At 51.7% G+C, this 128,265-nt stretch overlaps 6 protein-coding genes and 1 long non-coding RNA gene across 24 annotated transcripts in view; 3 read left to right on the forward strand and 4 right to left on the reverse strand.

Annotated features, from left to right (window-relative positions):
• The window catches only part of LOC117091529, a 3,551-nt gene extending 3,260 nt beyond the window's left edge, over window positions 1-291 (forward strand). The window contains exon 3 of the long non-coding RNA XR_004440444.1: window positions 207-291. This is a non-coding gene — a long non-coding RNA (uncharacterized LOC117091529). The remainder of the gene's footprint in view (window positions 1-206) is intronic.
• Window positions 1-1,070, reverse strand: part of BCAT2 (branched chain amino acid transaminase 2) — a 16,884-nt gene extending 15,814 nt beyond the window's left edge. Inside the window, exon 1 of one of the 7 annotated variants that reach the window (XM_033223934.1) lies at window positions 835-1,070. In XM_033223934.1, coding sequence (XP_033079825.1) covers window positions 835-858 — 24 coding nt within the window. In that variant the 5' untranslated portion in view covers window positions 859-1,070. Of the gene's footprint in view, window positions 1-674; window positions 800-834 lie in introns of those variants that run through there. The other 6 variants (XM_033223931.1, XM_033223930.1, XM_033223929.1 and 3 more) reach the window with 6 other exon arrangements.
• Window positions 1,071-3,769: 2,699 nt separating this feature from the next.
• HSD17B14 (hydroxysteroid 17-beta dehydrogenase 14) lies at window positions 3,770-27,202 on the reverse strand. Its single transcript, XM_033223936.1, has 9 exons — window positions 26,847-27,202; window positions 26,325-26,363; window positions 25,480-25,562; window positions 23,549-23,615; window positions 22,435-22,526; window positions 6,740-6,844; window positions 4,416-4,483; window positions 4,209-4,305; window positions 3,770-4,101 (listed from the first exon to the last, which is right to left on the reverse strand). The coding sequence occupies exons 1-9, from the start codon at window positions 27,016-27,018 to the stop codon at window positions 3,928-3,930; spliced, it is 897 nt and encodes a 298-aa protein (XP_033079827.1). The 5' UTR covers window positions 27,019-27,202; the 3' UTR covers window positions 3,770-3,927.
• Window positions 27,203-27,475: 273 nt separating this feature from the next.
• PLEKHA4 (pleckstrin homology domain containing A4) lies at window positions 27,476-60,812 on the reverse strand. Its single transcript, XM_033223937.1, is given in 21 exon segments — window positions 27,476-27,933; window positions 28,328-28,440; window positions 29,526-29,584; window positions 31,719-31,880; window positions 35,975-36,051; window positions 36,122-36,221; window positions 37,812-37,952; window positions 43,657-43,755; window positions 45,457-45,606; window positions 45,782-45,862; window positions 45,991-46,025; window positions 46,028-46,037; window positions 50,359-50,433; window positions 51,370-51,649; window positions 51,978-52,193; window positions 52,860-52,969; window positions 54,210-54,310; window positions 54,424-54,496; window positions 57,385-57,492; window positions 59,724-59,813; window positions 60,268-60,812. Coding segments are annotated over 20 exon segments (2,337 nt in total). The 5' UTR covers window positions 59,808-59,813; window positions 60,268-60,812; the 3' UTR covers window positions 27,476-27,670.
• Window positions 60,813-64,777: 3,965 nt separating this feature from the next.
• On the forward strand, window positions 64,778-68,721 carry PPP1R15A (protein phosphatase 1 regulatory subunit 15A). The gene is made up of 3 exons (XM_033223938.1): window positions 64,778-65,027; window positions 65,606-67,270; window positions 68,274-68,721. The coding sequence occupies exons 2-3, from the start codon at window positions 65,615-65,617 to the stop codon at window positions 68,634-68,636; spliced, it is 2,019 nt and encodes a 672-aa protein (XP_033079829.1). The 5' UTR covers window positions 64,778-65,027; window positions 65,606-65,614; the 3' UTR covers window positions 68,637-68,721.
• Window positions 68,722-72,523: 3,802 nt separating this feature from the next.
• On the reverse strand, window positions 72,524-90,608 carry TULP2 (TUB like protein 2). 10 transcript variants are annotated; one of them, XM_033223940.1, is made up of 13 exons: window positions 90,415-90,602; window positions 89,705-89,737; window positions 89,215-89,266; window positions 88,323-88,449; window positions 86,924-87,061; window positions 86,556-86,720; window positions 81,747-81,868; window positions 79,870-80,211; window positions 77,106-77,215; window positions 75,289-75,406; window positions 75,111-75,209; window positions 73,429-73,600; window positions 72,524-72,680 (listed from the first exon to the last, which is right to left on the reverse strand). In XM_033223940.1, exons 2-13 carry the CDS (start codon window positions 89,734-89,736, stop codon window positions 72,547-72,549), a joined length of 1,611 nt encoding a protein of 536 aa, XP_033079831.1. In that variant the 5' UTR covers window position 89,737; window positions 90,415-90,602; the 3' UTR covers window positions 72,524-72,546. The 10 variants fall into 10 exon arrangements, with proteins under 10 accessions (XP_033079831.1, XP_033079833.1, XP_033079830.1 ...); XM_033223942.1 differs by having other exon boundaries at window positions 86,556-86,672; window positions 90,342-90,602; XM_033223939.1 differs by having other exon boundaries at window positions 90,342-90,602.
• Window positions 90,609-91,638: 1,030 nt separating this feature from the next.
• On the forward strand, window positions 91,639-118,435 carry NUCB1 (nucleobindin 1). Of its 3 annotated transcripts, XM_033223951.1 has the most exons (13): window positions 91,644-91,888; window positions 92,296-92,441; window positions 97,317-97,424; window positions 98,739-98,871; window positions 104,587-104,690; window positions 106,565-106,750; window positions 107,021-107,111; window positions 112,906-112,964; window positions 113,254-113,346; window positions 113,425-113,517; window positions 115,561-115,731; window positions 116,233-116,365; window positions 117,486-118,435. In XM_033223951.1, exons 2-13 carry the CDS (start codon window positions 92,307-92,309, stop codon window positions 117,590-117,592), a joined length of 1,413 nt encoding a protein of 470 aa, XP_033079842.1. In that variant the 5' UTR covers window positions 91,644-91,888; window positions 92,296-92,306; the 3' UTR covers window positions 117,593-118,435. The 3 variants fall into 3 exon arrangements, with proteins under 3 accessions (XP_033079841.1, XP_033079842.1, XP_033079840.1); XM_033223950.1 differs by having other exon boundaries at window positions 91,639-91,745; window positions 113,254-113,517; XM_033223949.1 differs by having other exon boundaries at window positions 113,254-113,517.
• The last annotated feature ends 9,830 nt before the right edge of the window (window positions 118,436-128,265 follow it).

The following is a 128,265-nucleotide window of genomic DNA, read 5'->3' on the forward strand; positions in this document are numbered from 1 at the left end:
CTATCCCTATCAGTCACTAAGAGCCAAAGACAGTAAAATTCTGCCCTGACATTCATCAGCTAGGATAAGAGACTCAAATCAAGTCAGGTGTAAAGTTAACAGAGACAGTTCTCCCAAGGTTACACCACAGCTGTGAAGGCTTGTAACAACCCAGTTCTTTGGCTGTTTCCTTCCTCACTGAGAAAACTTGTTTTCTGAAATCATAGACTCTGGGAAACGCTGCTGCTATTTGACATCGCACAGTCAGAAGGGATGGTCTCAGCTAGCCTGCAGCATCTATATCACTTTCACCATGAGACGCTGCCTCGATTTCCAATCCAGGTGCAGAACTTCAGACAGGAGTTAGGATAACAACAATCCCCATCTCCATTTTTTTCAACTTTCATTCCAAGAAAATAGGACCTTAGGTCCAATTCCCACAGCTGGAATTTGAGGTTCAACTCTGCGCTCACCTGCCCCCGGCCCTCGAGGTCTGGGCCCCTTTATTCCAGCGCCCCCACAAGCTGATGCCCCACCGCACCCCAGGGCTCCACTCCCCAAATCACAACCTCCCCACCCCCACGCCTCCCTCATTACAGGGTGCCCCTCCATGTTTCCCATTTTTTTTAACCTCCCCACCAATTACTTGCCCCACTTCATCCGCGTCTACCCGCTCCCCCTCGCCCCATTAAAACCTGGTGCTCCTTTCCAAGGGGCGCCATCCTCTTCCCCTACAGCGGAACCCCAGGGCGGGAGGAGCGGCGCCGAGCCGGACCGGCCGCAGGCCAGTGATCCTCCCGGAAGTGCGCCTCTCCCGGGGGTTCCCCAGACTCCGGCGCGGGGCTGCGAACCCACCTGCCCCAGAGCGGCTGCGGCCATGATCCGTGCGGCGCGTAACTGTGCCCGCCCAGGGCGCGGCCCCGAGGAGAGACGTTCCGGCCACGCCCCGCTCACGCCTCCTCCTGGGGGAAGGCGTCCGCCCAGCGCCCCAAGCCTCCCCAGCTCCAGGGCGCCGGAAGGGAGCCGAACCCTGCTGCGGGGCCCAGGCGCTGGTGTGGGGGCAGGTCTTGAAATACGGTCCCGGCCAGGCGAGGTGGCCCAGGTCTGTAATCTCAGCACCTTGGGAGGCCGAGCGGGCGGATCACCTGAAGTCAGGAGTTAGAGACCAGCCTGGTCCAACATGGTCAAACCCCGTCTCTACTAAAAATACAAAAAATTGGCCCCATCCCTACCAAAAATACAAAAAATTAGCCGGGCGTGGTGGCGCACGCCTGTAATCTCAGGTACTTGGGAAGCTGAGGCAGGAATCCAGGAGGTAGAGGTTGCAGTGAGCCGAGATGGCGCCACTGCACTCCAGCCTGGGCGACAGTGAGACTCCGTCTCACAAGAAAAAAAAAAAAAAAGTCAGGCGCGGTGGCTCACGCCTATAATCCCAGCATTTTGGGAGGCCGAGGCGGGCGGATCGCCTGAGGTCAAGAGTTCGAGACCAGCCTGCCAACATGGTGAAACCCCGTCCCTACTAAAAATAAAAATTTAGCAGGGCATGGTGGTAGACACCTGTAATCCCAGCTACTTGGGAGGCTGAGGTAGGAGAATTGCTTGAACCCGGGAGACCGAGGTTGCGGTGAGCCGAGATCGCGCCATTGCACTCCAGCCTGGGCAACAAGAGCGAAACTCCGTCTCAAAAAAAAAAAAAAAAGAAAAATACGGTCCCCACCCAGGCTGTGTTCCAGCCACACTCAAGCCAGGTACTAATGTGCATGCAACGGTTTTCAAAAAAGCATTTCCTTGGGAACAAAAATGCATTTTCTTGTCGCGTAGCACTGGCAAGCATAAGCAGCCCGAGGTAAAGGAAGGGAAAGGCAAGGAGCAGGACGTTCCGTGTATCACGATCCCTTTGCGAAAGGGAAAAGCACATGGTAAATAGCAGCGTGGACACCACGTAAATGCACAGGAACAGGAACGGTGCTTCAGAAAAGGGCTTCTGAAGAGGGCCGCAGGTATGGATAAAGGGCAGCCTCCCTTTGCGCCTGGATACTGCTCTATTCCAATATTTTTTCCTGTCAACGAAAAAGATGTATGTGTAGGCCAGGCTGCGATGCAGTGGCGCCATCTCCGCTCACTGCAACCTCCGCGTCCCGGGTTCAAGCAGTTCTGCCTCAGCCTCCTGAGTAGCTGGGATTACAGGCGCCTGCCACCATGCCCGGCTAATTTTTATACTTTTAGTAGAGACGGGGGTTTCACCATGTTGGTTATGGCTGGTCTCGAACTCCTGACCTCGTGAGCCACCACGCCTGGCTTGACTCTTTAAAAGGTAAAAACACACACAGTTCACCAGGGCTCCTTCCAGTCCCTTATCATCTGAGAAGCCTGAAAATTGTCAATCCTGCACTCAAAGGTGAGCCTCAAAGAACAGTCCCCAGCGCAGGGCTTCCTGATTATCCCTCCACGAGTGTCTCCACAGCATCAGGACCCCAGAGGCAGAGTTCGCCAATCACTACCCTTCAGGATGCCTCTGACCTCTAGCAATTCAAACCTGCCGCACCGCCCCCTAAATTGTGCTCCTCTGTCACTGTGCCCCCAAAACCTATGGGTTACTGTGGCACCAAAATCAGGTCCCCGGCCGGGCGCGCTGGCTCACGCCTGTAATCCCAGCACTTTGGGGGCCAAGGCGGGTGGATCACCTGAGGTCAGGAGTTCGAGACCAGCCTGGCCAACATGGTGAAACCCCGTCTCTACTAAAAATACAAAAATTAGCCAGGCGTGGTACCGGGCGCCTGTAATCCCAGCTACTCGGGAGGCTGAGGCAGGAGAATCGCTTGAACCCGGGAGGCGGAGGTTGTAGAGAGCCGACATTGCACCATAGCACTCCAGCCTGGGCGACACAGTGAGACTCCGCCTCAAATTAAAAAACAACAACAAAAATCGGATCCCTTGGCCATTGTGTCTCAGCAATCCTACCCTGTGACACTCTGTGTCCAAATTCTACCCCCACAGTGCCCCCAAGTCCTGTCCCCGGGTCACTGTCCTGCCACCCCAACAGCCACAGGCCCGAACAGCCAAACCGCGGGACCCTTCCCCCGCAGGGCCTGGCCCTGTTTTTCTGCACTCCACCCCGGTCCTCCTGCCCAACCGCCAGCCCCGAGCTGTAGGGGCGGCGCCCACGGACAGCTCCCGCCCCCGCCGCGGCCAATCAGCGGTTGGCGCACACGCCCCCCCGCCACAGCCAATCCGCAGCAGCCCTGCAGCTCCACCCCTCACCTGCTGGACGCCAGCGCTCCCGGGCCCTGCGCCCCTCCTGGGTCCAGCTGGGGAGTCTGCATACCCCAGTGCCCTGCGGACCCAAAACCCAGGAGTTTCAGGCCCTTCTCCCTCTGATCCAGATGTCTCAACCCCCCACTTTCTCTTCCCTCTGGACTTTTCTTGCCAGCTACCTTCCTATTCCACAGGCACTGAGAGGAAGACTCCTTTTCCCTGAGGGCCAAGAATAAGGAGGAGGGCCTTTTGTGCCTCCCCCTCCATTACCTCCTAATTGCGCTTAATTTACTCTCCCCTGCGAGCCTTTAGCGCGCTGGTGAAGCCAAACCGCTCTACCTTTCCCAGGAGCCCCTGGCGACAGCGACAGGGCTAGCAACATCAGGCACCTGCTTGCTGCAAGGCCTGGCGTTGGGGGGCGGGGGGAGCTGCAGTCCTTCAGTGTAGAGGCAACTTGTGGGTCTGGGGTGCAGGGGCTAAGTGGGCAGAAGGACTCGTCTAAAGGGGGGGAAATAAATATAACGATGTCTTCCTCCTTCTGGCTGCAAATTGCTTTTATGGGAACTTGCAGGGTGACCTGGTACCTTCCTAAGTGGGCTTAGAGTCTAAGGGCTTGGGGGCTGCATCTGATACAGGTTGGAGTTTGGGGTGGGAGAGTCCTAGGAAGGGGGCCCCAAGTAGAAATGAGAGAAATCAGAAGGGAATATCAGGGGCGTCCACGGGGGTGCTCCGACTGGCCTTGCGCCCATACCCCAGCTCTGCACCCCCTGTCACGAGCAGTTCGATGCCCGTGCAGAAGTTGGCTTCGGAGGCCAGGAACACTGCCGCAGCCCCGACCTCAGCGGGCTGGCCCATGCGGCCCAGTGGCTGGGGAGAAAAGAGGGGGGAAGGAGGTCAAGAGAAGCCCCACTTGATCGCCATGTGCCCCACCCCCAAGCTACCTTCTACCACCTGGATCCGAACCCCACTCCTACCTGGGCCAGCATGCCCTCTAGGACTGTGGCCCTAGGGTCTGGTGTGAAGGCTGCCAGCTCTTCCCACAGTGGGGTCCAGATGTTTCCTGGGGAGATACTGGGGGAAGGGAGAGAGGGGATCAAAGAAATCTGTCTCGAATCACTTGGGATCACTCCCAGTCACCCCAGTTCCCCCAGAAGGCTCTCGGCCTGCTCAGAGCAGCTCACCAGTTGACTCGGACACCATATGGACTTTCATCCAGGGCCAAGGCTTTGGTCATGGCCGTTACTGCCCCCTGCAGAAAACGGAGCGGGGAAGAAAGTTCAGTCCTCGGGACATGGGGTCCCTGCCATCCATTGTCTCCTGCCTGCCGGGGGAGCATCAGAATGGGGAAGTCATGCCCTCCTTGAAGGCTGTTTCAGAGGCACCAGCCTTGGTTTCTTGGGAGAAACTTGGCATAGAAATCTGTCACAGGAAGGCCAGGTGCGGTGGCTCACACCTGTAATTCCAGTACTTTGGGAGGCCGGGATGGGTGGATCACTTGAGGCCAGGAGTTCCAGACCAGCCTGGCCAACATGGCGAAACCCCATCTCTACTAAAAATACAAAAATTAACCGGACATGGTGGTGCGCGCCTGTAATCCCAGCTACTGGGGAGGCCGAGGCGTGAGAATCCCTTGAACCTGTGAGGCAGAGGTTGCAGTGAGCTGAGATTGTGCCACCGCACTACAACCTGGATGACAGAGTAAGGCTCTATCTCAAAACAAAACAAAACAAAACAAAATGTAAAAGAAAAAAAAGAAGGGCCAGGTGCAGTGGCTCACACCTATAATCCCAGCACTTTGGGAGGCTGGGATGGGTGGATCACTTGAGGTCAGGAGTTCGAGACCAGCCTGGCCAACATGGTGAAAGCCCATCTCTACTAAAAATACAAAAATTAACCAGACATGGTGGTGCACGCCTGTAATCCCAGCTACTGGGGAGGCTGAGGCATAAGAATCTCTTGAACTTGTGAGGCAGAGGTTGCAGTGAGCTGAGATCATGCCACCGTACTACAACCTGGGCGACAGAGTGAGACCCTATCTCAAAAAAAGAAGAAGAAGAAGAAGGAGAGGGAGAGGGAGAGGGAGAAGGAGAAGGGCGCAGTGGCTCACACCTGTAATCCCAACACTTTCTGAGGCTGAGGCGGGTGTTCGAGTCCAGAGTTCAAGACCAGCCTCACCAACATGGTGAGACTTCGTCTCTACTAAAAATACAAAAAACTAGCTGGGCATGGTGGCAGCCACCTGTAATGTCAGCTACTTGGGAGGCTGAGGCAGGAGAATTGCTTGAACCTGGGAGGCGGATGTGCAGTGAGCCGAGATCTTGCCATTCCACTCCAACCTGGGCAACAAGAGCAAAACTCCATCTCAAAACAAACAAACAAACAAACAAAAAAACAGAAATCTGCTGGGTGCAGTGGCTCACACCTGTAATCCCAGCACTTTGGGAGGCCAAGGCAGGCAGACCGTGAGGTCAGAAAATTCGAGACCATCCTGGCTACCATGGTGAAACCCTGTCTCTACTAAAAATACAAAAAAAAAAAAAAAAAAAAAAAAAAATTAGCTGGGCGTAGTGGCCTGCTCCTGTAGTCCCAGCTACTCAGGAGGCTGAGTCAGGAGAATCCCTTGAACCCAGGAGGCGGAGGTTGCAGTGAGCCGAGATCACGCCACTGCACTCCTGCATGGTGACAAAGCGAGACTCCGTCTCAAAAAAAAAAAAGGCCAGGTGCAGTGGCTCAGCTTGTAATTCTAGCACTTTGGGAGGCAGATGCGGGTGGACCACAAGGTCAGGAGTTTGAGACCATTCTGCCTAACACGGTGAAACCCCATCGGTACTAAAAATACAAAAAAATTAGCCAGGCATGGTGGCGGGCGCCTGTAGTCCCAGTTATTCGGGAGGCTTAGGCAGGAGCATAGCGTGAACCTGGGAGGCGGAGCTTGCAGTGAGCTGAGATCGTGCCACTGCACTCCAGCCTGGGAGACAGAGCGAGACTCTGTTTCAAAAATAAATAAGTAGGCCTGGCACGGTGGCTCACACCTGTAATCCCAGCACTTTGGGAGGCCGAGGCGGGTGGATCATGAGGCCAGGAGATCGAGACCATCCTGGCTAACACGGTGAAACCCCGTCTCTACTAAAAATACAAAAAATTGGCCGGGCGAGGTGGCGGGCGCCTGTAGTCCCAGCTACTCGGGAGGCTGAGGCAGGAGAATGGCGTGAACCCAAGAGGCGGAGCTTGCAGTGAGCCGAGATTAAGCCACAGCACTCCAGCCTGGGTGACAGAGCAAGACTTCGTCTCAAAAAAATAAAAATACAAAAATTAAATAAATAAATAAAAGAAAAAAACAGAAATCTATCACAGGCAGTTATGCCTGGGTGCTGAATCTGGCAGTTGGGTGTGAGACTCTCTAGGGACAAGATCTTGCTAGGTTTGGCTCCTAAGGTGTCTGGACTCCAAGCCAAGGCCCAGGGGAAGGAGTAGGGAGGGAAGGAAGGGGTAGGGGCTGCTGTACCTTGGTGGCCACATAGGGAACTGCCTGGGCCTGGCCAATTGCCCCCACTAGGCTGGAGATGTTGATGACATTCCCTTGGCTCTTCCGCAGGTGAGGGAGGGCAAGCTAGGGAGACAAGAGGCCAAGTAAGCCACACAAGCCCTGCATCTCCCAGACCACTGCAACACAGCCACAGCCATCCTGGCGTCTGGGATGACAGCCATCTCCCTGGCATGTTTTGGTTGATCTCAGTGACCGCTAGAGACAGCATCTAACGTAACACCTTCTCTGGTTTGCCCTGGGTTTGCTGGATCTCAGCACTCAAGGAGTCTGTCCTTGGTGGAAAGAGATTTCTCTCTCTTCTCCCGGGTTTTGTCTGTCTTTGTCTCTATCTCTGTTCCCCTCTCCCTTGGTCTTTGTATGTTACTCAAATTCCTGTCCATATCAAGACAGGAAAATGGATGAGAGATCCAGAAGGCTGCCTATTTTTCAAAAATGGGATGAAGTTCTTTTCCGATGAAGTCTCTGTGGCCCAGGCTGGAATGCAGTGGCATGATCATAGCTCACTGCAGCTCCAAACTCCTGGGCTCAAGCAATCCTCCCTGCTCAGCCTCCCAAAATGTTGGGATTACAGGCGTGAGCCATCACACCCAGCCAGGAAGTTCTTTTATGCATGGAGGGGAAGATGGTTTCTATGAGGCCTTCATGAAAGGCACTCTAGACCCGGCACAGTGTCTCATGCCTGTAATCCCAGCACTTTGGGAGGCTGAGGTGGGTAGATCATCTGAGGTCAGGAGTTTGAGAACAGTCTGGCCAACATGATGAAGCCCCATCTCTACTAAAAATACAAAATTAGCCAGGCATAGTGGCATATGCCTGTAATCTCAGCTACTTGGGAGCTGAGGCAGGACAACTGCTTGAACCTGGGAGGTGGAGGTTGCAGGTGGCCAAGATCGCGCTACTGCACTCCAGCCTGGGTAACAGAGCAAGACTCTGTCTCAAAAAAAAAAAAGAAAAGAAATGCACTGTTTCCTGCCACCTTCTCTCCTGCAATTCAACTCCCTGGCCACCTGGGAAGTCCCTAAATATACACTCTCTCTCTCTCTCTCTGTGTGTGTGTGTGTGTGTGTGTGTGTGTGTGTGTGTGTGTGTTCATTGACTACACATGACCTTGGATAAACTCAAATTCTGTCTTTGATCTCACTTGCCTTGGGCAGCTGAGCTGGCCAGGCAAGGCCTGTTTTTGCCACTTAAGACGAATTGGTACAAGGCGGCACCCCTAGCAGGCTCTCCGAGTGGGAATCTAAATGAGTCAGTCCCCTCCAAAACGGCCTCCCCCTTTTCTGTGCTGTATCTTCAGACACACCTTGCCTGTTCCAGCCTCAGGGCCTTTGAACTTGCTGCTCCCTCTGCCTGGAGTGCCTTTTCCTAAGAGAGCCACAAGACCCACTCCTAGGGTGGCGAGCCATCCCCGTTTGCCCAGGACTGAAGGGTTTCCGGGGACATGGTATTTTCAGGCCACAGTGTCAATGATAAACAGGGACTATCCTGGGTAAACACTCTCCCTCAGCTCCCTCAAACCCTGATCCGAGGTCACCTCTTCAGTGAGGCCTTCCCTGGCTATACTATTTAAAACTGCAGGGCTCAGTGGTTCACGCCTGTAATCCTTGCACTTTGGGAGGCTGAGGAGGGAGGATTGCTTGAACCCAGATGTTTGAGACCAGCCTAGGCAACTTAGCAAGACCGTGTCTTTCTTTTTCTTTCTTTTTTTTTTTTTGAGATGGAGTATCGCTCTGTTGTCTAGACTGGAGTGCAGTGGTGTGATCTCAGCTCACTGCAACCTCTGCTTCCCAGGTTCAAGTGATTCTCCTGCCTCGGCCTCCCGAGTAGCTGGGACTATAGGCATGTGCCCCCACACCAGGATAATTTTCTTTTTTTTTTTAGTGGAGACAGGGTTTCACTATGCTGGCCAAGCTGGTCTTGAACTTCTGATCTCATGTGATCTGCCTGCCTCGGTCTCCCAAAGTGCTGGGATTCCAGGCATAAGCCACGGTGCCCGGCCTGTCTTCATTTTTTTAACAAAAAAAAAAATTTCTTTTTGTTTTGTTTTGTTTTGTGAAACAGAGTCTCACTCTGTCGCCCAGGCTGGAATGTAGTGATGTCATCTTGGCTCACTGCAACCTCCACCTCCCAGGTTCAAGCAATTCTCTTGCCTCAGTCTCCCAAGTAGCTGGGACTACAGGCATGTGTCAGCACGCCCGCCCGGCTAATTTTTGTATTTTTTAGTAGAGACGGGGTTTCACCATGTTGGCCAGGCTGGTCTTGAACTCCTAAGCTCAAGTAATCTGCCTACCTCGCCCTCCCAAAGTGCTGGGATTACAGGCATGAGCCACCACGCCTGGCCCCAAAAAATAAAATTATAAAATAAAACTGCAGTTCCCATACCACTGAGTCCCCTTCCCTCTTCCGGATGTCTTTTCTCTGTGTCACACACTCCCTTCTGACAGGCCATATATATTTTACTTGTTTGTTCATGTTCTGTCTCTCCCACTAGCGTGCAGAAACCTATGAGAGACGGTCAAGAGTTCTGATTTTGTTTCTTTCCCAGCACTAAGGTGCCTGGCACATAGTACATGCTTCATAAATATCCTCTGAACGAATGAATGAGTGAATTAATGAATGAATGGAGGACCTGGTATGTGTCCAGCCCTGTCCTCAGCAATTTACACGAATTAGCTCATTTCATCCCTCTAACATTCTCCTGTACCTACAAAGAGGAGGTACAGCTGAGAGTCCCATTTCACAAGTGAGAAGACTGAGGAATGGAGGGATGATTCACACCCACAGGGCATCACATGACACCCGAGAGAGCCAGTGCTTGCTACTGGACAGGCTGAGGCCCAAATCCATAAACAAACAACAATTTCTCACAATTCTAAGTGTTAAGAACTTTAGGCCAGGTGCAGTGGCTCACACCTGTAATCCTAGAACTTTGGGAGGCTGATGCAGACAATCACCTGAGGTCAAGAGTTCGAGAACAGACTGGTCAACATGGTGAAACCCCATCTCTACTAAATACACAAAAATCAGCCGGGTGTGGTGGTGCGTGCCTGTAATCCCAGCTACTCGGGAGGCTGAGGCAGGAGAATCTCTTGAACCTGGGAGGCAGAGGTTACAGTAAGCCACGTTCACACTACTGCACTTCAGCCTGTGCAACAGATAAAGACTGTCTCAAAAAAAACAAAACAAAACAAAACAAAACAAAAAACCAGAAAGAAAGAAAGAAAAAGAAAAAGAGAAACCATGCTGTAATATGAGCATGAATGATGTGGGCATTGACCAGCCTCTGGCTTTCTCCTCAGGGAACCCCCCTCACCCTCGCCTCCTCTTATTTCCACCAGCTTTGACGCCCTCCCTCCCAGTACCCACTCCGCCTGCCTTGCTCCATTTCTCCCTCAGTCTGTGCACCTGCCGTGCCATTTAATCTCCTCCCCAACCTGACCCTGCAAACGTAAGTCTCACCAGGGCTGAGACACGGTTCTTGCCACCCTCACCCCAGCACAAGGCACATAGCTGGAGTTCATTAAATATTTGTCCCACACATCCTGAGTGTCCTTCCCCCCACAACCCTCAAGGTCACTAAGCACCTGCTCTACATCAAGGACCTGCTGGGGGCCGGGTGTGGTGGCAGATACCTGTAATGTCAGTGCTTTGGGAGACCGAGGTTGGAGGATCACTTCAGCCCAAAAGTTCAAGGCCAGCCTGTGCAACATACTGAGACCCCAGCTCTTAAGTACCAAAGTTCTGAGACAGGAGCAGGCCTGCTGTGTTTGGGAGCAATAAGACCAGTGTGGCTGGAGGTGAGGTCAGAGAAGAACAGGGGCCAGATCACGAGGACTTGAAAGCCCCCACTTCTCCCTTGGACAAATGCTATCAACTCCTTTTTTTGTTTGTTTGTTTTTTTTAGAGACGGAGTATTGCTCTGTCACCCAGGCTTGAGTGCAGTGGCACGATCTTGGCTCACTGCAACCTCCGCCTCCCAGGTTCAAGCAATTCTCCTGCCTCAGCCTCCCAAGTAGCTGGGATTACATGCGTCTGCCACCACGCCCGGCTAATTTTTGTATTTTTAGTAGCAACGGGGTTTCTCCATGTTGGCCAGGCTGGTCTCAAATTCCTGACCTCAGGCGATCTGCCCGCCTCAGCCTCCCAAAGTGCTGGGATTACAGGCGTGAACCACCGTGCCTGGCTCAAATGCAATCAACTCCTAATACTGGTTCTCCCACTCTCATGCTTGGCCCTCAGATTCTTCCCTCATACCTACAGGAGCCAGAGCCTATGACCTGTTAATAATATTAACAAGATCACATCACTCCCTTGCTCAGATACCTTCCATAGCTCCCTATTGCTCTTGAGATAAAGACCAGATGCTTCAGCACGGCCTTCGAGGCCCTGCCTGATCTGGTCCCTGCCCCAGTCTCTTCTTGCAACATCCCCTTCTCTCACTGGGCCCAGCTGGCAGCAGCGGCAAACCCTGTCTTACTGCCAGGCCCTCGCCTTGCCATCTCTTTCTCCACTCCCTCCACTGGTCAGTGCTGCTCAGATTTCATTACTTCCAGGAAGTTTGGCTACATTCCCTGAACGGGCCAGTCTCCAGGTCACATTCTCCCAGAACCCTACCCATCCCCCTCCTAAAGCAAAACACTCTTCTGAATTCATGACTCTGTCTGTTTAGTAACACCTGGCTGCCCAGGAGTGTAAACGCCCCAAGGACAGAGCCCACATGGACCTGGCTCCCTGCTGTATCTCCAGCACCTATAACACTGCCTGGGCCAGGTGCAGTAGCTCACGCCTGTAATCCCAGCATCTGGGGAGGCTGAAGTGGGAGGATCACTTGAGCCCAAGGAGTTTGAGACTAGTCTGGACAACATGGTGAGACCCCCCACATCTCAACAAAAATACAAAAATTAGCCAGGCATAGTGGTGTGTGTTTGTGGTCCCAGGTTTTCGGGAGGCTGCGGTGGGAGGATTACTTGAGTCTGGGAGGTCAGGGCTTCAGTGAACTATGATCACACCATGGCACTCCAGCGTGGGCTACAGAGCAAGACCCGATCTCTAAAAAAAACAAAACAAAACAAAAAAGAACATTGCCTGAGGCTGGGTACAGTGGCTCCCGCCTGTAATCTCAGCATTTTGGGAGGCCAAGGCAGATGGATCACCTAAGGTCAGGAGACCGCCCTGACCAGTACGGTGAAACCCCGTCTCTGCTAAAAATAGATTAGCCAGGCTAATCCCTCTCCAAAAAAAAAAAGAACATTGTCTGGTTTGGTCAGTACTTGACTAAATAGATTACTGAATGGAGAGACGGATAGATCTTTTTTTTTTTTTGAGATGGAGTCTTGCCCTGTCTCACCCAGGCTGGAGTGCAGTGGTGCAATCTCGTCTCACTGCTACCTCCACCTCCCGGGTTCAAGCAATTCTCCTGCCTCAGCCTCCCAAGTAGCTGGGACTACCAGGCACCCACCACTACGCCTGGCTAATTTTTGTATTTTTTTAGTAGAGACAGGGTTTCACCATATTGGCCAGGCTGGTCTCAAACCCCTGACCTTGTGTTTTTTCTTTATTTCTTTTTTTTTTTTTTTGAGACGGAGTCTCGCTCTGTCGCCCAGGCTGGAGTGCAGTGGCCGGATCTCAGCTCACTGCAAGCTCCGCCTCCCGGTTTACGTCATTTTCCTGCCTCAGCCTCCCGAGTAACTGGGACTACAGGTGCCCGCCACCTCGTCCGGCTAATTTTTTTTATTTTTTAGTAGAGACGGGGTTTCACTGTGTTAGCCAGGATGGTCTCGATCTCCTGACCTCGTGATCCGCCCGTCTCGGCCTCCCAAAGTGCTGGGATTACAGGCTTGAGCCACTGCGCCCGGCCAGTTTTTTTTTATTTTTTAGTAGAGACGGGGTTTCACTGTGTTAGCCAGGATGGTCTCGATCTCCTGACCTCGTGATCCACCCGTCTCGGCCTCCCAAGTGCTGGGATTACAGGCTTGAGCCACCGTGCCCGGCCTAAACCCCTGACCTTGTGTTTTTTCTTTATTTCTTTTTTTTTTTTTGAGACGGAGTCTCGCTCTGTCGCCCAGGCTGGAGTGCAGTGGCCGGATCTCAGCTCACTGCAAGCTCCGCCTCCCGGGTTTACGTCATTTTCCTGCCTCAGCCTCCCGAGTAACTGGGACTACAGGTGCCCGCCACCTCGTCCGGCTAATTTTTTTTTATTTTTTAGTAGAGACGGGGTTTCACTGTGTTAGCCAGGATGGTCTCGATCTCCTGACCTCGTGATCCGCCCGTCTCGGCCTCCCAAAGTGCTGGGATTACAGGCTTGAGCCACTGCGCCCGGCCAGTTTTTTTTATTTTTTAGTAGAGACGGGGTTTCACTGTGTTAGCCAGGATGGTCTCGATCTCCTGACCTCGTGATCCACCCGTCTCGGCCTCCCAAAGTGCTGGGATTACAGGCTTGAGCCACCGTGCCCGGCCTAAACCCCTGACCTTGTGATCCACCCGCCTGAGCCTCCCAAAATGCTGGGATTACAGGCGTGAGCTATCGCACCTGGCCAGAATGGATAGATCTTTAAGAAACAATCCAGCTCTGAGAGACTACAACCGAAACCCCCGTGCTCCAACACCTTCTGTGGATCCCTCCTTTCCATAAGGTATCATTTCCTTGACTATCTAAATATCCTTAATCCTGCCCTGGTTCTCCCTTGCCTAGGGAGTCACAAACTTTGGCTTGTATCAGAATCCACCAGGAAGGCCAAAGACCTAGAGATTCTAATTCAAGGGATCTGGGCAGGGGTCCCAGAATCAACATTTAAAGAGCTTCCAAAGTCACATGGCTGAGAGAGAAGAGAAAAAAGAGAGCTTCTAAGGGATTTTGATGGTGATGGTAATGATGGTGATGATAGTGATAATGGTGGTGATGGTGATGATGATGGTGGTCATGATGGTGATGGTGAGTATGATGGTGATAATGGTGGTAATGAAGATGGTGATGGTGAGGATAGTGAGAAGGATGATGATGAGGATGAGGATGATGGTGAGGATGATGATGGTGATGATGGTGATGGTGATTGTGGTAATAATAACGGTGATGATGATGGTGATGATAATGGTGGTGATGGTGAGGATGTTAGTAGGATGGTGATGATGGTGATGATTGTGCTAATGATGGTAATGACAATTATGTTGGTGAGGATGGTGATGGTAGTAATGGTGATGATTGTGGTAACGGTGGTGATGGTGATGGTAATTGTAGTAATGATAGTGGTGATGATGATGAGGATGGTGATGGTGATGATGGTGGTAATGGTGATTGCGGTAATGACGATGGTGATGGTGATTGTGGTAATGATGGTGGTGATGATGGTGATGGTAAATTGTAGCAATGATGGTGGTGATGGTGATGGTAATTGTAGTAATGACAGTGGTGATGATGATGACGATGCTGATGGTGATGATTGTGGTAATGATGATGATTGTGGTAATGATGGTGATGGTGATGATGGTGGTGATGGTGGCAATGATGGCGATGATAATGTTGCTGATGCTGATGGTGATGATTGTGGTAATGACAGTGATGATGATGGTGATGATGGTGATGATGGTGATGGTGGTGATGGTGGTGGTGATGGTGATGATGGTGTTGGTGATGGTGGTGATGGTAAAAATGGTGATGTGAGGATGATGGTGAGAATGATGATGAGGGTGGTAACAATGGTAATGATGATGGAAATAGTGATGGTGATAATGGCAGCGACACAAGTGTTCACAAGATTTCTTTGCAACAAGTGCATGAACAAGCAGACAAAAGCCTTTGTCCTCAGGGAAACCAAATGCAATACACAGATGTTGTCAGGATCCTGGTGTGAACAAATCAGCTATAATAAAACATTTGGGAACTTCTGGGTCTGTTTATATAGAGTTAACTATGACATGGTGTTAAGACATTTCTGTTAATTGTATTAGGTGATACAATGGTATTTTTCTTATGTAAAAAAGGCCTGAGCCTGGACAAAATGGTGAGAGTCTGTCTCTGCAAAAAAATAAAAGATTGGTTGGGTGTAGTGGTGCATGCCTGTTGTCCCAGCAACCTAGAGGCTGAGGTAGGAGGATCACTTGAGCCTAGGAAGTTGGGGCTGCAGTGAGCCATGATCATTTCACTGCACTCCAGCCTCGGAGACAGAGCAAGACACTATCTCAAAATAATAATAATTATAAGGCTTTATTTTTAGGAGATGCTTACTAACGTGTTTGGAAATGAACTGTCATGGTGTCGTAACAGACTTATAATACTTTGACAAAAAGAAATACATATATTTATGTATATACACACATATATATGATATACAAAATGTGAATAAATGCTAATACAAATGATGGGCATAAAGTATGTATTATACTACTCTATTTTTCTTTCCTTTTCTTTTCTTTTTTTTTTTTTTTTTTTTGAGACCAAGTCTTGCTCTGTCGCCCAGGCTGGAGTGCAGTGGCGCGATCTCAGCCCACTGCAACCTCGGCCTCACCGGGTCCAAGTGATTCTCCTGCCTCAACCTCCCGAGTAGCTGGGACTACAGGTATGTGCCACCATGCCCAGCTAATTTTTTTTGCATTTTTAGTAGAAACGCATTTTCACCATGTTAGCCAGGCTGGTCTTGAACTCCTGATCTCAGGCAATCCACCAGCCTTGGCCTCCCAAAGTGCTGGGATGACAGGTATGAGCCACCGCACCCAGCCTATTTTTATTTTTTATTTATTTATTTATTTATTTTTTTTTGAGACGGAGTCTCGCTCTGTCGCCCAGTCTGGAGTGCAGTGGCCAGACCTCAGCTCACTGCAAGCTCCGCCTCCTGGGTTTACACCATTCTCCTGCCTCAGCCTCCCGAGTGGCTGGGACTACAGGCGCCCGCCACCTCGCCCGGCTAGTTTTTTTGTATTTTTTTTAGTAGAGACGGGGTTTCACCATGTTAGCCAGGATGGTCTCGATCTCCTGACCTCGTGATCCGCCCGTCTCGGCCTCCCAAAGTGCTGGGATTACAGGCTTGAGCCACCGCGCCCGGCCTTTATTTTTTAAAAATGTTAAACATTGAGGTAAGGCATGATGGGTCACGCCTGTAATCCCAGCGCTTTGGGAGGCCGAGGCGGGCAGATCACTTGAGGTCAAGAGTTCAAGACCAGCCTGGCCAACATGGTGAAACCCTGTCTCTACTAAAAACACAAAAATTAGCCGGGTGTGGTGGTGCATGTCTGTAGTCCCAGCTACTTGGTAGGCTGAGGCAGGAGAATGGCTTGAACCCAGGAGGCAGAGGTTGCAGTGAGCCGATATCATGCCATTGCACTCCAGCCTGGGCAACAGAGAGAGAGTCCATCAAATAAATAAATAAATAAATGTTAAACATTGAACCACAAGTAAAAGTCAAGAAAAAAAGAAAGAAAGAAGGCCAGGTGTGGTGGCTCACGCCTGTAATCCTAACACTTTAGGAGGCCAAGGCAGGAAGATAGTTTGAACTCAGGAGTTCAAGACTAGCCTGGGCAACATAGCAAGACCTTCTCTCTACTGAAACTAAAATAAAATTAGTCAGGTGCTGTGGCACGTACCTGTAGCCCCAGCTACTCGGAAGGCTGAGAGGTTGAGGCGGGAAGATCCCTCGAGCCCAAGAGTTCAAGGCTGCAGTGAGCTGTGATGGCACCACTGCTCACCAGCCTGAGAAGAAAAGGAAAGGACGAGGCCGGGTGCGGTGGCTCAAGCCTGTAATCCCAGCACTTTGGGAGGCCGAGACGGGCGGATCACGAGGTCAGGAGATCGAGACCATTCTGGCTAACACGGTGAAACCCCGTCTCTACTAAAAATACAAAAACTAGCCGGGCGAGGTGGCGGGCGCCTGTAGTCCCAGCTACTCGGGAGGCTGAGGCAGGAGAATGGCGTAAACCTGAGAGACGGAGCTTGCAGTGAGCTGAGATCCGGCCACTGCACTCCAGTCCGGGCGACAGAGCGAGACTCCGCCTCAAAAAAAAAAAAAAAAGAAAAAGAAAAGGAAAGGACGAAAGAAGGAAAGAAAAAAGGAAGGAGGGAGGGAGGGAGGGAGGAAGGAAAGAAGAAAGGAAGGAGGAAGCAAGGAAGGAAGGAAGGAAGGCAGGCAGGCAGGCAAGAAGGAAGGAAGGGAAAAGAAAGAGAGAGAGAAAGAGAGAGAGAAAGAAAGAAAGGGCCGGACACAGTGGCTCACACCTGTAATCCCAGAACTTTGGGAGGCTGAGGCAGGTGGATCACGAGGTCAGGATATTGAGATCATCCTTGCCAACATGGTGAAACCCTGTCTCTACTAAAAAAAAAATTAGAGGGTGTGGTGGTACATGCCTGTAATCCCAGCAGCTACTTGGGAGGCTGAGGTAAGAGAGTAGCTTGAACCCAGGAGGCAGAGGTTGCAGTGAGCCGAGATCGTGTCACTGCATGCCAGCCTGGCAACAAAGCAAGACTCTGTCTCAAAAAAAAAAAAAAAAGAAAAAAAAAGAAAAGAACAATGGGGAGTTTCATTATACAGGAATTCTCTGTACTATTCTAGGAACATTTTGCAAGTCTTAAGTTATGTCAAAATAAAAGTAAAAAGGATTCTAATACACTGGTGGTATGGTACATATGAAGTTCCTCCTGATAAAATTGTATGATCTGGGCTCTGGGCTGGGTGTGGTAGCTCACGCCTCCCAGCACTTTGGGAGGCTGAGGCGGGCGGATCACCTGAGGTCAGGAGTTCCAGACCAGCCTGGCCAACATGATGAAACCTCATCTCTACTAAAAATACAAAAACTAGCCAGGTGTGGTGGCGGGTGCCTGTAGTCCCAGCTACTTGGGAGGGTGAGGCAGGAGAATTGGCTTGAACCCAGTGGGTGGAGGCTGCAGTGAGCTGAGATGGCACCACTGCACTCCAGCCTGGGCAACAGAGCGAGACTCCATCTCAAAAAAAAAAAAAAATTGTATGATCTGGGTGGTGGGGATGGCAGGAGGCAATGGGCAATGGATAGAGCAAGTTGTTTTTGCTTTGTTTTGTTTGAGACAAGGTCTTACTCTGTTGCCCAGGCTGGAGTGCAGTGGCACAAACAAAGTTCACTACAGCCTCAACCTCCTAGGCTCAAGTGATCCTCCGCAGCCTCTAGAGTAGCTGAGACTACAGATGTGTGCCACCATGTCTGGCTAATTTTGTTTGGTTTTGGTTGAGATGGGGTCTGGGGCTATGTTGCCCAGGCTGGTCTCGAGCTCCTGAGCTCAAGCGATTTTCCCACCTCAGCCTCCCAAAGTGCTGAGATTGCAGCATGATAAATATTGATAAGGGTTTCACGGGTATTTAATCTCATTAAATCCTCAGAACAACTCTGTCATGATTGGCCCCATTTTACAGGTGAGAAAACAGAGGAGCAGAAATGCTGAGTAACTTGCACGACATTGCACGTAAGAAGTGGCAGAGAATTGAGGCAAACAAGCCACCTGTTACTTCTGCCTCCCTGCCCCACAGGTCCTGTTGACCAACTTGACCAACTCTCTAAGAGAAACAAGAAATTTGGTGGTTTATGTGAAATCCGTCTTGTAAAATGTTGGCAGTGAATGAAAAAAAAAACATAGGCCGGACACAGTGGCTCATGCCTGTAATCCTAGCGCTTTGGGTGGCCGAGGCAGGCAGACCGCTATAGCTTAGGAGTTTGAGACCTGCCTGAACAACATAGTGAGACCCCCAACTCTACAAAAAATACAAAAATCAGCTGGGCGTGGTGGTGGGCACCTGTAGTCTCAGCTCCTCGGGAGGCTGAGGCAGGAGAATTGCTTGAGCCCAGGTAGTCGAGGTTGCAGTGAGCAGAGATTGTGCCATTGCACTCCAGCCTGGGTGATGGAACAAGATTCTATCTCGAAAAAAAAAAAAGAAAAGAAAAAGAGAAAAAGAAAAAGAACAAGAAAGAAAAAATGTATACATATATTAACTCTTCATGGGCTGAGGTGTAGGTGTGTTTTATGTGTGGAGGTATTTTTAGTGTTGGGTTAATCCTAGAAAGTGAACAAAAGTTTGGAACAGGAGCCAGGGTTCACCAGTTGAGCAGGGCATTGCCCAACCTCCCGGGAGCATTTCACCTGGATCTCAGATGCGACCTCAGAGTCAGCACCTGAAGCTTCCTGGATGCTGGGCCCGCTCCTCAGGCCTCTCCCCTCTTTGCCTACTCTTGCTCCCCTGAGTTCCTCCAGCCTCAAACTGGTCAGCTCCAACCTGCTATCTCCAGAGCCCCACCTCCACGATCTCATGCCCAATGCCCATTCCCACCAGGACGTCCACCGGGCAGTTCATACTCAACAGCGCCCTCCCCAGGCTTTCCTGCCACAGTGAATGGCAGCTCTGGTGAGTTGCTCAGTTGCTGGAGGTGGGGAGAACAAATAATCCAAATACCTCACTTTTTTTTTTTTTTTTTGAGATGGAGTCTCACTCTGTCACCCAGACTGGAATGCAGTAGTGCGATCTCGGCTCACTACAACCTCCATCTCCCAGGTTCCAGCAATTTTCCTGCCTCAGCCTCCCGAGTAGTTCAGATTGCAGGCACACACCACCATGCCCAGCTAATTTTTTGTGTATTTTTAGTAGAGACGGGGTCTCACCATGTTGGCCAGGCTGGTCTTGAACTCCTGACCTCGGGTGATCCACCCTCCTCGGCCTCCCAAAGTGCTGGGATTACAGGTGTGAGCCACCATGAACAACCCTTCTCCTTCCTTTTTAATATAGGAGATTATTAATAGAGGAGATTATTAATATAGAAGTGTATCCCAGGCTGCAGGTTCAGGACCTTCTTCCTTTTTAATATAGGACTGAGTTTATTTATTTATTTATTTTTATTTTTTGAGACCGAGTCTTGTTCTGTCACTCAGGCTGGAGCGCAGTGGCACCATGTCAGCTCGTTGCAACCTCTACCTCCCAGGTTTAAGTGATCCTCCTGCCACAGCCTCCTGAGTGCTGGAATTACAAGTGCATGCGCCACAACGTCTGGCTAATTTTTGTATTTTTAGTGGAGATGGGGTTTCACCATGTTGGCCAAGCTGGTCTCAAACTCCTGACCTCAAGTGATCTGCCTGCCTTGGCCTCCCACAGCGCTGGGATTATAGGTGTGAGTCACCGCGCCCAACGAAGAATTTATTTAATACAGTAGTGTGTCCCAGGCAGCAGGCTGAGAACCTTCTTCCTTTTTAATACAGGATATGATTAACATAGGAGATTATTAATCTAGGAGTGTGTCCTGGGCGGCAGGTTGACACACTCAACCTGCTGCCCTGGATACACTTCCAGGTTGTATTGGGGAGTGCTCCAGAGAGCAAAAGAAAAAAAAATAGGCCGGGCGTGGTGGTTCAAGCCTGAAATCCCAGCACTTTGGGAGGCCAAGACGGGCAGATCCTGAGGTCAGGAGATCGAGACCATCCTGGCTAACACGGTGAAACCCCGTCTCTACTAAAAAAATACAAAAAAACTAGCCGGGCGATGTGGCGGGCGCCTGTAGTCCCAGTTACTCGGGAGGCTGAGGCAGGAGAATGGCGTAAACCCGGGAGGCAGAGCTTGCAGTGAGCGGAGATCGCGCCACTGTACTCCAGCCTGGGCGACAGAGCGAGACTCCATCTCAAAAAAAAGAAAAGAAAAGAAAAAAAATGGCTCAGGCCAGGCACAGTGGCTCATGCCTGTAATCCCAGCACTTTGGGAGGCCGAGGTAGAAGGATGGCTTGAGGCCAGGAGTTCCAGACCAGCCTGGGCAATAGAGCAAGACCCCAACTCTATAATAATAATAATAATAAAGGCTCAACTTTTTAAAGAAAAAAGGATGAATCAGGAGAGGCGGTGATTACAGAAGTTGTTCATCAGGAATTGTCATTGGTTTACAGACATCACATTGATTAGTGATTGGCTATACATGGTTGAACTATAGAGTATGTGGCACTTTAGAGCTTCTTGGTATCAGGTAGTCTAGAGCCCGGAAAGCAAGTGGCCTCAAAAGGTAATTATTGGACAGGTGCAGTAGTTCATGCCTATAATCCTAGCTTGAGGCAAGGAGTTCGAGGTCAGCCTGGGCAACATAGCAAGACTCTGTCTCTACAAAAAAGTTAAAAATTAGTCAGTCCTAGTGGTGCACCCCATGGTCCCAACTACTCAGGAGGCTGATACAAGAGGATCACTTGAGCCCAGGGGTTGGAGGCTGCTGTGAGCTATGATGGTACCCCAGCCTGGGTAACAGGGAGAGTGAGTCCCTGTCTCTAAAAAGTAATTAAAATAAATTTTTATAAAGTCCCTCCAAGCCAGGTGCAGTGGCTCACACCTGTAATCCCAGGAGTTTGGGAGGCTGAGGCGGGAGGATCACTTGAACCCAAGAGTTTGAGACCAGCCTGAACAACATAGTGAAACCCCACCTCTATTAAAAAATAAAAAGGCCAAGCACAGTGGCTCATGCCTGTAATCCCAGCACTTTGGGAGGCTGAGGTAGGTGGATCACAAGGTCAGGAGTTCAAGACCAGCCTGGCCAACATGGTGAAACCCTGTCTCTACTAAAAATAGAAAAAAATTAGCTGGGCGTGGTGGTGGGTACCTGTAATCCCAGCCACTTGGGAGGCTGAGGCAGAGAACTGCTTAAACCTGGGAGGCAGAGGTTGCAGTGCCGAGACTGCACCACTGCACTCCAGCCTGGGTGACAGAGTGAGACTCTATCTCAAAAAATTAATTATTTTTTTAAAAAGTTGTTAAAAAGCCCCACTGGGCCTGATCCTGATCATCTAAAGGGGCTCTCCTTTCTCAGATCAAAAGGTTTACTTTCTTTCTCATTCCCTGCCCAGCTCTCCCCCACTTTTTGTTTAAGGTCTTGCTCTGTTGCCCAGGCTGGAGGGCAGTGGTGTGAACATAGTTCACAGAAGCCTTGACTTCTTGGGCTCAAACGGTCCTCCCACCTCAGCCACCTCAGCAGCTGGGACTACAAGGGCACCACCAAGCCCGGCTAATTTTCTAAACTTGTTGTAGAGAGGGGGTTTTGCTGTATTGCCCCAGCTGTCTTGAACTCCTGACCTCAAGTGAACCTCCCACAACGACCTCCCAAAGCACTGGGATTGTAGGTGTGAGCCAGTATGTCTGGCCCTGATATGTTCTTAACATCCCCTCCCACCACCACCACCACACCAGTTTGGAAGGTTCTAGAAGGTTCCTAGGACTGGGCTTTGTAGCTACAAAAGTAGCTTTTGCTGGATGTAAAGATTTGCAGTTATTTATCTTCCTTTCGGAATAAGGAGATTAAACTAAAGAACAGAAAATAGATGGCTAGGCATGGTGGCTCAAGTCTGTAATCCCAGCACTTCGGAAGGCCAAGGCAGGCAGATCACTTGTGGTCAGGAGCATCGCTATCAAAAATTACAAAATTCAGCTGAGTTTTGTGACCTGCACCTGTAATCCCAGTTACTCAGGAGGTTGAGGCATGAGAATTGCTTGAACCAGGGAGGTGGAGGTTACAGTGAGCCAAGATCGCACCACTGTACTCTGCCTGGGCGACAGAGAGAGACCCTGTCTCCAACAAACAAATAAACAAAAAGAACAGAAAACATTGTGCTCTTAGACAAAATGTACCACACAATCCACCTATCAGGAAGGAGGCTGCTCGGGCCTGGCAGCAGGGTCGCCAGCCCTCACCTTGGTCAAGGTGTATGTCCCCAGCAGGTTCAGCTCCAGCAGCTGGCGGAATCCCTGGGCAGAGGTCTCCTCAGGCCTCTGTGGGGGTGGGTCTAAAGTGGGGGGTGAGAGAGAGAGGAAAAGTGAGGGGGGCCAGACGCCGTGGCTCACGCCTGTAATCCCAGCACTTTGGGAGGCCAAGGTGGGCGGATCATGAGGTCAGGAGTTGGAGAACAGCCTGGCCAACATGGTGAAACCCCTTCTCTACTAAAAATACAAAAATTAGCCAGGTGTGGTGGTGGGTGCCTGTAATCCCAGCTACTCAGGAGGCTGAGGCAGGAGAATTGCTTGAACCTGGGAGGTGGAGGTTGCAGTGAGCCTAGATCAAGCCACTGCACTCCAGCCTGAGTGACAGACTGAGACCCCGTCTCAGAGAAAAAAAAGGCCAGGTGCGGTGGCTCATGCCTGTAACCCCAGCACTTGGGGAGGCCAAGGTGGGCAGATCATCTGAGGTCAGGAGTTCAAGACCAGCCTGGCTAACATGAAGAACCCCATCTCTACTAAAAATATAAAAATTAGCCTGGCGTGCTGGCGGGGGCACCTGTAATCCCAGCTACTTGGGAGGCTGAGGCAGGAGAATCGCTTGAACTCGAGAGGCGGAGGTTGCAGTGAGCTGAGATGGTGCCACTGCACTCCAGCCTGGACAACAGAGCATGACTCCATCTCAAAGAGAGAGAAAGAGAGAGGGAGAGAGGGAGAGAGAGAGAGAGAGAGAGAGAGAGAAGAAGAAGGAGGAGGAGGAGGAGGAGGAGGAGGAGGAGGAGGAGGAGGAGGAGGAGGAAAGGAAGGAAGGAAGGAAGGAAGGAAGGAAGGAAGGAAGGAAGGAAGGAAGGAAGGAAGGACAGACATGGCCAGGTGAGGGCACAACTCTGGGGACACACAGGAGGGACGGAACAGGGCCAGTTTCAGCCCAGGCCTAGGGGTCTTCCATTGGTTTACTCTCCTGTCTAAGTGACTAGAAAGAGGTATGAGGCAGGATGAGGGAATCAGGGGAAGGGAATGGGGAAACTGAAGTGCAGGAAACAGAGTTGGGGGGGCAGGAGGTGGGGTATGGCCCTGGGATCTCACAACTCACGATGGCCAGCGTTGTTGACAACACAATCCAGGCGGCCAAATCGGCGGATGGTCTCAGAAACCAGGGTCTGAGGAGGAAGGAAATGTCCTTTGTTGTTGTTGTTGTTGTTGTTTTTTGGAGACGGTGTCTCCCTCTTGTCACTCAGGTTGGAGTGCATTGGCACGATCTCGGCTTACTGCAACTTCCGCCTTCTGGGTTCAAGCGACTCTCCTACCTCCACCTCCCAAGTAGCTGGGATTATAGGCACCTGCCACCACGCCCAGCTAATTTTTGTATTTTTTAGTAGAGACGGGGATTCACTATGTTGTCCAAGCTGGTCTCAAACTCCTGAGCTCAAGTGATCCGTCCGCCTCAGCCTCCCAAAGTGCTGGGATTACAGGCACCACGCCCAGCCCAGGAAATGTCCTTTCAATGAGCAGTAGATGGGGTGTCCAGCCATATAGAAGACAGGGCTCCCAAATGCAAGGCAGGAGGGGGAAGCTGGACTCCCAGGTATGGGGACAAGAACTAGAGGAAGAGGGGATGTGGAGATCAGCAGACACAGCAGGCAAGCAGGAGACAGGAAGGAGACAGGGGGCTGGCCAGAGCCACACTGCACCCAGGGTTGGGGGTGGGGCATGGGGGTGACAAGGATTCAGAGAGAGTGTAGGGGACAGTTACTAAAGGGGGGCAGATAACAGAGAGATACCGATTAAAAGGAAGAAACAGGAACCCAGAAATAATGGAGAAAAAAATCAGTCACAGGCCATGTGCAGTGACTCACACCTGTAATCCCAACACTTTGGAGGCTGAGGTGGGTGGATCACGTGAGGTCAGGAGTTCGAGACCAGCCTGGCCAACATAGTGAAACCCCATTTCTTTTTTTTTTTTTTTTTTTTTTGAGACGGAGTCTCGCTCTGTCGCCCAGGCTGGAGTGCAGTGGCTGGATCTCAGCTCACTGCAAGCTCCGCCTCCCGGGTTTACGCCATTCTCCTGCCTCAGCCTCCCCAGTAGCTGGGACTACAGGCGCCCACCACCTCGCCCGGCTAGTTTTTTTTTTTTGTATTTTTTTTAGTAGAGACGGGGTTTCACCATGTTAGCCAGGATGGTCTCGATCTCCTGACCTCGTGATCCGCCCGTCTCGGCCTCCCAAAGTGCTGGGATTACAGGCTTGAGCCACCGTGCCCGGCCGTGAAACCCCATTTCTATTAAAAATACAAAAATTAGCCGGGCGCAGTGGCTCATGCTTGTAATCCCAGCACTTTGGGAGGCCAAGGCAGGCGGATCACCTGAGGTCGGGAGTTCAACACCACCCTGACCAACATAGAAAAACACCATCTCTACTAAAAATACAAAATTAGCCAGGTGTGGTGGCACATGCCTGTAATCCCAGCTACTCAGAAGGTGAGAAAGGAGAAACACTTGAATCCGGGAGGCGGAGTTTGTGGTGAGCCGAGATTGCATCATTGCACTCCAGCCTGGGCAACAAGAGCAAAACTCCGTCTCAAAAAAAAAAAAAATTAGCCGGACATGGTGGCGCATGCTCGTAATCCCAGTTACTCAGCAGGCTGAGGTAGGAGAGTGGCTTGAACCTGGGAGGCAGAGGTTGCAGTGAACCAAGATCATGCCACTGCACTCCAGCCTCAGTGACACCTCCAAAAAAGAGACAGAAAAATCAATTACAGTTGACCCACTTTGAGGGACTTATTCATTGCCATCCACGTGTCAGATGTGCTAAGAGCCTTGGAGAGGTGGGAGAGAAGGAACACGTGACCTGCTCATAAGTCACAGAAGACCTTGTGTGTGTAGTGACACTGGTTGGAAACCTTTGACGGGTCCAGTGGAGCCAGGAGAGGAAGGAAAAGTAGAGGGAAAGGCACATGCAAATGGCTGGAGGAGAACAAAGAACTGGTCATTAGCGGAGATGGGGGTAGGAATGGGAACTCGCTCACCTTCACATCATCTTCCTGAGTCACATCACAGAGGATAAAGACAGCTCCAGGGAGCTCCTGCTCCAGGGCCCGGCCCCCAGACTCTGTAGGCAGAGAAGAGCTGGGAGCCTGGACCCCTGGGCCTCAGGGAGGAGGGGCTGGGAGTCTGGACCCCTGGGTCTGAGGGAGGAAGGGCTGGGGGTCTGGACTCCTGAGTCTGAGGAAGGAGGGGCTGGGGGTCTGCAGATTCCTGGATCTGAGGGAGGAGGGGCTGGGGGCCTGGACTCCTGGGTCTGAGAGAGGAGGGGCTGGGGGCCTGGACTCCTGGGTCTGAGAGAGGAGGGGCTGGGGGTCTGGACTCCTGGGTCCAAGGGAGGAGGGGCTGGGGCCCTGGATTCGTAGGTCCAAGGGAGGAGGTGCTGGGGCCTGGACTCCTGGGTCTGAGGGAGGAGTGGCTGGGGCTCCTGCACTACTGGTCTGAGGAAGGAGGGACTGGGACTCCTGGACTTCTGGGTCTGAGGGAGGAGGTGCTGGGGGCCTGGACTCCTGGATCTGAGGGAGGAGGGGCTGGGGGCCTGGACTCCTGGATCTGAGGGAGGAGGGGCTGGGGGTCTGGACTCCTGGGTCTGAGGGAGGAGGGGCTGGGGGTCTGGACTCCTGGGTCTGAGGGAGGAGGGGCTGGGGGCCTGGACTCCTGGGTCTGAGGAGGAGGGGCTGGGACTCCTGGACTCCTGGGTCTGAGGGAGGAGGGGCTGGGACTCCTGGACTCCTGGGTCTGAGGGAAGAGGGGCTGGGGTTCCTGGATCCCTGGGACTGAGGGAGGAAGGACCAAGGTGAGGGCTGAGGGCTGAGGGACCCTCACTCACCATCCTTGTCGCAGATAACCACTTGGGCCCCGCTGTCCACTGAGAATAGGAAGGGAACACGTTACCCTCCGAGTCTTGGTTAAAGCCTCTGCCGCCCTCTTGTGGCCACCTAGATTGGGGCCGATCTCCGTCTCCCCTCGTGACCCCAGTCTCATGATCACCCACAGGACAGAGGGCAGAGGCCTTGACACATACTCTCCTTGCCTGCCCAGGTTTCTGCTGAGGCTCCTGATCCCCCGTTCGTGGGTTCCAGAGCAAACTCCACGACTGACAGGGCCATTCCCCAAACCACTGGTTTTGCAGCTACACCAACAGACCCAGAGAAAGAGGCCACTGCCTTCGAAGACCCTGCCAGACAGCCCTAGCCTACCGCGCCACACGCTTACTTTAGCCTGCAAATTGGCTTTTATAAGATCAGAATCCTGGCTGCAATGTTGGAGACCCTATTTTCCGCCCCCATCGCCCCGCCCCCATCCTTCCTCTCTCACACTCCACAGCTCCCAGCAGTCAGACCCGGCTCACCGAAGGCGCGCACGATCCCAGCTCCGATGCCGCGCCCGCCCCCGGTCACAACCACTACCTTCCCGGCATAGCGCGTTCCCGTAGCCATCCCGTGTCCGCCGGTCTCTCTCTCTCTCTCTCTGTCTCTACTCTGGGCCTTTTTCACCTCCAAAGCGCCGTGAGGCCGTCGCATCAAATCCTCAATAGAAGCTGGATCGTGAAGTCCAGCCTCGGGGGGCGTTGCCAGGAAGGCTGGGGACCTGGAAGTTTGTCCCCAGCCCCTCCTCCCTCAGACACTCCTCTCCTCCCACAGACACAGGAATCCAGGAGCCCCAGTCCCTCCTCCCTCAGACCCGGAGTCCAGCCTCCCAGCCCCTCCTCCCTCAGACCCAGGAGTCCAGCCTCCCAGCCCCTCCTCCCTCAGACCCAGGAGTCAGGGTCCCAGCCCCTCCTCCCTCAGACCCGGGAATCCGGGCCCAGGCCCCTCCACTCTCAGAGTGAGGGATCAGGTTCTCCATTCCCTCCTCCCAGAAACCTGTAAGTCCAAACCCCCATCCCTTCCTCTCTCAGGACCCAGGAGTGCACGACTCCGGCTCTGCCCCTCAGAGACCCCAGTGCCACAATCCCAAACAGACAGAAACAAAGCTATTGACTAAAAGTTCAAAGTTTTAATCCAAATTTAGACAGTGTTGAGAAAATCAAACTTTGGCCATAGAAACCATTCCCCTCCCGGGCGGGCGATGGGGACCAGACCACGCCCCCTGATGCCCTGAGTGGTCCCAGATCTCCGGCGGTACCTCCAGACCACGTGCTCATGCTCCGATTGGCTGCCGCGTTTGGGCGGGTTAGAAGCTGGACTGTAGCAGAGTGACTCGCAGAGGCCACACCCCCTCGTCTTGGGGCAGGACCGGAGGGGCGATCCCGGCATCCCACGTGGGCCCCCAGGGGGCGGGACCTCCTCCACGCCCACTCCCTCGGCGAGAGAACCCTGTGGAACCCGAATTAGCCACCGGGGGAGATCTAGGGGGAGGGGTCTCCTGGCGCGTGGGGTCCGAAGGAGGCAGCTGCACACGGGGAAGAGGGTCTCCCTGGGAGTCCAAATTTCCCCCTAGAGAGGATGAGTGGGAGACATAAGAATGGCAAACTTCAGCACCAGGACTCCGGGTTCCCAGGCCCCTCCTCCCTCAGACCCAAGAGTCCAGGCCCCTAGCCCCTCCTCCCTCAGACCCAGGAGTCTGGACACCCCAGTCCAGACCTCTTTCAGATTCCGATGTCGGTCCTCTCCCCGCCCCCTGACCTCTTCCTCCCCTCCTCCCAAGTGTCCCGGGACCCAGTCCCCTCTTGCCTGAGACCTAAAACTCCCAAACCTTGCCCAACTCTTTCCTCGCCAACATAAAAAATTCCCACCGGCCCCCAGACCCCTTCTCTCCAGGACCTCGGATTCCAGGTCTCCAGCTCTCTCCTCCCTAAAACCCAGAAGTTCAACATCCGCAGCCAGTCACCTGTCATCATTCTGTGCCACTGCGACGCCTCAGTAGCTAGGGCTTGGGAGAGGCTGAGAACCCGCTCCCGGTGACCTTCGGAAGTCGGCAAGTAAGGGGTGGTGTTCCTTGGACTAGAAAAAAAAAGAAGATTGGGGTGGGGTGTGTACATGGGGGAGAGGTGGGGATGGTTAATTGGTACAAAAAGAAAAGGATGAATAAGACCTACTATTAGATAGCACAACAGAGTGACTATAGTCAATAATTTAATTGTACATTTTTAAATAAAATGTGTAATTGGATTGTTTATACATCAAAGGGTAAATCCTTGAAAGGGGATGGATACTCTATTCCCCATGATGTGCTTATTTCACATTGCCTGCCTGTATCAAAACATCTCATTTATCCCGTAAATATATGTACACCTACTATATACCAACAAAAATTAAAAATAAAAAAAAAAAAACAGTCCAGGTGCGACGGCTCATCCCTGTAATCCCAGCACCTGGGGAGGCCGAGATGGCTGGATCACTTGAGGTCGGGAGTTCGAGACCACTCTGGCCAACATGGGGAAACCCAGTCTCTACCAAAAAATACAAAAAAGTTAGCCAAACATGGTGATGGGCGCCTGTAATCCCAGCTATTAGGGAGGCTGAGGAAGGAGAATGACTTGAACCCAGAAGGAGGAAGTTGCAGTGAACTGAGATCGCGCCATTGCACTCCAGCCTGGGAGACAGAGCAAGACTCCGTCTCAAAAAAAAAAAAAACACACACACACACACAAAAGAAAAACAAAGTAAAAATAAAAATAAAAATAAAAACTAAACAGCTCCCACAGTGGGGACCCGGGTACCGTGCGTGCCCTTCTGGGAGTTGTAGTTCCTAGCACGTGTCTCTAACAGATGTTAAACATGGCACCGCCCTCATACCACCCACATGCATTATGGGATTTGTAGTCCATTCACTAATCACTACCACCCAATTTCCTTGATGCAGAAGCAGGATATGCTATTGACCAAGGGAATTTGGGGAACTAAAGATATTACTACAGATCTAGGGCTTTCCGGTTTTGTTTCAGATGCCCCGGGAACGTAAGCATATCTAGAAGGGTTGCGATTTGTAGTTCCATATTCAGGAGACTTCAATAATAATGCTACTCCCCTTTGCTTTTGCAAATTTTTTTTTTCCTGCTCCCTTGATACGCCCTCCAGTTCCTTACCTACTCCAAGACCCAGAGCTTCTGAGCCATTTCTGGGCTCCCGAGTGTCCTACGACAGGCTGGAAAGGAATTGGGGCATTAGAACTCCTCACCTGGAAGCCCCACATTCTCATTTTGAGGGTGAAGTGAAGGGGCTCCAAAAGAGAATGAAATTGCCCAAAAACACTGGCAATGTTCTGTTTTGTTTTTCCTATGCTTCCGTAGGCACTGAATTTTTTTTTTTTTTTTAGATGCAGTCTCGCTCTGTCACCCAGGCTGGAGTGCAGTGGCGCGATCTTGGCTCACTGCAAGCTCCGCCTCCCAGGTTCACGCCATTCTCCTGCCTCAGCCTCCTGAGTCGCTGGGACCACAGGTGCCCGCCTTGTCGCCCGGCTAGTTTTTTGTATTTTTAGTAGAGAGGGGGTTTCACCGTGTTAGCCAGGATGGTCTCGATCTCCTGACCTCGTGATCTGCCCGCCTCGGCCTCCCAAAGTGCTGGGATTACAGGCGTGAGCCACCGCACCCGGCCGGCACTGAATTTTTAAAAATTAATTTATTTTATTTATTCATTTTTTAGAACGGATGGAGTACAGCAGCGTGATCATAGCTCACTGCAGTCTCAACCACCCTCAAACTAATCCTGCTTCAGCCTCCTGAGTAAATAGAACTTCAGGCTCACACCACCATGCCTGGCTAATTATTTTTATTTTTATTTTTAGTAGAGACAAGGTCTTGCTATGTTGCCCAGGCTGGTCTCTTACTCCTGCCTCGGCCTCCCAAAGTACTGGGATTGCAGGGGTGAGCCATAGCACCCAGCGACTGACAATGTTTAACTTTACCTGTGTTCCTATAAAGCAGCACATGAGTTCAGAAATCCAACCTCCACCACCACCCCCTGTGACTGTCTAAATCCTTTCTATAAAAGTCTAAGGGGCCAGGTGCAGTGGCTCACACCTGTAATCCCAGCACTTTGAGAGGCCAAGGTGAGTAGATCACTTGAGGTCAGGAGTTCAAGAACAGCCTGGTCAATATGGTGAAACCCCATCTCTACTAAAAATACACAAAAAAATTTAGCAGGGTATGGTGGTGTGGGCCTATAATCCCAGCTACTTGGGAGGCTGAGGCAGGAGAATCGTTTGAACCCGGGAGACAGGGGTTGCAGTGAGCCGAGATTCTGCCGCTACACTCCAGAACGGGCAACAAAGGGAGACTCCATCTCAAAAAAAGAAAAAAAAATCTAAGGGGAGGTCAGATGCAGTAGCTCACACCTGTATTCCTAGCACCTCCTTCCAAGGCAGGAGGATCACTTGAGCTCAGGAGCTCAACACCAGCCTGGCCAATGTGGTGAAAATCTGTCTCTACTAAAAATATAAACATTGGCTGGATGTGGTGGCGCATCCCTGTAGTCCCAGCTACTCGGGAGGCTGAGGCATGAGAATCACTTGAACCCAGGAGGTGGAGGTTGCAGTGAGTGGAGATCGCACCACTGCACTCCAGCCTGAGCGACAGAGCAAGACCTCGTCCCCGAAAAAAGAAAACATCTTTTTTTTTTTTTGAGACGGAGTTTCACTCTTGTTGCCCAAGTTGGAGTGCAATGGCACAATCTTAGCTATAATCTTAGCTGGGATTATAGGCGTACGCCACCACGCCCAGCTGATTTTGTATTTTTAGTAGAGACGGGTTTCTCCATGTTGGTCAGGCTGGGTCTCAAACTCCCGACCTCAGGTGATCCACCCGTCTTGGCCTCCCAGAGTGCTGGGATTACAGGCGTGAACCACCACACCCGGCCAAAAAAAGAAAATGTCTAAGGGGAAACCATCCTGAGATATCTGAGACACTCTGATGCTCAGATCTGGGATGTTCTCCCTACTGAAAGGGCATGAATAAAATCAATTTTCTTGCTGTCTTACTTTTTTTTTTTTTGCTTTCTTGCTGTTGACAACACACAGCAACTGAGAAGAAAAACTAGGCTTCCAATCCAGATCTGCGACCCCCGCCCCCACCCACTGTCCTCCCCTCACTGCCACTCCTGTCCACCCACCACTAACCAGGCCAGGAAGCTGACTTTAGCACAAGTACAAACTGAGGTAAATCTGGAAATCCAGCTTGGAGTAAGGAGGTAGGCATTATCTCCATTTTACAGAAAGGGACTCAAAGTAGGCGAAGAGGACCTACTACCACCCCACCGCCCAGCCCCAGTCCTCCTCCCCTCACCCTTTGCTCCACATCAGGCTGGCGTCTGGCTGGCGACAGTGTCCTTCCCAGGGTGAGGAGCCGCGGGGAGGTCGGGCGAGGGAGGGGCCGTCCACATTCCTGGTTTCTACGCATCCGCTCCAGCTGCTCCTGGGCACTCATCCGGGGCCGGGCCACCGGGGCCTAGGGAGGTGAGAAACATCCCAAGACCCAACCCTTAGGCCAGGCACAGTGGCTCGTGTAATCCCAGCTCTTTGGGAGGCTGAGGCGAGAGGATCACTTGAGGTCAGGAGTTCAAGACCAGCTTGGCGAAATACCATCTCTACTAAAAATACAAAAATTAGCTGGCCATGGTGACAGGCACCTGTAATCCTAGTTACTCGGGAGGCTGAGGCAGAAGAATTGCTTGAACCCTGGAGGTGGAGGTTGCAGTGAGCCGAGATCACGCCATTGCACTCCAGCCTGGATGACAGAGCGAGACTCTGTCTCAAAAAATATATATAATATATGTTGCTTAAACAAGGAGAGAGGGAAAAGACCAGGTGCAGTGGTGGGTGACTGTAATCCCAGAGCTTTGGGAGGCTGAGGTGGGAGGATAACTTGTGAAAGAGTTTGAGACCAGCCTGGGCAACATAGCAAGACCCCATCTCTACAAAACATAAACTTGTTAGATGTGGTGGTGGACGCCTGTTGGTTACTCAAGAGGCTGAGGCAGGGGGATCACTTAAGCCCAGGAGTTCAAGGCTTCAGGGAGCTATGATCGTGCCACTGCACTCCATTCTGGGTGACAGAGCAAGACCCGATATCTAAAAGTAGAAAGAAGAGAGAGAGAGAGCTCTCATTGCTGGAGCTTCCAGTTAAACATCCCAGCGAGATAGCGTGGATCTGTGTTTATTGTAGAACCAGCTCCTGCAGTTTCCTCTGCTTTGAGCAATCCTGAGTCCTGTTTATATAAATCATGGCCACTGGCCACTGTATATTACCACTGTATATTACACTGTATATGTTGTTAATTTCTTTTTGTTTTTTTTGAGACAGAGTCTCACTTTGTCACCTAGGCTGGAGTGCAGTGGCGCAATCTCTGCTCACTGCAACCTCTGCCTCCTGGGTTCAAGCAATTCTCTGCCTTAGTCTCTCAAGTAGCTGGGATTACAGGCGTAAGCCACCGTGCCCGGCCACTGTTAATTTCTTCACAGCAGGCCAGACCACTGGCCTAAAAGCTTGGTAGCAGCAAACTCAGATTTCTACACATCCAATTGTTTTAAACACAGTCTTAATAAGCAGATATTTTTAGCCATGCAGTCTGCCTGCTTTGTATACCCTGAGACTGTGCCCAACATCTGCTACCCATAGATAAGATGAGCCCCAAGACCCTTTGGTCTTGGGTTATTTGGAGCTCTCTTTGGAGCTCTACATACTGCCGGCTGGCACCACCCAGATGTAAGCCCCTTCTCCAGTCCCTCTCTCGGGAGCTCCCTTGCCTTCCTCCCCTCCTGTGCAGTGGTCCTCACCCTCACACAGTAGCCTCTGGAGTGTCTCACACTGGGTGTGACTTCCCCCGTAGACAAATCTGTCAGTGTGCGCCAAATAAAGCTCCTGTGTGCTACTGCCATCTGGTGGTCATAGCTTTTACTTTGCTAAGCCCTGAAATCCCTGGAACTCACTAGTCCACCCCTGTGCTCTGGACCTTGGCAGCCCCTGAAACCACGGGGTTGGGGTGAGGGAGGAGTATGTTCCAAGAAAAGTGATGTTCCCAGGAGGTTCCAATCACCCATGCCGTGACAAACCACTGAGAATCAAAAACCGCCTCTCCTGTCTTCCTAGGAAAGGCTTGATTGATTGCCTTTGTATCCATGATAACAAGTAAGCACAAGAAATGCAATTTTTTTTTTTTTTTTTTGAGACGGAATCTCACTCTGTCGCCCAGGCTGGAGTACAGTGTCCGGATCTCAGCTCACTGCAAGCTCTGCCTGCCGGGTTTATGCCATTCTCCTGCCTCAGCCTCATGGGTAGCTAGGACTACAGGCGCCCGCCGCCTCGCCCGGCTAATTTTTTGTATTTTTTAGTAGAGACGGGGTTTCACCGGGTTAGTCAGGATGGTCTCGATCTCTTGACCTCGTGATCCGCCCGTCTCGGCCTCCCAAAGTGCTGGGATTACAGGCTTGAGCCACTGCACCCGGCCTTTTTTTTTTTTTTTTTTTTAGACATGGTTTCCCTCTGTTGCCCAGGCTGGAGTGCAGTGGTGCAATTATGGCTCACTGCAGCCTTGACCTCCTGGATTCAAGCAATCCTCACGTCTCAAACTCCCAAGTAGCTGGGACCACAGGTGGACACCACCACGCACAACTTTTTATTTTTTTAGTTTTGGAAATGGAGTCTTGCTCTGTCACTCAGGCTGAAGGGCAGTGGCGCGATCTTGGCTCACTGCAACCTTCGCCACCCAGGTTCAAGCGATTTTCCCGTCTCAGCCTCCCAAGTAACTTGGATTACAGGTGCGCACTGCCACACCTGGCTAATTTTTGTATTTTTTTTTTTTTTTTTTTGAGACAGAGTCTTGCTCTATCGCCCAGGCTGGAGTACAGTGGCCGGATCTCAGCTCACTGCAAGCTCTGCCTCCCGGGTTTACGCCATTCTCCTGCCTCAGCCTCCCGAGTAGCTGGGACTACAGGCGCCCACCACCACGCCCGGCTAGTTTTTTGTATTTTTTAGTAGAGACGGGGTTTCACGGTGTTAGCCAGGATGGTCTCGATCTCCTGACCTCGTGATCCACCCGTCTCGGCCTCCCAAAGTGCTGGGATTACAGGCTTGAGCCACCGCGCCCGGCATTTTTGTATTTTTAATAGAGATGGGGTTTTGCTATGTTGGCCAGTGTGCTCTTGAACTCCTGACCTCAGGTGATCCACCTGCCTCGGCCTCCCAAAGTGCTGGGATTACAGGCATGAGTCACTGCACCCGGCCACAGCTAACTTTTTATTATTTTTTTGTAGAGATGGCTATATTAGCCAGGCTGCTCTTGAAGGCCTGGGCTCAAATGATCCACCTACCTTGGCCTCCCAAAGTGTTGGGATTACAGGCATGAGCCAACACCACCGGCCAAGAAATGCTTTTATTTATTTATTATTATTATTATTGTTACTTTGAGATAGAGTCTTGCTCTGTTGCCCGGGCTGGAGTGCAGTGGTGCAATCTCGGGTCTCTGTGTTCAAGCGATTCTCCTGCCTCAGCCTCCCAAGTAGCTGGGATTATAGGCACCTGCCATCACACTCAGCTAATTTTTGTATTTTTGTAGAGACAGGGTTTTCACCATGTTGGCCAGGCTGGTCTCGAACTCCTGACCTCAGATGACCTGCCTGCCTTGGCCTCCCAAAGTGCTGGGATTACACATACAAGCCACCGTTCCCTACCGCAAGAAGTGCTTTTAAATCTATTTGATCAAATAATCCCAACAGGTACCCCAAAGTCTTCTGAAAGCCAGCTAATCAGTGACGTTCACATGCTTCTGCGGGCTGGCCAATCAGTGATGGATCCGTACTTCTGAAAATCAGCCAATCAGTGATAGCTCCATGCTTCTGAAAACCAGCCAATCAGCAACAGACACAGAGCACAGCGCTTCCACAGCTTAATGTCAACCAATTCATAAACATTCCTGGCACTGGAAGTCCACCAATTTCTGAACACCAGGGCCACATGAGATCAGCATTCTCTTCCACTCAGGGAGTTTTTTTTTTTTTTTTTTTGAGATGGAGTTTTTGCTCTTGCCACACAGGCTGGAGTGCGATGGAGTGCAATCTCAGCTCACTGCAACCTCTGCCTCCTGAGTTCAAGCGATTCTCCTGCCTCAGCCTCCCAAGTGGCTAGGATTACAGGTGCCCACCATCATGCCTGGTTAATTTTTGTACTTTTAGTAGAGATGGGGTTTCACCACCTTAGCCAGGCTGGTCTCGAACTCCTGACAAAGTGCTGGGATTACAGGTGTGAGCCACCACGCCTGGCCTCATTCATCTAGTTTTCATCTTCATATCAGCCCTAGGTGGTAGGTTCTGCTATTAGCTCCATTTTAGAGATGAAAAAGTGGAGGCACAGAGAGGTTTAATAACTGACCCAAAGTCACATGGCTTAGAAGCAACAGAGACAAAAATCAATCTCAATGCTCTTAACAAGCAGTGCTCTCTCTGTCTGAATGTGGCCTTAGAAGGCTCTGCTACTAGCTGTTTCCCAGAAGTGTGAGGGTCCCTGATGGTCAGATGCAAGGATTACAAGATGGACCTACAGCCTACCTTGGTTCCCAGCTGTGGGGAAGGGAGGTGGCGACCCTCAGGGCTGGAAGCCTGGGAGACCCTCGGAGACCCAAGACCTGGAAAGACAGAATGGGACTTGGTGAGGACGGGAATTTCTGTAAAGTCCCACCCGACCAGGATGCTCACCTAAGCGAGGGCTGGCCAGGTCTTTGTCGCCTGCAGGAGGCCGTCCCCAGTCAGTCTCGGGGGACCTAGGGGAGCTCAGTTCCAAGGACTCCGGCAGGCTCTGCGGGGATTAGAAAAGGGGGATAATGACGATCATGATCATCATTATTATTATTAACATGTTGCAAGCATTTAGGAATTGGAATACAATCTGAATAGGATTAAGCCTGTAATCCCAGCACTTTGGGAGGCCGAGACGGGCGGATCACGAGGTCAGGAGATCGAGACCATCCTGGCTAACACTGTGAAACCCCGTCTCTACTAAAAATACAAAAAAAAAAACTTAGCCGGGCGTGGTGGTGGGCGCCTGTATCCCAGCTACTTCAGGGGCTGAGGCAGGAGAATGGCGTGAACCCGGGAGGCGGAGCTTGCAGTGAGCTGAGATCCGGCCACTGCACTCCAGCCCCGGCGACAGAGCAAGACTCCGTCTCAAAAAAAATAAAAATAAAAATAAAGACTATAAACCAGGCCAGACACAGTGGCTCATGCCTGTAATCCCAGCACTTTGGGAGGCCGAGGCGGGCAGATCACCTGAGGAGTTCAAGACCAGCTTAGTCCAACATGGCGAAACCCTGTCTCTACTAAAAATACAAAAATTAGCCAGGCGTGGTGGCAGGTGCCTGTAATCCCAGCTACTCAGGAGGATGAGGCAGGAGAATCGCTTGAACCTGGGGAGTTGTGCAGTGAGCCGAGATTGCACAATTGCACTCCAGCCTGGTTGACAGAGCAAGACTCCGTCTCAAAAAAAAAAAAAAAAGAGTATAAACCAGATCTGAGCACAGAGACTTGTGCTTGTAATCTCAGCCCTTTGAGAGGCCAAGGTGGGAGGATCACTTGAGGCCAGGAGCTAGAGACCAGCTGGGCAACAAACAAGACCCCTTTCCTACAAAAACTTTTTAAGACCGGATGCAGTGGCTCACGCCTGTAATCCTCCAGCACTTTGGGAGGCCGGGGCAGGCGGATCACGAGGTCAGGAGATGGAGACCATCCTGGCTAACACCGTGAAACCCTGTCTCTACTAAAAATACAAAAAAAAAAACTTAGCCGGGCGTGGTGGTGGGCGCCTGTAGTCCCAGCTACTCGGGAGGCTGAGGCAGGAGAATGGCGTGAACCCGGGAGGTGGAGCTTGCAGTGAGCCGAGATCGAGCCACTGCACTCCAGCCTGGGCAACAGGCTTTTAAAAAAATCCTGGTTGGGTGAGGTGGCTCAAGCCTGTAATCCCAACACTTTGGGAGGCCGAGGCAGTCGGATTACTTGAGGCCAGGAGTACGTGACCAGCCTGGCCAACATGGTGAAACTCCATTTCTACTAAAAATACAAAACTTAGCCAGGCTTGGTTGCGGGCACCTGTAATCCCAGCTACTTCAGGGGCTGAGGCAGGAGAATCACTTGAACCCAGGAGGCGGAGGTTGCAGTGAGCCAAGATCGCACCACTGCACTCCAGCCTGCGTGACAGAGTAAGACTCTGTCTCAAAAAAAAAAAAAAAAAAACCGAAAAACAAAGAAAAACAAATGCTTCCAGAAGTTAGGACACTTGTGTGAGATGGTTAGCTGATCAAGGAAGAATTAAAGAGGTGGGTGGGGAATAGACTGAGCCAAGGACAGGTGGGACAGAAAGCTAGGGGTGGGGACAGAGTTGTGTGCATCTTACCTCCCTCTCTGAGGACTCCTCGCCCTGGAGCACAGGAGACGGGGAGTCAGGCTCAGTGTGTGGGGGTGGTTTCTGGGGGCCACCCAGACCTGCCAGTGTGTCTTCCACCATCCACAGCTGCTGCTGAGCAGACACTCTGTCCTGCAGGGAGGAAAGGAATTTGTTACTTAAAGGTGGGAAAACACAGGAGGGGTTTCAGCTAATAGGCCCCTGCAAAGGTCTGAAATCAGCTGGGCTATATTTATGGAGTTGGTATTTTTTTTTTTTTTCCATGTGGTTATCCAGATGAATTGAAAAAGCTGTCTTAAAAAAAAAAAAAAAAGAAAAAGCTGTCTTTTGGCCAGGCATGGTGGCTCACGCCTGTAATCCCAGCATTTTGGGAGGCCAAGGCGGGTAGATCACCTGAGATCAGGAGTTCAAGACCAACCTGGCCAACATGGTGAAACCCCCTGTCTATTAAAAGTACAAAAAAAGGCTGGGCGCGGTGGCTCAAGCCTGTAATCCCAGCACTTTGGGAGGCCGAGACGGGCGGATCACGAGGTCAGGAGATGGAGACCATCCTGGCTAACACGGTGAAACCCCGTCTCTACTAAAAATACAAAAAACTAGCCGGGCGAGATGGCAGGTGCCTGTAGTCCCAGCTACTCGGGAGGCTGAGGCAGGAGAATGGCATGAACCCGGGAGGCGGAGCTTGCAGTGAGCTGAGATCTGGCCACTGCACTCCAGCCTGGGCGACAGAGCAAGACTCCGTCTCAAAAAAATAAAAAATACAAATAAAAAAAATAAAAGTACAAAAAAAATTAGCCAGGGGTGGTGGTGGGTGTCTGTGATCCCAGCTACTCGGGAGGCTGAGGCAGGAGAATCGCTTTCAGGAGGTGGAGGTTGCAGTGAACTGAGATCGCACCACTGCACTCCAGCCTGGGCGACAGAGCAAGCCACTGTCTCGAAAAAGAAAAAAGAAAAAGAAAAAACTTTTCTTTATATGTTGTTTTACTGTGTTACATCCGTTATAAATAGGTGACCATACAGATATATGAGAGTCTGTTCTTTTTGTTTATTTGTTTTTGGACAGGGCCTCTCCCTCTGTCCCCCAGGCTGGCGTGCAATGGTTTGATCATAGCTCACTGCATCCTCGAACTCTTGGGCTCAAGCGATCCTTCCATCTCAGCCTCCTCACTAACTGGGACCACAGGCTTGCATCACCAGGCCCAGCTAATTTTTTCATTTTTATTTTTAGTACAGACGGAATTTCACCATGTTGCCCGGGCTAGCCTCAAACTCCTGGGCTCAGGTGATCCACCTGCCTCATCCTCCCAAAGTGCTCGGATTACAGGCGTGAGCCGCTGCACCTGGCATGGGTCTGTTTTTGCCAAGTCTGCGTTTTAGGATCAAGTGGGAGAAGCTTAGAGTGAGAAGATGCATCTGGCATCAATGCTTTTTTTTTTTTTTTGGAAGATGGAGTCTCTCCCTGTCACCCAGGCTGGAGTGCAGTGGCGCAATCTCGGCTCACTGCAACCTCCGCCTCCCAGGTTCAAGCGATTCTCCTGCCTCAGCCTCCTGAGTAGCTGGGATTACGGGTGCATGCCACCACGCCCGGCTAATTTTTTTGTATTTTTAGTAGACACAGGGTTTCACCATGTTGGTCAGGCTGATCTCGAACTCCTGACCTCATGATCCACCCACCTTGGCCTCCCAAAGTGCTGGGATTGGGATTACAGGCATGAGCCACTGCACCTGGCCTGTTTTGGGATCTTTTTTGAGACAGGGCCTTTTAGCCGGGCACGGTGGCTCAAGCCTGTAATCCCAGCACTTTGGGAGGCCAAGGCAGGTGGATCACGAGGTCAGGAGATCGAGATCATCCTGGCTAACATGGTGAAACCCCGTCTCTACTAAAAATACAAGAAAATTAGCTGGGCGTGGTGGCGGGCGCCTGTGGTCCCAGCTACTCAGGAGGCTGAGGCAGGAGAATGGTGTCACCCGGGGGACGCAGCTTGCAGTGAGCCGAGATCGAGCCACTGCACTCCAGCCTGGGGCAGAGAGCAAGACTCCGTCTCAAAAAAAAAAAAAAAGAGACAGGGCCTTTTTCTGTAACCCAGGCTGGAGTGCAGTGGTGCAATCATAGCTCATTGTACACTCAAACTCCTGGGTTCAAACAATCCTTCCACCTCAGCCTCCCGAGGAGCTGGGACCACAGGCCCACGCCACCATGCCCTGCTTAGGTGTTGATTCTGTTTTTGTTTTTTTGTTATTGTTTCTTTGTTTTTTGTTTTGAGACAGAGTCTCACTCCGTCACCCAGGCTGGAGTGTAATGGTGCGATCTTGGCTCACTGAAACCTCCACCTCCCAAGTTCAAGCAATTCTCCTGCCTCAGTCTCCCAAGGAGCTGGGACTACAGATGCACGCCACCACGCCCAGCTAATTTTTTGTATTTTAGTAGAGACGGGGTTTCACTGTGTTGCTCAGGTTGGTCTCAAACTCCTGAATTCAGGCAATCCGCCCACCTCTAGCCTCCCAAAGTGTTAGGATTACAGGCGTGAGCCAACGCGCCCGACCTTTTTTTTTTTTTTTTTTTTTTTTGAGACCAAGTCTCCCTCTGTCACCCAGGCTGGAGTGCAGTGGTGCAGTGGCATGCGATCTAGGCTTACTGCAACCTCTCCCTCCCAGGTTCAAGCGATTCTCTCATGCCTCAGCCTCCTGAATAGCTGGGACGACAGGCGTGCACCAGCACACACAGCAAATTTTTGTATTTTTAGTAGAGACAGGGTTTCACCATGTTCGTCAGGTTGGTCTCGAACTCCTGACCTCAAGTGATCCATCTGCCTTGGCCTCTCAAAGTGCTGGGACTACAGACGTGAGCCAACATGCCCGGCCATGTCAATTTTTTTAAATTTTTTTTGAGACGGAGTCTCACTTTGTCGCCCAGGCTGGAGTGCAGTGGCTGGATCTCCTGCCTCAGCCTCCTGAGTAGCTGGGACTACAGGCGCCCGCCACCTCGCCTGGCTAGTTTTTTTGTATTTTTTAGTAGAGATGGGGTTTCACCATGTTAGCCAGGATGGTCTCGATCTCCTGACCTCGTGATCCGCCCGCCTCGGCCTCCCAAAGTGCTGGGATTACAGGCTTGAGCCACCGTGCCCGGCCTGTGTCAGTGTTTTTAAAGATACATGATTTATAACTTGATGGCTAGACTTAGAGTGAAGAAGCACGTCTGAGGCTAAGCAATGAGGTTTATATTTTAGGAGCAGAGCTTGCACTAAGGGAAAGGGTTTAGAACTGTAACTCCAGAGGATAAATTTAACAGCAAAAGTCAGGATGCAAAAAATGAACTTATAAGATGGAAGAAAGGCTGAGGGTTGGATCTTTGCTGGTGAGAGAATGACTTCAACAAAAGGAGAGACTGAGAACCAGGGGAGAGAGCAGCTCTGGATCGGAAAGTAGGTATTAAAACGAAAGGCATTGGCCAGGCGCGGTGGCTCACGCCTGTAATCCCAGCACTTTGGGAGGCCGAGGCGGACACATCAGAAGGTCAGGAGTTCAAGACCAGCCTAACCAACATAGTGAAACCCCCATCTCTACTAAAAATACAAAAATTAGCCAGGCGTGGTGGCGGGCACCTGTAGTCCCAGCTACTCAGGAAGTTGAGGCAGGAGAATTGTTTGAACCCAGGAAGAGGAGGTTGCAGTGAGCCGAGATTGCACCACTGCACTCCAGCCTGGGCAACACAGCGAGACTCCGTCTCATAAATAAATAAATAAAATAAATAAATAAAATAAATAAATAAAATAAATAGAGGGTGGCCAAAAGTAGGTATTAAAACGAAAGGCATTGGCAAGGCGCAGTGGCTCACGCCTATAATCCCAGCACTTTGGGAGGCTGAGGCGGGCAGATCATAAAGTCAAGAGATCTAGACCATCCTGCCCAACATGGTGAAACCCCGTCTCTGCTAAAAATACAAAAATTAGCTGAGCATGGTGGCGCACACCTGCAGTCTCAGCTACTTGGGAGGCTAAGGCAGGAGAATTGCTTGAATCTGGGAGGCGGAGGTTGCAGTGAGTTGAGATTGTGTCACTGCACTCCAGCCTGGCGACAGAGCAAGACTCCATCTCAAAATAAATAAGTAAATAAAATAAAAAATAAAAGAAGGGCTGGGTGTGGTGGCTCATGCCTATAATCTCAGCACTTTGGGAGGCCAAGGCCGGTGTATCACCTGAGGTTGTGAGTTCGAGACCAGCTGGACCAACATGGAGAAACCTCGTCTCTACTAAAACTACAAAATTAGCCAGGCATGATGGCGCATGCCTGTAATCCCAGCTACTCAGGAGGCTGAGGCAGGAGAATTGCTTAAACCTGGGAGGTGGAGGTTGCGGTGCGCTGAGATTGCGCTGTTGCACTCCAGCTTGCGTAACAGAGCAAGACTCCATCTCAGAAACTATAATAAAATAAATAAAATAAAAATAAAATAGTAGGGCAGGCACAGTGGCTCACGCAGGTAATTCCCGCACTTTGGGAGACCGAGGCGGGCGGATCACCTGAGGTCAGGAGTTCAAGACCAGCCTGACCAACATGGTGAAACCCCATCTCTACCAAAAATAGAAAAATTAGCCGGGCGTAGTGGCGGGTGTCTGTAATCCCAGCTACTTGGGAGGCTGTGGAAGGAGAATCGCTTGAACCTGGGAGGTGGAGGTTGTCGTGAGCTGAGATTGTGCCATTGCACTCCAGCCTGGGCAACAGAGCAAGATTCTGTCTCAAAAAAATAAAAATAAAAATAAAAATAAAAAAAGAGTATAATGGATTGTTTGTAACACAAAAGATAAATGCTTGAAGGGATGGACATCCCATTTTCCATGATGGGGTTATTATACATTGCATGCCTGTACCAAAATACCTTATGTACTCCATAAATACATTCATCTGCTATGTACTCACAATACATTTTTTAAAAAGAATGTTGTAGGCTGGGCATGGTGGCTCACGCCTGTAATCCCAGCACTTTGGGAGGCCGAGGCGGTGGATCACCTGAGGTCAGGAGTTCAAGATCAGCCTGACCAACATGGAGAAACTCTGTCTCTACTAAAAGTACAAAATTAGCCAGGTGTAGTGACAGGCGCCTGTAATCCCAATTACTGGGGAGGCTGAGGTGGGTGAATCACTTAAGCCCGGAAGGCGGAGGCTGCGGTGAGCTGAGATTATGCCGTTGCACTCCAGCCCAGGCAACAAGAGTTAAACTCCGTCTCAAAGAAAAAAAAAAAAAAGGAATGTTGTAAAATTATAGCCAACTTTGCAGCAGAAACTAGGCGTGGCGCAGTGGCTCATGCTTGTAATCCCAGCACTTTGGGAGGCCGAGGCAGGTAGATCACTTGAGGTCAGGAGTTCAAGATCAGCCTGACCAACATGTCTCTACTAAAAATATAAAAAGTAGCCGGATGGTTAGCATGTTCCTGTAGTCCCAGCTACTTGGGCAGCTGAGGTGGGAGAATAACTTGAACCTGGGAGGCGGAGGTTGCAGTGCACCAAGATTGTGCTACTGCACTCCTGCCTGGGTGACAGAGTGAGACTCTGAGTCAAAAACAAACAAACAAACAACTTTACAGCAGAAATTAAATAACAGCTCGAGAAAACAGCAATCAAAATTGAAGGTTAATTAAAATTCAAATAAGAGAATAAAAAAACAAACGCTAAAAGGCATGGTCCTAACTAAAATAAGGGGTTTAGATTGAAAGGACAGAAAGCATGGTAAGGGTGAACTGAGGGGGGCCTCGATTCTGTGGGCGGAGATTAAATGCTGAAAGGATTTCCAGGCAGAATTTGGAGTTGGGGTGGGTCTTGGGGTCTCCAAGCAGGGATTTACCTGGGGAGAACCGAGGTGCAGCAGGTACTCCAACGTCTCTCTTAAGGTGCCCAGCTCCTGCTCCAGGCCACTGTATATGTCCCAAACCCTCTCTCGCTCCTCAGGTTCCATAAAGGGGGAGACACAGGTTAGCTCCCTCTCCCACCAGGTCCTTCCCTACCCCATCATTTGTCAGCTAAGGAGGAGGTAAGGGAGCTTGGTCCCTGGAGCCCTGCAGTCATATGGACTACAATTCCCATGGGCCTCTTTGCTTGGACTACTGGGAACCCCAAAGTCTCTATGGAACCTGCAATTCCAGTGCACTGTTAGTATAGACAAATAACAGCATTCCCTGAATCCCCAGGATTACTTCTGCACTCTCCTAGGTAGCAGAGTCTACAGATCTAATGAATTCATTAGACAGTCAAAAGACTGCACAGCACCAGATCAGGAGCCGTGGCTCACTTCTGTAATCCCAGCACTTTGGGAGGCCAAGGCGGGCAGATCACTTGAGGTCAGGAGTTCGAGACCAGCCTGGCCAACATGGCGAAACCCCGTCTCTACTAAAAATACAAAAATTAGCCGGGAGTGAGGGCCTGTAGTCCCAGGTACTCGGGAGGCTGAGGCAGGAGAATCACTTGGACCAGGAGACAGAGGTTGCAGTGAGCCTGGATCCGGGCGCTGTACTCCAGCCTGAGTAACAGAGCAAGAATCCGTCTCAAAAAGAAAATAATAACCACAGCACCACTCACCTTGTTGTGGCAGCAGGGATTTCCTTGCCAATACCAACAATAACAATGATAGTATTAGCTAACACTTATTGGGCATTGACCATGGGCTAGGCACAGTTCTCAGCTCTCATTTAATTCCTATGAGGTAGTTACTATTATTGTCTCCGTTTTGCAGATAATAGTTATAACTGACACTTAAGTATTGCTTACTATGTGCCAAGTACCTGAAGTGTTAAATATTCATTCATTCATTCATTTACGCATATCACATATCATAATTCTCAGAGTTACTTAAGGCCGGGCACAGTGTGGCTCATGCCTATAATCCCAGCACTTTGGGAGGCTGAGGTAGGCTGATCACCTGAGGTTAGCAGTTCGAGAACAGCCTGACCAACATGGCCAAACCCCATCTCTACTAAAAATACAAAAATTAGCCGGGTGTGGTGGCACGTGCCTGTAATCCCAGTTACTCGGGAGGCTGAGGTGGAAGAATTGCTCGAACCCGGGAGGCGGAGGTTGCAGTGAGCTGAAATGGCACCACTGCACTCCAGTCTGGACGACACAGCAAGACTCCATCTCAAAAAAAAATTTTTTTTTTTTTTTTTTTTTTTTTTGAGACGGAGTCTCACTCTGTCGCCCAAGCTGGAGTGCAGTGGCCGGATCTCAGCTCACTGCAAGCTCCGCCTCCCAGGTTCACGCCATTCTCCTGCCTCAGCCTCCCGAGTAGCTGGGACTACAGGCGCCCGCCACCTCGCCTGGCTAGTTTTTTGTACTTTTTAGTAGAGACAGGGTTTCACCGTGTTAGCCAGGATGGTCTCGATCTCCTGACCTTGTGATCCGCCCGTCTCGGCCTCCCAAAGTGCTGGGATTACAGGCTTGAGCCACCGCGCCCGACCTCAAAAAAAAAAAAAAAAAAAATTAAAAAATAGAGGGGTTACAAGACAATGAGGAGAGAGAAAAATAATAAAATTTGGAGTGTAGACTTCTGAAGAACGATCTTCCTATGAGCCCTCTGCGGCAGGTCCCCTTCATAACCACTTGCATACTCCTGGGGCCTCCTAGGAGGGCCGGCCCCTTCCCAGGTGCTCACCTGAGTCAAGTGACAGAGGGTCGCCCTCACACTGACCAGCCGGTCCTGCAGGAGGCGCTGGCGACCCCAGGCCCTCCCGGGAGCCCCAGCCTCCCTGGTGGCTTGGCCCAGCTGCTGCCGAGTCAACTCCAGAGCTGCTTCTAGTTGCTCCTGCACCAAGAGAGAGGGTGGTTAGACTTTGGAAGCCATGCCTAGTCCCAAGAAAAAAGAAAAGGTGTCCTCTCACGTCCCGGACATCCAGTCAGCATCCTGAATTCCACAGTCAGGAAGGGCTCAGGGCAGGCAGAGAGGCCAGGCACCCCATCCTCCGTTCAGGGCCTCGCACCTTCTCCTCCTGCCTCTGGTCTATCTCCTCCTGCAGCCTCCTCAGGAGCCGGTCCTGCCCACACAACTTGGTCAGCAGTGTCTGGAGAAAGGAGAGCAGGAGCTACTGATGGTCCAGATCTGGCTCTTCCCCTGCCGCTCCTCCCACCATCTAGAACATTCTCTCCCCACTCTGGGAACTCAGGAAGGATTGGATCAGTGAGAACTTACATCTGTCTCCAAGCTTTGGTGGAAAGTTGACTCAGGGGAGGACCCGGCTGAAGACAGGGAGAAAAGTCAGGGGTCAGAGGGCACAGGCTGGTCATTATTGTAACTCAGTGCTGAGCCACGCCCTGTTTCTACTGATAGGTACCTCACTATTTATTTAATTATTAAGAGATAAGGTCTTGCTCTGTCACCCAGGCTGGAGTGCGGTCATGCGATCATGGTTTGCTGCAGCCTCAACCTCCTGGGCTCAAGCAATCCTCCCACTTCAGTCTCCTGAGTAGCTGGGACCACAGGCACACACACCATACCCAGCTTATTTTTGTAGTTTTAAAAATTTTGTTGGCCGGGCGCGGTGGCTCAAGCCTGTAATCCCAGCACTTTGGGAGGCCGAGACGGGCGGATCACGAGGTCAGGAGATCGAGACCATCCTGGCTAACACGGTGAAACCCGTCTCTACTAAAAAAATACAAAAAACTAGCTGGGCGAGGTGGCGGGCGCCTGTAGTCCCAGCTGCTCGGGAGGCTGAGGCAGGAGAATGGCGTGAACCCGGGAGGGGAGCTTGCAGTGAGCCGAAACCCGGCCACTGCACTCCAGTCCGGGCGACAGAGCGAGACACCGCCTCAAAAAAAAAAAAAAAAAAAATTTTGTTGTTGTTGTTGTTGTTGTTGTTGGTGGCGATGGGGTTTTGCCATGTTGCCCAGGCTGATCTCAAACTCCTAGGCTCAAGCAATCCTCCTGCCTCAGCCTCCCAAAGTGCTGGGATTATAGGCATGCACCATCATGCCTGGCTTTTTTTTTTTTTTTTTTTTTTTTTTTTTTGAGACGGAGTCTCGCTCTGTCGCCCGGGCTGGAGTGCAGTGGCCGGATCTCAGCTCACTGCAAGCTCCGCCTCCCGGGTTTACGCCATTCTCCTGCCTCAGCCTCCCGAGTAGCTGGGACTACAGGCGCCCGCCACCTCGCCCGGCTAGTTTTTTGTATTTTTTAGTAAAGACGGGGTTTCACCGTGTTAGCCAGGATGGTCTCGATCTCCTGACCTCGTGATCCGCCCGTCTCGGCCTCCCAAAGTGCTGGGATTACAGGCTTGAGCCACCGCGCCTGGCCTTTTTTTTTTTTTTGAGCCAAGGTCTGTCACCCAGGCTAGGGTGCAGTGGCATGATCATGACTCACTGCAGCCTTGAACTCTTAGGCTCAAAGGATCCTCCCACCTCAGCCTCCCGAGTAGCTGTGACAACAGGTGCCAGCCACCAGTGCCGGCTAAGGTTTTTTGTTTGCTTGTTTGTTTGTTTGTAGGGCTGGGGTCTCACTATGTCACCTAAACCAGTCTTGAACTCCTGATCTCAACCATCGTCCTGCCTTGGCCTCTCGATGTCCTGGGATTACAGGCATAAGCCACCAAGCCTAGCGACCCCTCTCCTTATCAGCTTCCTTCTAAGCATTAGCAGACTTCAGTAGACCAACTTCCAGATTCTTGGCTTCAGAAAGATCAATAATGGGCTCTTGATCAAATAGCCACGGCAAATATTATAATTAATGGAGAAGTTTAGACATTTTATTTATGATTAAGAATAAAACAAAGGGCCGGGCGTGGTGGCTCACGTCTGTAATCCCAACACTTTGGGAGGCCAAGGCAGGTGGATCACAAGGTCAGGAGATCGAGATCATCCTGGCTAATGTGGGGAAAAGAGAGATCAGACTTTCTATGTGTCTACATAGAAAGAAGTAGATATAAGAGACTCCATTTTGTTCTATATTTGAGATGCTGTCACCCTACTCCCAACCTTGTCCTTACAAGAGACATGTGCTGTGGTGACTCAAGGTTTAATGGATTTTGGGCTGTGCAGGGTGTGCATTGTTAAACAAGTGCCTGAAGGCAGTATGCTTGTGAAAAGTCATCACCATTCTCTTAATCTCAAGTACCCAACGTTGCTCTTTATGCACTAAAAAGGTTTATGGAGGCCGGGCGCGGTGGCTCAAGCCTGTAATCCCAGCACTTTGGGAGGCCGAGACGGGTGGATCACGAGGTCAGGAGATTGAGACCATCCTGGCTAACACGGTGAAACCCCATCTCTACTAAAAATACAAAAAAAAAAAAAAAAAAATCTAGCCGGACGAGGTGGCGGGCGCCTGTAGTCCCAGCTACTCGGGAGGCTGAGGCAGGAGAATGGCGTAAACCCAGGAGGCGGAGCTTGCAGTGAGCTGAGATCCGGCCACTGCACTCCAGCCTGGGCGACAGAGCGAGACTCCGTCTCAAAAAAAAAAAATAAAAAATAAAAAATAAAAAAAAGGTTTATGGAGATGTTTACATATGCATATCAAGGCATAGCACTTTTCCTTAAACTTATGTCACAGAGATCTTAATTCATATGTCTTACTGCTGACTTTCTCCCTATGATGATCCTATTATCCTGCCACTTCCCTTTTTCTAAGATGGTAAAGATAATGATCAATAAATACTGAGGGAAATCAGAGACCCGTGCCAGCGTGGGTCCTCTGTAAGCTGAGCGCCGGTCCCCTGGGCCAACTGTTTCTTTCTCTATACTTCGTCTCTGTGTCTCATTTCTTTTCTCAAGTCTCTCATTCCACCTAACGAGAAACACCCACAGGTGTGGAGGGGCAGGCCACCCCTTCAGCTAACACGGTGAAACCCTGTCTCTACCGAAAAATACAAAAAATTAGCCGGGTGTGGTGGTGGGCACCTGTAGTCCCAGCTACTCAGGAGGCTGAGGCAGGAGAATGGCATGAACCCGGGAGGCGGAGCTTGCAGTGAGCTGAGATCCGGCCACTGCACTCCAGCCTGGGCGACAGAGCAAGACTCCGTCTCAAAAAACAAACAAACAAACAAACAGCCTGGGTAACATGGCGAAACCCTGTCTCTACAAAAAGTAGAAAAAGGGCCGGGCGCATTGGCTCACGCCTGTAATCCCAGCACTTTGGGAGGCCTAGGCGGGCGGATCACGAGGTCAGGAGATCGAGACCATCCTGGCTAACACGGTGAAACCCTGTCTCTACTAAAAATACAAAAAAATTAGCCAGGTGCGGTGGCGGGCACCTGTAGTCCCAGCTACTCTGGAAACTGAGGTAGGAGAATGGTGTGAACCCGGAAGGCAGAGCTTGCAGTGAGCAGTGATTATGCCACTGCACTCCAGCCTGGGCGACAGTGTGAGACTCCATCTCAAAAAAAAAAGAAAAAGAAAGAAAGAAAGGAAGAAAGAAAGAAAGAAAGAAAGAGAGGGAGAGAGAGTCTGGGCACGGTGACTCACACCTGTAATCCCAGCACTTGCCGAGGAGGGTGGATCACGAGGTCAGGAGATTGAGACCATCCTGGCCAACAAGGTGAAACCCTGTCTCTACTAAAAATACAAAAATTAGCTGTGTGTGGTGGCGCCTGCCTGTAATCCCAGCTACTCAGGAGGCTGAGGCAGGAGAATCACTTGAACCCGGGAGGCAGAGGTTGCAGTGAGCCGAGATTGCGACTCTGCACTTCAGCCTCGCGACAGAGCGAGACTCCGTCTCAAAAAATAAATAAATAAATAAATAAATAAAGAGAGAAAGATGGAGGGAGGGAGGAAGGAAGGAAAACAGAGAGAGAAAGAAAGAAGGGAAAGAAAGGAAGAAGGAAGGAACGGAGGAAGGAAGGAAGGAAAGAAAGATGGAGGGAGGAAGGAAGGAAAAGAAAGACAGAAAAAGAAAGAGAGAAAGAAGGGAAATAAAGGAAGAAAGAAGGAAGGAAGGAAAAGAGAAAGAAAGATGGAGGGTGGGAGGAAGGAAAGAAAAGAAAGAGTGAAAGAAAGGAAAGAAAGAGAGAGAAAGAAAGAAAGAAAGAAAGAAAGAAAGAAGAAAAAGAAAGAAAGAAGGGAGGGAGGAGGGAGGGAGGGAGGGAAGGAAGAAAGGAAGGGAGAGAAAGAGAGAATGAAAGAAGTTTTTGTGGATGTAAGTTAAGTTACAATGATGTCATAGGGGTGTCCTAATAGGAGGAGATGGACAGCAACAAAAACACAAAGGAAGATCGCCATGGGATGATTGAGGCAAAGATGTAGCCGCAGAAAAAGTCACAGAACCCCAGGAATTGCTGGCAACCACCTAAAGCTAAGAGAGAGTCAATAAAAGCTGCTCCCTAGAGCCATCAATGGGAGTAAAGCCCTGCTGATCCCTTGACTCCAGGCCTCTGGCCTCCAGAACCACAAGAGAATCCATTTCTGTTGTTTTCAGCCATGCACTTTGTTACAGCAACCACAGGAATCTCATACCTACTCAGGGGCTTTGAAATATCTACAGTTCTCTAGGCACCCTAGGCCAGGAGATGACATTCCTCATAGAGAAGAAAGGAAAGGAGGGGGCTCCGGTAGATTTGGGGTACTCCAGGATACCTACCAATAAAACCATGGAGGCCCGGGTCCCAGGGGGCCGCGGGGGGAGCTGGAGATAAGTGGAGGAGCCAGAGGATGCCTGGGAGGAATGTTGAAATGGAGATGTTTAGTTTAGAAATCGGCATGTCTTAGTGACGAATAGTAGAGTGGGCGTGTCCATAATTGAAGTGCTTTAGGAGATATTTTGAGGTTCAGAACTGGGCCCTCTCAACTTCCTCAACTACCTGCTCTCCAGCTGTGTGCCACTGTGGGGACACAGAGGGTGATAATAAATGCACCAGCCTGGCAAAACAGCCCCACGGGATGACAGAATTTGCTGCTCTCACTCTCAGACTTGCAGTCAGCTATGGATATTCTGAGCTACAGTCCCATTATGCTCAGACAAAACAGCAGGAAACCAACTTGCCAGGTGAACCGGGGACACAAGGGAGATGCAAACCTCTCACTGCACTGTCTTGGCACGAAGTATCCAGAACTACAATCCCCATGATGCTCAAAGAGCAATGGCTGGGCCAGGCGCGGTGGCTCACACCTGTAATCCCAGTACTTTGGGAGGCTGAGGTTGGCGGATCACCCGAAGTCAGGAGTTCGAGACCAGCTTGGTCAACATGAGGAAATCTCGTCTCTACTAAAAATACAAAAATCAGCCGGACGTGGTGGCGGGTGCCTGTAATCCCAGCTACTTGGGAGGCTGAGGCAGGAGAATCACTTGAACCCGGGAGACGGAGGTTGTAGTGAATTGAGATCGTGCCACAGACCTCTAATCTTGGCGACAGAGCAAGACTACATCTCAAAGAAAAAAAAAAAAAAAGCAATGGCCGCAGACCAGCCTAGAAAGACAGCCCGGGTGCCTGATAGGAAACATGTTCAAGCTCTCTCTCACCTGAGCCCAGCTGAGATCATTACGGACTACAATACCCATGACACCCAGGGAGCAATGGCCTTGAGAATACGGAAAGACAGCCCTGAGGCCTTATGGGAGATGTAGTCCCCTCCTTCTCACCTCTCTGCTCACCTGTGTTCTGGGCTCCTGACTCCAGTGCTGGGGACTCCTGGGGGGCTTTCCTCCCCCAGCCTCAGAGGGAGGTCCCCGGCGGGGAGTGGGGGGTCGGGAGAAGGTCTGGCGTTGGGGGCACCAATCCAGAGGAGGTCGGACATCAATGCGACTCAGCGGGGTGTGAGGTCGGGCAGGGGGTGCTGTGTCTCCTGAAGGGGCAGGGGGTCGCCGCGCAGGAGCTGAACGGGGACGGGGGAGGCTCAGAGGCGAGGGAGGGCGAGAGAGGGGAGTGAACAGGCTGTGGGAAGGAGAGAATCGGGGAAATGAGTCAACTAGAGCCCTCTCCATCCACCTCCTTACCCATTAAAGTCAGCCTCAAGGACATGTCTCACTTCACTGTGTCTTACTGTCCTTCTGGGTTAGAATCCTCCTCTACTGTCCAAATTTTCAGTAATGTACGCTTTGTGGCATCTTCCCCTCCAGTCCTCCCCGACAGATTGTGACCCCCGCTCAGGAGCCCCAGCAAGTCACACAGTCAGGCAGAAAGCGCTAAGGCCCGCCCCCAAGCAGTTTCCGGCCCCGCCCTTCACTTAGGCCACGCCCCCACCTGTGTCCTCCCTACTCACTCGGGGCTCCTCGCCCTCCGGATCTGGAGTCCAGACTGGAGCTCAATTGTGGGGCTGGGCGTGAGCAGCCTGGGTCTACCACGACCTCTGAAGAGTCGAGTCACTTCCGGTGATTCCGAGGTGCGCCCCTCTTCCCCGCTGCTCACCTCCGGGGGACCACCGGGGCCGCCAGGGCCCTCCCCGGGCTGGGGTCGTGCGGGTGACCTGGTTTGCCCACTAGCGAGTGGACACAGATAAGATATCACTCCTTCGAACTTCATAACAGCCCTATTCTCTTGTCACAGGTAAGAACACAAGGATGCACCCAAAAAAGGAAAGCTGTGCACTATAAATCATCGTCCCCTTCTTCAGACGGGGAAACTGAGGCCTCCAATGTGGAACTGACCTGTGCGCCAGGCCACAACGTCTATGCAGGTTGCTGGTACCAATGCCCCAGAATATGGGATAGACTCAGCCAGGTAGTCCAGTTTCCAGCCTGATAATTGGCGCAAGCCATGTCAGAGCTTAAGAGATAGTCCGACATTTTTTTTAAAAACCTGACACTATCTTTTACCTGCCATTGTTTAGGTGGCAGCTCAGGGGACTTCAGAAGGAGCCAATCCGAGAGTGTGGAACATTGATCATTCCTGGGGCAGAGCTGAGGGCGTGATTGAAGGGTCAGCTGGGGTGGGCGGGGACGGACAAGGTGGTGGGCGGAGCTTAAGGGAGAAAGACTTTTGCTGATTGGAAAAGTTCCCTGGAGGTGGGGCCTAGAAGACGAGGCGCCTAACTAGAAGACTAGTGATTGGACACTCAAGGGGGCAGGGCCCCAAAGGGGAGAAGTTGGGGTGATTAGACTGACTCAGGCTGGAGGGTCGGAGCATGGCTTGGACCTCTACTCACCAGTCGTCCCCCTCCGCACGGGAGGCCCGGCCCAGCGCTCGTAGCCAGCCCCGCAGGTCTTCTAACGTGTCAGCGGCCAAAACGTAGGTCCTCATGCCCGGGTGCTCTGCCTGCGGGAAGAGAAGGCTTGGAATCCAGACTCCCCGGCCTTGTAAAAAGGAGGACAGGCCGGGCCGGTGGCTCACTCCCGTAAACCCAGTGCTTTGGGAGGCCGATGCGGGAGGATCGTTTGAGACCAGCCTGGGCAACATAATGAGACCCCCCCCCACACCCGCCACCTCCTTTCGACCCCGTTTCTACAAAAAAATCAAAAAATTAGCCGGACGTTGTGGAGCGCACCCGTAGTCCCAGCTACCCGGGAGACTGAGGCGGGAAGACTGCACTTTGCGTCACTGCACGCCAGCCTGGGTGACAGAGCAAGACCGTCAAGAAAGAAAGTAAAGAGGAAAAGAGGGAAGGGAAGGGAAGGGAGAGAAAGAGAGAAAGAGAAAGAGAGAGAGAAAGAAAGAGAGAGAGAGAGAAAAGAAAAGAAAAAAGAAAAGAAAAGAAAAGAGAGAAAAGAACTGGCCAGGCGTGGTGGCTCACACCTGTAATCCCTGCATTTTGGGAGGCTGAGGTGGGCGGATCAACTGAGGTCAGGAGTTTGAGACCAGCCTGGCCAGTATGGCGAAACCCCATCTCTACTAATAATACAAAAAAATTGGCCGGGCGCGGTGGCTCAAGCCTGTAATCCCAGCACTTTGGGAGGCCGAGACGGGCGGATCACGAGGTCAGGAGATCGAGACCATCCTGGCTAACACGGTGAAACCCCATCTCTACTAAAAATACAAAAACTAGCCGGGTGAAGTGGCGGGCGCCTGTAGTCCCAGCTACTCTGGAGGCTGAGGCAGGAGAATGGCGTAAACCCGGGAGGCGGAGCTTGCAGTGAGCTGAGATCCGGCCACTGCACTCCAGTCCGGGCGACAGAGCGAGACTCCGCCTCAAAAAAAAAAAAAAAAAAAAAAAAAATTAGCCGGGCATGGTGGCGTGCACCTGTAATCCCAGCTACTCCAGAGGCTGAGACAGGAGAATCCCCTGAACCCAGGAGGCGGAGGTTGCAGTGAGCCGAGATCGCACCACTGCACTCCAGCCTGGGTGACAGAGTGAGACTGTCTCAAAAAACAACAAAACAAAAAAAAACAAACCAAAACAAAATCAAAGGAGGATGCAATTGACGCTTGTCAAGACCTTTTATCTCCAGTAATGGATACTCCAGTGCTTGTTAGGACTTGGAGTTTCCTCAGCAGATATCTACCCGCCCTCATCTCCAGTTCCCATTGCCTGGTGCACAACACGGATGGACGGACTCACGGTGAAGGTGAAGCGCCGCCCTCGGGGGGCTCCCGGCCCATCTGGCCTAATATTGTAGCTGGGGAGCAGGACACTGCCCAGGACACTCTCCTCGCGGCTGTCTGCAAAGAGGGGCTGGGGTCAAGGATCACACAGGGATCAGGAGGCCAAGACGCTAGAGAGAAGGGTAGGTGGGGGGGCCCTCCCACCCCAAGCCAGCCAGCCAGCCACTGACCCTTGTAATAAAAGAGACAATGGCCAGAGAGGACGAACCAGCGGCGTTTCCAGAGACGGAGCCCCGAGCTGTCCTGGGGAGAGAGATGGGAGGAGGGGCTTGAGTAAAGGGAAACAGAAAAAAGAGATGAAGGCAGTGACGATGGGGACAGAGAGCCATAGAGAGAAAGAAATTTGGAGAGAGAACAGAGACATAGAGCAGGGATCAAGGGAGTGGGGTGAGGCTGGGCACAATGGCTCATGCCTGTAATCCCAGCACTTTGAGAGGCCAAGGCGGGCGGATCACTTGATTCCAGGAGTTTAAGACCAGCTTGGGTAACATGGCGAAACCCCGTCTCTACTAAAAAAACAAAAATTAGCCGGATGTTGTGGCACATGCCTGTAGTCCCAGCTACTCGGGAGGCTGAGGAGGGAGGATCACTTGAGCCTGGGAGTGGGGTGGAGGCACAGAAGAAAGACCCAGAGAGAGAGAAGAGACAGAGACACAGAGACACATGTTTAGGGCGATGGAGTGGATAAGAAAGAGAGCTGGAAACCCTCTGAACATAATAGAATAGAATAGAAGCCCTACTTCTATTACAAGTGTGGTGGTTGTGCTGACATAGATTCCGGACTCCCTTGCTTTCTTTTCTTTTCTCTCTCTCTTTCTTTTTCTTTTATTATTTTTTTTAAGACAGAGTCTTGCTCTGTAGCTCAAGCTGGAGTGCAGTGGCGTGATCTCGGCTCATGGCAACCTCCGCCTCCCAGGTTCAAATGATTCTCCTGCCTCAGCCTCCCGAGTAGCTGAGATTACAGGCACACACCACCACACCCAGCTAATTTTTGTATTTTTAGTAGAGACAAGATTTCACTATGTTGACCAGGCTGGTGTTGGACTCCTGACCTCAAATGATCCACCCACCTCGGCCTCCCAAAGTGCCGGGATTACAGGCATGAGCCACTGCGTCTGGCCTCCCCCACTTTCAAACTATGCTCTGGAACAAGTCACTTCCCCCTAGAATCCACCCTCATGTTTTCTCGTCTATCCGTTGGAGATTGAGAAGTTTTAGGGAGGTTTGGATGAGACATGGATCACATATAGGCAGAGACTTTAGCTACAGAGACTTAGTCCAATTATTCTGGAGCCTGAGATACAGAGAGGCCAGGAAGGTGGCACTGAGCCATGACCCAAATTCAGCATCTCCACATTGCCTCTGCTTGAACCACTCTACTATCTCCGACCTCGTGTGCCTCTTCTCCTCAACCCATTCCCATAGAAGCCCGCATGATCTTTTAAAATTATACGTCAGATCACGTTAGTCCCGTTTTCAAAACAGAGAATTAAGAACACTTAGAATTGGCCGGGCGCGGTGGCTCAAGCCTGAAATCCCAGCACTTTGGGAGGCCGAGACGGGCGGATCACAAGGTCAGGAGATCGAGACCATCCTGGCTAACAGTGAAACCCCGTGTCTACTAAAAAATACAAAAAAAAAAACCTAGCAGGGCGAGGTGGCGGGCGCCTGTAGTCCCAGCTACTCAGGAGGCTGAGACAGGAGAATGGTGTAAACCCGGGAGGCGGAGCTTGCAGTGAGCTGAGATCCGGCCACTGCACTCCAGCCCGGGCAACAGAGCGAGACTCCGTCTCAAAAAAATAAAAAAATAAAAAATAAAATAAAATAAAAAATAAAAAGAACACTTAGAATTAAGTTTCAAATTCCTTTCCATCACTTACTGTTTGTTTGTTTGTTTGTTTGTTTGTTTGTTTTTGAGATGGAGTCTCGCTCTGTCACCCAGGCTGGGGTGCAATGGCACAATCTCGGCTGACTGCAATCTCTGCCTCCCGAGTTCAAGCGATTCTCCCGGCTCAGCCTCCTGAGTAGCTAGGACTACAGGTGCCCGCCATGATGCTGGATAATTTAGGTTTTTTTTTTGTTTTTTGTTTTGAGACGGAGTGTTCGCTTTGTTGCCCAGGCTGGAGTGGAGTGGCACGATCTCGGCTAACTGCAAGCTCCGCCTCCCAGGTTCACGCCATTCTCCTGCCTCAGCCTCCTGAGTAGACGGGACTAGTTGCCCAGGCTGGCATGCAGTGACATGAACACAGTTCACTGCAGCCTCAGCTTCCTGGGCTTCAGCAATCTTACTGCCTTAGCCTCCCCAGTAGCTGGGACTATAGGCGCACACCACCACACTCAGCTAGGTTTTTTTTGTTTGTTTTGTGTGTGTGTGTGTGTGTGTGTGTGTGTGTTTTGTAGAGATGAGATTTCTTCATGTTGCCCAGGCTGGTCTAGAACTCCTAAGCTCACACAATCTTCCCGCCTTGGCCTCCCAAAATGCTGGGATTACACCACTGAACCTGGCCTCTATGTTACTTCTTCATAGCCCTTCCTGCAATCTGAAATGATCAAGTTCATTTATTTATTTACTAATTTATTATCCACCAATGTTCCACCTGATCTGGAATGTACTATAAATACTTGTTTGTGTTATTTGCATGGTGTGTGCTCTGGGATTGAGAACACTGTAAGTGTTCAAGAAGTAGTCAAGAAAGAATGAATGAATGGGCCAGGCGTGGTGGCTCACGCCTCTAATCCCAGCATTTTAGGGAGCTGAGGCGGGCGGATCACTTGAGGTCAGGAGTTTGAGACCACCCTGGCCAACATGGTAAAACCCCATCTCTACCGAAAATACAAATATTAGCTAGGCATGGTGGTGCATGCCTGTAAGCCCAGCTACTCAGGAGGCTGAGGCATGAGAATCACTTGAACTGGAGGCCAGAGGTTGCGTTAAGCCGAGATCACACCATTGCCCTCCAGCCTGGGTGACAGAAAGAGACTGTTAAAACAAACAAACAAACAATGACAGAGTAAGGAGAGGGGCAGTGACAGTAGGAAAAAGAAAGCCTATTTGGGGACTTGGAAGGTGAGAGACAGGACAGCCAGGGGCACAGACTCCAGTGTCCTTTTCCTTCTCCTACTGACCCCACCTGCTTATGAAGCCAGCCTCGGATGTGCACGGGAAGGTTGGGATCCCTCCTGAGCGCATTGCCTCTCTTCCCAAAGGCATGGACCTTGTTTACTGCCCGGGTGGGCTTCTGAGGAAAGAAGGGGACAGAAGTGAACACGGAGAGCCTATGATGGTCCCGGGAGGGGATGAGGGTGGACACAGGCAACTGCAGACTCTCGCTTCGCTGCCCTGAGAAATGGGTCAAGGACCAGCCGGGCGCAGTGACTCACGCCTGTAATCCCAGCACTTTGAGGGGCTGAGGTGGGAGGATCACATGAGGCCAGGAGTTCGAGACCAGCCTGGCCAACATGGTGAAACCCCGTTTCTACTAAAAATATGAAAATTAGCCACGCACGGTGGCATGTGCTCGTAGTCCCAGCTACTCAGGAGGCCGAGGCACAAGAATCTCTTGAACACAGGAAGCAGAGGTTGCAGTGAGCTGAGATTGTTCCACTGTACTCCAGCCTTGGTGACAGAGCAAGACTCTGTCTTAAAAAAAAAAAAAAGTAAGTCTGGGCACAGTGGCTCACGCCTGTAATCCCAACACTTTGGGAGGCCGAGACAGGCAGATCACGAGGTCAGGAGATCGAGACCATCCTGGCTAACATGGTGAAACCCCGTCTCTACTAAAAATACAAAAAAGTTAGCCAGGCGTGGTGGCAGGCGCCTGTAGCCCCAGCTACTCAGGAGGCTGAGACAGGAGAATGGCGTGAACCCGGGAGGCGGAGCTTGCAGTGAGCGGAGATCGTGCCACTGCACTCCAGCCTGGGAGACAGAGTGAGACTCCGTCTCAAAAAAAAAAGAAAGAAAGAAAGAAAGAGAAGGGTCAAGGTGGGGGCTGAGGTTGGAGATCAGAATTGGGAGGTGTTCTTATTGCAGAGTTAAGAGACTCTTTTTTTTTTCCTTTTTTTTGAGATAGCGTCTTTGGAGTGCAGTGGCCTAAACACTGCAACCTTTACCTCCTGGACTCAGGTGATCCTCCAGCCTCAGCCTCCCATATAGCTGGGACCACAGGCACATACCACCACGCCCAGCTAATTTTTTGACTTTTTGTAGAGGAGGGGGTCTCACTTTGTTGCCCAGACTGGGAGAAACTCTTTTTTTTTTTTTTCTTTTGAGGCAGAGTCTCGCTCTGTCACCAGGCTGGAGTGCAATGGTGCAATCTTGGCTCACTGCAACCTCCACCTCTCAGGTTCAAGTGATTCTCCTGCCTCAGCCTCCCAAGTAGCTGAGATTACAGGCACGTGCCACCACGCCTGGCTAATTTTTGTATTTTTACTAGAGACAGGGTTTCCCCATATTGGTCAGGCTGGTCTCGAACTCCTGATCTCAGGTGATCCACCCGCCTCAGACTCTTAAAGTGCTGGGATTACAGGCATGAGCCACTGCATTGGGCCGAGACTCTCTTTTTGATGGGCGGAGGGAGGTGTTCAGAGGCAAGGAAGAGGCTGTAGGGAAGCAATTTCTTGATCCAGGGTCCACTGCCAAGAAGCAGATGCCCTTGGCTAGAGCTGTAGTAGGGGCTTTTGGGATCTGAACTGGGACTATGGGCTGGGAGGTCCCCATAATCAGGGGGAACGCTCACGCTGAGTCCTCGGTGAATCAAAGGATGCCCTGGTGCCCTGCGGTCACACCCCTTAGCAACCAAGTCCAAGGAGAGGACGCCTCAAATCCCTCCATCCTGCCCGGATGGAGCCTCGTCTCCCGATGCCCACAGATATCTCAGGCATCCTTAGCCAGGTCCCCACAATATGCCCTTCCTGGGAAGCGGTGGTACTGACCCAGGCTGAGTCAGATCTCTGGGCTCCAAACACAAGAAAGGACATGTGTGGAATGGCAGGAGGAAAAAGAAATGAATGTCTCCCTAAGCTTTTGGCCGGGATGCCGATTTGGGATGCAAGTATCTGGGGGCCCCTTGGGTCTTACTGTCAGAGAAGGGTCTTTCCTTATAGGATTTCATTAGTGGATAGACTGGATGGCAAGAGATAGCACAGCAAGTTCTAGCACTAATCAAGAGCAGCCCACTACTTCTGAGAACTCGAGGGGCCTCATGGCTGGGGAGCGGCTTTATCTTAGCAACCAGGGTCAAGGGAGGTTGTTACTCTGGTTTAGAATTAGGGAAAAACAAAGGGTGGGGACAGAGCTGGGAGTGCCTCTGAATTCCTAGCTGCGGCTGGTAGGCAATTTGGGACCTTACTATGTCTGGCAGACCCCGTTGCTAAGGATCCTTGTCCTTAACAACCAGAGTCCTTGGGGAAACAGAGGGATGGGCGGCCCAGAGCCCCACCTTCCTCCCCATCCCCGCCAGGAAGCTCAAACCTTGGGGCTCAGGCTGCTGAGTGAGGAGATGGTGGAGGCGCTGCTGGCCAGGCTCAGGCTGCTGCGAGGTCGGCTCCCCTCCATTAAGGGCTGGGGAGAGAAAGAAAGGGGCTGTGTCTCCGCAGTGACGGGTGCGGGACAGAGATGGGGTCAGGGGCTTGGAGGTCTGAGGAGGCTGCAGAGAAAGAGCCTGTTGTTTTGGGACTGAGGGGCTGGGGGAGGCCATGGCCCGTGACCACATACCAAGAGTGGTGCCAAGAGAGGTAGGCGGCCCTGGCAGCTGCGGGAGGGGGCAGCTGTCTGTAGCCCAGGCCAGAGAATAGGGAATCCTTTATTCCTCCCCACTGCACTCAGGCCAGGAATTTGACCCTCTCTGAGCTTAAGGACCCCCCATTCCCTGCCTCCTTCCTGCTGCCCCAGGCTACCTGTCTCCCGCCCTCCCACACGCACCCCCAAAGCATCCCTGCCAACTCCCCAAGCCAAGCCCTGCAGCAGCAGGAATGTGCACCCAGAGAGCCCCTCCCAGCCCAGCCAGGGAACTTACCCAGCTCTAGGGTCCCACTGACAGGGGGCAAGAGGATGGTGTGGGTGCTGCAGCACCCAGGCAGTCTCCCGCCTCCTTTGTCTCTTAGCTGCTGTCTCTCATAGTTCTCAATCTCTCTCCTCACCTGCTCACTTTTTGTCTCTGTCTCCCGTCTCTTATGCGCTCTCTCTCTCTCTCTCTCCTCTTATGTGCTCTCTCTCTCTCTCTCTCTCGCTCTCTCCGTTTTACACTCTCTTTCTCCCCAGTCTCACTTTCTGTGTCTCTCCTCTCTCTGATCTCTGTCTCTTCCAGTCTCTCTCTCACTCATTCTCACCCTCTATCTCTCTCTCCAATCTTTCTGTTTCTGTCCCAATCTTTTATTGACAGACTCCCAGGGTCTCTTCTTTAAGTCTCTATCTCATTCGCTCTCTCTCTCTCTCTCTGTGTCATCCTGCGTCCTCTCTCGTTCACACTCAGTCTCTTCCTCCTTCTGTCTCTCTCTCTGACTCTCCACGTCTGCCGTTTCCTCCCCTTTCTCTTTCCGATTTCCCTTCTCACTTTCTCCCTTCCTCCCTCTCCCAGTTTCTCTTTCCTCTCTGCTGGTCTTTCCCTGCCTCTGCCAGCCGCCCACGCTGCTGTCCTCCCCTCCCAATCCCGGCTGTCCCCGCCCCTTCTGGCCTCCCCACTACAGCCTGACCCCTGGCTCAGCTGCCCCCACAGCTGAGGGGAGGGGCTTGGGTCCCCCAATTCCTAGGTCCCCTAAGGACCAAGGTTGGGGCTTCTCAGTGTTTGGAGAGTTGGACCTGAGGCCTGCACTCCAGAGCCCCCGTGGGTTTGCTGCTGTGGTTGGGGACCTGGGCCACTGGTGTCCTACACGGAGGAGGTTTGTGTCTTGCAAGGGGTGGGGACTCAGACTTCCAAAGCCCTGGAGGGAACGGGTTAGGGATCCAGACTCCTGGGTGCCCCAGAAGGTCTGAGCTAGGAGTCAGGACTCCTGAGTCGTGAATGAGCTGGGGGTCTGGAAACATGGCTGTGATTGGAAGGGGCCAGGGATGGCCTGTCCAGGTCCCCTAGGGAGAAAAGCCCATGGTCCCACTAGGGCAAGGTGAAATGGAGAGTTCCAAACCTCCACCTCAAATCCAGGTGGGAATTCTCTTCTAGACTTGAGGACAACTTCCTCAGGAGACAGACATGGTTCCTTGGTGTATTTTGAGGAAGAAGATTATGCATCCGTAGGTAGGGGAGGAGAGTTGGGGGCTGGAACTGTCACCCCAGGCCTGGAACCTGTAGCAGAAGCGCCCCCACTCGCATGAAGAGTGCCACCCAGGCAGACTTGCGATTTGTGGAGGCAGAGCTATTGGCTAAGTCTGAAGCAGATGAAACCCAGGAGTGGAGCCTTGTGCCTGGACCGGGAAGGAATCCAAGCTTTTGGTTTAACCACCATTCACCATGCATCTGTTGAGCACCTACTGTGTGCAGGCACTGTCTGTTGCAGTCACTGAGAAGAAAGCAGTGAGCCCTGGCTGGGCGCAATGGCTCACGCCTGTAATCCCAGCACTTTGGGAGACCAAGGCAGGAGGATCGCTTGAGACCAGGAGCTCAAGACCAGCCTGGCCTTCATAGCGAGACCCTGTCTCTATTTAGAAAATGAATTTTTTTTTTTTTTTTTTTGAGACAGAGTCTCGCTCTGTTGCCAGGCTGGAGTGCAGTGGTGCAATCTCGGCTCACTACAACCTCTGCCACATGGGTTCAAGTGATTCTCCTGCTTCAGCCTCCTGAGTAGCTGGGACTACAGGCACATGTCACCACGCCCAACTCATTTTTTTTTTTTTCTTTTGAGACTGAGTCTTGCTCTGTTGCCCAGGCTGGAGTGCAGTGGAAAGATGTCGGCTCACTGCAAGCTCCAACTCCTGGGTTCACACCATTCTCCTGCCTCAGCCTCCCAAGTAGCTGGGACTACAGGCACCCGCCACCACGCCCGGCTAATTTTTTTTTTTGCATTTTTAGTGGAGATAGAGTTTCACCGGGTTAGCCAAGATGGTCTCCATCTCCTGACCCTGTGATCCGCCTGCCTCAGCCTCCCAAAGTGCTGGGATTACAGGCATGAACCACTGCACCCGGCCTAATTTTTCTATTTTTAGTAGAGACAAGGTTTCACCATGTTGGCCAGGATGGTCTCAATCTCGACCTCGTGATCTGCCCGCCTCAGCTTCCCAAAGTGCTGGGTTTACAGGCGTGAGCCACCGCACCTGGCCTAAATTAATTATTTTTTTAAAAGCACTGAGCCCAGCAAAGTGCCTGATCTCATAGTGCTTACATCTTCATTCTCATAAGCAAGGAAACTGGACCCTGCTGTGACTATCTTAGTCAAGTGGTTTCATTTTCAAGCCTGTTTCCCCATTTGTGAAATGGGAACAATGACACCCTCGCACTCGGGAAGGAAACCAATTGCATGTGAAAACAGGAGACTCTAGCTGTGTGTGGTGGCGAGCTCCTGTACTCCCAACTACTCAGGAGGCTGAGGCAGGAGGATTGCTTGAACCCGGGAGGTGGAGGTTGCAATGAGCCGAGATCACACCATTGCACTCCAGCCTGGGTGACAGAGCGAGACACTCATCTCGAAAAAAGAAAGAGAGAGACAGAGAGACAGAGAAAGAGAGACAGAGAGAGAAAAGAAAGAGAGAGGCAGAGAGAGAGAAAAGAAAGGGAGGGAAGGGAAGGAAGGAAGGAAGGAAGGAAGGAAGGAAGGAGGAAGGAAAGGACGGAAGGAAGGAAGAAAGAAAAGAAAAGAAAAGAAAAGAAAAGAAAAGAAAAGAAAAGAAAAGAAAAGGAAAGGAAAGGAAAGGAAAGGAAAAGAAAAGAGAAAATGGGAGACTGTAGGCTGGGCCTTTGGGCTAAATTGGGGTAGGAGACTGGGTACAGTGGATCATGCTTGTAATTCCAGCACTTTGGGGAAGCCAAGGCGGGCAGATCACCTGAGGTCAGGAGTTCAAGACCAGCCTGGTCAATGTGGCAAAACACTGTCTCTACTAAAAATACAAAAATTACCTGGGCATTGCGGCACACTCCTGTAATCCCAGCTATTCCAGAGGCTGAGGCAGGAGAATCACTGGAACCCGGGAGGTGGAGGTTGCAGTGAGCTGAGATGGCGCCACTGAACTCCAGCCTGGGCAACAGAGTGAGACTCTGTCTCAAAAAATAAATAAATAGGTCGGGTGTGGTGGCTCACACCTATAATCCTAACACTTTGCGAGGCCAAAGTAGGCAGATTGCCTGAGCTCAGGAGTTCAAGACCAGCCTGGGCAACATGGCGAAATCCTGTCTGTATACAAAAAATTAGCCAGGTGTGGTAGTGCATCCCTGTAATATCAGCTACTTAGAGGCTGAGGTGGGAGAATTGCTTGAACCCGGGAGATGGAGGTTGCAGTGAACCGATTGCGCCATTGCATCAGTGATAGAGCGAGACTCAGTCTCAAAAACAAAAAAAAATAACAGGCTGGGCGAGGTGGCTCACGCGTGTAATCCCAGCACTTTGGGAGGCCGAGGCGGGTGGATCAAAAGGTCAGGAGATCGAGACCATCCTGGCTAACACGGTGAAACCCCGCTCCTACTAAAAATACAAAAGGCCGGGCATGGTAGCAGGGGGCCTATAGTCCCAGCTACTCGGGAGGCTGAGGCAGGAGAATGGCGTGAACCCGGGAGGCAGAGCTTGTAGTGAGCCAAGATCGGACCACTGCACTCCAGCCTGGGCGACAGAGCGAGACTCCATCTCAAAATAATAATAAAAATAAAATAAATAAATAAATAGGCCTGGAGTAGTGGCTCACGCCTGTAATCCCAGCATTTTGGGAGGCCGAGGCAGGCAGAACACCTGAGGTCAGGAGTTCGAGACCAGCCTGGCAAATATGGTGAAATCCCATCTCAGAAAAATACATAAATAAATTATAAATAAATAAATAAATAGTCTGGACGCGGTGACTCACGCCTGTAATCCCAGCACTTTGGGAGGCCAAGGCGGGCGGATCCCCTGAGGTCAGGAGTTCCAGACCAGCCTGACCAACATGGAAAAACTACGTCTCTGCTCAAAAAATACAAAATTAGCCGTGCGTGGTGGCACATGCCTGTAATCCCAGCTACTCGGGATGCTGAGGCAGGAGATTGAACTCCAGAGGTGGAGGTTGCGGTGAGCCGAGATCGCGTCATTGCATTCCAGCCTGAGCAACAAGAGCAAAACTCGCCTCAAAATAACTAACATAAATAAATAAATAAATAAATAAATAAATTGGGTGGGAAGGCATTGGCCCTCAGCTAAGAGAGAACTGGCTTGCTGCTGAAGCGGGACCACGCATTTGATTGACAATTCGCTTGTTGGTGGGGCGTGGTCACGCTCGGAAACTCCGCCGTGACGTTACAAAGGCTGGAATCTCCGCGAGAAGTCCGGTCTTTCACTTCCCACCCTTCGGGTTGTGGTCTCGAAACCCCGCCTCTCCCCGTGACGTCAGCACGCCGGGCGCTGTAGAACATAAAAGCCCCGCGGCCTACGCTTGGCTCATCGTGTTGGTTCCCGTCTCAGTTGTTGATCGTATGCAAGACGCTGCAGGACCCCGCGCCCGCTTGTCGCCACTGCGCTTGAGGCAGCCGGAGATACTCTGAGTCCCCTGGAGCCCGACGTCTAAGGGTGAGATGAACGCGCTGGCCTTCCTAACCGTCAGGACCTGTGATCGCTTCTGGCAGACCGAGCCGGCGCTCCTGCCCCCGGGGTGACGCGCAGCCCCCCACCGGTGAGTAAGGGGTCGGAACGCCTGGGTCCCCACGGGGCTGGGGGCCTGGATTTAGGAAGGAGAAGGGGTTGGGAGCCTGGAGTCCTGAGCCTGAGGGAGGAGGGATCTGGAAGCCAGATTCTTGGGTCCGGGTGAAGGAATCATCTAGCAAGTGGGGGGTCGGGTCAGAATGTTTGAGTCTGCAGGGGAGGAGGGTGTGAGGGTTTGATCTGCCGATCTTCAGCAGGATGAGAGAGCTAGGGAGGGACTATGACTTTGTCGCCAAGGGAAGCAAGCAAAAGACTTTTGTTCTTGGCTCTTGGGACTGGGACTTCTGCGTCTGAAGAAAGAGGGGACTGGGGGCTTGGACCCTTGGATCTAAGGAAGAACTAGGGGCTCAGACTCCTGGCTATTGAGAGATGAGAGAGAACAGAGCCAAGGGACAGAGATGGGCGTGACTGAGATCAGAAAGGAATTTGGGACTCTTGCGTTGCTATTGACAATGGTCGTGTTACTATTTCTATTGCTATGACTCATAGTCATGCCCGGATGCCATCCCCTAAATGGCCCCTAAACTTTTTTTCCTCCCCCTTTTCCAGCCCAGACACATGGCCCCAGGCCAAGCACCCCATCAGGCTACCCCATGGAGGGATGCCCACCCTTTCTTCCTCCTGTCTCCAGTGATGGGCCTCCTCAGCCGGGCCTGGAGCCGCCTGAGGGGCCTGGGACCTCCAGAGCCCTGGCTGGTGGAGGCAGTAAAAGGAGCAGCTCTGGTAGAAGCTGGCCTGGAGGGAGAAGCTAGGACTCCTCTAGCAACCCCCCATACCCCTTGGGGCAGACACCCTGATGAGGAGGCTGAAGAAGGTGGAGGCCCTGGAGAGAACAGAGAGACACTGGGCCTGAAAACCAGCAGTTCCCTTCCTGAAGCCTGGGGACTTTTGGATGATGGTGATGACATGTATAGTGAGCGAGAAGCAGCCAGTGTCCCTAGAGGGCAGGGAAGTCAATTTGCAGATGGCCAACCTGCTCCCCTGCCTCCCAGCCTTCTGATAAGGAGGCTGCAAGGTTCTGATAAGAACCCAGGGGAGGAGAAAGCTGAGGAAGAGGGAGTTGCTGAAGAGGAGGGAGTTAACAAGTTCTCTTATCCTCTATCACACCGGGAGTGTTGTCCAGCAGTGGAGGAAGAGGACGATGAAGAAGCTGTAAAGAAAGAAACTGGCAGAACCTCTACTTCTGCCTTGTCTCCAGGATCCAAGCCCAGCACTTGGGCGTCTTGCCCAGGGGAGGAAGAGAATCAAGCCACGGAGGACAAAAGAAGAATAGAAAAAAGTAAAGGAGCCAGGAAGAACTCCGTGTGTCCCCCATCTTCAGGCTCCAACCCCAGGGCCTGGGAGTATCGTTCAGGAGAGGCGTCCGAGGAGAAGGAGGAAAAGGCACACGAAGAAGCTGGGAAAGGAGAAGCTGCCCCAGGGCCACACTCCTCACCCCCAGCTCAGAGGCCCCAGCTCAAGTCCTGGTGGTGCCAACCCAGTGATGAAGAGGAGGGTGAGGTCAAGATTTTGGGGGCAGCTGAGAAGGATGGAGAAGCTGAGTGTCCTCCCTGCATCCCCCCCTCAAGTGCCTTCCTGAAGGCCTGGGTGTATTGGCCTGGAGAGGACACAGAGGAAGAGGAAGATGAGGACAGTGACTCTGGATCAGATGAGGAAGAGGGAGAAGCTGAGGCTTCCTGTTCCACTCCTGCTACAGGTATCTTCTTGAAGTCCTGGGTGTATCGACCAGGAGAGGACACAGAGGAGGAGGAAGATGAGGACAGTGATACAGGATCAGCTGAGGATGAAAGAGAAGCTGAGATTTCCACTTCCACACCCCCTGCAAGTGCTTTCTTGAAGGCCTGGGTGTATCGGCCAGGAGAGGACCCGGAGGAGGAGGAAGATGAGGATGTGGGTAGTGAGGATAAGGAAGATGATTCAGAAGCAGCTGTGGGAGAAGCTGAGTCAGACCCACATCCCTCCCACCCGGCCCAGAGTGCCCACTTCAGGGGCTGGGTATACCGACCTGGAAAGGAGACAGAGGAAGAGGAAGCTGCTGAGGACTGGGGAGAAGCTGAGCCCTGCCCCTTCCGAGTGGCCATCTATGTACCTGGAGAGAAGCCACCACCTCCCTGGGCTCCTCCTAGACTGCCCCTCCGACTACAAAGGCGGCTCAAGCGCCCAGAAACCTCTACCCGTGATCTGGACCCCGAGACTCCCCTAAAGGCCAGAAAGGTGGGTGCTGAGAGCCCAGATTCTTTTTTTTTTTTTTTGAGACGGAGTCTCGCTCTGTTGCCCAGGCTGGAGTGCAGTGGCGTGATCTCGACTCACTGCGAGCTCCACCTCCCAGGTTTACACCAGGTTTACATTCTCCTGCCTCAGCCTCTCGAGTAGCTGGGACTACAGGCGCCTGCCACCATGCCCGGATACTTTTTTGTATTTTTAGTAGAGAAGGGGTTTCACCGTGTTAGCCAAAATGGTCTCCATCTCCTGACCTCGTGATCCGCCCACCTCAGCCTCCCAAAATGCTGGGATTACAGGCATGAGTCGCTGCGCCTGACCTTTTTTTTTTTTTTTTAATTGAGTCAGAGTCTTGCACTGTCACCCAGGCTGGAGTGCAGTGGCGCGATCTTGGCTCACTGCCAACCTTTGCAGCCCAAGTTCAAGCAATTCTCATCCCTCAGCCTCCAGAGTATCTGGGATAACAGGCACACGACACCACAGCCAGCTAATTTTTTTTGTATTTTTAGTAGACATGGGGGTTTCACCATGTTGGCCAGGCTGGTCTTGAACTCCTGACCTCACGTGATCTGCCCATCTCAGCCTCCCCAAGTGCTGGGATTACAGGCATGAGCTACCACGTCTGGCTGAGAGCCCAGATTCTTGAGTCTTGGAGAGGAAGGGGCTGGAGGCTGAGACTCCTGGGTCCCTGTATGTTGCAGAGGATTGCGTGTCATTTCTATGGGGAGGGCTGTGTACACTGTCACGCAATCTCTTGTAAGAGGCCAGGCCCCTGGGGGAGGAGGGAGCAGCTGTGGCTCACAGCAACCCCAGGAAACCATCTTTACCTTCAGTGAGTCAGATGGAGAATCCCATGACAGTGACAGGCAAGTGACTAGCCAGATAGAAAGCATTTTTGTGTAATAACTAATTTTTGTTTGCTTCTCTCTCTCTCTTCCCCATCCGGATTCCGGTGGCTGTGTCCCTCTCCTGCCTGTGTCCCTGTGTCTGCCCCCAGGTGCACTTCTCCGAGAAGGTCACTGTCCATTTTCTGGCTGTCTGGGCAGGGCCGGCCCAGGCCGCCCGCCAGGGCCCCTGGGAGCAGCTTGCTCGGGATCGGAGCCGCTTCGCACGCCGTATTGCCCAGGCCCAGGAGGAGCTGAGCCCCTGCCTCACCCCTGCTGCCCGGGCCAGAGCCTGGGCACGCCTCAGGAACCCACCTTTAGCCCCCATCCCTGCCCTCACCCAGACCTTGCCTTCCTCCTCTGTCCCTTTGTCTCCAGTCCAGGCCACGCCCTTGAGCCAAGCTGTTGCCACACCCTCCCCCTCCTCTCCTGGTGCAGCAGCGGCTCCCCTGGACCTCATTGGGAGGCGTGGCTAAGACCAACGGGTTTGCCTATAATTTATTAACTATTTTTTCTAAGTGTGGGTTTATATAAGGAATAAAGCCTTTTGATTTGTAGCAAGCAGGGTCTGTGTGTGTGTGTGTCAGAAACGGACAGCATTCTGTTTTCACAGGTCCCCGAGGTAGCTGGGAAGAGAATAGCATAAAACAAAGCACTTCACTGGGGCATAAACTACTTCTCCTCAAATTCGCTTCCACTCATCCCGAGGCTTCTTTTGAACCTAACAGCTGGTGGGTTTTATAGTTTTTTTTTTTTTTTTTTTTTGAGACTGAGTCTCGCTCTGTTGCCCAGGCCGAAGTACAATGGCACGATCTCAGCTCACCACAACCTCTGCCTCCCGGGTTCAAGCGATTCTCCTGCCACAGCCTCCCGAGTAGCTGGGACTACAGGTGCCTGCCACCACGTCTGGCTAATTTTTGTACTTTTAGTAGAGACGGAGTTTCACTATGTTGGCCAGGCTGATCTCAAACTCCTGACCTCATGATCCACCTGCCTTGGCCTCCCAAAATGCTGAGATGACAGGCATGAGCCACCACACCTGGCCTATAGTTTTGTTTTTTTGTTTTTTGTTTTTTGTTTTGAGATGGAGTCTTGCTCTGTCGCCCAGCCTTGAGTGCAGTGGTGCGATCTTGGCTCACTGCAATCTCTGCCTCCTGGGTTCAAGCGATTCTCCTGTCTTAGTTTCTTTTCTTGAGTAGCTGGGATTACAGGCATGCGCCACCACGCCTGCTAATTTTTTTTTTTTTTTTTTTGAGGCGGAGTCTCACTCTGTCGCCCGGACTGGAGTGCAGTGGCCAGATCTCGGCTCACTGCAAGCTCCACCTCCCGGGTTTACGCCATTCTCCTGCCTCAGCCTCCCAAGTAGCTGGGACTACAGGCGCCCGCCACCTCACCCGGCTAGTTTTTGTATTTTTAGTAGAGACGGGGTTTCACCGTGTTAGCCAGGATGGTCTCGATCTCCTGACCTTGTGATCTGCCCGTCTCGGCCTCCCAAAGTGCTGGGATTACAGGCTTGAGCCACGGCGCCCGGCCAATTTTTGTATTTTTAGTAGAGACGGGGGTTTCACTATGTTGATCAGGCTGGTCTCGAACTCCTGACCTCATGATCCACCCACCTTGGCCTCCCAAAGTGCTGGGATTACAGGCGTGAGCCACTGCACCTGGCCCCGGCCTGTAGTTTTTCTTTGACATCTGCCTAACTTGGGAAAATTATCACCGCCCCCAAGGGAGCTGGAGCCTTGAGTCACAGATCCCTAAAAGGAGGCACAGTTGTCTGTGCCTTGCTGGACCATTAAGACTCAATCTCTACAGGCCTTTATATTCTCTGTTGCTTTGATACCAGTGGGTATCGAGGTCCCCACACCTGGGTGGGACCTCCCCCTCAGCCAGTGTCCAGGCTTTTGACACTGTCATGAGAATGAATTCAAGGATGAGTTGGAAAAGAATGAAAATACAGGCCGGGTGCAGTGGCTCAAGCCTGTAATCCCAGCACTTTGGGAGGCCGAGACGGGCGGATCACGAGGTCAGGAGATCGAGACCATCCTGGCTAACACGGTGAAACCCCATCTCTACTAAAAAAATACAAAAAGAAAATCTAGCCGGGCGAGGTGGCGGGCGCCTGTAGTCCCAGCTACGAGACTCCGTCTCAAAAAAAAAAAAAAAAAAAGTGAAAATACAGCATTTATTACAAAGGGGAAAGTCCACACTCATGAAAGGGGACTCGAGAGAATCACGTGCAAGGGGGGTTGGGGCTGCTACATTTATGGGTTGTTTGTTTGTTTTTTAAAGATAGAGTCTTGTTCTGTCACCCAGCCCAGGCTGGAGTGTAGTGGCACGATCTCAGCTCACTGCAACCTCTGCCTCCTGGGTTCAAACAATTCTCCTACGTCAGCTTCCCAAGCAGCTGGGACTGCAGGCACCACCACGCCGGGCTAATTTTTCGTATTTTTAGTAGAAATAGGGTTTCTCCATGTTGGCCAGGCTGGTCTCAAACTCCTGACCACAAGTGATCCACCTGTCTCAGCCTCTCAAAGTGTAGGGATTACAGGCGTGAGCCACAATGCCGGCCCTTTTTGGATTTTTTTAACCAACGGGTAAAACACTCATGAGCATGCCTGGAAAAAGATGGAGATTTCTCAGAACTGAGGTGCCACCCGTCTTTACACCAAATATGGGTGTTCCTAGGACTGTCATGATGTTGGTGGGTGTGTGACTGTGTTAATGAACACATAATGAGGTCCTACGGGAAACCGAGGTCAGACCCAGCACCATATTGGGTCTAGTTGGTCTTAGTCTACTTGGCCTACAACCTGGTTTTTGGGGATCTTATCAACCCATAGTTTCTGTAGCTATTTCAAGTTTCCTGTTGCTGGTCTGGTCATGTGAAACTGCTGCCTGGAATTTTCTAATCTCCTGCAACCACCCTATATGATTGCTGTCACAGCCTGATTTCACATTGATAAGCCCTGTGTCCATAGACCTAGTTTCCTTATCTGTAAGGTGACTAACAATTGTACATACCTTATGGGATTGTAAGGCCTCAAAGGGGTTAAAACTTAAAACAATGCTCATGAAATAAATGCTATAATAGGGTAATTATTCTATATACTGGTTTTTTTTTTTTTTTTTTTTGATACGGAGTCTCACTCTGTTGCCCAGGCTGGGGTGCCATGGTGGCATCTTGGCTCACTGCAACCTCCACCTCCCAGGTTAAAACAATTCTCCTGGCTGGGTGCGGTGGCTCACGCCTGTAATCCCAACACTTTGGGAGGCTGAGGTGGGTGGATCACAAGGTCAGAAGATCGAGACCATCCTGGCTAACACAGTGAAACCCCATCTCTACTAAAAGTACAAAAAAAAAAAATGAGCCAGGCATGGTGGTAGGCAAGTGTAGTCCCAGCTACTCAGGAGGCTGAGGCAGGAGAATGGCATGAACCCGGGAGGCGGAGCTTGCAGTGAGCAAGAGTCCATCCCCTTCCCCGCCCCCCAAAAAAACCAGAAAACAAAAAACAATTCTCCTGGCTCAGTGTCCCAAGAAGCTGAGACCACAGGCATGCACCACCACTTCCGGGTGTGTTTTTTTTTTTTTTTTTTTTTAGACCAAGATGGTCTCAATCTCCTGACCTCGTGATCCGCCCGCCTCGGCCTCTCAAAGTGCTGGGATTACAGGCGTGAGCCACTGCACCTGGCCTTTTTTTTTTTTTTTTTTTTTGAGATAGAGTCACATTCTCTTGCCCAGGCTGGAGTGCAGTGGCACTATTTCGGCTCACTGCAACCTCCACTTCCCAGGTTCAAGCAATTATCATGCCTCGGCCACCAGAGTAGCTGGGATTACAGGCATGCACCACCAGCTAATTATTGTATTTTTAGTAGAGACGGGGTTTGCTATATTGGCGAGGCTGGTCTTGAACTCCTGACCTCAAGTGATCCTTCCACCTTGACCTCCTAAAGTGTTGGGATTCCAGGTGTGAGCCACCGTGCCCGGCATTTTTTTTTTTTCTTTGTTTTTGTTTTTTTTTTTGAGACAGAGTCTGACTGGAGTGAAGTGGAGCTATCTCGGCTCACTGCAGCCTCCGCTTCCTGGGTTCAAGTGTTTCTCCTGCCTCAGCCTTCCGAGTAGCTGGGATTACAGGTGTCAGCCACCACGCCCAGCTAATTTTTGTACTTTTAGTGGAGACAGGGTTTCACATGTTGGCCAGGCTGGTCTCGAGCTCCTGACTTCAGGTGATCCACCGGCTTCAGCCTGCCGAAGTGCTGGGATTCCAGGTGTGAGCCAGCTTGCCCGGCCAGTGTTAGTTATTAAGGTGGTGCAAAAGAAGGCATGTCCGGGCCCTTCCTCCAAATGAGGAGGCACAGAAACTGGTAAGGGTATGGTATTTTATTGAGTTATTCAACAGCCAGCTTCCAATTGAAACTGGACAAGCAGATGCCGAAGGCCTGGAGCGGGCTAAACGGGAAGCAGAAGTCCATGGTGAATGTGTCTGGGCCCACTCTGCCAAACTGGAGCACCAGATGTTCCGCTGAGAAGTGAATCAGGAACAAAGCCTTAGCCAGATTGTCGTCTTCCAGCTTCGAGAACTGAGACTAATTTTTTTTTCTTTTTTTTTTTTTTTTGAGACGGAGTCTCGCTCTGTTGCCCAGGCTGGAGTTTAGTGGAGTGATCTCAGCTCACTGCAAGCTCCGCCTCCCGGGTTCACGCCATTCTCCTGCCTCAGGCTCCTGAGTAGCGGGGACTACAGGCGCCCGCCACCTCGCCCTCTTTTTTCTTTTTTTGAGACAGAGTCTTGCTCTGTCATCCAGGCTGGAGTGCAGTGGCCTGATCTTGGCTCACGGCAACCTCTGCCTCCCAGGTTCAAGCAATTCTTCTGCCTCAGCCTCCCAAGTAGCTGGGATTACAGGCATGTGCCACCATGCCTAGCTAATTTTGTATTTTTAGTAGTGACAGGGTTTCACCATGTTGGCCAGGCTGGTCTCGAACTCCTGACCTCCGGTGATCCACCCGCCTTGGCCTCCCAAAATGCTAGGATTATAGGCGTGAGCTACTGCACCAGGCCGAGAATTGAGACTTTTAAGAGGCTGAGTGGTGCCCTTACTAAGCCAGAAACCTTTAGGGGTGTGTAAACTACAATTCCCAATAGGCTTTGCAATAGGGTGGCATCTGCCCTGCCTAGAAAAACGCTCAAGTGATGATGGGAGATATAGTTCCCTTCCGTTCACACCCTAACCCCACCCCACCTGGCCCAGCTAAAATGGTTTCCAGGAGCTCACAGTGTTTGGGATCCATGATCTGGAAGTTCTTCACTGAAGTCTGAGTGACTCGACCATGGAAATTGAGCGTGTAGACACCATTCTCCTCGTTCCACAACGGGGTTTTGTTGTGCAGCAAAAGCAACCCTTGTTTTTCCCCACGTTGGTAGCGACTCAGTAGTGACTCCCGTTCCTAGAAGGTAAAGAAGGGGCTATGGTTTTCTCAGAGGCTTTTGAAACTCCATCTTGAACAGGGGCTGGGTAAAATGAGGATGAGACCTGCTGGGCTGCCTTCCCAGGAGGCTAGGCATTCTTAGTCACAGGATGACACAGGAGTTTGACAGGACTGGTATCACAATGTTAGAAATGCTTGTTCCCCGGTGCCGTAAAGAAATAGCACTTGAACATAAACTTAATTTCCTCAGCAAGGCCATTTTTTTACTTCCTGCAGAAAGGGTACACTTGCCAGCAGTTTGGCCATGAGAGTACACTGAACAAAGGAGACAGGGTCAGTATAACCTGACGCGTCCACCCTACTGCTGTGTCCGGTTTCCATTGGCTGGAAAGGGACCTCACATTCTGTATCTGTCCCGATTGGCTAGCAACTTGGAACTTTTTAAAAGAGGAAAAAATGGAGGAGAACAAAGGAAGGAGGAAGTAACTTGTGGAATGCTAAGAAAGGTAAAAACACCTTCAAATAAGGAAGAGGAACAGGCTATGACCTCATGCTTGCTTGGACCAGTATAAGCATGCCAGGGAAAATATTTAGGCTAAATTGTGGGAGCTAAGAATATAAAGTACACTGATTTCTTTATTACAGCTAACAGATATTTAAGAATGTTAGCACAGATCTTTGAATAAATTTTGCCTCTAAGGGAAGTTACTGCCGGGTGCCGTGGCTCACGCCTGTAATCCCAGCACTTTGGGAGGCCGAGGCGGGTGGATCACGAGGTCAGGAGATTGAGACCATCCTGGCTAACACAGTGAAACCCCGTCTCTACTAAAAATATAAAAAATTAGATGGGCGTGGTGGCGGGTGCCTGTAGTCCCAGCTACTCGGGAGGCTGAAGCAGGAGAATGACATGAACCCGGGAGGCCCAGCTTGCAGTGAGCCGAGATCTTGCCACCGCACTCCAGCCTGGGCGACAGAGCAAGACTGTGTCTCAAAAAAAAAAAAAAAAAGAGAGAGAGAGAGAAAGAGTCTGAAAGAGGGAGGAATCCTCAGTTCCTGGAATTGCCTACCCCTTTCCCAGAAAACTCATGAATAATCCCCCTCTTGTTTAGCATATAATCAAGAAATAACCATAAAAATAGCCAACCAGCTGGCCTCAAGGCTGCTTTGCCTATGGAGTATTCTTTTGTTTCTTCTCTGATAAACTTACTTTCACTTGACTCTATGGACTGGCCACAAATTCTTTCTTGCCTGAGATCCAAGAACCCTCTCTTGGAGTCTGGATCAGACCCCTTTTTGGTAAAAGTTTGTTAACCTACCACCAACCCTTTTTTCTCTGGATGCAAACGTTTTGAGTCTCTAGTCTTTATTCCCTGAGACATGGAAGTCTAACAGTCCTCCAGGCTTCATAGGACACTTGTAACCCACTGGCCTCCTCTTCCTCCTCTTCTTCCTCCTCTGGGATCTAGGAGGACCGGCCCCAGCCCTTTCTCCTCCATTGACCCTGAGATTCCCGACATCAGAGACTCACATTTCGTGGCTGGACATCGATTCTCTGGTTCCGGCTGTTGGTTCCTGGGAGAATCACAGTCATTTTTCGAGGCCCCAGGTATCCTAAGATGTTGGGCTCCTGGGGGTATTATATTCCAGTTGGCCTGGTTCCTTCTTCTGACCATCCTACCCCATTCTGTCATCCCCAGGACACTCACATAACACACAGCCCCCAGCTCCCGTCTGATCCGGGCAGTATTCTTGATTAAATGCTCCCGGGCAGGATTCACTCCATTGTCAAAGATGGTGAACTTGGTGCCGAAGATATTGGATCTGCTTCAGGAAGGGAATGGATAGAATAAAAATACTAAGTGTTACTCTTTGAGTAAGTGTCACTCATCACATCGACTCTTCCCATCCATCCCCTATGTCTAAGACTATGTCCGAATGTCTAAGAATCATGTTCCTGGCTGGGCACAGGGGCTCACGCCTGTAATCCCAGCACTCTGGGAGGCAGAGGCAGGATGATAGCTTGAGCCTGGGTAAAATGGCAAAACTCCTTCTCTACAAAAAAATAGAAAAATTAGTTGGGTGTGGCAGTTTGTGCTTGTGGTCCCAGCTCTTAAGAGGCTGAGGTGAGAGGATCACCTGAGCCCCAGAGGTCAAGGCTGCAATGAGTGTGATCTTGCCACTGCACTCCAGCCTGGGTGACAGAATGAAACCCTGTCTCTAAACAAATATATATATAAATAAAAATAATTAAGGCCGGGCACGGTGGCTCAAGCCTGTAATCCCAGCACTTTGGGAGGCCGAGACGGGCGGATCACGAGGTCAGGAGATGGAGACCATCCTGGCTAACACGGTGAAACCCCACCTCTACTAAAAAAAAAAAAACTAGCCGGGCGAGGTGGCGGGCGCCTGTAGTCCCAGCGACTCAGGAGGCTGAGGCGGGAGAATGGCGTGAACCCGGGAGGCAGAGCTTGCAGTGAGCTGAGATCCGGCCACTGCACTCCAGTCTGGGCGACAGAGCGAGACTCCGTCTCAAAAAAAAAAAAAAAATTAAATAAATGAGTCCGGGTGCGGTGGCTCACACCTGTAATCCCAGCATCTTGGGAGGCCAAGGTGGATGGATCACCTGTGGTCAGGAGTTCAAGACCAGCCTGACAGACATGGAGAAACCCCGTCTCTACTAAAAATACAAAATTAGCCAGGCGTGGTGGTGCATGCCTGTAATCCTAGCTACTCAGGAGGCTGAGGCAGGAGAACTGCTTGAACCCGGGAGGCGGAGGTTGCAGTGAACCGAGATTGCGCCATTGCACTCCATCCTGGGCAACAAAAGTGAAACTGTTTCAATAATAATAATAATAATAATAAATGAAACAATCATGTTTCCAGCATCCATGGTCCCAGGCCCCCCATTTCTTGGGTGAGCCATGTAACTTATGTAGCCTCCCTATTCTACTTAAATGGCCTTTTAGAAACCTTCTTCTTCTTTTTTTTTTTTTTTCTTTCTGTTGCCCAAGCTGGAGTGTAGTGGCTCAATCTCAGCTCACCAAAACCTCTGCCTCCTGGGTTCAACTGACTCTCCTGCATTAGCCTCCCCAGTAGCTGGCATTACAGGTGCATGCCACTATGCCTGGCTAATTTTTGAATTTTGATAGAGATGAGGTTTCACCATGTTGGCCAGGCTGGTCCCCAGCTCCTGACCTCAAGTGATCCTCCCGCCTCGGCCTCCCAAAGTGCTGGGATCACAGGCGTAAGCCACCACACCCAACCTCCCTCTTCCTTTTTGGATGGAAGAATTCACACATTCCAGGCCTCTTTTCCCACAGAAAGTTAGGAATCCCAGTCCCTTGCCTCTCAAGGAGTCAAATGCCTTAAATGCCAGCCTATGTTCCAAACCCTTCAGTTCTTCTAGTCCCTGAGCAGTGAGCAGGTGGAAGCTATGCTGTGTGTGGCGTGCTGGGAAATGAAATCCGCCTGTCCCCAAGCTCCCTGTTACCTGCTCCTTACCACATGTCAGAGTTCTGCCCACCTGACTTTGCCCACGAAGTTGTCCCCATCCTGAGATAGATCTGTGGGATCCAGGGAGATGAGGTAATTACAAGTTTTGCTCCTTCTATTTCGCCCAGCCAGGAGGAAGTGCTATGGATGAGAGGAACGGTCCATTAGAATGGACTTCTGGAGGCTGGGTGTGGTGGCTCATACCTGTAATTCCTGCACTTTGGGAGGCTGAGGTGGGCAGATGACTTGAGGTCAGGAGTTCGAGACCAGCCTGGTCAACATGGTGAAACCTCGTCTCCACAAAAATAAAAAAAATTAGCCGGGCATGGTAGTGCCTGCCTGTAATCCTGGCTAGTAGGGAGTAAGGAGGCTGAGGCAGGAGAATTGCTTGAACCCAGGGGGCAGAGGTTGCAGTCAGCTGAGATCGCGCCATTGCACTCCAGCCTGGGTGACAGAGCGAGACTCCATCTCAAAACAAAAATAAAAAATAATGAAAAAAAGGCCAGGCGCGGTGGCTCACATCTGTAATCCCAGCACTTCAGGAGGCCGAGGTGGGTGGATCACGAGGTCAGGAGATCGAGACCACGGTGAAACCCTGTGTCTACTAAAAGTACAAAAAATTAGCTGGGTGTGGTGGTGGGCGCCTGTAGCCCTAGCTACTCGGGAGGCTGAGGCAGGACAATGGTGTGAACCCGGGAGGCGGAGCTTGCAGTGAGCTGAGATTGCACCACTGCACTCCAGCCTGGGCAACAGCGACAGAGTGAGACTCTGTCTCCAAAAAAAAGAAAAAAAAAAAAAAGAATGGACTTCTGGTAGCTGGTTAGAGCCAGGGGTCCAAAGACAAGGAAACATCATGTCCCATGATGGAGGAGCCGGTGATGGCACAACGAGCTTCTCAAGACTTACTGGGAAATGTGGTTCTCACTGAGGGAAGCCATCAGCAGGGCTCTGAATGGAGGCTTCCTGTCTTAATATCTCTCCCTCATTCCTTCCGCCTATGGGTCCAGGGTTGAAGCTTAGCCCAGGAAGGGTCTGGCTTTGGAGAATGGGGAGCACCCTCACTTGCAATATTGCAGCAGGATTTTGGTAGGCATTTCATCTGGGAAAAATGGGTTTGGCTCTGAGTAGGCAAAAAACCTCTTTCTGGTGGGAGAGAGGATACCCCGAGGAAACCATACTTGGACGGTAAAGGCCAGAAAGACTAGATTGAGAGAAGTGTGGCTTGAATCTGGAAAGACAAATCTGTGAGGGGAGGGGCCTGGTTGCTGAGGGCGGGATTTATCTCAGGATTGGGTGAGGCCTGAGAGCTGATAGCAAGGAAGGCTCAGTGAGGGAGGGTTCCAGACTTTTTTTTTTTTTTTTTTGGACAGGAGATCTCTAACTCCTGGGCTCCAGCCATTTTCCCACCTCAGCCTCCCAAGTAGCTGGGACTACAGGTGGGCATCACCATGCCGGGCTAATTTTTTTTTTTTTTTTAAATTTATGTAGAGACAGGGTTCCACCATGCTGCTCAGGCTGATCTGGAACTCGTCAGCTCAAACGATCCACCCGCCTTGGCCTCCGAAATGTTGAGATTACAGGCGTGAACCACCGTGCTTGGCCTTTTTTTTTTTTTTTTTTTTTTGAGATGGAGTTTCGCTCTTTCGCCCAGGCTGGAGTACAGTGGCACGATCTCAGCTCATTGCAACCTCCACCTTCCAGTTTCAAGCATTCTCCTGCCTCAGCCTCCCAAGTAGCTAGGATTACAGGTGCCCACCACCACGCCTGGCTAATTTTTGTATTTTTAGTAGAGACGAGGTGTTGCCATGTTGACCAGGCTGGTCTCAAACTCCTGACCTGTGATCTGCACGCCTCGGCCTCCCAAAGTTCTAGGATTACAAATGTGAGCCACTGCACCTGGTCCTTTTTTTTTTTTATACACAGTGTCTCACTCTGTCGCCCAGGCTGGAGTGCAGTGGCGTGATCACGTGTCACTGCAGCCTCGAACTCCCAGGCTCAAGCAATCCTCTCACCTCAGCCTCCTGAGTAGCTTGGACTACAGGTGCATACCACCATGCCGGCCAATTTTTTTTTTTTTTTTTTTTTTTTTTTTGAGACGGAGTCTCGCTCTGTAGCCCAGGCTGGAGTGCAGTGGCCGGATCTCAGCTCACTGCAAGCTCCGCCTCCCGGGTTCACGCCATTCTCCTGCCTCAGCCTCCCGAGTAGCTGGAACTACAGGCGCCCGCCACCTCGCCCGGCTAGTTTTTTGTATTTTTTAGTAGAGACGGGGTTTCACGGTGTTAGCCAGGATGGTCTCGATCTCCTGACCTCGTGATCCGCCCGCCTCGGCCTCCCAAAGTACTGGGATTACAGGCTTGAGCCACCGCGCCCGGCCTGTATTTTTTGTAAAGACAGGGTTTTGCCATGTTGTCCAGCCTGGTCTTTTTTGCTTGTTGGTTGATTTTGTGTTTTGAGACGGAGTCTTGCTCTGTCACCTAGGCTGGAGTGCAGTGATGCTATCTCGGTTCACTGCAACCTCCATCTCCCAGGTTCAAGCGATTCTCCTGTCTCAGACTCCTGAGTAGCTGGGACTACAGGCGTGTGCCACCACACCCGGCTAATTTTTGTATTTTTAATAGAGACGGGGTTTCACCATATTGTTCAGGCTGGTCTTCAACTCCTGACCTCAGGTGATCCACTCGCCTCAGCCTCCCAAAGTGCTGGGATTACAGGCATGAGCCACTGCGCCCGGCCTCAGGCTAGTCTTGATCTAGCTCAGAAAGGAGTGGGATTTTGCTTCGGAGGTGGGCGCTTACTCCCAAGGCTGTTGGGCCGGCTGACTGCATCTTCAGGCTGTCGGAGGTCTCCAGGTAGAGGGAGTAGAGGGGGAAGGAGCCCTTATCCATGCCGCGCTTGTCACGGGTGAGGTAGCACTGCATCCTGGTGCCCGGGACTGCTGGCCGCAGCACATAGGCTTCCATGTCCTCCTCCAGCCGAGGGCAGGGGGAGCGGATTGCCAAGGAGGCTTCCTGCCTCATATGGTCGCTGTCCGTGCCGCCCTCGCCTTTCAGGGCCTCGGACAACTCTTCGTTAGCTGCTGCTGAGGAGTTTGGCCCTGTAGACTCGGAGGCCTCTCTCTTCTTTTCCAAGTCTTCTTCCTAGCCCAGGCACCAAATTCAAAGTCGAGGGACAACGCCCCCAGCCTTGCTCACTACTGATTGGCCATCCCAGCCCTAGGGTCCCGCCCTTGCCCATACACATTTTCTGCTTATTGGTCAAAAATCTCATTGGCCGGGCGCAGTGGCTCAAGCCTGTAATCCCAGGACTTTGGGAGGCCGAGGCGGGTGGATCACGAGGTCAGGAGATCGAGACCATCCTGGCTAACATGGTGAAACCCCGTCTCTACTAACAATACAAAAAACTAGCCGGGCGAGGTGGCGGGCGCCTGTAGTCCCAGCTACTTGGGAGGCTGAGGCAGGAGAATGGCGTGAACCCGGGAGGCGGAGCTTGCAGTGAGCTGAGATCTGGCCACTGCACTCCAGCACGGGCCACAGAGGGAGACTCCGTCTCAAAAAAAAAAAAAAAAAAAAAAAATCTCATTCAGTCCACCCAGCCAGGCCCTCCTCTGTTGACTGGCCAATCTATTCGCTTTCCTCGGCAGCCACACTCCCTCCACCTGCAGACTGGAGAATTCCTTTTTGAAAGCACGGCCCATTCCGTTAAAATGGCCATTGGTTTGATCTAGATAACATAGTAACAGCCCACATCTGCCCCCAAGATAAACCATCTACTGCACTTTCACCAACACCAAAGTGAGTGCCAATTTGCCCTTTTATTTTCTGAGACAGAGTTTCGCTGTGTCGCCCAGGCTGGAGTGCAGTGGCTCGATCTCGGTTCACTGCAACCTCCGCCTCCCAGGTTCAAGCAATTATCCTGCCTCAGTCTCCCGAATAGCTAGGATTACAGGCTTGCGCCACCACACCTGTCTAATTTTTGTATTTTTAGTAGAGACGGGGCTTCACCAGTTGGCCAAGGTGGTCTCGAACTCCTGACCCCAGGTGATCTGCCTGCCTCGGCCTCCCAAAGTGCTGGGATTACAGGCGTGAGTCACTGCTCCTGGCCCGCAATTGGCCCTTTTTGATCAGTGTTCTGCCCTTTCTGAAGCTCGCTGTCCCATGGAAAGACTTTTTTTTTTTAGACAGAGTCTCATTCTGTCTCCCAGGCTGGAGTGTAATCTCAGTTCATTGCAACCTCCGCCTCCAGGGTTCAAGTGATTCTCCTGCCTCAGCCTCCTGAGTAGTTGGGATGACTGGCTTGTGCCACCACTCCCAGCTAATTTTTGTATTTTAGTAGACACAGGGTTTCACCACGTTGGCCAGGCTGGTCCCGAACTGCTGACCTCAAGTGATCTGCCCACCTCAGCCTCCCAAAGTGCTGGGATTACAGGCGTGAGTCACCATGCCATAAGCTGTATTTTAATGACCATGTCCATGTCAAGTCAAATCCTCCGATTTGATGAATAGTACACCACACACACACACACACACACACACACACACGAGTCTCTGCTAGCTTAATCACCACCAAGAAAAAGAGCTTCTGATTGGGAGGCAGAATTTTAGCCCCACCCTCCCCAGAGGTCCAAGGCTAGCCCTCCTCTTCCAACATCCTGAGAGGTTGTGCATTTTCCCACCTTCTGGAAGGCCAAGTTTTCATATACCCAGTCACCATCCATGCCAGGGTTTGGTCCCCTATTGGGTGCCTTGTATGCATCTCCGACATCCTGGGATTCACTCTCACCCTCTGCACGGGTCCCTAAAGGATGAAAGAAGCCTGGACTAAGCTCAGGACAACTGGGTCCCAGGAGTGTGGGACAACATCATCAGTGCTAGCCAGAGAAGGCCACAATCCTGGGTTCTCAGTCCCTACTCATTACTCAGCACCCTCACTTGCAACACCCTCCTCCTCCAGGTGCATGGGAGTCTACAGGGATCAGAGTTTCTGATTACCCTGGATCTAAGGACAGGGAGGGGTTAGGGTCTTCCCTTTTCCTTGTCTCAGACAAAGCATCACAAAGACTGAAGATGGGGGAATGGAGTTTGGGGTGATAAGAATTCTGTCATTGGGGCCGGGCGCAGTGGCTCAAGCCTGTAATCCCAGCACTTTGGGAGGCCGAGACGGGCGGATCACGAGGTCAGGAGATCGAGACCATCCTGGCTAACATGGTGAAACCCCGTCTCTACTAAAAAATACAAAAAAAAAACTAGCCAGGTGAGGTGGTGAGCACTTGTAGTCCCAGCTACTTGGGAAGCTGAGGCAGGAGAATGGCGTGAACCCCGGAGGCGGAGCTTGCAGTGAGCCGAGATCGCACCACTGCACTCCAGCCTGGGCGACTGAGCGAGACTCCGTCTCAAAAAAAAAAAAAAGAATTCTGTCATTGAAATCGTTGGCCATCTCATGAAAATAAAAGGAAATGTCACCACAATGGAATATTATAAGGGAATAAAAAGGAATGAAGTACTGGTAACACTACCACACGGATGAATCTTAAAATTTTGTTGGGTGGGCCAGGGGCGGTGGCTCATGCCTATAATCCCAGCACTTTGGGGGGCCGAGGTGGGAGGATCACGAGGTCGGAAGTTCAAAACCAGCCTGGCCAATATAGTGAAACTGGTCTCTACTAAAAATACAAAAATTAGCAGGGCAAGGCGGTGCGCACCTGTACTTCCAGCTACTAGGGAGGCTGAGACAGGAGAAGAGCTTAAACCCACGAGGCAGAGGTTACAGTGAGCCGAGATTGTGCCACTGCACTCCAGCCTGAAGGGGGCCTGCCCCTCCACACCCATGGGTATTTCTTGCAAGGTGGAGATGAGAGACTAAGAAAAGAAGACACAGAGACAAAGTATAGAGGAAGAAAAGTGGGCCCAGGGGACCAGTGCTCAGCAAATGAGGACCTGCACCGGCGCTGGTCTCTGAGTTCCCTCAGTATTTATTGATCACTGTCTTTACTATCTCAGTGAGGGGAATGCGGTGTGACTATAGGGTGATGGTAGGGAGGGGGTCAGCAGGAAAACATGTGAACAAAAGACTCTGTGTCGTAAATAAGTTTAGGGAAAGGTGCTGTGCCTGGATGTACAAGTAGGCTGGATTTATGTTTAACTTTACATAAACATCTCAGTGCAGTAAAGAGCAGTATTGCCGTCACGATGTCTCACCTCCAGCCATAAGGTGGTTTTCTCCTATCTCAGAATAGAGTAGGCCGGGCGCGGTGGCTCAAGCCTGTAATCCCAGCACTTTGGGAGGCCGAGACGGGCGGATCACGAGGTCAGGAGATCGAGACCATCCTGGCTAACACAGTGAAACCCCGTCTCTACTAAAAATACAAAAAACTAGCCGGGCGAGGTGGCGGGCGCCTGTAGTTCCAGCTACTCGGGAGGCTGAGGCAGGAGAATGGCGTGAACCCGGGAGGCGGAGCTTGCAGTGAGCTGAGATCCGGCCACTGCACTCCAGCCTGGGCAACAGAGCGAGACTCCGTCTCAAAAAAAAAAAAAAAAAAGAATAGAGTGTATGGTCGATTTTACACCGAGTCATTCCATTTCCAGAGATGTGCAGGAGACAGATGCCTTCTTATCTCAACCGCATAGATGCCTCCCTCTTTCACTCATCCTCCTCAGCGCTGACCCTTTAAGGGTGTTGGGCGGAGAGGCTGTAAGGTCTTTCTCTTCCCACGAGGCCATATCTTAGGCTGTCTCAGTAGGGGGAATCCTGGACAATCCCCAGGCTTTCTTGGACAGGGGTCCCTGCAGCCTTCCACAGTGTATTATGTCTCTGGTTAATAGAGACTGGAGAATGGCGAGACTTTCACAAAGCATACTGCCTGCAAAACCATGTTTACCAAAGCACATCCTGCACGGCCCTAAATCCCTTAAACCTTGAGTCAATACAACATGTTTTTGTGAGCACAGGGTTGGGACAAGAGTTACAGATTAACAGCATCTCAAAGCAAAACAGCTTTTCTTAGTACAGATCAAAATGGAGTTTCTTATGTCTTCCTTTTTCTACATAGACACAGTAACAATCCTATCTCTTTTTTCCCCACACAGCCTAGGTGACAGAGTGAGACTCCGTCTCAAAAAAAAAAAAAAAAATTGTTAGGTGAATGAAGTGAATGAAGACACATGGTGGCTCACACCCATAGTCCCAGCACTTTGGGAGGCCAAGGTGGGAGGCTTACTTGAGCCCAGGAGTTCAAGACCAGCCTAGGCAACATAGTGACACCCCATCTCAAAGGAAAAGAAGTCAGGTGCAGTGGCTCATGCCTGTAATCCCAGCACTTTGGGAGGCCAAGGCAGGCAAGTCACAAGTTCAGGAGTTTGAGATCAGCTGCGCCAACACGGTGAAACCCCATCTCTACTAAAAAACACAAAAAATTAGCCGGGCATGGTGGCGCATGCCTGTAGCCCCAGCTACTCGGGAGGCTGAGGCAGCAGAATCACTTGAACCCAGAAGGTGGAGGTTGCAGCGTACCGAGATCACGCCATTGCACTCCAGCCTGGGAGACACAGCAAGACTCTGTCTCAAGAAAAGAAAAAGAATTGAAGAAAGAAGCCACATACAAAAGATCACATAGTGTATGATTCCATTTGTGTGAGATGTACAGAATAGCCAAATCTAAGAAGACAATGGAGATTGGTGCTTGCCAAGGGCTGGGGTAAATGGAAAAGAGGTGACTGCTAATTGATGCACTATTTCTTTCTTTCTTTTTTTTTTTTTCTTGAGACAAAGTCTCACTCTGTCACCCTGGCTGGAATGCAGTGGCCTGCTCTCAGGTCACTGCAACCTCTGTCTCCTGGGTTCAAGCAATTCTCCCACCTCAGGATTACAGGTGCCTGCCACCACACCCAGCTAAGTTTTGTATTTTTAGTAGAGACTGGGTTTCACTATGTTGGCCAGACTGGTCTTGAACTCCTGGCCTCAGGTGATCCACCCACCTTGGCCTCCCAAAGTGCTGGGATTACAGGTGTGAGCCACCATGCCCAGCCATGATACAGGATTTCTATCTGGGGTGGTACAAATGTTCTAAAATTGATTGTGGTGATGGTTGCAGAATTATGTAAATACAGTTAGCCTCCTGTATCCTACAGGCTCCGCATCCCCACTGCTGACCCAAAATATTCAGGAAAAAAATTAAAAAACAAGAAGACAACAATAAATAACAGAACCAATTTTTTTTTTCTTTGAGACAGAGTATTGATTTGTCACCCAGGCTGGAGTGCAGTGGCATGATCTCAGCTCACTGCAACCTGGGCCTCCTGGATTCAAGCGACTATTCTGCCTCAGTCTCCCAAGTAGTTGGGGTTACAAGCCTGCACCGCCTTGCCTGGCTAATTTTTGTATTTTTAGTAGAGATGTGATTTCATCATGTTGGCCAGGCTGGTCTCAAACTCCTGGACTCAAGTGACCAACCACCTTCAGCCTCCCAAAGTGCTGGAATTACAGGCGTGAGCCATCGCACCCCACCCAAATTTTTTTTTTTTTTTTTGAGACGGAGTCTCGCTCTGTTGCCCGGAGTTGGAGTGCAGTGGCCGGATCCCAGCTCACTGCAAGCTCTGCCTCCCAGGTTCATACCATTCTCCTGCCTCAACCTCCTGAGTAGCTGGGACTACAGGCGCCCGCCACCTCGCCCGGCTAGTTTTTTGTATTTTTTTTAGTAGAGACGGGGTTTCACCGGGTTAGCCAGGATGGTCTCGATCTCCTGACCTCGTGATCCGCCCATCTCGGCCTCCCAAAGTGCTGGGATTACAGACTTGAGCCACCGTGCCCGGCCTCAAAATTTTTAAAAATAAAGTATAACAGCTATTTACAGGCCAGGCATGATGGCTTACGCCTGTAATCCCAGCACTCTGGGAGGCTGAAGTGGGCGGATCACAAGGTCAGGAGTTTAAGACCAGTCTGGTCAACGTGGTGAAACCCCATCTTTACTAAAAATACAACAATTAGCCGGGCTTGGTGGTGCGCACCTGTAGTCCCAGCTACTCAGGAGGCTGAGGCAGGAGAATCGCTTGAACCCGGGAGGTGGAGGTTGCAGTGAGCCGAAATCACGCCATTGCACTCCAGCCTGGGCAACAGAGTGAGACTCCCTCCCAGCAACAACAACAACTATTTACATTGCATTTATACTGTATTAGGTATTATAAGTTACCTAGAGATGACTTACAGTATATGGAGGGATGTTCATAGTTTATATGCAAATTTTACACCATTTTATGTAAGGGACTCGGGCATCTGCGGATCTTGGTATCTTTGGGGTTCAGGGAACAACACATCCCCTGCAGATACCGAGGGGCAACTGTATACTGGAAACCATGGAATTGTAAACTTTAAATGGGTGACTTGTATGGTATGTGAATTATTCCTCAATGAAGCTGCTACCTAAGAAAGGGGAAGATTTGCTGCATGAACCAGGGGATCCCAGGTTTCATCCCAATGTCCCCTAAATTACCAGGTCGTTGGCAGGCTTGCCAATCCTTGCGTCGGATTCTCAGAGACTGTTTAAAAGGTAGGGGAGAGACCGAACCATTCTCCACGGAGACTTCCTCCAATTCTGGATCGGAATTGTCTGGGAGCCAGGATAAGAAAGGGGACTGGAGACTGAGATTCCTGAACACTGAGTAAGGAAGGAGGGGAGAGTTGGATTTCTGGATGCTGCAGGAGGAGGCAGCTCAGGATCTGAACTCCTTGGTGTGAGGAAGGAGTGGGTGAGGTCCTGAGCTCCTGAGTATTTTGGACAGATGGATTGAGGTCCCAGACTCCTGGATTCTAGTAGGAGAGGAGTTCTGGGGTCTAGGAGGTCCAAGGACTTGCAAATACCTGCTTCTGTCCGGGGTGTCAGGAGGCCGTGCTCGCCCCTGCCGTCTCCACCACAGCTCAGGGTGCCCAGGGCACTGTGGATGCCAGAGGGCAGATGTGCCTCTGACACTTTCTTCCGGAGGAAAGGGTTCCTAGGGCCTGGGAGAAGGTGCAGCGAGCCCATGAAAAGGATCTACAAATTCCGGTCCGCAACCAAACAACACCCCGTCACTGGGCTCCCAAATAACACCCCCGCTGGATGCCGTGACTCACGCCTGTAATCCCAGCGCTTTGGGAGGCCGAGGCAGGCGGATCACCTGAGGCCGGGAGTCCCAGACCAGCCTGACCAACATGGAGAAACACCTTCTCCACTAAAAATACAAAATTAGCCGGGCATGGTGGCGCATGCTTGTAATCCCAACTACTAGGGAGGCTGAGGCAGGAGAATCGCTTGAACCTGGGAGACAGAGGTTACGGTGAGCCGAGATTGCGCCATTGCACTCCAGCTTTGGCAACAAGAGCTAAACTCCGTCTCAAAAAAGAAAAAAAGGCCGGGCGTGGTGGCTCAAGCCTGTAATCCCAGCACTTTGGGAGGCCGAGACGGGCGGATCACGAGGTCAGGAGATCGAGACCATCCTGGCTAACACGGTGAAACCCCGTCTCTACTAAAAATACAAAAACTAGCCGGGCGAGATGGCGGGCGCCTGTAGTCCCAGCTACTCGGGAGGCTGAGGCAGGAGAATGGCGTAAACCTGGGAGACGGAGCTTGCAGTGAGCTGAGATCCGGCCACTGCACTCCAGTCCGGACGACAGAGCGAGACTCCGCCTCAAAAAAAAGAAAAAAAAAAAAAAAAAGAAAGAAAAAAAAATCACCCCCGTTTCGCGGACTACCCAAACCTGGAGACTCACCCAGGTCCCAAACTGCATCCTAAGGCTCAAACAAGCACAGCCCTGCCGCTGGATTATTGCGGGCTCCGCACGTAAACAATCTCGCGCCAGGCTCTAGTAATGAGACCACGCCACGCCCCGGGCCCCTAGACCCCGTCTCCGCAATCCCGGGGTTGGGGTAGGGGTCCCGGCTTTCCCAGGATCCACCCCCGAGCTCTGCCAAACCCAATAATCACATTCTCTTACCCCTTTCCCTTGCCAGTTGTACCATGCACCGCCCCTGCGCTCTGTAGCCCCGACCCGAACCCCTCCCTCACAGGTCCTGCCGCGGAGTGGCCCCCATAAGCCTCTCCCCTGGGCGCTGCCAGGCCTTGTTCTAAAGCTCTCCTGGGCCAAGACCCGCCCCCATCCACAGCCAAGTCCGCACCCTAAGGCTCCACCCCTTCTTCCACTAGGCTCCGCCCACGACTCCCACAGGCCCCTCCCCTCCAGGCGAACGCCCCCAGGAGGAGCCCCAGGGGCCTTTGGTCACCTCTGTCATCTAAAAGGCGCTCCTCCTGCAGACACGAGCGCCAAAGCCACAGGGAAGCGTCAGGATTGGCCTGAACCATGAAGAGCTCCTGGCGCTTCTGTCGCTGCTTCTTTTCTAACAGCCGCCGCTGGGGAAGTGGGAGAGGTGGGTGTCGGGGGCAGGAACCAGATGGGAAGACAGAAGCGAGATGGGGCCTGGGGCAAGGGCTCGAGAGTTCGTGAACCCCTTTCTCCACTGGGGCCCAGATGTCCAGGCCCTCAGTGCTTCAGCTGCTCCTCCCTCACTCCACCCTTGAACTCAGATCCAAGAGTCCTGACATCCTGTCCTCTCCTCCCCCAGGATCCAGGAGTCCTGCCTTCTAGAAGCCTTGTTCCTTAGAAATTCATCACAAGGGTTTTTTGCTTATTTAGGACCCCCAATTCTTATTTTCTTTTCTTTTCTTTTCTTTTTTCTTTTTGAGACACAGTCTAGCTCTATTGCCCAGGCTGGAGTACAGTACCACGATCTCCACTCACTGCAGCCTCCGCCTCCCGGGTTCAAACGATTCTCCTGCCCCAGCCTACCGAGCAGCTGGGATTACAGGCACCTGCCACCACACCCTGCTACTTTTTTTGTTTTAGTAGAGACGGGTTTCACCATGTTGGCCAGGCTGGTCTTGAACTCCTGACCTCAAGTGATCTGCCCGCCTCAGCATCCCAAAGTGCTGTGATTACAGTCGTGAGCTGCCGCGCCCGGCCCCAAATTCCTATTTTCTCATTTCTCAATGGGAAAACTCAAGGATGAGAGACAGCCAACACGGGCGGGGAGTCCTAGAGCAAGACCTGGTGGAGAGGCCCCTGGGGAGGCACAGAAGGCGGAAGAGTTGGAGTGGCGAGATTCCTGGGCACAATACCTGCTGTTCCAGCTTCTGCAGCCTCATAGCAGCAAGCTCATGCTCCAGGATGCTGAGAGAAATGCAGGCTCATGGTGACAGTTTGCAGGGAACCTCAGTTGCCCAAGAGCCCCTCCCTCCCCCATCTTGCCCCTATCCCAACTTGGGTTCTGGGCACCTGTGAGGTCACAAAAGGTGCAGAACCTGAGCCTGTTCTACCAGTTATGGGGCCCTTTGTCCTGGCACTGACCCTCAGAAGCCAGGACCCAGAGATCCCAGGTCCTTCCTGTCTCAGGACTCAGGAGTCTGGGGCCCCCAACCCCTTCTCTTTCAGACCCAGAAGTCTGCACCCTAGCCCCCTCCCTTTAGGACACAGGAGTCCAGGTCCGCAGCCCCTTCCTGCAAGGCCGATGGTGCTGAACCTGCAAACATGGTTATGAGGCCAGAGCTGAGTGCACGGGGTCCCCAGCCCCTTCCACCTCCACCCCTACCCATCTGTTCCCCTACTCACTCTCTCCTCAATGTGTCATTATCCTGAGACATTCTGCAGAAGCAAGAATGAGGAGTCAGGATCCGAACCAACATCCCAGTGGATCCTGCCCACCAAAACCTAATCCTTAGCTTGCTTGATGTATTTATTTATTTATTTACAGACAGCTGAGTCTCGCTCTGTCACCCAGGCTACAGTGCAGTGGCGCCATCTCGGCCACTGCAACCTCCACCTCCTGGGTTCAAGCAATTCTCCTGCCTCAGCCTCCCGAGTTGCTGGGACTACAGGTGTGCGCTATTATGCCTAATTTTTTTTATTTTAGTAGAGACCGGGTTTCACTATGTTGGCCAGGCTGGTGTTTGACTCCTGACCTCAGATGATCCGCCCACCTTGGCCTTCCAAAGTGCTGGGATTACAGGCATGCGCCACTGTGCCCGGCCTGATCCTTGCCTTTAAATTTGCTCCTGGACCCAGGCAGCCCGAATCCCAGCACCCACTCCTGTCGGGATCCAGTAGCCTGTTTCCAGCTTCCCACAGGTGTCCGCAAGTCCGCTTCTCTCTCCCCAGAATATGTAATTCTCCAGCACCCAGGCATCAGCACTCAGGACTGTGCACCTCAAACACCCAGCCCCCAGTGGCCTAGAACTCCACCGCCCACCTGCTTGGGATCCGGGAGACTCGTTCTCCCCACCAGGTGCCTACAGAGGCTGCTCACATTGATGCCTCCGTACCTTGCCTCTCTGGCCAATCTCTAAACATACCTGATCCTGTTTGGAAGCTGGGGACCTAATCTCAGCATATCTGCGAAGAAGGGAGAAGAAAGAGGGTTCAGAGGGAGGGAGGATTTCCCCTGGGACCTGACCTGGTCCACTCCCTTCTGACCTTCCACTCTCCACTTCCAACAAAGTTATGAGCTCGGTCACTGATGCAGCCAGGCAACGCTGCTCCGGGGGTTCTGAACACGAATGACGTGTGGGTGTTCCTTAAAGAGACCAGAGACTTCGCGGCCTCACTGTACACATCTCGCTTACCAGAAACTTATAAGAGCCGGGGCGCAGTGGCTCACGCCTCTAATCCCAGCACTTTGGGAGGCGGAGACCGGGCGGGAAGATTGCTTGAGCCCAGGAGATCCAGATCCAGACCAGCAATACAGAGACATCGTCTCTTTTTTTCTTTTCTTTTTTGAGATGGAGTCTCACTCTGTCGCCCAGGTTGGAGTGCACTGGCGCGATCTGGCTCACTGCAACCTCCGCCTCTCGGGTTCAAGCGATTGTCCTGCCTCAGCCTCCTGAGTAGCTGGGATTACAGGCATGCGCCACCACGCCTGCCTAATTTTTGTATTGTTAGTGGAGACGGGGTTTCTCCACGTTGGTCAGGCTGGTCTCAAACCCTTGACCTCAGGTGATCTGCCCACCTCGGCCTCCCAAAGTGCTGGGATTACAGGCATGAGCTCCCAAGCCCGGCCTGACTTCCGTCTCTTAAAAAAAAAAAAAAAAAGTGTGAGAAGTGTGAAAGACAGAATGTTAAAAAAAAAAAAAAAAAAAAGGCTGAAAAAGAATTAAATATTTAAATATTTTTATTAAAAATTAAAAATATATATATTAGCCGGGCATGGTAGTGTGGCCTGTGGTCCCAAATACTTGGGAGGCTGACGCGGGAGGATTGCTTGGGCCTGGGAGGTAGAGGCTGCAGTGAGAAGTGATTGCGCCACCGCACTCCAGACTGGGTGACAGAGCAAACCCTGTCTCAAAAAATAAGAAGAAAGAAACTCATAAGGAAGGCTATGCAATTCCTACCGTGCTGTAAATTGCAGGCACTTAGTGGGGCGAAAATAAATGGGCAAAACTACAGCTCCCATGAGGCGAAGGGGCCACTATGCCCGCGGAAGTTATTTTTCTCCCGGCCGGCAGGGAGTTGTAGTTGTCTTTGAAAGCTTTCTCTTTCTTTTGGCATAGGCGGGAAATGTGGCGTTAAGAGGCTGGGATTCCGAGACAGAAGCGAGGCTTTCACGAAAATGCGAGCGACTTCGGCAAGGGGCGGGGCCGCTAGACGTGGATACAAGGTACGGGGCCAGCGTGGACCAATCAGGCCTCTTTGGGGCGGGGGCCTCTGTGGAAAAGTGGGTGTGGCCTAGGGGGGAAATCACCAAGAACGCACCGGAGGTCCTTGCCGGCCCTGGAAAACGCCCTCTGCAGTAAAGGAGAGGTGAGAGGCCAGGGTTCCAAGGCTCTTGGGTCCTAGGGAGGATGGGGGCCAGAGGGCTGGAAAACTGGGTCCCGGAGGAGGATGCACTGGGTGCCAGTACTTTAGGTCCTGGGAAAAGAGGAGGCTGGCACCCTGGACTCTAGGGTCTGGGGGAGGAGGAGATCCCGGATTCCTGAGTGTGAGGGAGGAGCGTGTTGGGAGCTAGGACTCCTGGGTCTGAGGGCCCGGACTCCTGTGTCGGAGGAAGGGAAGGCTGGAGGCCTGGAATCCTGGGGCCTGGGTAACGAAATGCTTGTGTCCTGAGTCTTGGAAGTGGGGGCGGCACTGGAGGCCTGAACTCCTGGTTCCAGGGGAGGAAGAGGCTTGGGACAGACATTATGCATTATCCAGCCCTCCGTCCCCCACAGACCACACCGCCATGCCTCCCTCTGGGCCCCGAGGAACCCTCCTTCTGTTACCGCTGCTGCTGCTGGTCCTGCTTCGCGCTGTGCTGGCTGTCCCCCTGGAGCGAGGGGCGCCCAACAAGGAGGAGACCCCTGCGACTGAGAGTCCCGTGAGTGGCCCAGCCCTGCTGTCCAGCCAGGTGTTTGCAGTGGTACTACAATTCCTGCAGACCCCGTGCCCATAGGGTGGATGTTCCAGTGACTTACTGGCCCTACGGTTGTAGCTTGTCTTTTGCCCGCCATTCCTCCCAGCAGCAAGGGTTTGACTTGGTGAAAAACTGGAGGTCCCTGACTCTGAGGTGTGGAAAATGTGCTTCACGCCCCAAATAAACCTCTGTTTTTTAAAGATTCTCTCCACCCAAGAAGGAATCTGAAAACAAACAAACAAACAAACAAAACTACATTTCCCAGTAGCACCATGTTGCTAGTTCCCAGTAGCAGCTGATGTTGGCTAGCTGGGGTAGTCTGACTTCATGGTGCTCTTGGGAGTTGTAGTTTAAATTACAAAAGGGTGGGTGCTCTGCTTGTTTATTAATTCCAACATGTGTTTATCAAACCCAATAAAAGCTTTGGTCTTAAGGGATTTGGAACTTTGGAGATCCTGAAGACCAGTGCGTGTCTTGTGGTCAGAATCTTCCTATATAGCTCCCTATAAGAATAGGCTGGTCAGGCCTGGCACAGTGGCTCCAGCCTGTAATCCCAGCACTTTGGGAGGCCAGCGGATCACGAGGTCAGGAGATCAAGACCTTCCTGGCTAACATGGTGAAACCCCATCTCTACTAAAAATACAAAAACTTAGCCAGGCATGGTGGCGAGCGCCTATAGTCCTAGCTACTTGGGAGGCTGAGGCAGGAGAATGGCGTGAACCCAGGAGGCGGAACTTGCAGTGAGCCGAGATCGCACCACTGCACTCCAGCCTAGGTGACAGAGCAAGACTCCATCTCAAAAAAAAAAAGGCTAGACAGGCTGGATGTGGTGGCTCATGCCTGTAATATCAGCATTTTGGGAGGCTGAGGCAGGCAGATCACTTGAGATCAGGAGTTTGAGACCAGCCTAGCCAACATGGCAAAACCCCATCTCTACCAAAAATACAAAAATTAGCTGGGCGTGGTGAGGCATGCATATAATCCCAGCTATTCTGGGAGGCTGAGGCACGAGAACTGCTGGAACTAAGGAGGTGGAGGCTGCAGTGAGCCGAGATCACGCCATTGCACTCTAGCCTGGGCAACAGAACTGAGACTCTAAGACTCTGTTTTTTGAGACTCTGTCTCAAAAAAACACAGAATGGGCTGGTCATTACCCCCTGGAATGAATCATTGGGTGTTTCTGGTCCCCATGCTGCGAGTAAGGCCTCTATTCTGTGAAATCCTTGCAGACCCAGGAAGGCTTCGTTGAGTCCCATTTCCTTTCTTCCATTTCACATGTTTCCTGAGCACCTTCTATGAGCCAGGCACGGTGGTAGTTGTTAGGGCACAGCCACATGCATGCCCCGTGCCTGTGGACTATCCCTGCTCACTGGGAGATGGAAGACGAAGGGCAGGGCTCTATGAGGGTGAACACCAGGGGTGACAGGGAGGAAGGGAGGCGTGAGTTGAGTTCTTTCTTTCTTGATTGCTCTCTCGCCAGGCTGGAGTGCAGTGGTGCAATCTTGGCTCACTGCAACCTCTGCCTCCCAGGTTCAAGTGATTCTCCTGCCTCAGCCTCCCGAGTAGCTGGGACTACAGGCGTGCACCACCATGCACAGCTAATTTTTGTTTTTTGTTTTTTGTTTTTTTTTTTTTGAGACAGAGTCTCGCTCTGTCTCCCAGGCTGGAGTGCAGTGGCCGGATCTTGACTCACTGCAAGCTCCGCCTCCCGGGTTTACGCCATTCTCCTGCCTCAGCCTCCCAAGTAGCTGGGACTACAGGCGCCCACCACCTCGCCCGGCTAGTTTTTTGTATTTTTTAGTAGAGACGGGGTTTCACCGTGTTAGCCAGGATGGTCTCGATCTCCTGACCTCGTGATCCGCCCGTCTCGGCCTCCCAAAGTCCTGGGATTACAGGCTTGAGCCACCACGCCCAGCCATTTTTCGTATTTTTAATAGAGACGGGGTTTCACTATGTTGGCCAGGCTGGTCTCGATCTCCTGACCTCGTGATCCACCTGCCTCGGCCTCCCAAAGTGCTGGGATTACAGGCATGAGCCACCTCATTTTTTCATTTTCTTTTTCTTTTTCTTTTTTTTTTTTTTTTTGAGAGGGAGTCCGCTCTGCCACCCAGGCTGGAGTGCAGTGGCCGGATTTCAGCTCACTGCAAGCTCCGCCTCCCGGGTTTACGCCATCCTCCTGCCTCAGCCTCCCGAGTAGCTGGGACTACAGGCGCCCGCCTCGTCCCCCGGCTAGTTTTTTGTATTTTTAAGTAGAGACAGGGTTTCACCGTATTAGCCAGGATGGTCTCAATCTCCTGACCTCGTGATCCGCCCGTCTCGGCCTCCCGAAGTGCTGGGATTACAGGCTTGAGCCACCGCGCCCGGCCTCATTTCTTTTTCTTTTTTTTTTTTTTTTTGAGATGGATTTTTGTTGTGTCACCCAGGCTGGAGCGCAGTGGTGCAATCACTGCAACCTCCGTCTCCAAGGCTCTAGCGATCCTTCTGCCTCAGCCTCTGGAGTAGCTGGGACTGCAGACATGTACTACCACGCCTAGCTAATATTTTTGTATTTTTGGTAGAGACAGGGTTTCATTATACTGCCCAGGCTAGTCTCTAACTCCTGACCTCAAGTGGTCTGCCCACCTCGGCCTCCCAAAATGCTGGGATTATAGGTGTGAGCCACTGAGTTCTGAACTGGAGAGATATGTTAAGTTAAGAGCAAGGAAGAGAAGTGAAGGGAAGAGCATTCGAGGCAGAGGGAACAGCATGAGCAAAGGCCACTTGGTAGGAGAAAGCAGAGCAAGTTGAGGATGTCAAGGAGGCTGCTGTGGCTGGAGCAGGGTGAGTGAGGAGGAGGGGAGAGGGGGATTATGTGGATCATGTGGGACCTTGTGAGACTTGGTAAAGAGGTAAGGAATGTATATATATATATTTCTAATAGACAGGGTCTTGTGCTGGTGCCCAGGCTGGAGTGCAGTGGCAGGATCATAGCTCACTGCAGCCTTGAACTCCTGGACTCAAGTGATCCTCCTGCCTCAGCCTCCCAAGTAGCTGGGACTACTGGCGTGTGCCACCATGCCCAGCTAATTTTTTTCTTTTTATAGAGACGGGAGTCTCCCTATGTTGCCCAGGCTGGTCCCGAACTCTTGAGCTCAAGCAATCCACCCACCTTGGCCTCTCAAAGTGCTAGAATCATGGTGGCATGAGCCACCATGCCTGGCCAATTCTCTCTCTCTTTTTTTTAATTTTAATTTTTTTTTTTTGTTTGGGACACAAGGTCTTGCTCTGTCACCTAGGCTGGAGTGAGGTGATATGATTATAATGCACTGCAGCCTCAGACTCCTGGGCTCAAGCAATCCTCCTGCCTCTGCCTCCCAAAGCACTGGGATTACAGGCTTGAGCCACCACGCCTGGCCTTCTCTCTTTTGTAATTTTATTTATTTTTTCTAATTTATCTTATTTGCTTTTCACTACAGATCTGGGAGGCAGAGGATATACTACCTATTTTTTAAATAGGAAGAGCAAAGAAGGCCCAGGGAGAGTAAAGTGACACCCAGCAATGTATGACAGGAGTGGGACCAGGAGGCCTGGGACTTTCATCTGTGTTGTTCACAGTGTGGCATATGATAGGGGCCTGGTGAATGTTCGTTGATTGAGTGGATGCATGCATGGCCGGGGGAGTGGATGGATAGGCAGGTAGATGGATGGGCGGGTGGATGGATGGGTGGGTGGATGAGTGGATGGATGGACGCATGGATGGTTGGATGAATGGGCTGGTGGATGGATGGATGAGTGGATGGATGGGCAGGTGGACGGATGGGTGGATGGATGGATGGATGGATGCACGGATGGATGGATGCATGGGTGGGTGGATGGATGGGCAGATGGATGGACGGATGGATGGATGAATGGATAGATGTTTGGATGGGTGGATGGATGGGTGGACAGATGGTTGGTTGGATGGATGGATGGATGGATGGATGGATGGATGGATGGGTGGATGAAGGGGTGGATAGATGGTTGGATGGATGGGTGGGTGGATGGATGGATGGATGGATGGATGGGTGGATGAAGGGGTGGATAGATGGTTGGATGGATGGGTGGGTGGATGGATGGATGGGTGGATGGATGGTTGGATGGATGGGTGGGTGGATGAAGGGGTGGATAGATGGTTGGATGGATGGGTGGGTGGATGGATGGGTGGGTGGATGGATGGTTGGATGGATGGGTGGGTGGGTGGATGGATGGGTGGATGGATGGGTGGGTGGATGAAGGGGTGGATAGATGGTTGGATGGATGGGTGGGTGGATGGATGGTTGGATGGGTGGGTGGATGGATGGTTGGATGGGTGGGTGGATGGATGGTTAGATGGGTGGGTGGATGGATGGTTGGATGGGTGGGTAGATGGATGGATGGATGGGTGGATGGATAGATGGATGGATGGATGGATGATGGGTAAATGGATGGGTGGGTGGGATGTGTGGATGGATGTATGGATGGATGGGTGGATGGATGGATGGATGATGGGTGGATAGATGGGTGGGTGGGATGGATGGATGGGTGGGTGGGATGTATGGATAGGGGGGTGGATGCATGGATGAATGGGTGGTTGGATGGATGGATAAAGGTATGATTCACAGCTTCCCAACAAGTCATGTCCACTCTGAGCACCCACTCTGGGCAGTATTGGGCTGGGTGTTCACTGATGTGATTTTCATTTCATCTTTGCTACATATATGGGAAAAGGTAAAAACTGAGTCCCTCGTCAGCTGCCCCAGGGAGTGGCCATAACAGTAACAGGAGTGAGAGTGGGGGTGGGGGTGGGAGCAGGGGCTGCTATGTCTGTTCTTGTTGCCTCAGGACACAGGCCTGTACTACCACCGGTACCTCCAGGAGGTCATCGATGTGCTGGAGACAGATGGGCATTTCCGAGAGAAGCTGCAAGCTGCCAATGCAGAGGACATCAAGGTGCGGCTGGGGGTGGTGGGGACTGTGGGAGGGGTACGTGCTGGGAGGGCAGAGTTCAGGAGAGGACTGGTTTTTTTTTTTTTTGAGACAGAGTCTCACTCTGACACCCAGGCTGGAGTGCAATGGTACGATCTCAGCTCACTGCACCTCTGCCTCCCGGGTTCAAGCGATTCTCCTGCCTCAACCTCCCAAGTAGCTGGGATTACAGGCGCACGCCACCACGCCTGACTAATTTTTGTATTTTTAATAGAGATGGAGTTTCACCATGTTGGCCAGGCTGGTCTCGAACTCCTGACCTCGTGATCTACCCATCTCGGCCTCCCAAAGTGTTGGGATTACAGGCATGAGCCACCGTGCCCGGCCACACTGGTTTCTTCAGAGGGGCCACATGGCTCCAGCTCTGCCTGTATTTGAAATCACCAAAATGAGGCTCAGGGAGAAGTTGCTTCTTGGGGTCACAAGCTGGGAAGAGCTTTGGGGAGCACAGAATACGAGGTTAGTGCAGAGTCCCGCAGGGCAGGCTTTCAGTTGCAGCTCCACCACTTACCAGCTATGGGGCCTCCCCTCACTGTGCCTCAGTTTCCCCATCTGTAAAAAGCAGGGTTCGGGTTTGGATTTTCCCAGGGAAGGATTCTGGGGTTTGGATTTTCCAAAGAAAGATGTGTAAAGGGTTTGGAAGAGCGTGGTGACACTCCTTAGCAAGTGTTGTGAGAGGGTTGCACTAACAGAATGCTCCTGTGGTGCCTTCTACAGAGGAAGAATTCAAAATAAGGGAGGTGCTGGTGTCCCTCACGTCACCATGAACTCCCACGTCAGGCCTCTAGGAGCACTGTCATTGTCCCCATTTCACTGAGTAGGACACTGAACCCTGGTAGCAGGGTCTGTCCTTGTGGGCCTGGGTCTCACCACCATGCCCAGCTAATTTTTTATTGTTTCTAGAGACAAGGACTTGCCACGTTGCCCGGGCTGATCTTGAACTCCTGGGCTTATGCAATCCTCCCACCTCAGCCTCCTAAAGTGCTGGGATTACAGGTGTGACCCACCACACCTGTCCCTAAACGTGTGACTTGATGAATGACAGGAGATGGGGCAGTAGAGGTGGGCAGGGCCTTGAATGCCAGGCTGACGGGCTGGGAGCTGTCCTTCCTGGAGACTCTGAGGAGCTGGGGGACTATAAGCAGGGAAGAGGCGGTATAAGACTGGGGCATGAGAAAGCTTGTAAGAAGCTGCCAGAGAAGACAGAGAGCAGGCCAAGGCCACCCAGCATGCCCACTCCCGGGCCCCCAGGCTGACCAGGGTCTCCTCTCCTGTCAGAGCGGGAAGCTGAGCCGAGAGCTGGACTTCGTCAGCCACCATGTCCGCACCAAGCTGGATGAGCTCAAGCGACAGGAGGTATCGCGGCTGCGGATGCTGCTTAAGGCCAAGATGGACGCCGAGCAGGATCCCAGTGAGCAGGGGCAGGGCGGGAGGGACAGGCAGGGAGGGGTGGGGAAGGGTGGCCTCCTCCTGGCCTCCAGGTGGTTGTGTGCTAAGCAGGTGAGGCTTTCCTCCCTTCTGTGAAATGTGAGTGGGAGATTGCCCCAGTGTTCCTCCTAGCATGATTTAATACAAACATTACAATGTTGTTTGTTTATATTCTGTTTCCGTTTGTGTTTTTAAAAATCTTTATCATGGGCTGGGCACAGTAGCCCACACCTGTAATCCCAGCACTTTGAGAGGCTGAAGCAGGCAGATCACCTGAGGTCAGGAGTTCAAGACTACCCTGGCCAACATGGTGAAACCCTGTCTCTACTAAAAATACTAAATTAGCTGGGCGTGGTGGCACGTGCCTGTAATCCCAGCTGCTCAGGAGGCTGAGGCAGGAGAATCACTTGAACCCAGGAGGCAGAGGTTGCGGTGAGCCGAGATCACGCCATGGCACTCCAGCCTGGGCAACAGAGTGAAACTCTGACTCAAAAAAAAAAAAAAAAAAATTGTCATTTAAAATTCTGGTAGAGGCCAGGTGCAGTGGCTCACACCTGCAATTCCAACACTTTATGAGGCAGGAGAATCACTTGAGCCCGGAAATTCAAAACCAGGTGGGCAACATAGCAAGACCCCTATGTCTATAAAAAAATTTTTTTTTTTTTTTGAGACGGAGTCTTGCTCTGTCGCCCGAGCTGGAGTGCAGTGGCCGGATCTCAGCTCACTGCAAGCTCCGCCTCCCAGGTTTACACCATTCTCCTGCCTCAGCCTCCCAAGTAGCTGGGACTACAGGCGCCCGCCACCTCGCCCGGCTAGTTTTTTGTATTTTTATTAGAGACGGGGTTTCATCATGTTAGCCAGGATGGTCTCGATCTCCTGACCTCGTGATCCGCCCGTCTTGGCCTCCCAAAGTGCTGGGATTACAGGCTTGAGCCACCGCGCCCGGCTATAAAAAATATTTTAAAATGAGCTGGGCATGGTGGCGCATGCCTGTGGTCCCACCTCCTTAGGAGACTGAGGTGGAAGGATGATTGAGCCTGGGATGTCAGGGCTACAGTGAGCCATGACTGTGCCACTGTACTCCAGCCTGGGCGGCAGAACAAGATCCCATCTCAAAAAAAAAAAAAAAGTTGAAAGAACTTCAAACTTTTAGAAAAGTTGTAAGAGTAGTACAGAAAACAGCCGAACACCCTTGACCCGGCTTCTCTAGTTAACATTTGCTCCATTTGCTTTGTCATTCACATGTGGGACTTCACCGCAGTCACCATCTCGTCACCCTACACATTTCAGTGTGATTCTCCTAAGAACATACTATTGCATAAGTACAGCGATAAAATGGAGAAGTTTATCAGATCACACTGTTTTTCCTTGCTTAATTTCTTTCTTTCTTTTCTTTCTTTCTTTCTTTTTCTTTCTTTCTTTCTTTCTTTTCTTTTCTTTTCTTTTTTCTTTTCTTTTTCTTTCCTTTCTTTCTATCTTTCTTTCTTTCTTTTTTTGAGACGGAATCTCACTCTGCCTCACTGCAAGCTCTGCCTCCTGGGTTCAAGGGATTCTCCTGCCTCAGCCTCCCAAGTAGCTGGGATTACAGGCATGCACCATCCACACCCGGCTAATTTTGTATTTTTAATAGAGACTGGATTTTGCCGTGTTGGCCAGGCTGGTCTCAAACTCCTGACTTCAAGTGATCCTCCCGCCTCAGCCTTCCATAGTGCTGGGATTACAGGCCTGAACCACCAGCCCTGGCCCCCATCTCAAGGTCTTTAATGTAATCCCATCTGCCAGGACCCCTTAGCCCCGTAAGGTCACACATTCACAGGTTCTGGGGATCAGGATGTGGATATCTTTCGGGGCACCAGTATCCAGCTGCCACAACACTCAGGCTCATCCCGTCCCTCCTCTGCCCAGAGCCTGCCCCCGGCATCCCAGTGCCCTCAGGCCTGCGTTCACGTTCCTTTCGGCTGCTCGGAGCCTGGGTGGACCTCGTCCACATCCGCCTGGCCCCGCCCTTCCCCTGTGTGCCCTGACCTTCTTGCGTCAGCGTTTTTAGAAATTGCTGACCTGCAACCTCGGGACCTTTGCCCATTCGCCCTGCTGTCCCATGACATTCTTTCTCAGGGCTCTTTGCCTGGTCGACAGACCTTCCATCTCCCCTGGAATGTCATCTCCTTAGGGTGTCACTGCCCCGGCCGTCCTGTGTGAAGGAGTCTCTGTTTTATTTGTGTCCTTGGTATTCCTTTGTTCATCCCTTGGTCGCCTGTTCTCTGTCTCTCTAGACTGGGTGCTCCAAGAGGCAGAACTCTTTTGGTGGTTGTTGTTGTTGTTGTTGAGACAGAGTCTTGCTCTGTCTCCCAGGCTGGAGTGCAGTGGCGCAATCTCGGCTCACCGCAACCTCTGCTCACCGCAACCTCTGCCTCCCAGGTTCAAGTGATTCTCCTGCCTCAGCCTCCTGAGTGTCTGAGATTACAGGCGCTCGCCACCATACCCAGCTAATTTTGTATTTTTAGTAGAGACGGGGTTTCACCATGTTGGCCAGGCTGATCTCGAACTCCTGACCTCAGGTGATCCACCTGCCTCGGCCTCCCAAAGTGCTGAGATTACAGGCGTGAGCCACTGCGCCCAGCCTCCAAGAGGCAGAATTCTGTCACCATCTGATTCCTGCTGTGTCCACAGCGGCCAGCACTGGGTCAGCCTGGAGTAGTGGCTCAACACTGGCACAAATAATGAATTTGAGATTCAGTTTGTACCTGTGTCCTGCACGCCTGTCACTCCTCTGGGCTCAGCCAGGGCTGGAGCTGCCTCCACTGCAGCCTGGGTCTCCCAAATTCTAGCTGCCCATGTGTGTGTATCTTTCTGCCCACCTGACCAAGGGCCAGCTGCTGGAGGGCGAGGCCAGGCCGATTGATTCTGTGTGTGTGTGTGTGTGTGTGTGTGTCTGTCTGTCTGTCTCTCTCTCTCCCCACCTAACCAAGGGCCGCTGGAGGGCGGGCCAGGCTGATTGATTCTCTGTGTGTGTGTGTATGTGTGTGTGTGTCTGTCTGTCTCTCTTTCTCCCTACCTAACCAAGGGCTGCTAGAGGCCAGGGCCAGGCTGATTCATTTTGGGTCCAGCATTGCACAGCACAGGCCTGGGCCCCTAGAGGCCTCGGGAGATGTGTGTGTGGTGACTAAGTGTGTGTTGGCAGCGTGTGTGCTGTCCCTTCCTGCCTGGAAACCCTACCCCTTCCTGACCACTTGGAAAGTCCCATATGAGGAGGGTGCACTTGTTTGCTGAAGCTGCTGTAACCAAATACCCCTGACCAGGTGCTTCAGCAACAAAACTTGACTGTCTCATGGCCTGCAGTCAGAGTCCAAAGTGAAGGTGTTGGCAGGGCTGGTTCCTTCCGGGGCTGTGAGGGAGGATCTGGTCCAGACCCCTCTCCTTGGCCTGCAGACAGCCGTCTTTTCCCTGCGTCTTCACACCATCTTCCCTCTCTGTGTGCCTGGCCCAAATTTCTCCTTTCATTATTATTTTTTATTAATTATTATTATTATTATTATTATTTTTTTGAGACGGAGTCTCGCTCTGTCGCCCGGGCTGGAGTGCAGTGGGCGGATCTCGGCTCACTGCAAGCTCCGCCTCCCGGGTTTTACGCCATTCTCCTGCCTCAGCCTCCGGAGTAGCTGGGACTATAGGCGCCCGCCACGTCGCCCGGCTAGTTTTTTGTATTTTTTAGTAGAGACGGGGTTTCACCGTGTTAGCCAGGATGGTCTCGATCTCCTGACCTCGTGATCCGCCCGTCTCGGCCTCCCAAAGTGCTGGGATTACAGGCTTGAGCCACCGCGCCCGGCAATTATTATTATTATTAATTTTTTTTTCCAAGATGGAGTTTTGCTCTTGTTGCCCAGGCTGGAGTGCAGTGGCGCGATCTCGGCTCACTGCAACCTCTGCCTCCCGGGTTCAAGTGATTCTCCTGCCTGAGACTCCCAAGTAGCTGGGATTACAAGCATGTGCCACCATGCCTGGATAATTTTGTATTTTCAGTACAGATGGAGTTTTGCCATGTTGCTCAGGCTGGTCTCGAATTCCTGACCTCAGGTGATCCACCCACCTTGGCCTCCCAAAGTGCTGGGATTACAGGTGTGAGCCACTGCGCCTGGCCTATTATTATTTTGTTTTACTTTCATCACTCAGGCTGGAGTGCGGTGGCGCGATCTCGGCTCACTGCAACCTCCACCTCCCATGCTCAAGTGATTCTCTTGCCTCAGCCTCCTGAGGAGCTGGGACTACAGGCACACACCGCTGCACACAGCTAATTTTTGTATTTTTTGTAGAGATGGGGTTTAACCATGTTGCCCAGGTGGGTCTCAAATGCCTGAGCTCGAGTGATCCTCCCACCTCAGTCTCCCAAAGTGCTGGGATTACAGGCATGAGCCACTGCGCCCAGCCATAAATTTCTGCCTTTTATAAGATCGCCAGTCATGTTGGATTAAGGCCCACAGTAATGACCCCATCTTAACCTGGTTCCCTCTGTAAAGACCTAGTCTCCAAATCAGGTCACATTCTGAGGTACTGGGGCTTAGGACTTCAACACAGAAACTTAGGAGCACTCAATTTAACCCCTAAGACTGGTTGATGCTTTATCAAAAATTTTGGTGTTTTTCTTTTATTTATTTATTTATTTATTTATTTTTCTGACGGAGTCTCACTCTGTCACCAGGCTGGAATACAGTGGCGCAATCTTGGCTCACTGCAACCTCCATCTCCTGGGTTCCAGCTATTCCCCTGCCTCAGCCTCCCAAGTAGCTGGGATTACAGGTGTGTACCACCATGCCCAGCTAATTTTTTGCATTTTTAGTAGAAATGGGGTTTCACCATGTTGGCCAGGATGGTCTCGATCTCTTGACCTTGTGATCCGCCCGCCTCGGCCTCAGAAAGTGCTGGGATTACAGGCGTGAGCCACTGCACCCAGCCTTGTTTATTTTTTTAAAGAGTGGTTGAGGCTGGGCGCGGTGGCTGCCACCTGTAATCACAACACTTTGGGAGGCCGAGGTGGGTGGATCACCTGAGGTCAGGAGTTCAAGACCAGCCTGGCCAACATGGTGAAACCCTGTTTCTACTAAAAATACAAAAATTAGCCGGGTGTGGTGGCATGCACCTGTAGTCCCAGTTACTCAGGGGACTGAGGCAGGAGGATTGCTTGAGCCTGGGAGGCGGCGGTTGCAGTGAGCAGAGATCCTGCCACTGCAGAGTGAAACCCTGTCTCCAAAAAAAAAAGGAAAAGAAAAAAAGATGGTTGAATGTCATGGTTTTGGGTGTTCAATGGCTGGTTCCCATCCTTGCTCTGCCACTTGCTAGCTGGTAGCCTAGACCAGTCACAACCCCTCAACAGGTCTCAGTTTTCACACTCATAAAATGGGGATAATCATAGAACCCATGTTGTCAGGATTTTGTGGAAAGTAAATGAATTAATACAGTTAAAATGCTTAGGGCATGGCCTGGCATCTAGTAAGTGGGCAGTGTATGTTAGTTTTATTATGGTTATTCTAAGCATCAGACTCAGTCGTGGGATCACGTCCTCCAGGAATCTCTCCCTGACTGCCCCAGGCTCAAGCTGTCTTCTGGGCTTCCCTAGCACCGCTCGTGACTTCTTTAGAGCATGTCTGGCCCAAGATTCTAAAAGGACATGCCCTGAGGTGTTGCACTCTTCTTTCTCTTCCAGATGTACAGGTGGATCATCTGAATCTCCTGAAACAGTTTGAACACCTGGACCCTCAGAACCAGCACACATTCGAGGCCCGTGACCTGGAGCTGCTGATCCAGACGGTAATGGGAGTGGGTCCAGAGGCAGAGGATTGAGGGAAGCTTTGCGGAAGGGGAGAAGGGGACAGAGTCCTGGACGTGAGCCAGCTCACCATGCCTGCTGGTGTTCTCTGAGGTTGGAGGCTGATAGAGGGCTGGGTGGTTTCTTTCATTTTCTTTTTTTTTTTGAGACAAAGTCTCACTCCTGTCCCCCAGGCTGGAGTGCAATGGCGTGATCTCGGCTCACTGCAACCTCTGCCTTATGCGTTCAAGCGATTCTCCTGCCTCAGCCTCCCAAGTAGCTGGGATTACAGGCGCCTGTCACCACGCCCGGCTAATTTTTGTATTTTTAGTAGAGACAGGGTTTCATCATGTTGGCCAGGCTGGTCTCGAACTCCCAACCTCAGGTGATACACCCGCCCCGGCCTCCCAAATTGCTGGGATTACAGGCGTGAGTCACTGCGCCACCCAGCTTTTCTTATAGTGATACCCACATAATCCAGCAGGCCATCATCTTTTTTTTTTTTTTTTTTTTTTTTGAGACGGAGTCTTGCTCTGTTGCCCAGGCTGGAGTGCAGTGGCGCGATCTCTGCTCACTGCAAGCTCTGCCTCAGGTTCACGCCATTCTCCTGCCTCAGCCTCCCGAGTAGCTGGGACTACAGGCGCCCACAACCAGGCCCGGCTAATTTTTTGTATTTTTAGTAGAGACAGGGTTTCACCATGTTAGCCAGGATGGTCTCGATCTCCTGACCTCATGATCCGCCCGTCTCGGCCTCCCAAAGTGCTGGGATTACAGGCTTGAGCCACCGCGCCCAGCCACGTGAGTTAGTCTTGAACTCCTGGGCTCAAGTGATCCTCCCAACTCAGCCTCCCAAAGCGCTAGGATTCCAGGCGTGACCCACCTCTCCTAGCCTGACCTCATGTTCTTGGCCGCCTAGCTGTACCCGAAATACATAACATATTAAGTTCACCATGTATGTTGTTCCTATATACTTGTTCCTCCAAGATCTGGAGATTGTGGAGGACTTGAAAGAGGTGGGTTGAAGTTGCTGTTGTATAACCGTCCTAATGTGTTTTGAATAAAGAGAAGAAAGTGTTATGGGGCAGGAGCAGTCATGGAAACCAAAAAGGGTGACATCAGGCTGTGTGCGGTGGCTCACGCCTATAATCCCAGCACTTCAGGAGGCTGAGGTGGGTGGATCACCTGAGGTCAGGAGTTTGAGACCAGCCTGGCCAACATGGTGAAACCTCATTTCTTTTTTTTTTTTTGAGATGGAGTCTCGCTTTGTCACCCAGGCTGGAGTGCAGTGGCCGGATCTCAGCTCACTGCAAGCTCCGCCTCCCGGGTTTACGCCATTCTCCTGCCTCAGCCTCCCGAGTAGCTGGGACTACAGGCGCCCGCCACCTCGCCCCGCTAGTTTTTTGTATTTTTTAGTAGAGACGGGGTTTCACCGTGTTAGCCAGGATGGTCTCGATCTTCTGACCTCGTGATCCGCCCGTCTCGGCCTCCCAAAGTGCTGGGATTACAGGCTGGAGCCACCGCGCCTGGCCGACACCTCATTTCTAGTAAAAATACAAAAATCAGCCGGGCCTGGTGACACATGCCTATAATCCCAGCTACTTGAAAGGCCGCGGCAGGAGAATCACTTGAACCCGGGAGGCAGAGTTTGAAGTGAGGCAGTGAGCAGTGAGCAGAGATCGTGCCACTGCACTCCAACCTGGGCAACAGAGCAAGACTCTCAAAAAAAAAAAAAGGGACATCAGGACACAAGACGTAAGAGAGGTAGAGGCTGGGGCTGCCCTTGGCCAGGTTCAGGGCCAAGGGCCTGCCATTTACAGGCTGGAATTGGGGGCTGGGCAGAGGGGGCAGAAGGGAATGATCCTGTGCCTTTCCCCAGGCCACCCGGGACCTTGCCCAGTACGACGCAGCCCATCATGAAGAGTTCAAGCGCTACGAGATGCTTAAGGAACACGAGAGGCGGCGTTATCTGGAGTCACTGGGAGAGGAGCAGAGAAAGGAGGCAGAGAGGAAGCTGGAAGAGCAACAGCGCCGGCACCGCGAGCATCCCAAAGTCAATGTGCCTGTGAGCACCCCCTTCGTGCCCACCCACTCCCTACCACGTCCAGTTCAAACCCGACAAGAAAGCAGTTAAAGAACTACAATTCCCAGGGGCCCTTGAGGCAAAAACTTCGTGTTACTGTACCTGGCTGCCCCAGGGGCTGCTGGGAGTTGTAGTTTTCTTAGTTTTCTTGCTTGAGGGAGATGTTTGTTGGATGGCGGTAAAGGGATATTTAGTTTTATCCCATGGCATGCAGACTTCTTGCTCATGAGCTCCTGGCTCTCCCTTCCACAGGGCAGCCAAGCCCAGTTGAAGGAGGTGTGGGAGGAGCTGGATGGACTGGACCCCAACAGGTTTAACCCCAAGACATTCTTCATACTGCATGGTAAGGTGGGGAGGGAGTTCCAGAGCCGGGATGAACCCTGAGACTCTGACCCTTCTGGGACCTGAATGCTAAGAGGGGTGTGTCTGTCCCAGGAGGGCTTAGTCAGGCCTAAGAGCTGAGCTATGTCCCCTGGTTGACCAGACAGCCCTGCCTCTCCCGGCTGTAAGGCTAGGATCTGCATGGAAGGGTTGGGCCTCTGCTCTAGCAAACACCAGACCTCGGGGTTCTAAGGACAGCTGGTGTCCACTGTAAGCAAACCAGGTTGGCTAGGCCTGGGCCCTCCTCCCACAGCAGCCCAAAAGAAACCCTGGTCCAGTCTGGGAGCCTTGTCACTAGGAGTGTGTTGTTCCCTAAGAACCAGGCCTCCAGAGGCCTGGAAAGCCCTTTCTCTTTTTCTTTTTCCTTTTTTTTTTTGAGACGGAGTCTTGCTCTGTTGCCCAGGCTGGAGTGTAGTGGCGTGCTCTCGGCTCACTGCAACCTCCTGCCCCCCACCTCCCACGTTCAAGTGATTCTCCTGCCTCAGCCTCCCGAATAGCTGGGATTACAGGCATGCACCACCATGCCCGGCTAATTTTTGTATTTTTAGTAGAGACGCCATTTTACCATGTTGGCCAGGCTGGTCTCGAACTTCCAACCTCATGTGATCTGCCCCCCTCTGCCTCCCAAAGTGCTAGGATTACAGGTGTGAGTCACTGTGCCCGGCCTGGAAAGACCTTTCTGTATGGTGGATCAAAGGCACACTCCCCCTAGTCTGTCTCTTCCTGTCTGGAAATGTGGCCTGGGGTTGCCAAGCCCCCTCAGATATGCCCGGCACGCTGTGCCAGAATCTGCCGCTCATCAGAAGAGCTTAGCAAGGCCTAACTCATTCATTCAGCAAACCTTTCCTAAGTTCCCCCTAAGGACCAAGCCTTGTCAAGACCCTGTGGATACAACTGTAAACAAAACAAAGTACCTCCCCCTCAGAGCCGGTGACCAGGCACACAGATCATACCACACTTTAGTAACTCCAAGAGACTGAACAGTATGAGAGGCGCTAGCATTTTACGTAAGCTGCCAATTAAATTAATGTACTATTGAAAACAAGATGCGTCCTGGGCTGGGTGCAGTGGCTCATGTCTGTAATCCCAGCACTTTCATAGACCAAGGTGGAAGATGGTTTGAGCCCAGGAATTCAAGACCAGCCTGGACAACAAAGTGAGACTCTGTCTCTATTAAAAAAAGAAAAAAAAGGCCAGGCGCGGTGGCACAAGCCTGCAATCCCAGCACTTTGGGAGGCCGAGACGGGCGGATCACAAGGTGAGGAGATCGAGACCATCCTGGCTAACATGGTGAAACCCCATCTCTACTAAAAAATACAAAAAAAAAAAACTAGCCTGGCGAAGTGGCGGGCGCCTGTAGTCCCAGCTACTCGGGAGGCTGAGGCAGGAGAATGGCGTGAAACCGGGAGGCAGAGATCCGGCCACTGCACTCCAGCCTGGGCGACAGAGCGAGACTCCGTCTCAAAAAAAAAAAAAAGGTAGACCAGGCATGGTGGTTCACGCCTATAGTCCCAGCACTTTGGGAGGTTGAGGTGGGAGGATCACCTGAGGTCAGGAGTTCAAGATCAGCCTGGCCAACACGGTGAAACCCCATCTCCACAAAAATACCAAAATTAGGCGGGCATGATCGTGGGTGCCTGTAATCCCAGCTACTCAGGAGGCTGAGGTGGGAGAATCACTTGAACCCAGGAGGTGGAGGTTGCAGTGAGCCAAGATTTTGCCATCGCACTGCAGCCTGGGTGACAGAGCAAGACGCCATCTCAAAAAAACAAAAAAATAAAAGTTGGCCGGGCGCGGTGGCTCAAGCCTGTAATCCCAGCACTTTGGGAGGCCGAGACGGGCGGATCACGAGGTCAGGAGATCGAGACCATCCTGGCTAACACGGTGAAACCCCGTCTCTACTAAAAATACAAAAAACTAGCCGGGCGAGGTGGCGGGCGCCTGTAGTCCCAGCTACTCGGGAGGCTGAGGCAGGAGAATGGCGTAAACCCGGGAGGCGGAGCTTGCAGTGAGCTGAGATCCGGCCACTGCACTCCAGCCTGGGCGACAGAGCGAGACTCCGTCTAAAAAATAATAATAATAATAATAATAATAATAATAATAAATAAAAGTTAAAAATTAAATAAATAAAGATGCATCCCTATTTCAGGGGTGATAAAATAGAACACAAAAGTGCATCTCAGAATCAATGAAAGTTCTAGGCTGGGTATGTTGGCTCACTCCTGTAATCCCAACACTTTGGGAGGCCGAGGCAGGCGGGTCCCTTGAGGCCAGCAATTGGAGACCAGCCTGGCCAACATGGCAAAACCCAGCCTCTACTAAAAATACAAAAATTAAAAAAAAAAAAAAAAACAGGCATGGTAGTGCTCGCCTATAGTCCTAGCTGCTCAGGAGGTTGAGGCAGGAGAATCGCTTGAATCCGGGAGGCGGAAGGCGGGGGTTGCAATGAACTGAGATCACACCACTGCACTCCAGCCTGGGCAACAGAATGAGACTCTGTCTCAAAAAACAATAAAAAGTAAAAAAGAATCAAAGAAGATTCTGTAATGGGGTCTCAGGTGGTGATATGTGCTATCTCACAGCCTCGACCACCCAGGTTCAAGTGATCCTCCCCGCCTCGGCCTCCCGGGTAGCTGGGACCATAGGCACACACCACTATGCCTGGCTAATTTTTTTAAGTTTTAGTAAAGGCAAGGTTTTACCATGTTGCCCAGGCTGGTCTCAAACTCCTATGCTCAAGCAGTCCACCTATCTTGGCCTCCCGAAGTGCTGGGGTTACAGGCACGAGCCATCCCACTGGGCACCACCCTGCTTTTTGTTTTTTTTTGAGACAGGATCTTGCTATGTTGCCCATGCTGGACTCAAACTCCAGGCCTCAAACAATCCTCCTGCCTCAGTCCCCTGAGTAGCCGAGACTGCAGGCGTGTGCCACTGCGCCCAATTTTAAACATGTTTAATTGTACAGTTCAATAGTATTAAGTATATTTACACTGTCATGCAACCAATTCTGAGAGCTCTTCATCTCGCACAACGGAAACTATCCATTAAACCAATCGCCCTCCCCTTCTCCCCCGCTCTCTAGCAACCACCATTCTATTTTCTGTCTCTATGATTTTGACTATTTTAGGTACTTCATATGAGTAGAATCTTTTAGTATTTGTCGTGTGTGTGTGTGTGTGTGTGTGTGTGTGTGTGTGTGTGTTGTGTGTATTTGGCTTATTTCACTTAGCATAATGTTGAGGAACTGAAGTTTTCATTCTCCTGGATATTAATTTCTATTTCAATTGCCCCATGTGGCTAGTGGCTGCTGTACTGGAGTTAGAGTCCCAGCACAGCTCTAGAGAGGACATTTGGGCTGTACACGATGGCTCATGCCTGTAATCCCAGCACTTTGGGAGGCCAAGGTGAGTGGATCCCTTGAGCCCAGGAGTTCAAGACCAGCCTGGGCAACATGGCACAAACCCATCTCTTCAAATAAAATACAAAAATTAGCTGGGTGTGGTGGCGTGCATCTGTAGTCCCAGTTACTTGGGAGGCAGAGGTGGGAGGATCACTTGAGCCTAGTAATTCCAAGCTGCAGTGAGCTATGAACACACCAGTGCACTCCAGCCTGGGCAACAGAGTGAGACCCTGTCTCAAAAAAAATTAAAAATAGGCCGGGCGTAGTGGCTCACGCCTGTAATCCCAGTACTTCGGGAGGCCAAGGCAGGTGGATCACGAGCTCAAGAGATGGAGATCATCCTGGCCAATATGGTGAAACCCCGTCTCTACTAAAAGTACAAAAATTAGCTGGGCGTGGTGACGCGTGCCTGTAGTCCCAGCTACTCGGGAGGCTGAGGCAGAAGAATCACTTGAACCCTGGAGGTGGAGGTTGCAGTGAGCTGAGATCACACCACTGCACTCCAGCCTGGCGACAGAGTGAGACTCCGTCTCAAAAATAAATAAATTAATAAATTAATTAATTAATTAACAATAGGCCATGTGTGGTGGCTCACCCCTGTAATCCCAGCACTTTGGGAAGCCAAGGCAGGTGGATCCCTTGAGCCCAGGAGTTCAAGACCAGCCTGGGCAACATGGCAAAACCCCATCTCTACAAAAACAAATACAAAAATTAGCTGGGTGTGGTGGCGTGCGTCTGTAGTCCCAGCTACTTGGGAGGCTGAGATGGGAGGATCACCTGAGCTGAGGAGTTCAAGGCTTCCGGTGAGCTATGAACACACCAGTGCACTCCAGCCTGGGTAACAGGGTGAGACCCTGTCTCAAAATTTTTAAAAAATACCTTATTTAATCCTTTTAATCAGGTAGTCCCTACAGACCAGAATAGGTTCAGAGCAACTCCCTATACCTTTTTTCTTTCTCTTTTTTTTTTTTATTTTTAGAGATGGAGTTTCACCTTTGTCACCTAGGCTGGAGTGCAGTGGTGTGATCATGACTCACTGCAGCCCAGACCTCCTGGGCTCAAGTGATTCTCCCACCTCAACCTCTAGAGTAGCTGGGATCAATAGGTGCACACCACCATGCTCAGCCAATTTTTAATTTTTTTTTTTTTTTTGAGGCAGAGTCCAGGCTGGAGTGCAATGGCGCGCTCTTGGCTCACCGCAACCTCCGCCTCCTGGGTTCAAGCTATTCTCCTGCCTCAGCCTCCTGAGTAGCTGGGACTACAGGCAGTTGGCATTATGCCTGACTAATTTTTGTATTTTTGTAGAGACAGGGTTTTACCATGTTGGCCAGGCTGGTCTTGAACTCCTGACTTCAGGTGATCCCCCTGCCTCGGCCTCCCAAAGTGCTGGGATTACAGGCGTGAGCCACCGTGCCTGGCCCACTTTTTGACTTTTTTTTTTTTTTTTTTTTTTGTAGAGACAGGGTCTAGGCATCCTTTCTAAGCTGGTCTTGAACTTGTGTGCTCAAGTGATCTTCTTGCCTTAGCCTTCCAAAGTACTGGGATTACAGGCATGAGTCCCTAAGTTCGGCCCCTACATTTTCTTTAATCTTAATTTAAATTTAAACAGCCCATGTGGCTAGCGGCTACTGTATTGGACAGCACAGATCCAGAGTTGAGGCAGAGAAGAGACCCCCAGGCCTGAGCCCTAGGCCACACTAGCACGTGGAGGTCAGGAAGACGATGGAGCCGTCAAAGGCGATGGAGGGGCAGCCAGAGAGGACAGAATCATGTTCTGGAAGTCAAGGGTAGAAAGTCAAGTCAGATGCAGGTGGAAAATTAAGCACGGGATTTGCAAGATGAGGGTTCCTGGCCTCCTCCGCAGGAGCAAGGTTGCGCTTGTCTGAGGGAGCCGAGGAAGGAGGAGGGCCAGTGGTGACAGTGAGTGTGGCTGACCGAGCCTGAAGCCCTGCAGCTGTGGGGTCTACATTGGTAGGAGAGGCCCCCCCTGACAACTGGAGCCGGCACTGGCCTGGTTCTCTGGGAGGCAGAGGTCCCTGATAACCCTGGAGCTGACTCTGTGTCCAGAGCACTGGATGCCAGGGCCAGAGAATCCTGCATGACAGTGACCCAAGCATGTTTCCTCGAACCCTCCTTTTCATCTATTCCATTCTCAGGCCCCTGGTCGCTAGGCAGTGGCCCTAGCAACGGGCCTAGTGGGGTGCTAAAGCCTGGGGGCCACCATTCCACCGCAGGAGATCTGTAGTTACCTGTCCTCTGATAACAGACCCCACATCTGCCCCAAGTTTCTTCACCAGGGACCTGACGTACCCCGTCCTCAGTCACCTGAGATACCTTGCTATCTCCTTCCCTTCAGATATCAACAGTGATGGTGTCCTGGACGAGCAGGAGCTGGAGGCCCTCTTCACCAAGGAGGTGAGCATCTTGGAAGCCTTGGGCACCTAGAGGGACTCCCAGATCAGCCACTTTCCTCCTTGCACTTTCCTCCTTGCAGTCCCCTTAAATCCCCCTGGATAGGAGCTCAGTGAAAACTACAACTCCCATCAGCCCCTGGGGCAAAAACTGCTGCCAGGAGTGGTGGAGTGCCCAAAGGACTGCTGGGAGTTGAAGTTGTCGGGTTGTATGTCTAACGAGGAGGGGGTAGCCTGGGAATGAGCTCGCTCGGGACCTCTCAATGCCGTCTGCCTCTCGCTTGCTCCTGCAGTTGGAGAAGGTGTACGACCCAAAGAACGAGGAGGACGACATGAGGGAGATGGAGGAGGAGCGGCTGCGCATGCGGGAGCACGTGATGAAGAATGTGAGGGAGGGTCGGGGGGGGCAGGCGGGGAGAAGAGGGGGCCCCAGCTCTGTCACTCACCCTTATCTGGCTCCCCAGGTGGACACCAACCAGGACCGCCTCGTGACCCTGGAGGAGTTCCTCACATCCACTCAGAGGAAGGAGTTTGGGGACACCGGGGAGGGCTGGGAGGTGAGAACATGGGGGATACTCGGGGTCCTGAACCTCTCTCTCTTCCAGCCATGACCTTTCTTTCAGAGTCTCAGGCCCCTTCTCTTTTCCCCTGGGTCTCCGGCCATTCTCCTGGGTCACTGAATCCCTATCTCTGGGTCTCTGTTCTCCCCTGTCTCTAGGACTCTTTCTAATTTTTATTTATTTATTTATTTAATTTTGTTTATTTATTTTGAGATGGAGTCTTACTCCATCGCCCAGGCTGGAGTGCAGTGATGTGAGCTCGGCTCACTGCAGCCTCCACCTCCCAGTTTCAAGCAGTTCTCCCGCCTCAGCCTCCTGAGTAGCTGGGATTACAGGTGCATGCTACCACACCTGGCTGATTTTTGTATTTTTAATAGAGACAGGGTTTCACCATGTTGGCCAGGCTGGTCTCAAACTCCTGACCTCAGGTGATCCACCCACGTTGGCCTCCCAAAGTGCTGGGATTAGAGGTCTGACTTTTTTGTTTGTTTGTTTGTTTTGTTTTGTTTTTAAGACAGGGTCTTGCTCTGTCACATAGGCTGGAGCCCAGTGGTGTGATCTCGGCTCACTGCAATCTCCGCCTCTTGGATTCAAGCGATCCTCCCACCTCAGCCTTTTGAGTAGCTGGGATTACAGGCGTGAGCCACCATGCCTGGCTAAGTTTTATATTTTTTGTAGAGATGGGGTTTTGCCATATTGGCCAGGCTGCTCTAGAACTGCTGGACTCAAGTGATCCACCTGACCTGGCCTCCCTAGGTGCTGGGATTACAGGTGTGCATAACCACACCACACCTGGCTAATTTTTGTATTTTTTGGTAGAGACGGGGTTTTGCCATGTTGGCCAGGCTGCTTTCAAACTCCTGGACTCAAGCTATCCACCCTCCTCAGCCTCCCAAAGTGCTGGGATTACCCAGGCTGGAGTGCAGGGGTGTTATCATAGCCCACTGCAGCTTCAAACTCCTGTCCTCAAGTGATCCTCCTACTTGAGCCTTCCTATTAGCTGGGACTACAAGCGCATGCCAGTATGCCCAGCTAATCTAGCTCATTCTTTTATTCATTTATTTATTTATTTAATTTTTTTTTTTTTTTTTTTTTGTGAGACGAAGTCTCGCTCTGTCGCCCAGGCTGGAGTGCAGTGGCCAGATCTCAGCTTACTGCAAGCTCTACCAAACCCATTCTCCTGCCTCAGCCTCCCGAGTAGCTGGGACTACAGGCGCCCGCCACCTCGCCCGGCTAGTTTTTTGTATTTTTTAGTAGAGACGGGGTTTCACCATGTTAGCCAGGATGGTCTCGATCTCCTGACCTCGTGATCCACCCGTCTCGGCCTCCCAAAGTGCTGGGATTACAGGCTTGAGCCACCGCACCCGGCCTATTTATTTATTTATTTATTTATTTATTTATTTATATTTTTTGAGACAGGGTCTCCTGTCACCCAGACTGGAGTGCAGTGGCATAATCATAGTTCACTGCAGCCTCGAATTCCTGGGCGCCGGTGATCCTCCTTCCTTAGCCTCTTGAGTAACTGGGACTACAGGCACATGCCACCACGCCCAGCTAATCTAGGTCTCTATTTATTTATTTATTTATTTATTTTTCAGTACAGAGTTTTGCTCTTGTTGTCCAGGCTGGAGTGCAATGGTGCAGTCTCAGTTCACTGCAACCTCCACCTCCCAGATTCAAGCAATTTTCCTGCCTCAGCCTCTTGAGTAGCTGGGATTACAGGCGTGCGCCACCACGCTCGGCTAATTTTGTATTTTTAGTAGAGACGGGCTTTCTACATATTGGTCAGGCTGGTCTGAAACTCCCGACCTCAGATGAGCCACCCACCTCGGCCTCCCAAAGTGCGGGGATTACAGGCGTGAGCCACGGTGCCCGGCCTTGTCTCTCAGTCTTGATCCCACTCCCACCTCCCACTTGGGCCTCCCACATGGCCCTGGCCTCCCAGCCTCTTCTAAACCTCCCCCATTGGCACAACCCTCTCCAACAGGGGTGGGCCGAGGTTGGACCTGTGCCCCTGATGGCCCTTTTGCCCACCTACAGACAGTGGAGATGCATCCTGCCTACACCGAGGAAGAGCTGAGGCGCTTCGAAGAGGAGCTGGCTGCCCGGGAGGCAGAGCTGAATGCCAAGGCCCAGCGCCTCAGCCAGGAGACAGAGGCCCTAGGGCGGTCCCAGGGCCGCCTGGAGGCCCAGAAGAGAGAGCTGCAGCAGGTGACAGCGGGGGAAGCCGCTTCCATCCACTGAATCTCTGGCTGCCCTTGTCCATGTCCCCATGGGTGTCCAGAAGCTGGGAAGGCCTGTGGCCACCATGTTCATCACTGGGGGAGCCTCAAGTATTCACCGCCATCTTGAGTAAGGGCAGACGTTTTCCTGTCTCTGACAGCTCTGTGGCTGCCATGTTAGATAAGGGCAGTAAGGCTGTAAGTGAGGAGGGAAATGCCCAGGAGGGGGAGAAGGGCAGACTCAGCCAGGGACGGGTGAGAGCTTCCCTGTCCCAAATCAGGACCCAAGCTGTGGCTGGAGGGAGAACTGGATGCTTGACTATCATTAAGCCTGACTGTCAATGAAAGAAAAACTGAGGCCCACGGAGAAGGGATTGGCCAGTGACCACTTAGCATGTTGCTGTGAAGTCTGAGTTTGGGGACTGAGGCCTGAGTACTTGCAATGCCAGCATCACACCCTCTTGTCTGTGTGACCCCTGACCTCCCACAGGCCGTGCTGCACATGGAGCAGCGAAAGCAGCAGCAGCAGCAGCAGCAGCAGCAGCAGGAGCAGCAGCAGGAGCAGGGCCACAAAGCCCCGGCCGCCCACCCCGAGGGGCAGCTCAAGTTCCACCCAGACACAGGTGCTGGCCCTTGTCTGGGGAGGAGGGGCTGCAGGGCTGGACCCCTGGGTCTGAGGTTGGAGGGGCTGGGGCCTGGACTCCCAGATCCGAAGGAAGAGAGGCTGGGGGCCCAGACTTCCGGGTTTGAGGGAGGAGGGGCTGGAGGCCTGGACCCCTGGGTCTGAGGGAGGATGGGATGGGGGCCTGGACCCCTGGGTCTGAGGGAGGATGGGATGGGGGCCTGGACCCCTGGGTCTGAGGGAGGATGGGATGGGGGCCTGGACCCCTGGGTCTGAGGGAGGATGGGATGGGGGCCTGGACCCCTGGGTCTGAGGGAGGATGGGATGGGGGCCTGGACCCCTGGGTCTGAGGGAGGATGGGATGGGGGCCTGGACCCCTGGGTCTGAGGGAGGATGGGATGGGGGCCTGGACCCCTGGGTCTGAGGGAGGAGGAGCTGGGCCTGGACTCCTGAGTGTGAGTGAGGAGGGGCTGGGGGTTGGGACCCCTGGGTCTGAGGGAGGAGGAGCTGGGCCTGGACTCCTGAGTGTGAGTGAGGAGGGGATGGGGGCCTGGACCCCTGGGTCTGAGGGAGGAGGAGCTGGGCCTGGACTCCTGAGTGTGAGTGAGGAGGGGCTGGGGGTTGGGACCCCTGGGTCTGAGGGAGGAGGAGCTGGGCCTGGACTCCTGAGTGTGAGTGAGGAGGGGATGGGGGCCTGGACCCCTGGGTCTGAGGGAGAGGAGCTGGGCCTGGACTCCTGAGTGTGAGTGAGGAGGGGCTGTTTGGGACCCCTGGGTCTGAGGGAGGAGGAGCTGGGCCTGGCTCCTGAGTGTGAGTGAGGAGGGGCTGGGGGTTGGGACCCCTGGGTCTGAGGGAGGAGGAGCTGGGCCTGGACTCCTGAGTGTGAGTGAGGAGGGGCTAGGGGTTGGGACCCCTGGGTCTGAGGGAGGAGGGGCTGGGCCTAGACTCCTGAGCGTGAGTGAGGAGGGCCTGGGGGTTGGGGCTGAGACTCCTGGGTGTGAGGGAGGAGGGACTGGGGGCTGGGACCCCTGGGTGTGAGGGAAGAGGGGCTGGGCCTCCGGGGGCCTGGGGGAGGAGGGGTTGGGATGTCCTGTGCCACCATTCCCTCCCTCCATTTCCAGACGATGCGCCCGTCCCAGCTCCAGCCGGTGACCAGAAGGAGGTGGGCGCTTCAGAAAAGAAACTTGCTGAGCGGCTCCCTGAGGTTGAGGTGCCCCAGCATCTGTGATCCTCCAGGACCCCAGCCCTCTGGATTCCTGATGCTCTAAGGAGGCTGATGGGCGCTGGATGAAGTGGCACAGACAGCTTCCCTGGGGGCCGGTGTCATGTTGGGCTCCTGGGGCGGGAGCACAGGCTGGCATTTCATGCATTGCTGCCCTTCCAGGTCCACCCGTCTCCACTCTCACAGCCTCCGAGTCTGTGGCCCTTCCTTTCTGTCCTCCTCCGAGGGGCCTGCCTTCTCTCGCGTCCAGTAAGCTCAATGAATCGGCTTAACTTAGGGAAGGCCCCTCCCCTTCTCCACCTATCCCAAGAGGGTCTGCTCTGAGCCTGCGTTCCTAGGTAGCTCGGCCTCAGCTGCCTGGGTTGTGGCCGCCCCAGGATCCTGTATGCCCACAGCTACTGGAATCCCCCTGCTGCTCCAGGCCAAGTTTCTGGTTGATTAATGAGGGCATGGGGTGGTCCCTCGAGACCTTCCCCTACCTTTTGTGGAACCAGTGATTCCTCAAAGACAGTGTCCCCTCAACAGCTAGGTGCCAGGGGCAGGGGATCCTCAGTGTAGCCGGTGAACTCTGATACCAGGAGCCCGGGCCTCCCTGAACCCCTGGCTTCCAGCCAGCTCATCGCCAGCCTCCTCCTGGACCTCTTGGCCCCCACCCCCTTCCCCACACAGCCCCAGAAGGGTCCCAGAGCTGACCCCACTCCAGGACCTGGTCCCAGCCCCTCAGCCTCATCTGGAGCCCCTGAAGGCCTGTCCCACCCACCTCTCTGGCCTCATCTGACACTGCTCCATGTACTGCTGCGTGTCCTGCTCTGTGTTCCGGTTCCATCTAAATATACTTTCTGGAACAAACGCATGGCTCCGTGCCTGTGTATCTGTACCGGTCCCTCCAAAACGCTATTGCCACATCACCTGCTGGAGTCCTCATCTTTGAAGATTGGATTCAAGCATCGCTTCTGAGAGGCTCAATCCTGGTATCTTTCCGTCGCCCCTGATGAGTCTGCAGCCTTCACATAGGTCCCTTCAGCCATAAGGACAGAAAACCCAAACCTGGGATTAAGCTTTTTTTTTTTTTTTTTAAAGATAGAGTCTCACTCTGTCACCCAGGCTGGAGTGGAGTGCAGTGGTGCAATCTCAGCTCACTGTAACCTCCGCTTTTTGGGTTCAAGCGATTCTCCTGCCTCAGCCTCCCGAGTAGCTGGGATTACAGCCACCTGCCACCACACCCAGCTAATTTTTGCATTTTTTTTTAGTAGTGATGGGGTTTCACCATATTGGCCATGCTGGTCTCAAACTCCTGACATCGTGGTCCACCCACCTCGGCCTCCCAAAGTGCTGGGATTACAGGCCTGAGCCACTGTGCCTTGCCGGGATTAAGCAATTTTTAAAAGATGAATTTGGCCGGGTGCCGTGGCTCACGTCTGTAATCCCAACACTTTGAAAGGCCAAGATGGGGGGATCACTTGAGCCAGGAGTTCAAGACCAGCCATGGTCAACATGGCAAAACCCCATCTCTACTAAAAATACAAAGATTAGCCGGGTGTGGTGTCGGGCACTTGAAATCCCAACTATTTGGGAGGCGGAGGCAGGAGAATCACTTGAGCCTGGGAGGCGGAGACTGCAGCAAGCTGAGATTGTGCCACTGCACTCCAGCCAGGGCGACAGAGCAAGACTGTTTAAAAAAAAAAAAGGAATTTGCCAGGTATGGTGGCTCTACCTGTAGTCCCAGCACTTTAGAAGGCCAAGGTGGGTGGATCACAAGGTCAGGAGGTGGAGACCATCCTGGCTAACACGGTGAAACCCTTTCTCTACTAAAAATAGTAAAAAAAATTAACTGGGCATGGTGGCAAGTGCCTGTAGTCCCAGCTACTCAGGAGGCTGAGGCAGGAGAATCACTTGAACCCGGGAGGCGGAGTGAGCCAAGATCGCACCACTGCACTTCAGCCTGGGCAACAGAGCAAAACTCTGTCTCAAAAAAAAGAAGGCAGAGGCAAGAGGATCACTTGAGCTTAGGATTTTGAGACCAGCCTGGGCAACATGGCGAGACCCTATAGCTGGGCATGGTAGTGCGTGCCTGTAGTCTCAGCTACTTGGGAGGCTGGTGTGGGAGGATCCCTTGAGCCCTGGAGTTTGAGGCTGTAGTGAGCCATAATCGATTGCTCCACTGTACTCCAGGTTGGGTGACAGAGTGAGACACTCTCTAAGAAAAAAAGAATAAATAAAAATGCATTATGACAAAAACCAAGATGTCTCAAAGCAGGATGACTTCAGGGAGCCAGGTTCTCACATCCCCTAGCTGTGCCAAGGATAGGTTTGGGGGCTGGACTTCCCCTCATGGTTCCAAGGTAGCTGCAGCTGCTCCAGATGTCACCAACAACCAGTAAAGGAAGAGGCCGCATTCTGTTGTGAGCATTGTTTTTTTTTTTTTTTTTTTTTTTTTTTTTTGAGACGGAGTCTTGCTCTGTCGCCGGGGCTGGAGTGCAGTGGCCGGATCTCAGCTCACTGCAAGCTCCGCCTCCCGGGTTCACGCCATTCTCCTGCCTCAGCCTCCCGAGTAGCTGGGACTACAGACGCCCGCCACCTCGCCCGGCTAGTTTTTTGTATTTTTTAGTAGAGACGGGGTTTCACAGTGTTCGCCAGGATGGTCTCGATCTCCTGACCTCGTGATCCGCCTGTCTCGGCCTCCCAAAGTGCTGGGATTACAGGCTTGAGCCACCGCGCCCGGCCGTGAGCATTGTTAAGTGCAAGAAAATCTGTCCCCGGAGCCCCCTGTCCTTTCAGCCCTCCCCTCTTGTTTCCTTACATCCCACTGGCTGTGAGGCACAGTCAGTGACAGCTGTAGACAGATCCACCAAGGTGGCATCCACCAGTGGTGATTCATCTCACCTGGGATGGGGACACTTTCCTTGGACCAAGTTGGGGTCTGGTAAAAAGTATGCGGGGGAGATTTGTTTTTGTTTTGTTTTGTTTTTTGAGACGGAGTCTTGCTCTGTCTCCCAGCCTGGAGTGCAATGACGCGATCTCAGCTTATTGCACCCTCCGCCTCCCGGGTTCAAGCAATTCTCCTACCTCAGCCTCCTGAGTAGCTGGGATTATAGGCGCCCACCACATACCTGGCTAATTTTTCTGTATATTTAGTAGAGGGTTTCACCATGTTGGCCAGCCTGGTCTTTTTTTTTTTTTTTTTTGAGAAGGAGTCTTGCTCTGTCACCCGGGCTGGAGTGCAGTGGTGCAATCTCTGCTTACTGCAAGCTCAGCCTCCCAAGTAGCTGGGAGTACAGCCCCCCCCGCCCCCACGCCCGGCTAATTTGTTGTATTTTTTTTTTTTTTTTTTTTTTAGTAGAAATGGGGTTTCACTGTGTTCACCAGGATGGTCTCGATCTCCTGACCTCATGATCCGCCTGCCTGGGCCTCCCAAAGTGCTGGGATTACAGGCGTGAGCCACCACACCCAGCCAGGAGTATTTGTTTAAATGAAATTCTGGCCAGGCACAGTGGTTCATGCCTATAAGCCCAGCACTTTGGAGGCCGGCGATGGCGGGGTGGGGGGTTTCAGGAGAGGATGACAGGAGGATGACTGAAGCTCAGAGCTCAAGACCAGCCTGGGCAACATAGCAAGATCTCATCTCTACAAAAAAAAAAAAATCAAAAATTAGCCGGGTGTTGTGGCGTACACCTGTGGTCCCGGCTACTCGGAAGGCTAAGGGCAGAAGAACTGCCTGGGCACGGAAGGTCAAGGCTACAGTGAGCCATGACCACGACACTGCACTCCAGCCTGGGAGAGAGGGTGAGACCCTTTCTCGAGAAAAACTAATAACCCAGGTGCAGTGGCTCATGCCTGTAATCCCAATGCTTCAGGAGGCCAAGGAGGAAAGATCCTTTGAGCCCAGGAGTTTGAAGCCAACCTGGGCAATATAGGGAGACCCTGACTCTATGTAAATAAATAAATAAATAGGGCCAGGCGCAGTCACTCACAACTATAATCCCAGCACTTTGGGAGGCCAAGTGGGCGGATCACTTGAGGACAGGAGTTCAGGCCCAGCCTGGGCAACATGGTGAAACCCTGTCTCTACAAAAAATACCAAAATTAGCTGGGCATGGTGGGGCACACCTGTAATCCCAGCTACTCAGGGAGGCCGAGGCCCAAGAATCACTTGAACCCAGGAGGCAGAAGTTGCAGTGAGCCGAGATCACGCTACTGCACGCCAGCCTGGGTGACAGAGCAAGACCCCGTCTCTAAAAAGAAAAAAAATTAGCTGGATGTGGTGGCACATGCCTGTAAGTCCCAGCTACTTGGGAGACTGAGGTGAAAGGATCGCCTGGGCCTGGGAAGCCATGGTTGCAACACTGCACATCAGCCTGGGTGACCAAGCGGGACTCTGTCTCAGAACGAAACAAAACAAAAATACATATTCCCTGGAATGTCCCGGGAAGCTATATGTATGTCGTGCCCTCCCAGCTGCACCTCAACAATGACCGTAGCAAACATCAGCTGCAGCCTCTCTTTGCTTCTCTCAGAAAATGAGGAGAGCTGAGCCTCAGTGACTGAATCTGGAAAATGGTCCTAAATGGTGTTCTGTGAAAGGTTCATATAGGCAAAGCGATCCCCAAATGCCAAAGGAGCCAAGAAACCAAAGAATGAGGTCGACACATCTAGTTTGTCAATACAGGATGGTTTATTAGGGGGAAACTTACAGAGTATGGTCTTGGCCGGGTGCGGTGGCTCACGCCTGGAATCCGAACATTTTGGGAGGCCGAGGCAGGTGGATCACTTGAGGTCAGGAGTTCGAGACCAGCCTGACCAACATGGTGAAACTCGTCTCTACTAAAAATACAAAAATTAGCCAGGCGTGGTGGCGTGTGCCTGTAATCCCAGCTACTCGAGAGGCTGAGGCAGGAGAATCGCTTGAACCCAGGAGGCAGAGGTTGCAGTGAGCTGAAATTGTGTCACTGCATTCCAGCCTGGGTGACAGAGCAAGACTCCATCTCAAAAAGAAAGGAACCATGTTCTAGTGTATGGGGTAAGTGGATTGTTTCGGCCCCAACTCCAAGAGGATCAAGAGAGACCACTGCAGCTGCCCGAGAAATTCTCGCTCTCTGACAAGAAACACCCTACCCAGTCTGGGAAAGTTGCCAGTCCAACCCCTCCCCTTGGCTCAAGATTCTGGGAAATCCTAAATAATGTGTGCCACTGGCCTTTTTATCAGCTCCAGTAGAAATGCGTCTAGCCAGACTTGCTTTACAATTATGCATAATGGATAGTTGGGCCAGGCTCAGTGGCTCATGCCTAGTGCTTTGGGAGGCTGAGGTGGGAGGATCACTTCAGCCCAAGAGTTGGAGGCCAGCCTAGGCAATATGGTAAGACACCATCTCTACAAAAAAGAAATTTTTTTTCTTTTCTTTTTTGAGACGGAGTGTGACTCTGTCTCCCAGGCTGGAGCAATAGAGCAAAACTTTGTCTCAAATAAATAAATAAATAAAACCTGCAAAAAATATATAAATAAATAAATAAAATGCCATCTTTCTTTCTTTTCTTTTTTTTTTTTTTTGATGGTGTCTCGCTTTGTCACCCAGGCTGGAGTGCACTGACACGATCTCGGCTCACTGCAAGCTCCGCCTCCCAGGTTCACTCCATTCTCCTGCCTCAGTCTCCTGAGTAGCTGGGACTACAGGCACCCGCCACCATGCCCAGCTAATTTTTGTATTTTTAGTAGAGATGAACTTTCACCGTGTTGGCCAGGCTGGTCTCAAACTCTTGACCTCAGGTGATCCACCCACTTCGGCCTCCCAAAATGCAGGGATTACAGGCGTCAGTCACTACGCCCGGCTTCTTTTTTCTTTTTTGAGACAGAGTCTCACTCTGTTGCCCAAGCTGGAGTGCAGAGGTGCCATCATAGCGTACTGCAGCCTCAGCCTTCCCAGCTCAAGTGATCCTCCTGCTTCAGCCTCCCCAGTCGCTGGGCATACAGATGCGCACCACCACACGTGGTTAATTTTTTACAGGTTGGTCTCAAACTCTTGGGCTCAAGTGATCCACCCTCTATGGTCTCCCAAAGTGCTGGGATTACAGGCATGTGCCACAGTGCCTGGCACATTTTCTTCTCAGTGTTTACCTTTTTGCCTCCTCTGAGGTGCTGAAGTGCAGCAATAAGAAAGTAATAATTTTTTTTTTTTTTTTTTTGAGACCAGGTCTTCCTCTGTTGCCCAGGCTGGGGTGCAGTGGTGCAATGCCGGCTCACTGCAACATCTGCCTCCCAGATTCAAGCAATTCTCATGCCTCAGTGCCCCCCAAGTAGCTGGGACAACAAGTGTGTGCCACCACACCCAGCTAAATTTTGTATTTTTTGTAGAGAGAGAGTTTCACTATGTTGGCCAGGCTGGCCTCGAACTCCTGGCCTCAAGTGATCCACCCGCCTTAGCCTCCCAAAGTGCAGTGATTATGGGTGTGAGCCATGGCATCCGGCATCCGGCCCAGAATTCTTATACTATTGCCATTACTACTATTATTATGGATGATTTGTTTCAGCAGCAAACAGGAACCTGATAAAAGCTAATACATAGTAGCAAGCACTTCTACAGCACTTAGTATGTGGCGGCCCCTCACAAGCAGATCTGCTATAAAAATTCATTCCATCATCACAACAACATGCAAGGACATTACAGTCATCACCCTCATTTTGCAGATGAGGCAAATAGGGGAGGCTGAGGCACTTGCTTAAGCTCCCACAGCTAGTAAAAGGCAGAACTGGGATTTGAACCCGGGCAGGCTAGATCCAAAGTCCTGGTTCCTAGCTGGCATGTGATGTTATGTTTTGGCATTGAATTTACACTCAGAAAACTCTGGTGAACACATGAGTTAATGAATAAATGTTATGCTCCCTTCTTGGCACGGGGTCTTCCTACCGCATGCTTGGTTGACACCTTCTGTGTGATCTTTAATTTCACAAGGTTTTTTTTTTTTGAGATGGAGTCTCGCTCTATCGCCCAGGCTGGAGTGCAATGGCACGATCTCAGCTCACTGCAACCTCCGCCTCCCGGGTTGAAGCAATTCTCATGCCTCAGCCTCCCAAGTAGCTGGGATCACAAGCGTGTGTCACCACGCCCAGCTAATTTTTGTATTTTTAGTAGAGACGGGTTTTCACTATGTTGGCCAGGGTGGTCCCAAACTCTTGACCTCAGGTTATCTGCTCGCCTCAGCCTCCCAAAGCGCTGGGATTAGAGGGATGAGCCACTGCACCTGGCCTCTTTTTTTCTTTTTTGAGACAGTCTCACTCTGTTGCCCAGGCTGGAGTGCAGAGGTGCCATCGTAGCGTACTGCAGCCTCAACCTTCCCAAGTGATCCTCCCGCTTCAGCCTCCCTAGTAGCTGGGAATACAGATGCACACGACCACACCTGGCTAATTTTTTACAGGTTGGTCTCAAACTCTTGGGCTCAAGTGATCTGCCCACCATGGTCTCCCAAAGTGCTGGGATTATAGGCATGTGCCACCATGCCTGGCACATTTTCTGCTCAGTGTTTACCTTTTTGCCTCCTCTGAGGTGCTGGAGTGCAGCAATAAGAAAATAATAATAATTATTATTTTTGTTGAGACAGACTCTCGCTCTGTTGCCCAGGTTGGAGAGCAGTGGCACGATCTCAGCTCACTGCAACCTCTGCCTCCCGGGTTCAAGCGATTCTCCTGCCTCAGCCTCCCGAGTAGCTGGGATTACAGGTGCCTGCCACCGTGCCCGCCTAATTTTTGTATTTTTCGTAGAGACGGGGTTTCGCCATGTTGGCCAGGCTGGTCTTGACCTCCTGACCTCAGGTGATCTGCTTGCCTCGGTCTCCCAGAGTGCTGGGATTATAGGCACGAGCCACCGCCCCCCGCCTTGCAGGTGTTAACACTTGACGATGACTCCATGCTGGCTTCCTCCATGCCCCAGCGCCTTCTCCATGCCCCACTGCCTGCAGGGCGAATGCCTTGACCCTTCACAAATGGCCGAGTTGACCTCTCCACCTTTACCTCTCATGTATCCCGCTCTCTCCCTGGCTCCAGCATCTTACTCTTCTTCTAAATGCATCCAGCTTTGTTCTGAATAGATGTTTGCCACTGTTTGGAAGGCCATCTCTCCTTCTATGCCCAAAAAACCTCCATCAAAATCTTTCTTTTCTTTCTTTCTCTCCTTCCTTCCTTCCTTGCTTGCTTTCTTCTTTCTTTCTTTTTTTTTTTTTTCAGAGTTTTGCTCTGGTTGCCCAGGCTGGAGTGCAGTGGCACGGTCTTGGCTCACTGCAACCGCCACCTCCCAAGTTCAGGTGATTCTCCTGCCTCAGCCTCCCAAGTAGCTGGGATTACAGGTGCCCACCACAGTGCCTGGCTAATTTTTGTATTTTTATTAGAGACGGGGTTTCACCTTGTTGGCCAGGCTATTGAACTCTTGACCTCAAGTGATCCACCCACCTTGGCCTCCCAAAGTGCTGGGATTACAGGTGTGAGCCACCGAGCTCAGGTGCATCAAAATCTTTCACGATGCAGACCAGGTTGTTGGTAGCAAGCCGTAACCCTGTCATATACAGGCCTTGAAGAAACTGGCCATAAACAGGATTTCTGCAGCAATGTGACATGCTCTTGATGGCTGTCACGCACACTGCTAAAAGCTGTTGGTTTACTGGAGCAGGGCAAGGAACACTTTCTAGAATAGATCCAGAAAATATTTCAGACTTACTGATTTTTCTGACTCTGCGTTCACCTGTTGGTGTTATTGTCCAAGAGCAGAACTTGGTAGAATGGCTTTTTCTTCCACATATGAATTCACGGACTCTAACTCCTCATTTGGATCAAATTGCTACTCTGATAGGAAGTGGGAGAACTTCAATTGTTAAATGACATGGATATGATCCTGGAAAAATTATTTTCCCTCCCATAAAGGCACAAATAAAACAGGCCTTTATAAATAGTCTTACTTGGCAAACTCATTTAGCTGAGTTCATAGGTGTTCTTGATACTTTCTGAAAACAAAATTATTTCAATTTTTGAAATTAACTAATTGGATTCTCCCTAAAATAACTAAATCTAAACCAATTGAAGGTGCTGAAAATGTTTTTACAGATGGGTCTAGTAATGGCAAAGCTTCTTATTCTGGATCACAAAGTAAAGTTTTCAGATACCTTATACTTCAGCTCAAAAAGCAGAGCTTGGGGCAGGCGTGGTGGATCACACCTGTAATGCCAGCACTTTGGGAGGCCGAGGCGGGTGGATCACAAGGTCAGGAGATTGAGACCATCCTGTAACACTGGGAAACCCTGTCTCTACTAAAAATACAAAAAATTAGCCGGGCGTGGTGGCGGGCGCCTGTAGTCCCAGCTACTCAGAAGGCTGAGGCAGGAGAATGGCATGAACATGGGAGGCGGAGCATTCAGTGAGCCAAGATGGCCCCACTGCACTCCATCCTGGGTGACAGAGTGAGACTGTGTCTCAAAAAAAAAAAGCGGAGCTTGTAGCTGTAATTGAAGTGCTGACTGCTTTTGAGATGCCTGTTGCTGGGAGAAAAGCTGAGCGCTGGGAGAGAAGGTGAGGCAGGGCTTGCATGTCTGCTAGACTTGCTGGCTCCTTGCTTCTAGCACGGGCATTATCTCAAGCAGCCATATGTTCCTCATTCACTTGATACACTGTTTCCTTTCAATCCTCACCAGCTGTTTGTTTGAGCACCAATAAATAGCGTGGGCTCCCAGAGCGCAGGGCCTTTGCAGCCTCCGCACTTGCAATGGCCGTTGGTCCCACGTTCTCTCTCAAACTTGTCTTTTTCTCCTTCTTTTGACTCCACCAGACTTCATTGCCCCCACGACCTGGTGTTGGGTCTGATCACCCCAACACCTCTCAATGTAATTTCTGATTCTTCATACGTGGTTCATTCCACACAATTAATTGAAAATGCTTGGCCGGGTGCAGTGGCTCACACCTGTAATCCCAGCACTCTGGGAGGCCGAGGCGGGCGGATCACGAGGTCAAGAGAGCGAGACCATCCTGGCTAATATAGTGAAACCCTGTCTCTACTAAAAAATACAAAAAATTAGCTGGGTGTGATGGTGGGTGCCTGTAGTCCCAGCTACTAGAGAGGCTGAGGCAGGAGAATGGCGTGAACCCGGGAGGCGGAGCTTGCAGTGAGCTGAGATCGCACCACTGCACTCCAGCCTGGGGGACTGAGCAAAACTCTGTCTAAAAAAAAAAAAGAAGTACAGCAAGAGTTCCTATTATTTGGGCATATGGTGGTATAGTGGTACCTCAACCCCAAATGATATGGCCTGTTGTAGGAGCTAAACATAAGGAGTCATGGAAAATATTAATGGCACTGAAAAAGATGAAGGCTTGGAAAGGGAAATATACTAAGTCAACACAATATAATCCTAATCACGTGTTAGAATTGACTCACAATGATTCAGTCTGGATACAGAGTTGTGTCCGTCTGCCTTTCCTGCTTGTAGTGGGTGATTTAAAACTGGATCTCCCTAATCATCGTGTGACTTGTCAAGAATGTAGATTGTTTTCTTGTGTGAATTCTTCCTTTTATAATACTGATCATTCGGCCGGGTGCGGTGGCTCAAGCCTGTAATCCTAGCACTTTGGGAGGCTGAGACGGGCAGATCACGAGGTCGGAAGATCGAGACCATCCTGGCTAACACCGTGGAACCCCGTCTCTACTAAAAAA

The sequence above is a fragment of the Trachypithecus francoisi genome, unplaced genomic scaffold, assembly GCF_009764315.1.
Source record: "Trachypithecus francoisi isolate TF-2019V2 unplaced genomic scaffold, Tfra_2.0 Lachesis_group12, whole genome shotgun sequence".
Lineage (NCBI taxonomy): Eukaryota > Metazoa > Chordata > Mammalia > Primates > Cercopithecidae > Trachypithecus > Trachypithecus francoisi.

What these genes read in the sequence shown, in the direction of transcription:
- HSD17B14 (XM_033223936.1), bottom strand. Translation starts at nt 27,018, where the DNA reads ATGCGACGGCCTCACGGCGCTTTGGAGGTGAAAAAGGCCCAGAGTAGA. An exon ending in TTCCCTATGTGGCCACCAAG is followed by an intron (nt 4,484 to 6,739) that starts GTACAGCAGCCC and finishes CGTTTTCTGCAG; the next exon opens with GGGGCAGTAACGGCCATGAC. An exon ending in TATGGTGTCCGAGTCAACTG is followed by an intron (nt 4,306 to 4,415) that starts GTGAGCTGCTCT and finishes CCCTTCCCCCAG; the next exon opens with TATCTCCCCAGGAAACATCT.
- PPP1R15A (XM_033223938.1), top strand. Translation starts at nt 65,615, where the DNA reads ATGGCCCCAGGCCAAGCACCCCATCAGGCTACCCCATGGAGGGATGCC. An exon ending in CTCCCCTAAAGGCCAGAAAG is followed by an intron (nt 67,271 to 68,273) that starts GTGGGTGCTGAG and finishes GTCTGCCCCCAG; the next exon opens with GTGCACTTCTCCGAGAAGGT.
- TULP2 (XM_033223940.1), bottom strand. Translation starts at nt 89,736, where the DNA reads ATGTCTCAGGATAATGACACATTGAGGAGAGA. An exon ending in AATGACACATTGAGGAGAGA is followed by an intron (nt 89,267 to 89,704) that starts GTGAGTAGGGGA and finishes CATTTCTCTCAG; the next exon opens with CATCCTGGAGCATGAGCTTG. An exon ending in GACACCCCGGACAGAAGCAG is followed by an intron (nt 86,721 to 86,923) that starts GTATTTGCAAGT and finishes TTCCTTACTCAG; the next exon opens with TGTTCAGGAATCTCAGTCTC.
- NUCB1 (XM_033223950.1), top strand. Translation starts at nt 92,307, where the DNA reads ATGCCTCCCTCTGGGCCCCGAGGAACCCTCCTTCTGTTACCGCTGCTG. An exon ending in ATCCCAAAGTCAATGTGCCT is followed by an intron (nt 106,751 to 107,020) that starts GTGAGCACCCCC and finishes TCCCTTCCACAG; the next exon opens with GGCAGCCAAGCCCAGTTGAA. An exon ending in CAAGTTCCACCCAGACACAG is followed by an intron (nt 116,366 to 117,485) that starts GTGCTGGCCCTT and finishes CTCCATTTCCAG; the next exon opens with ACGATGCGCCCGTCCCAGCT.